This window comes from Pseudorca crassidens, chromosome 9 (genome assembly GCF_039906515.1).
Source record: "Pseudorca crassidens isolate mPseCra1 chromosome 9, mPseCra1.hap1, whole genome shotgun sequence".
Taxonomy (NCBI): Eukaryota; Metazoa; Chordata; class Mammalia; order Artiodactyla; family Delphinidae; genus Pseudorca; species Pseudorca crassidens.
Genome location: NC_090304.1, coordinates 7,257,707 through 7,369,063, shown reverse-complemented (window position 1 = coordinate 7,369,063; position 111,357 = coordinate 7,257,707). Strand labels below are relative to the sequence as shown.

Here is a 111,357-nt window from a genome sequence, read left to right as displayed (position 1 = left end):
AAGGATCTTGCTGTGATTTATGTCATAGAGTGCAGAACACCATTTCTTAAACTTTAAAGTGTGTAAAAGTCACAGGGACAGTTTTGTACAATGCAGATCCCCAGGCCCCAACCTCAGAGATTCTGATTCTGTCAATCCAGGGTGGGGCCTGGGATTCTGCATTACTAACCCCCTCTAGGAAGTCCTCATGCTACTGCTCCATGGACCACTCTGGGATCACCCCTGACCTCGAAATGGGCAGACCCTTACCTACTGTGTTAGTTTGGGTGAAGGCTACAGAGACGTCAGAAGGCAACAGCCCAGGGTGGACAGTCAGCTGTGCTCCCAGAGTCCCTGGGTTCCAGGTGCCTCCTGTATCCTCAGCAGTGGCCCCCAGGGGTCACCATTTCCAGCCAACAGTCAGGAGTCTCCTTTTAAGCCAGCGACGGGCAATTTGCAAGCATCACTTTTGCTCTCATTTCTCTAGCAAGAACCCTCTCACGCCACTTTGCTTACTGGTTCTGGCCATCCGGCGTGCATTGGCAACACAGCCATTCGTAGGTGACGAAATAGATTCCCAGGGTGGGGTTGTCCCGCAGGGTCAGGGCCCAGGCTCCCTGTATCAGCCCCCGGGGCCCCTCGGCCTAGAAGATGGAGGCCGCGCAGTGCACGGGCCCGTGGTACTGGGGTGGGGGGCTCCCTGACTTCCCCTTGGGCTCTGTCTGGTTTTGTAGCCAGACTTTGATGAGGTCAAAAGGGGCCAAGCAGTAGGCCTGTAGGGAAAGAAGCATGAAGGGTCTGGGTGCTTTGGACGGGAACAGTCCCTCCCTCTGATCTTAATGGCGGCGGGGGGGAGGCAGTGGGCAGACAGGGCAGCATCTTCCTTCAGAATCTCGCCTGCTCTCAACCTCTCCCACACGTAGTGGGGGATGGGCCAGAGCCCCCTCCCTTAGCATCAGGCCCCTGACAGCAAGGGACACTGCCCCTCCCCTCGGCCGAACTTGCTGGCATGCATGCGATGCTTAAGAAAGGGAGTTCCCTGGCGGTCCAGGTAGGACTGGGCGCTTTCATTGCAGTGGCTCAGGTTCAAAAAAAAAAGGATTCAGTCTTTCAGTCTGTGGCCAAGAAACAGCAGGGGAATGACCCCTCCCCAGGGGTAAGGAGGGCACCTCAACTTCATAGATTCCCCCTTCCCCACCTCCTGCAGGACACCTCTCAGAGGCCCCTGGGTGGAGAAGCACCTCTCGCGAACCCCCAAGCACTAGTGTCCCAGAAGAAGGTGGGTGACAGGGTGGGATCTGCGGGTCCTTGAACTTTATCACCTGGCTGGGGCAGACAGGACACAGATTTGGGGTAATGTTGGTACTGGGGACGTGGAGGGAGGTTGTGGGGAGGGGCCGAGGTGTGGGTCAGGGACACAACTAAGTCAAGGTCAGCTGTGAAAGTTCAGGTGAGAATTGAGGTCCAAGCTGAGGTTAGCATATCATTTATGGACTTATGTGGTTTTTGTTTTTTTCCTTCCGTGGAAGGTACACAAGCTCAGTTCCTCAGCCCTGGAGATGGCTGATGGCGGTGGAGGCTGGCGGTTGGCTCCGGTGATCTTTAGAGGGTGACAGTTTGCTTATTTCCTCCCCTGCAGGAAGGGCAGTGGGCTGGGGTCCGCCCCTGCGAGATGGCTTCCTGATGCCACCCTCCCAGCAGAGCCTGCGGGCAGTGCTGAGCTGAGGGTTGCTCCAGAGCGGTGAGCTCCTGAGGGTGAGAAAATGGCTGGGCGGGCTACGGCCCCTCCCCTTCCCATCCTGTGCCCACAGGGGCAGTGGGGACATCAGACATTGCTGCTCTGTACAATGATGTCAGCCTTAGCTGAGTCAGAAGCAACTTTTGTACACAAGAGAGGTTGTCATTCCCTGCCCCCTGCTACAGAGTCTTCCTCGTCAACTCCACGTGAAAATACATTTTCCGTTCCAAGACCCTGTTAACCAGAGCCGTGCGCTTGGCGGCAAACGGGGCTCCAGCTGGTCCCTGGACCCCATCCCCATCAGTGACCCGACAGGCCCCAGTTCTGCCATCTCTTCTGCTTTCGAGGAGCCAGAGGGGAGGAGGACAGAGGAGCTGGGCCCGGCTGAGCCTGACTCAGGCCACTGAGCCTGGGGGCTCCTTCTCGTCGTTGTTTTTGTGGGGCGCAGGTCTCAGGGCTTGGGAAATATGCAGGCATGAGCCCCACACAAGGGGCAAAAGCAAAGCCAGGGCCTTTTGGGTCTCACGAATGATTAATTCATTGAGTGAGCCCTAACTCTGTCCTTGCTCTCTGCCTTGGGATGTGTACAGGAGCATCAGGGCAGGTGTCGAGCAGAGGGTGACCTAGGGCACTGGCTGGATCGTGGGACAGAGCCAGGCGCACGCCCTCTGCCTCTGAGGTCAGGCCCTCACTTAGCTGGGGATCCCCCCGGTGCCTGGAGGCCCCTCTTCCCTCCACCCCAACCCTCGAAAGCCCAGTCCTTAAGCACTGAGAACAAAGACCAGAACCAAATGATTAGAGTCACTTAATGATTATAACACCCTGAGCCTCTCCCAGCGAGATTTGTGGACAGGCCCCGGGTGAGGCTCGCAGATGGAAGCAGACCCCTCCAGAGGTGGGCAAGCCCTGCCAGCCTCAGAGGGTGACATCAACTGCTTCTCCATCATGTCCTCTTGGCACTGTCTCCCCCCCACCCCAGCTCTCTCTACCTTTTTTGCCCCCTCTGTTCTCCATGACCCTCCCCTCCAGACCTGCAGCCTGGAAGGCCACAGCTCAGCCATCAGGGTCACAGGGAGCAGCCAGGAGCAAGCCATTCTCCCACAGCAACTCGTGTTCCCCTCGAGAAGGCCTGGGGTCTGCAGCCGTGGGTGGCCAGAGGGGGCTGGGAGGGAAAGGAGTGAACTGGCCATCACTGTGTCTGTGCCTGTGTATGTGACCACGAGCACATGCGCTTGCCCCAGTGTGTGCACGTGCCCCCATGCTGCCCCCTCACCTGCAAGAACCCCCCTGTGCAGCTGCCTATGAAGACGTGCGTATAGCTGGGCGGTTGGGCCCGCCGCTCCTGGTGGGAGGTGGCTGTCAGTACCAGCAGGGCGCTGCTGTAGACCCCGAACAGGACAGAGTTGACCACAGCTATGCTGGCGATGGGGAAGCTCATTCCCTTGACAAGCCCAGGGGCTGCAGAGAGACACCGGATGCTAGCTGGGCGGGTGCTGTGCGAGCCTCACCCTTGCCCTTTCTGGGCCTGGCCACAGGGAGGAGGAGGCAGCCTAAGGCTGGGGGTGGCCACAGGGAGGAGGAGGCAGCCTAAGGCTGGGGGTGGCCACAGGGAGGAGGAGGCAGCCTAAGGCTGGGCCTGGCCACAGGGAGGAGGAAGCAGCCTAAGGCTGGGGGTGGCCACAGGGAGGAGGAAGCGGCCTAAGGCTGGGGGTGGCCACAGGGAGGAGGAGGCGGCCTAAGGCTGGGGGTGGCCTCAGGGAGGAGGAGGCGGCCTAAGGCTGGGGGTGGCCACAGGGAGGAGGAGGCGGCCTAAGGCTGGGCGTGGCCACAGGGAGGAGGAGGCGGCCTAAGGCTGGGGGTGGCCACAGGGAGGAGGAGGCGGCCTAAGGCTGGGCGTGGCCACAGGGAGGAGGAGGCGGCCTAAGGCTGGGGGTGGCCACAGGGAGGAGGAGGCGGCCTAAGGCTGGGGGTGGCCACAGGGAGGAGGAGGCGGCCTAAGGCTGGGCGTGGCCACAGGGAGGAGGAGGCGGCCTAAGGCTGGGGGTGGCCACAGGGAGGAGGAGGCGGCCTAAGGCTGGGGGTGGCCACAGGGAGGAGGAGGCGGCCTAAGGCTGGGCGTGGCCACAGGGAGGAGGAGGCGGCCTAAGGCTGGGGGTGGCCACAGGGAGGAGGAGGCGGCCTAAGGCTGGGGGTGGCCACAGGGAGGAGGAGGCGGCCTAAGGCTGGGCGTGGCCACAGGGAGGAGGAGGCGGCCTAAGGCTGGGCGTGGCCACAGGGAGGAGGAGGCGGCCTAAGGCTGGGCGTGGCCTCAGGGAGGAGGAGGCAGCCTAAGGCTGGGCGTGGCCTCAGCTCCGCTTTGGGGGCATTTAGCTACTGCTCAGCCCCCAGTGGCCCCAGATTTGGGTCTTCTTTCTCTCTTCCACGGGCAGAGCTCTGTGGGCGGGGAGGGGAGAAGGAAGCTAGCACCGACTGCGCAGAGGTCTCCCGCCCCTAAGCCCCCCAAAAAGCCGTCACCCACCGACTCGTGGCGGTAAGTCTTGACCATACAATCAATGATGCCCCGATGTGTGGTCTGGGTCTGCAGCCGCACCTGGACAGGGAGGACAGAGCAGGTGGGCAGGCTGGGCATCCTGCCCAGCTCATCCCTCGGCCCCTCTGAGCGGGCTGCCCGCAGGGCAGGAGAAGCGGGAGAGAGGCTCCGTCAGCCAGGCCCTGCTTTCTCCCTGATGTCTGGTTCAGGCGACGTCTTTCATTCCTCGGGTGCCTGCCCTAGACCACCTTTACAGTGTCAAAGGGGTGTCCCAGGACCAAGCCCAGAGCTCCTGTGGTGACAAGAAGGTGCTATGAGTGAGGACCCTCGGGCCAGGCCGAGGAAGCAAGTTTGTATCCAGAGGGGAGCGGGATTCAGGCAGGAGAAAGCGGGGCAGGGCTTGCCTGCCAGAGTCCAGAGAAATGCCAGCTGCCCCTTGCACCCTCCTCCACTCCAGGCACTGGGCTGGGAAGGTGTGGGGACAGGGGACAGCGGAGACAACCCTGGCCCTGCCTGGAGGGCGCACAGGCAGAAGGGAGGAGCCGACCCCAGATGCCCAGTGTCCTCGCCCAGACCTGACACCCGAGCATCTTGCTGACTTATCTAACTGGGGGGCTCCGGGGCTCCTGCCTCGCTGCCAGCTCTGTTCCCTCCTTCTGCTGTCCAGGGCAGGGCCTTGATGCAGGACCGGCCCTCCCAGCGCTCTGCCCTGTAGCCGGCAGTGCAGAGCTGGGGGCCCTTAGAGAAGTCTTTTTTTTTTTTTTTTTTTAATTATTTTTTTGGCTGTGTTGGGTCTTTGTTGCTGTGCGCAGGCTTTTCCAGTTGCGGTGAGCGGGGACTACTCTTCCTTGCGGTGCGCAGGCTTCTCACTGTGGTGGCTTCTCTTGTTGCAGAGCATGGGCTCTACGCGTGCGGGCCTCAGTAGTTGTGGTGCACAGGCTCAGTAGTTGTGGCTCGCGGGCTCTAGAGCTCAGTCTCAGTAGTTGCGGCACACGGGCTTAGTTGCTCCACGGCATGTGGGATATTCCCAGACCAGGGCTTGAACCTGTGTCCCCTGCATTGACAGGCGGATTCTCAACCACTGAGCCACCAGGGAGGCCCCCTTAGAGGAGTCTTACTGGCACCAGGGGAGGAGGTCCCAGCCCCCAGTGTCTCCCCACCTCCTGGTCCTGCCCTACATAGTGGATGCTGGTCCCCGACCTTTCGGTGAGGTCACAGCCCCGGGAGGCAGGTTCGGATGTCTCTTTCTTCAGAGAGAAGTGTCACCTGGATGCTGGATTGGGTCCACAGCACAGCTGGCCTCAGGGCACGTTGCCAGGTAGGGCAGAGGCCCAAAGGGGAATGCAGGACAGCAGGTGAGGTCAAAGGTGAACTTCCTTTCTGAGCCCCGGAGAGTGGCTCCGGCGGTGCAGGTGAGTCTGGGAGAGCACTCAGCATGGCACCTGGGCACTTGGCAGGTATCCAGGTTGTTGGGGGGCAGCCTGGGGACTGGGCAGAAGCACCCGCCTCTCCTCTCCTCTCCAGCAACTCCCAGGAGGCTCCAGGACGGCTGGCTCTGGGTGCTCCTAGGCCGCCAGGACTTTGGCTTCAGCTCCTCCTACGTCACCCACCTTCCCCAGGAAATGACCCGTAATTGGGGTTACTATGACGGAAGGAAGAAAAGTGTCTCACCAGAGATCCAGCCGGTCACAAACTCCTCCACGGGCACTGTCTGGCAGGGGCGGGCACTGGTGGCTCCAGCAGAGGGGACGCTGGTAAAAGTGTAATTCCACCCTCCCCCTGACCCTGGACTGATAATCTGCTACTAATGTTTAACCCTGGGTGAGGGCCCAGTGCCAAGACCAGGACAGGAAGGGAGCCAACGCAGGCGGCCTGGTGGCCTGGAGCTGTGCAGAGCGTGAAATCTCACAGGGCAGGGAGGATGGCCCACGGTGGCCTGACCCCCCTTGCCGGCCAGCAATGGCCTCGCAGTGTGACTAGGCCTGGCAGCTGGGCTCAGGCCCTGGTGGGACCCCTCCAGGGCTGCCTCAGTCAGCCAGGGTTTAAGGAGCCAGCCCGGCCCGGCCCAAGCAAGGCCCGCGGCAGTGGGGCCTGGCCACGGGGAGGCAGGCCCAGCAGAGAGGAGTGACTCACCAGGGCCCAAAGCCACCTTCTCCAGGGGTTGTTTACGACCGACTCCTCCGCGTGTGTCAGAAACAGCCTCCCTCGCCTTCCCCTCCCCATGCCTCTTTCCGGGGTAAGGCTGGAGACTCGGTGTACAAAGGGTGGTGTGTCTGTCTGCCTGGGGGTGACCAGGCTATGACTTCCCACTTCTCTTCAGACAACAACCCAAACTGACAGGACAGGGACCTGAATCCCTCCCTTGCTCTCTGCTTCCTTAGACCAACTGCCTCTGTCGCCATTTCATTAAATAAGTGCTATAGCATGAATGATTTTTTTAAAAATAAATTTATTTATTTATTTTTGGCTGCGTAGGATCTTCGTTGCTGCGCACGGGCTTTCTCTGGTTGTGGCGAGCGGAGGCTACTCTTCGTCGCGGTGCACGGGCTTCTCATTGCGGTGTCTTCTCTTGTTGCAGAGCATGGACTCTAGGCGCATGGGCTCAGTAGTTGTGGCTTGGGGGCTCTAGAGCACAGGCTCAGTTGTTGTGGCACACGGGCTCAGTTGCTCTGCGGCATGTGGGATCTTCCTGGACCAGTGCGCTCGAACCCGTGTTCCCTGCATTGGCAGGTGGATTCTTAACCACTGGGCCACCAGGGAAGTCCCAGCATGAATGATTATTCCACTCACCCTTTTGCTCTGTTATGAGCTGAGTATGGTTAAATACAGTTACTCTTTGTTTTGAAAATGCTATTTTGTATCATTTAAACATTTGTTTCCACTTTGCTGTACACCAGAAACTAACACAACATTGTAAATCAACTATACTTCAATTAAGAAAAAATTCATTGCCTCTTTTTATAAATCAGATGATTGCTCACCTGTTGTGTCTTCCGTTAAGTGTCTGGTACTTTTATTTTTCCTACTCTGTCATCTTTCTCTGCCCCAGAAGGGGGGCAGTGTACATGGAGTGGAAGCAGCACAGGCTTTGGCACCTTCTAAACCGGGTTCCAGTCTCAGCAGCCCCGGGCAGCCTGGTGATCTGTGACCAGGCACACACTTTGAGGTTCTCTGCTCCCATGTCATTTGGGAGGCTTGGGAGGTCATTAAAGGGGGTTTCCAGGTGTTGGTGTTGTTGAGGAAAATAATCGATACACAATGTATAACAGGAATTGAAAAGAGTTTTATTTGAGCCAAACTGAGGACTAGAGCCCGGAAGACAGCCTCTCAGGTAACTCTGAGGGACTGCTCCGGAGAAGCATGGTTTTCGGCACAGTTTTATGCCTTGTCAGAACAAAGAACAGCAAACAAGTCAGGGAGACATTCCTTCATGGTTTCTAAAAAACAGATCAGCACGTACATAGAGCGTCAGTATGGCCTTGGCGCCTGGGAAGTGAGACTTATCATCGAAGGAGCACCAGCATTGGCATCCCAGGAAGAGAGGCACTTAATCTTCTATTTATTTATTTGGCTGTGCTAGGTCTTAGTTGCAGCCTGCAGGATTTTTAGTTGCGACGTGTGAACTCTTAACTGCGGCATGCGAGATTTAGTTCCCTGACCAGGGATCGAACCCGGGCCCCCTGCATGGGGAGTGTGGAGTCTCAGCCACTGGACCACCAGGGAAGTCCCTAATCTTTATTTTTAATGTGGACATTCTTTGCTTCTGGTCAATGCGCCCTTTTCTCTAATGATTAAAGCAGATGTACAGTGTATGCTTGGTAGGCCACAAATAGGCTGTTCCAGTTAGCATCACGTTCAAGTTAACTCAGGTATAAGCCATAACTCAGGTATGAGCCATAACTCAGGTATGAGCCATAACTCAGGTATGAGCCATAACTCAGGTATGAGCCGTATAAGCCATAACTCAGGTATGCGCGTTTCCTTTGTTAGTGTCCACATTCAGGACCACATCATCCAGGCCACGTTTCTGACTTTCTCTGGCAACCTCACATCGATTCCTATGACGTAAGGCCCGGGAGACAGCAGTGGTGGGGATGTGGTGGCAGGGTGGGATGCACACATGCTACCGGAACACGGGGCAGGACAAGGGGGCAGACCCGTGGATGCAGGCAAGGTGCTGACTGCAGGTTTGGCTGCAAACGCAGAGAGAATGGCGGCGTACAGATGTACCACGTTCTTCACATCAACAGCCATAAAATATTCCGTCAGATTTCTATTCTCAGGAATGCTGGGAAGTTGGGGCCTGGGGTGGGGTTGAGGAGGAGGGGGTCTTCTCTCAAGGGCACGGAGATCCAGGGCTCAGGCACCACTGCCCAGAGAAAGCTGTGAAGTCCCCAAACGTGTCACCAACCCCTGGAGTTGCCTTGACCCCTCCCTTTCTCTCAACCTCACCACCATTCCGTGAGGAAACTGCGTTCATGTTACCTTCCAAACGGATCCCGAATCCAACCCCTCCTCACCTCCTCCACTGCTACTGCCCTGGCCCACAGCCATCATCACCTCCACTTGGATTCCTGTCCACAGCTGGCCTCCCTGCCCCCACCCTGTCCCTCCCACCCACCCACTTCCCCTTCCAGTCTGTCCTCCACAGCAGTCAGATGACACAGTTGAAACTGAAGTAGACCATGTCTCTGCCCTGCTCCACACCCTGCAATGGCCCCATCCTGCTCAGACTCAAAACCAAAGCCTTCCAGGGACTTCCCTGGCGGTCCAGTGGTTAAGACTCCACGCTTCCACTGCAGGGGGCACGGGTTCCAATCCCGCTCGAGGAACTAAGATCCCGCAACCCACACGTCGCCATCAAAAAAAACCTAAAAAAACAAAAAGCCAAACCCTTCCTAGGCTCCAGGTGCCCTCGAGGTGCCACCCTGGCTTCCTTCTCTTCTTCCAACAGGCTCCCGCCCCCAGGCCTTCACCCTGGCTGCTCCCTCCTCCAGTCAGCCTCCTCTGGCCTGGGCTCAGACATCGCCTGCGCAGTGAGCCCGCCCTAACTGGCTCGCTGAATACTGCCATCTGCCCCACCTGCCCAGCATTCCAGGTGCCCCTTCCCTGGCCCAACCTTTTCTTTCACTCATCACCTTCTGACACACTATGCAATTAACTTGTTGTCTGTCTGAGCAGGGATCTCTGGCTGTTTTGTCCACTAATGTTACCTTAAAGGCTTAGAACTACGTGTGGCACAGTGTAGGCAATGAAGGAGAAATGAATGCGTGGACAAGTGAGGGAACAGCATTAGTGAGCTGCCCTGCAGCCAGCCCTGGGTCTCCAATTCTCTGTCCCCATCTCCAATGGGCCCCAAAGAATGTAAAGTCCTCCAAATACCCCCAACCTGCCCCTCCAGATCTCTTACAGCTCTTAGTTTCCCATCAAATGCCCAAGGACCAGCCCTGCTGATGCTTCTCCTCTCCCGCTGCTGCCAAAGCAGAACACATCCACCCCCACCACATTCTCACGGGTAGACAAGTTCTAGGAAGCAGGGTTCCATCTCTGGCCCCCTCCCCCTAGAGCTACCCAGGGCCCTTAGGGCTGCCCCCAAAGACCTTCCCGAGTACTGGTCTCTCGCGGAGGGCTGGGCTGTTATCCTAGCTCTGCAGCTCGTTCTCTCCTGAGTGATGCTGGGCAATCCCTCTGTGGGCCTTTACTGTTTGCAGAAGTAAAGGACCAGCCCAGCAGATTGCTGAGTCTAAGGCCTCTTGGCTCTAAAGGCCTTCAGGCTGCCCTGTCACTTCAGAATGGGTCCCACTCTCTTCTCTAATCCCACCACACCTCCCCAGTTCAAGGGAGACCCATTGCCACTCCCCAGAGGCTGGCAGAAGGGCAGCCCCACCCCTGACTAGCTCTTCTCCAATCCTCCAGCAAGATCCACCAGCTTGACCCTCTGTCTGCCGGAGCAAAGCTCCGATCTTGACATTCTGTAGCTCACGGCCTCCAAAATGGCCTCACTGTCTGCTAAACACACCACAGCCCTACCCCTGGTGTTCATGCCTGCCCCTCCAGCCCCGCCCCCCGCACCAGGTGCACCCCCACCTTCCCACCTGCTGTGCTCTGATGGCCCAGGGCTTCCCTGGTGTCCTAACCATGCTCCCACACCTCCCGCTACCTGGAATGCCTTCAGGAATCTCTTCCAGCGCCGCTCCTCGCTGGATCTGGGTTCCAGTCTCCTCACCACCACCACACGTACTGCCAGACGTCAGCTTTGTTACTGAACCTTTATGATCCTGTTTTCTCATAAAATGGAAATATGATACTCACCTCTTAGTGTGTTATAAAGATTAAAGCAGTTAGAAAAGGGTCCAGCACATCGTACATGCTCCGCAAATGGGAGCTACTATTGTTCTCATCTCCACTCCGAAGGTCCATGAGGATGACATGAGGAAACACACGGGAAAGGGCCCAGCATACAGTAGGTGCTCAGGAATTGAGGACGCTGCTCTTCCTGCTTGTGACATTTTATAGCTCTTAAGGCAATTCTGTCATCTTATGTAGCTTTAAACATGCATCTCTCGGGACTTCCCTGGTGGTCCAGTGGTTAAGACTCCGCACTCCCAATGCAGGGGGCCCTTGTGCCATCCCTGGTCAAGGAACTAGATCCCGCATGCCTCACGGTGCAGCCAAAAAACTAAATATTTAATTAAATAAACATGCATCTCTCCTGGGCTTCTTTCCCTCTCCTCTCTCCCTCCACTCCCCAGTGAAACCCCTGAGGGCAGGGGCCACGTCTCACCCAGGTCTCCATCCCCTGCCCCAGCCCAGGCCACACACCCAGTAAGCACTCAACACACTGAACTGTGTTCACACTTCAGTCCAGCTGGTTTAGGGAGGCCACCAAGCCACTGTGGCCTGTCCCAGAGCTGAGAACCTGGAGGGAGATGCCGATTCCCACTGCTCACATCTGAGCTTCCTTGAGTCCTCAGGTCATGCTGGGAAGGAAGACATGATGTAATGGGCCAACTGTGGGGGCAGCGTGGGTCCCGCAGGTCAGGCAAAGAGCTGTTTCAAATACTGAGGAAACTTGGACTGGGTTAGGAGCTGGAGCTGCCTTCCAATGCGCTGGAATCAGGGCAGGGCGAGCCCTCTACCTCCCACCCACCCCCCCCCCATCCCCCAGCCCATTGTTGTCACTTAGAACAACCTCTGGCTACTCTGGCTTAGGAAGGCGCCATATGGACCTGTTTTTCTCTCTGAGGCACCTCTACACCTCAGGCACACACATGCTGGCCTTGCCAGGACATACATGTTAGTGACATGAGCCTGGGGATAAGTGGTTTCACACCTGCTTCTTCGGGGCCCCAATGCCTCTCCCAGCCTGCGAACGACGCAAGGTGTCCCAGGCTGTGTGTCCCAAGATAGTGAAGGCTCATGTGACTGCTCCCTGGAATAACAGGTGTGCCCAGCCTGGATCTCTGACATGTAATTTGAGGATCTCTGGAGGTCATCGAGTACAACCTCTTCATTTTAGAGGGAACTGAGGCCCGGAGGTGAAGGGGCTTGTCCAGGATGAGCGGGGACAGGGACCCTGTCCCCTGACCACCGCGGAGAGCCTACCACCCCTCACGGCCTCGAGGCGCTGCAGTAGAGGCGGCGGCTTGCGTCACCTTTACCCAACGCCCAGCACAGTGTGGCTCCTTGATACGCAGCCACGAAGCATCTCCCTTTTACAGGTGAGGGGACCGGCCCAAAGTCACACGCGTTTGAGCGCCAGAGCTCGCGCCCCCATTCCCGATTTCCTTGAACCTTCGCCACATCCTGTTACCGGCCAAGAGACGGGACCCTTGTTTGTGTGGGCCACTGGCCCTCCAGTCACTCGAGTAGGTGGCGAGGAACTTTCGCAACGCAGGCACAAGAAGCTGGAGGCGTGACGCCGGAATAGGCGCGAGCGGGCGAGGGGCGTGAGCGCGTGGGCGGCAGGCAGGGCGCGTGCGCGGCGGCCCCGAGCTCCGATTGGCTCCTGCGGGCCGGAGAGGCGGGGCCGTGTGCGGCGCTTCCTCCGCCTCTGCTTCCGCGTAGCAGCCCCGGGAGCTGGAGCCGAAGTGGGTTTCAGAGTGCCGGCCGGCGGTGAGGCCGGGGCAGCAGCTGGCGGCCGGGGTCAGGGCAGGAACCTGGACTGAGGCGAAGGGCGCTGCGTCCCTGCAAGGTGAGAGAGCGGCGACGCCCTGCAGGGGCCCCCGCCCCGGACGGGGGTGCGCCGTGCCGTGCCTGGGCACCCCGGCGAACCGAACTTGACCCGTCTTCTGACCACCACGGCCCCGACCCCTTCCACCTGCCCCGACCTCCAGTTGGCTGAGGACTCCCACCCCTGACCGCGCTAGTCAGCACACCAGTGCCTCCAGCCCTGGTTGTTCACCTTCGTAGATCAGTTCGGGACCCCTTCCTTACTCAGTGAGAGCTTGAAGGGCTCCGGACTCTCCACTAGCTGCTTTTTTTCTTTCCCTCTGCAGATGGACGGAACAGAAGGCAATGGGGGGCAACCCGGCCCCGCTGATCGGTCCCATCGAAGCAGCGTGTCCTCCGTGGGAGCCCGAGGTGGGTCCCTGTCCCCAGTCTTCTCCCCGCTGTACCCTCCTAGGGCCCCAGCCCTGAGGAAGTGGCCCTGGTTTGTCATCTCTTTCAGTGAAGAGAATCTTATTTATTAATTAACAAATAAGGTCTGTTGAGGTGTGGAAAAGTGACAAGTCAGTCAGGTATTAGCTATACTTTGCACCTGAGGCATTTGACACACTGACTTTCTGAAATCGGTCAACTAGCCAGAGGCCAGGCAGGATTGGAACCCTGAGTATATTGGCCTCGAAGCTGAGTGCTTCTTCATGGTACCTGTGGTTCCAGTGATGGAGAATTGAATCTGGCTGCTCTTTCAAGGGTCTCCTTTTGGCTCCAGGCTCCAAATAGGCATCCCACAGGCTGTCACAAGGGAACACTCAACTTTTTGGATTGTACTTCTGTTTAACACTGAAAGCCCATCGTGTTGAGTCCTGAGTCTTAAAGAGTCCCACGGAAGCTGAGCGCTGGAACTGGCTTTACCCTGGGGTGGCCTTGAGAATCCTCTGTCCCCATGTTAGCTTGGGCCAGAGGGAGATAGTGATTTGCTTAAGGATGATAGCTCTCTCCCTCCCTGCTTGATTTACTAACTACTGTAACCTCAGGATGGGTTCAATCTATCTCTGCCTCAGTCCCACCTGTAGAATGTTCTCCTTCGGGGGAGAAGCACACCAGAGTCCTTGGGGCTGCCAGGGGAGTGTGTGTGGGTGCAGCAGCCCTAATTTTGAACTTCTGGGGGTTAGGGTGGGTCTAGGCTGGTCCCTGGGCTGGAATTGCTAGGTTTCTGGGTGGTTTGAGGGTCTTCAGTAAGTCCTAACAGACAGCACTCTTCACGGGGTCCTTAGGGGATGCCGGGGCTCTGCCTCTGGAATGTAGCCTTGGTCACCCTAAGGGTTGCAGGGTGGGGGCTGCAGCCCCAGAGCGGGGAGTGGAGGGCGCCTGGTTGGCATGCCTGGGCAGTGGGCCCAGCTGACCCTGCCTGGCCTCCATCGCAGCAGCCGACGTGCTGGTGTACCTGGCGGATGACACAATGGTGCCCCTGGCCGTGGAGAACCTGCCCTCGCTCACTGCCCATGAGCTGCATCAGGCCGTCCGTGAGGTCCTGCAGCTCCCGGATGTTGCCCTGGATGCCTTTGCGCTCTGGCTTGTCTCCCCTTTGCTGGGTAAGAGTTGGCAGTGAGAAGCCCAGGGGGAACGGCTGGAAGGGCGCTGACCAGTGGGGAAGGAAGGGGCAGCTTCTGGAACCTCTGGCCGCTATACATCGGGGGAAGGTGGGACATGTTTGTGTCCTGGAGCTGGCCGTGGCTTTCAGGACCCAGAGCCCTGAGAGGTGGCCTGGCTCCTCTGCCCCCGCCTCTCTTTTCTTTGTGCTGGAGGCAGAGGAGGGGCCAAGCCTACCCCTCAGCCTCAGTGCTGCTGGAGCCTGCACATCAGGAGGGGTGGGGGCGGCGGACAGGGAGGGAGGGGGCGCGTGTTCACCGAGCACGTGGTCTGTGCCACAGCCTGAGCTGGCATTTTGCAAGCAGAGTTTCACCTTATCCTCATGGCCCAGCCTGGTCACGCAGATGAAGAATTGAGGTTTGGAGCCATGGGACCAGTGAGTGGTGGGACCAAGATCAGAATGGAAGCCTGGGTGGCCCCCAGCCAGCCTCCTTGAGCTGCATCCTGCTCCGTGGAGGCAGGGAGGAAGGTGGGACCCGGCCCAGGAAGCAGCCACCCCTGAGGATGGGACTTTTCCTGAGGGTGGGGAGGATGAGTGGGAACCCAGCTTCTCTGCAGGGGGCCTCCAGCCTTGCCTGGTTTCTGGCCCGTGATCACCCTGTCCTGCCCTTTCAGGCTGAGATCCCAAGGCGGGCGGGTGGAGTGGGAGTGAGGGCAGTGGGAGCCCTCCAGCCCGCAGGCCTGGGGGACATGAGGTGGGGGGGAATGGGGAGCTCCCTGGGGCCTCAGAATAGGGCTTCTAGCCTGCTGGCTTGGTCAGGAGAGGGGCCAGGAGAGGATGCCCCAGCTGGTGCCGGGACCACGCATGTTTTCTGCACTCATTCCCCTCCCTTGTAGAGCAACAGGGGCAAGAAGGGTGTGCCTGGTCCCTGGGCCCCTAGGAGTTTGTGCCTGTGCCCTGGAGGGAGGGTATGCCCACTTGGTCGGAGAGGGAGTGCCTGTCTCCCCACCCCCACCCTCTAGTGGGAGCTTCCTGCCCAGCTACTGCTCTCGCCCACCCTCTTCCTGCTGATCCGTCTCTTTCCGCTGCTCCCCACCCAGCTCAGCTGCCCCTCCTTCACCCTTCTGGCTGTTGGTCAGGACCGCGGGCCCCTTGGCTCGTGTCTCTGCAAAGCTGGGGGTGGTTTCATGGGGCCCCTGCCCTACCTCAGGCTCCCTGTCCCTGCAGTGGGGCAACTCACTTCCTCCCCCACTCCCTCGTCATCGCATTCCTGCTCCCCCTTCACCGGAACATGAATGGGCTGCCTGTGTGGCCCGTGGGTCACCCTGGGGCACCGCCCCATCCCAGAGGCCCCAGCACAGAGTCAGCGCCCGCTTTGTTCCCAGGCTGGGTTCAGGAAGGCTGAAAGGCCGCTTCAGCTTTGACTTGGGCCCTCAGAGCTGTTGGTCCCGCACCACGCCCGGAGTGGGTGACATATGCCCCAGGGACGGGGTGCTGTCTGCTGGAGCCGCCCTTCAAGGTGGATGTTTGGGAGGGTTTGACCTTCTGCATGCCATTGTCACTCTGCATGGAACAGGGCTCCAGGGACTGTCAGTCTCGTTGAGGTGACAGCCCCCAGGCAGGAAGGCCCCATCTGGAAGCGTGGGACGGCAGGGTCAGCGCAGTCCTCTTCTGATAACGGGAGTCCTCTGAGCTGCTGGGGCTCGGGGTGAGGCTGGCTGGGGACCGTGGACAGTGTCCCGGGGTCCCAGCTAACCACTCACCTCATTCGTCTCACAAGTATGTGCAGAGCAGCCCGCCCACAATCTCGTACTGGGCAGAGAGCTAGACGCTAGGGGTCCGGTGAGGAACAGGAGTGAAAGTGTCCCTGCCCTCAGGGGACTCACGGTCTGAAGTGTGCCGGGAAGGCTTGCCAGGAGCAAGTTGCCAGGAGTGCTTCCTGGTGGAGCCACTGATCCTGGCGGCAGCTGGGTGGCATGACGTTGAGGCAGGGAGCTTGCAGGATGGAAGATCAGCTGGAGCCCAGAGCCCCCGGGGGAGTTGCTGGGGTGGAGGCTGGCGGGGCAGAGGCCCAGGCAGGGCCAGGAGCAGGGGAGAACAGCCCCTTGGCCCTTTGGGCCTCAGTTACCAGCTTTGGGCTCTGCTTCCTAACGGCGGTGCTGGAGCCATCTGTACCACCGGCCCCAGCACCTTCCGTCTGCCACAGCCTCTCAGCTCCAGCCCATCCTGGGCACAGTAGGGAACAGTCAGAGGCTGACTCTGCCTGGAACCTGACCCCCTCTCATTGCTGTGTGGCTTTGTTTTTTTTGTTTGTTTGGGTTTCTTTTTGTTTCTTTGGCTGAGCCACACTGCATGCGGGATCTTAATTCCCAGACCAGGGATCGAGCCCGCGCCCCCTGCAGTGGAACTGCGGAGTCTTAACCGCTGGACTGCCAGGGAAGTCCCTGTTGTGTGACTTTGGACACACCTTAACTTCTCTGAGCCTCATTTTTCTTCTCTGAGCCTCATTTTCATTGGATGAAATGAGGGTAGGGTTATTGCAGGGCAGTTGCCTTTAACCACTTGAAATGGTTCTGGACACTTTGTGCCTACTTCAATTAATATTGGTCATGACTGCGTCATCGTTGCATTGTTGTTGTTAGTGGGTGGCAGTCGCACTGGTCAGGGCTTCATGACCGCTTCCCCTCTCGTCCTGCAGAGGTGCAGCTGAAGCCCAAGCACCAGCCCTACAAGCTGGGCCGCCAGTGGCAGGAACTGCTGCTGCGATTCACCGACGCTCCGGACGATGACGTGGCCATGGGTCAGTGCTGCTGCCTGTGCGTCCCTGTCTCGGGCCCACCGGGGTCTGGAGCACGGACCCCGGGCCCAGCCAGGCCTCCCCTGGCAGGTGGAGCTGCCCTGGCTGAGAGGCAGGGCCGGCATCTCCCCCAGAGGAGGGAGGGATCCCTTAGAGGAGCCCCGGACTGGGGCTGGGGGCACAGTGAGCAGCTTGCGATAAGCCACGCCCCCTATCGCTGGACAGCCCGGGGGTTTTCTGAGTGGTGGTGGAGGAGGCTTGGGGAATGGAGACTGGGCCAGTCGGGGAGAGGGCAGAGCTGGCTGCGTGGGGCGGCCGGCCGGTGACCCCCTCCTTTCTCCCCAGATGAGCCTTCCCTGCAGTTCCGGAGGAACGTGTTCTTCCCCAAACGGCGGGAGCTCCAGGTGAGGCAGGGATTCCCAGGCGGTACCACCCAGGTCTGGCGCCCTGTGTCCAGCCTCCCCTTGTCCTGACCCCTGGACACTGGTGCCCCTCCCAGCTGAGCCACCCCTCCCTGCCACACCGGCCTGCAGATCCATGACAAGGAGGTCCTGCGGCTGCTCTACGAGGAGGCCAAGGGCAACGTGCTGGCCGCTCGGTACCCATGCGACGTGGAGGACTGCGAGGCCCTGGGCGCCCTGGTGTGCCGTGTGCAGCTCGGGCCCTACCAGCCTGGCCAGCCCACTGCCTGTGCCCTGAGGTGAGGGCCAGCGTGACCTGAGGCAGGGGCCCGAGGTGGGGAGGGTGACCTCGGAATCCTGGTTACAAGTGGTCTTGCCAGGTCCTGGAGTCAGGAGGCCCTGACGCTGTGTGACCTTGGGTGAGTCACCCCACCTCTCTGAACCTCCTTTTCCTCGTCTGCTCTGGGCTGAGGGGCCTGGGCAGTGGGAGATGGGGGAAGTGACGTCCGTGAGAGGACCCCCAGAGGTGTGTGAGGGTGGAGCCCGGCCTCCGTGTGAGGTCAGGGGGAGTTGGGCTTGTTCTTTTTTGGGGGTCGCAGCCAGGGTGTGGCCAAATACTGAGTCCCAGTTGTCAGTGACAGTCTCACTTAGTCTCGAGCTCCAGGGATGAGGCCCCATTTCCCGGACGTTCCAGTATGCCGGCTCTGTGCTTCCTACCATCTCTCTAGAAGCCGTGCTCTTTGCTGTGTGAATTGGCAGGGCCTGGGGTCGTGACGATTGAGCTACCCTGGAAGCAGACCAGGCTGTCTCTGAGCTCCGTGGACAGTGATCTTAAGGTTTAGAGATATTTCCAAAGAAGATGAACTTTTTTTTTTTTTAAACTGGTAACAGTTATGTAGCCTTTTTTTTGAATTTTTTAAAAAAACTTACTTATTTTATTTATTTTTGGCTGCGTTGGGTCTTCGTTGCTGCGCGCAGGCTTTCTCTACTTGCGGCAAGCGGGGGCTACTCTTCCTTGTGGTGTGCGGGCTTCACTGCGGTGGTTTCTCTTGCTGCGGAGCGCTGGCTATAAGGCGCACGGGCTTCAGTAGTTGTGGCGCATGGGCTCAGTAGTTGTGGCTCGTGGGCTCTAGAGCGCAGGGTCAGTAGTTGTGGCACACAGGCTCCGCTGCTCCGCGGCATGTGGGATCTTCCCGGGCCAGGGCTCGAACCCGTGTCCCTTGCATTGGCAGGCGGATTCTTAACCACTGCACCACCAGTGAAGCCCTGAAGATGAACTTTGAACACAGCCTGTCCTAGACCCAGGGCTCTAACCCACACCAGCCCTTCAGGGTACAGTTGTGTTGCGGGGGGAGGATGCACAGAGACAGGGCCCTGTGTCGGGGCCCAGCAGGGGCTACCCTGGGCTCAGTGGAGCCTGAGTGATCCCAGCTGAGCTGGCTGGAGGCTGGCAGCCGTAGAAATCCTGGCTCTCGTGATAGGCATGTCTGGTCCTATTGCAAGTGACAGCAAATCCAGCTCAGACTATTTGGACTTGAGGGACTTTGTCAAGAAATGGACGGGTCTGGGGTGATTGAGGTGCAGGGGCTTCAGTTGGGTACCCCCAACCTGCAGATCCTGTCCTCACTCTCCTCGCCCAGCCCTGTGTCCTCTGGGCCAGCTCTCAGTCAGACAGGCTCTTGTCTCGTGGTGGCCAGGTGGCCACAATAGTTGCACATTGGCAAGGAGAGACCTCATCCCTCACGTGACCAGAGTTCTAAGACTCATCTGGTGACTGGGCCCACGTCCACCCAAAGGAGACAGAGTGGCCAGAGTGCTGATTGGCTGAGGCCCAGATCCTCCCTTAGGACCTGCCATGAGCCTGCACAGATGCTGTGGACTGACAGTGGGAAGGCGGGATTTCCAATGACGAGTGGGCGCTGTGGCTGGAAGCAGGGATGTTGGGGGACAGATGATGAAGACGCCTACGGCAGCCCTGAGAAGTGGGGGCAGCCCCCTGGATACCCCTCCTCATGCCGCCCTGCAGTTGGGCCTCTCTGGGCATCAGGGTCCTTCCTTGCGTCAGCCCTGCTGCAGGGCCAGCCATCCCTTCCCATGGCCCGGGGTGTTGGTCCTCCAGAAGCCCCTGCGGGGACCCCTCCCCTCTTTGGTGACAGTGACAACCTCGGCCATATTTGTTTGGCACCCACCACATGCCAGGCGCCTGCCGGCACCCGTCCATGTGAGTAGGGATCCGTGTCCTTATTTAAACGTGGAGACGTAGACTTGGAGAGGGCGCTCACTGCTCCTAGGCTGGGCCCTGGCTGCAGTCCACCTGGAAGGGCCAGTGCCTGGCCAGAGTCAGGGGGCTGCCTGAGGGGGAAGAACGGTGCCGTCACGCCAGGATGCTTCCCGACTCTGTGTGTGTGATTGAAAATGCCCTTTCCTTCATGAACCTGTGCTGATGAGTTGTAGGTTGGTGGTTTTTTTACCTCCCTATTTGGCAGAACAGAACATTGATAGCTCTAGGACCACTTCTTGGTTGCGAAATCACCAGTTTAGAAACTGAAACCTTCCTCTGGCCACAGTCTGCTTCTGGGGTGGGCCTGGTTTCAGCTCTCATCCCGGTCTCCTGACTTCTCCTTCAGGCCTCTCATGCTGCAGGGTTCTCGGCAGTGGGCTCTCCGGGGGTCCGTGTGCAGGGTGCCCCCTGCCCTCCCCACGCCCTGGGAACCTCGGCGCCTCCCCAGCCTGCCGGCATGGAGCCGCCCTCATGCTGGGCCCTGTTTTCCTTCCTTCACAGGGAGAAGCTGGACTCCTTCCTCCCTGCCCACCTCTGTAAGCGGGGCCACGGGCTCTTCGCTGCCCTCCGGGGCCGTGGGACCAAGGCCGGAACTGGCGAGCAGGGCCTGCTGAACGCCTACCGCAGGGTGAAGGAGGTAGCCGGCAGCGAGAGCGAGCACGAGGCCTCCCTCAGCCCCCACTACCGCGCCTACCTCCTCAAGTGCCACGAGCTGCCCTTCTACGGGTGAGCGGCTCCCTGGCCGCGGCCACAGCCCCAGGCCCACTGTCCCTCCCTCAAGACCCGTGAGCCCATCTCCGTTCCCGCTGAGCTCTGTCCTCACGCGAGGTGTGTCCGGATGCCAGCACCTGGGGCCCCGCAGGTCCCGGGCTGGACACTCGTCCTCCGCCTTCCCCATCACGGGCTAGGACACCAGACAGGTCCTCTCCTTCCTCCTGCCGCAGCCACGTGGTCCATGGACCTGCCCACCTCCCCCTCGGCCAGATCTCATTCATGCAGGCACGTCTAGCCAATAGCTCTTGTGTGCCTACTGTGTGCCCGCACCCTCTAGGTGCTGGAGACCTCAGTAAACAAAAGAGACCGCCATCCCTGCCCGTGAAGAGGCCGTTCTAGTGGCGAGAGAGACAGCAAGCAGTAGAAGCCGAGAACAGACTACAGGGGGGCAAGGGAGCAGCTGGACGGCCCGTGAGGACAGTGGCCGTACTCCACAGGGTACTGTGGCTCAGGCCGCATGGCGGTACCGCAGGAGGGGAGACGCGGCCAGATTCCAGAGACGTTGGGGGTGGAGTTGAAGGAATTTGCAAGATGTGCAGTACAGGAGGTGAAGGAGAGCAGGCAGAGAGGACTCCAGGTTTCTGCCTGAACAGCTGCAGGGTGGCCTTGTCATCAGCTGAGACAGGATGGTGTGTGGCGGGGGGCAGGTCAGGGAAGTTCGGGGGCTTGTCCTTGAACGTGTTGATTTTGAGATGCTCTCCAGCGACCCAGGTGGCGATCCTAGCGGGCATTTGGGTTTCTGAGTCTAGACTTGGGTAATGGGTGAGTCATCAGCATGCAGGTGCTGTTTGAAACCAGGAGCCCCAGCAAGTGAGTGTGGACCAGACAGAGAAGGAGCCCGGCCAGCAAGGCGGGAGGGTCTCCACCAGCCCGGCGAAAGGAGGTGTTGAGGAGGAGGGAGTGACCAAGCCTCACGTGCTGCTGCTTCAAGGTCAAGTTCAACAGGTCCCGAGTGGCTGATAGTTGACCTTGGCTCCAGCATCTTGGGGGTAGCAGTGGGTGGAGGACAATGAGAAAAAGAATCAGTGAGTGTAACCAGCTCCTCAGGAGCTGCGCTGTGAGATGGAGCCCAGAGGCGGAGCAGCAGTGTGGGTGTGGGGCAGCAAAAGGTCTTTAGCTTTTATGGTGAGCGAGATGCATGTGGCCGCTGTTTGGGTTGCTTCAGTTTCCTCAGCGGATTAGGAGTCCCAGCCCTGAAGCGAGCCTGTGGGAGTCTTCCTGGAGTGGGAGCACCGGGCCGTGCTCTTGGAACTGAAGGTAGAGCGTGCTTGTCTCCAGTCCTGTCCTCGGGGCTGCAGGATTTTTTTTTATATATATAAATTTATTTTGTTTTTTTATTATTTTTGGCTGGGTTGGGTCTCTGTTGCTGCGCACGGGCTTTCTCTAGTTGCAGCGAGCGTGGGCTGCTCTTCGTTGAGGTGCACGGGCTTCTCATTGCAGTGGTTTCTCTTGTTGCGGAGCACGGGCTCTAGGCACGTGGGCTTCAATAGTTGCAGCACGCAGGCTCAGTAGTTGTGGCTTGCGGGCTCTAGAGCGCAGGCTCAGTAGTTGCGGCACGTAGGCTTAGTTGCTCGGCGGCATGTGGGATCTTCCTAGACCAGGGCTCGAACCCGTGTCCCCTGCATTGGCAGGCGGATTCTTAACCACTGTGCCACCAGAGAAGCCTGGGGCTGCAGGATTTAACTAGGGCTCTGGCTTAGCCAGGGCTGAGGGGGCGTGTGGGCGAAGGCCCAGGGCAGCCAGAGGAGAGGAAGAGGCCGTGGCCGGGCAGGATGGAGGAGGTACAGCTCAGCGGGTGGGTGTCCTAAGGTTGATGCGCCCTTTCCCTTTCTTGGTGTCGAGTCCTGAAGCTGCTTCTCTGCCTGGGCAGCCCCTGGGGGACGGTAGGCAGCGGGGCTCTCCCAGCCTCCAGCAACCACAGCCTGCAGACCCTGAGCCCTTGGGCTCCTGGCTGTTCCCTGAACGTAACTTGCTCTGTCCCACACCCGGGTTCATGCTCTACCCTCTGCCTGCAGTGCCTACCCTTTGCTGTGCCACCCAGTTCCTCCTCCTGCCTGATCAGCTCAGATGCCACCACCTCCATGAAGCCTCCTTCTCGCCGCCCCCTCAGTTTCTCCCTCCCCTGGGGTGGGTTTCCATTTAACTTCTGTCACCCAAACAGCTTAAGCTTCTCAGGTGCCTGGGACAGGGGCTGGCCAGAGCATTCCCTGGTGGGTGAACCCAGACCCTGGGCCATCTGTTCTCGCTGCTGGAGGGGACAGCCTAACCCCACTTTCCCTCCCCAGGTCTGCCTTCTTCCATGGCGAGATTGACAAACCAGCCCAGGGCTTTTTGCACCGGGGAGGGCAAAAGCCAGTGTCTGTGGCCATCAGTCTGGAGGGTGTGCATGTCATTGACAGCAGGGAGAAGGTACCTGCTGCTCCTTCAGGGTGGGACCTGGAGTGGGGGCCTCACTGGAGAGGAAGGGAGTGGGGTCATTACCCAGGCCTTCCTGGTTCCCTTGGGCTTCTGGCTGGCCTGGGAGCAGGTGGGCGGCCTGTCTGGCCTCCTTCCCTCAGATGTCCCTGGGGCTTCCACTGTCATCCCGGGGGCTTCCCTGGGTCTGCTGTGGGTCAGCTCTCCTGCCCAGCCTGCTAGGCAGGGCGGTGGCGTGGACAGGGGGAGGCTGCAGCTGGAGACAGGTGGAGAGTCTGGTAGGGCCTGGCTGCTCTGCCTGGCCAGTGGCTGGAGACTAGCTGGTGGTTTTCCAAAGAAGCCCTGGGAGCTTCTCCTGCGGGACTGGGGGCCCTCCTTCCTGCATTTGGTGCTGGTTGTCTCGGCTGCCTGTGTAGGAGGTGGTGTCGGCAGCCTGCCCTGTGGGCCCCTCTGCGCCTGGACAGGGGTCCCTGCTAAGCCAGCAGAGAAGTTTGGGGGAGACTTCTCGTTGTCCCCAGGGAGGGATCCCAGCCCTTCCTGGGCATCTGTGCCCCAACATGCCGGGCCCACATCCGGCCTCCTGCTGAGATGCTAACCAGCTGATCGCAGGGGAAAGGCCTCCCCTCCCCACCTTCCTTTCCCCGAGTCACTACCCCAGCTGTCAGGAGCTTGACCCACTGATGAGAAGTGCGTGGTTTAGGGGGTCTCATCCTCCCTGGACCACAGCCTCCTTTGAGGGTCTGATGGAAGCGGGGCTTCTTCTCCTGAGAGAAACTGACACCTGAATTTAGGCTCAGCCTTGGAGGTAAATAGCCTGGCCAGCTGTATCCTCCTGGCGATGCCCGCGTGGGATGGGGCAGGGGAGCAGGCCTCTGCCCAAAGGAGTCCAAGCTCTGTGTCTCCCGCTGGCCAGCACGTCCTGCTGGGCCTGCGCTTCCAGGAGCTGTCGTGGGACCACACCTCTCCCGAGGAGGAGGAGTCTGTCCTGTGGCTGGAGTTCGACGGGGACAATGAGGGCACACCGGTCAACAAGCTCCTCAAGATCTACTCCAAGCAGGTAGTGGTGGGTGTTGCCTGCACTGGGGGTGGGGATGGGGGTCGGGGAGGGTGTGCTCAGGGGGTCCCAGACTATTGGAGGCTCCAGGCTGGGTGGCAAGGAGGTGAGAGGGCTGCTGAGGGCCTGGGGACCAGGGGGCCAGCTCCTGCTGACTGGGAGCCACCCTTGCGGGTTCGGAAGGCCTGGCCAGGTGGTGGGGCAGTGGTTGGTGGAGGGCTGCCCGGTACTGTGTGACCAGCCCGCACTGGCTCCCTCGGTCCTTGAGCCCCCAGTGAGCGGGGCTCTCAGGTGACGAGCAGGCATGGAATGGCTAAGACCCCTCTTTGCCTTTGTTTCACTTTCATCCATTGGGCACCTGGTCTTCCCAGCCAAACCTTCATCCCCGCCCCTTCCCCTCCCACCCTGGTTTCTCCAGAGAGCCCTTCCAGGACTCAGGGCCTCCTTGCTCTCCGCCCCAAGCACAGAGACGGGCTCCAGGGACTCCTGTGAAAGCACGTGCCCCCTCCTGGGGGCCCGCCACAGCCAGGCTTCTCCCGTTGCTCCCTCTACGCCTTCCTTCCCACCGCTGCACCCACTGCTCCAACCCCAGCAGCCTCTGCCCTGCTACACCCGATACCCGGTGCCTGCTCTTGCTCCTGCAGGCTCCCCTCCTGGGCCCTACGGGCCCCTCCCACCTCCTGCCCTTCTCCCCCTGTCTCCCCTGCTGGGCCTCCTTTCCAGGGCCTCGCAAGCAAGGGAGTTCTCTCCCTGTCCTAGCTCTTCCCTCTCTCATCTTTGAACACTCGGCCGTCCCAACCTTTATGCTGATGACATCACATTTTCTACATCACTCTTAGTTCCCCGATCAGGGATCAAACCCATGCCCCCTGCAGTGGAAGCGCGGAGTCCTAACCACTGGACCGCCAAGGAATTCCGTAGAGTTCTTTTTTAAGTAAACATTTTATTGAATTATAATATACATGTAGAAAAGTGCCCAGCTCTTTTTTTCAATATATAAATCTATTTATTTATTTTTGGCTGCGTTGGGTCCTGGTTGCTGTGCACGGGCTTTCTTTAGATGTGGCAAGAGGGGGCTACTCTTCGTTGCCGTGCGCGGGCTTCTCATTGCGGTGGCTTCTCTTGTTGAGCATGGGCTCTAGGCGCGTGGGCTTCAGTAGTTGTGGCACGTGGGCTCAGTAGTTGTGGCTTACGGGCTTTAGAGCACAGGCTTAGTAGTTGTGGCACACAGGCTTAGTTGCTCCTCGGCATGTGGGATCTTCCCGGACCAGGGCTCGAACCCGTGTCCCCTGCATTGGCAGGTGGATTCTTAACCACTGCACCACAAGGGAAGCCCCCCAGCTCTTAATCTCAACAAATTTCCCCAAAGAAACCCATGTAACACCTTTCAGATTAAGAAAGACCCCTTGAGCCCCCTCCCAGCCTTGCCCCCACCAAGGGACCTCCGCATCCTGACTTGTGTCACCCCAGAGTCATTCTGCCTGGTTTTGAGCCTTAGGGCAGTGGGTTCCCACAGTGTGTGCTGTTCTGCCCGGTGTCTTGCGCTCAGCCCTGTGTCTGTGAGCTCCATCCTCGTCCCCACTGCAGGTGGCAGTGCTTTGGTCTTTCATGCGGCTCTCGGGTGTTCCCACATGTGAATTTGCTGCTGTTGACTTTTCCATACCATAGCGGACGGGCACTTGGGTCTCCAGTTTGGGACTGTTGCAGACAGTGCTGCGTGGTCAGTGTTGCACATGTCCTCTGTGTGCGCGTCCAGGTACGCGCCCAGGAGCCGACAGGCCGGGTCACAGGCAGGTGCTGTGCTCGGCGTTCACCCACGGTGGCTGGATGCTGGCTGCGGCAGTAGTTAGTACTGTCATCGTGAACGTTCAGCCAGTCTGGTGGGTGAGGAGGAGTATCTCCTTGTGTTTTCTTCCTTTATTATTTAGTCACTTTATTGAGGTATAATTTACAATAAAAGTGAGTTTTAACACGTTCACACACCCTTGTAACCACTGCCACCACAGGCAAGCTATGGAGGTGCTTAGATACATCCATGTATCTTTCTAGAGGGGAAATGTCTATTCACGTCTTTTGCCCATTTTTTTTTTCTTTTGCCCATTTTTTAATTGGCATTATTTCCATCACCCCCAAATCTCCATGTGGTTTTAATTGACAACACACACACACACACACACACACACACACACACACACACACACGCACACTAATGAGGTTGAGCATCTTTTATGTGTGTATCCACCATCTGGATACCCTGTTCATTGCGGTCTTTTGCTAATTTTTCTTTGGGGTTGTGCTTTTCTTTTTTTTAATTGTTTTGTACATTTTGCTTCTGATTTAAGACTCACCTCTTCACCTGCTACTTGACAGCTCCCCTTAGCTATCCCTAGAGTTCAGCTTTCTCCAGAATGTCATAAACACATGCATCATAGTTACCCAGGAGAAATGGAGATATATGTCCACACAAGACTTATACTAAGATATTCATAGCAGCTTTGTTTGTCATAACCAAAGAATTGGAAACAACATAAACGTCTGTCAACTGGTAGATAGATAAACAAATAGTGGTCCAGCCCTGCAGTATCTATACTGTATGCAGCCTTCTGAGCCTGGCCTCTGTCACTAAGCTTCATGCTCCTGAGATTCGTCCACATTTCGTAGTGTAGCGGTTCGTTCCTGCTGATTGTTGAATAGTATTCCGTTGTATGGATACACTGCAGGTCAGCTCTTCACCCACTTGTTTGGGTTGTTTCCTGTTTGGGGCTTTTGTGAATAAAGCTGCTCTGAACATTTGAGTACAGGCTACTGTGTGGGCGTGTGCCTTCATTTCTCTTGCATAAATACCTAGGAATGGGATTACTGGACTGTATGATAAACATATAATCAGCTTTACTAGAAACTACCAAATGGTTTTCCAAAGTGACTGCACCATTTTGTTATCCCACCAGCAATGTCTGAGAGTTCCAGTAGCTCCGCATCCTTGCCCAGCACTTGGTGTGGTCAGTTTTTGTTTGTTTGCCATTCTAATAACTGTATGGTAGTGATAAGTCATTGTGGTTTTAATTTGCATTTTCATAATGACTAATGATGTTGATTATCCATCCGTGTGTTCATTTGCTATCCATAGGTCTTCTTTGATGGAATGTCTGATCAAATCATTTGTCCTTTTTTTTTTTTTACTTTTTTTTTCCTAACATCTTTGTTGGAGTATAATTGCTTCACAATGGTGTGCCAGTTTCTGCTCTACAACAAAGTGAATCAGCTATACATACACATATATCCCCATATCTCCTCCCTCTTGCGTCTCGCTCCCACCCTCCCTATCCCACCCCTCTAGGTGGTCACCAAGCACCGAGCTGATCTCCCTGTGCTATGTGGCTGCTTCCTACTAGCTATCTGTTTTACGTTTGGTAGTGTATGTATGTCCATGCCACTCCCTCACTTCGTCCCAGCTTACCCTTCGCCCTCCCCGTGTCCTCAAGTCCATTCTCTATGTCTGCATCTTTATTCCTGTCCTGCCCCTAGGTTCTTCATAACCAATTTTTTGTTGTTGTTGTTTTTAGATTCCATATATATGTGTTAGCATACGGTAATTGTTTTTCTCTTTCTGACTTACTTCCCTCTGTATGACAGACTCTAGGTCCATCCACCTCACTACAAATAGCTCAATTTCGTTTCTTTTTATGGCTGGGTAATATTCCATTGTATATATGTGCCACATCTTCTTTATCCATTCAGCTGTCGTTGGACACTTAGGTTGTTTCCATGTCCTGGCTATTGTAAATAGAGCTGCAATGAACATTGTGGTACATGACTCTTTTTGCATTATGGTTTTCTCAGGGTATATGCCCAGTCGTGGGATTGCTGGGTCGTATGGTAGTTCTATTTGTAGTTTTTTAAGGAACTTCCAAACTGTTCTCCGAAGTGGCTGTATCAATTTACATTCCCACCAACAGTGCAAGAGGATTCCCTTTGTCCATTTTTTTTTCCTTTATCCATTTTTTAAATTGGGTTGTTTTCTTACCAAGCTGTAAGAGTTCATTATATATTCTGCCTACCGGTCCCTTATCTGATATATATTTTGCAGATGTCTTCTTTCAGTCTATGACTTGATGTTTTTTCCTAAAAAATGTCTTTTAAAAAGATGTTCTTAAATCTTCCAGTCCATTTATTTTGTATCTCCATTTATTTGTCTTTGATTTCTTTCACTAACATTTTATGGTTTGCAGCATACAAGTGTTGTGCATCTTTTATTAGATTTATCTCCCCCTCCCCCTTTTTTGGTGCTACCAGAGATGGTACTATTTTTAATTTCAATTTCCAGTTATTCATTGTGGTGTATAGAAATGCACCTGATTCTGTTACCATATATCCTTTTATCCTGTAACCCTGTTGAACTCACTCACTATTTCTAGTATCTTTTTTGCAGATTCTTTGTGATTTTCTGTGTGGACAGTTACATTGTCTATGAACAGGGACAGTTGTATTCTAACTTTCCAGTCTGTTTGCCTCTCAGTTGTCTTGGCTGATAGCACTGCCTCGGACCCCCGTTACAGTGGTGAGTAGGTGTGAGCAGACATCCTTGACTTGAGGGGAAAGCATTCAGTCTTTTTTTTTATATAAATTTATTTATTTCTTTTTGGCTGTGTTGGGTCTTTGTTGCTGCTTGCGGGCTTTCTCTAGTTGTGGCGAGCGGGGGTTACTCTTAGTTGTGGTGTGCGTGCTTCTCATTGCGGTGGCTTCTCTTGTTGCGGAGCGTGGGCTCCAAGCGTGCGGGCTTCAGTAGTTGTGGCACGCGGGTTCAGCAACTGTGACGCGCGAGCTCTAGAGCACAGGCTCAGCAGTTCTGGCGCACGGGCCTGCGGCATGTGGGACCTTCCCAGACCAGGGCTCGAACCCGCGTCCCCTGCATCAGCAGGCGGATTCTTAACCACTGCGCCAACAGGGAAGCCCAAGCATTCCGTCTTGCTCTGAGTAGGTGTGGTGTTAGCTGTGTGTTTTTCATAGACGCCTGTCGTCAGGTTAAGGAAGTTCCCGTCCATTTCTAGTTTGCTGAGTTGTATCCCGAGTGGATATTTCATTCTGTCGGATGTGGCTGAGGTATAACGGCAGCGTCCCCGAACCTCAGGAGCATCAAGCGGTGTTAGAGAAACTCAGAGGGCTCAGGGTCTGTCCCCACCGGCTGCCCGCTGCCCAGCGCCCCTCTCAGCTCAGCGCAGTTCCCTCGGGGAGGCGAGGAGGCCGGTGTGGAGCCCGGACCCGCCTGTGCACGGTTCCCTGCCCTGCTCTCCCTGCGCAGGGCAGCTTGTGTGGCTCTGGGGAGGCCTCGGGCCACCCCATCGGGCAGCTGGGCACCAGCTGCCCCCTTGGCCTCTGACCCTGCTCCCCAGCGGGTTCTCTTAGGACACGCGGCAGGCATCTGTTCACCTCAGTCCCTGCTGTGTCCTGCCGCCTGCAGCGGGGTGACACTTCATAAACACATGCTGCCTAAGCGACACCACCTGCTGGCAGCTTTCTGTCTGTGGGTCTGCAATCCCCTGCCATCCCCGCCATATGGTGCCCAGACCGTGCCCGCTGACATCTGGTCACATCACCTTTTATGTCAACATGCATAACGTTTCCAGTCTGTTGAGAAGACGTCACTTTAGAAGAACGTGCCCAGAGGGAGCCGCTTTCCCCGCCCGGTGACCTCACCACCGCCTTCTCCTTGACTGCGGGTTCTTCTCTCAGCGAACTCACAGGCCCAGAGAGCCCTGCCCCCTCCTCCCTCCCGACCTGCGCCTTCTAGCTAGAGTGTTCCTTCTTTCCCAGCCCATCTCTGACCCCTGAAGTCCCCCCACATGGGAGGCCTCCCCTGCCTCTGGCCCACAGAGCACACCCCCCTTCCTTCTCCTTGCGTAAAGCGTGTTGGTTTCCTCATTGCCTCCCCCACCAGAGGGCAGGGGGCTGTGGGTTCGGTTCATCTGGCTCTGCAGCAGGTAGGGAGAGGTGGGCCTGGGCCAGGGCTCCCCCCGCCAGGCCTCACGCCGGCCCCCTCTCCTCCCCAGGCCGAGCTGATGAGCAGCCTCATCGAGTACTGCATCGAGCTGAGCCAGGCCGCGGAGCCCGCCACCCCTCAGGAGAGCGCGGCCGGCCCGGCCTCGGCCCCTGGCTCCTCACCACCCCCCACTCAACACCCCCAGCTGCGGAGGCAGGGCAGCGTGGTGTGCAGCCGGATCCAGCATCTCTCCACCATCGACTACGTGGAGGAGGGTGAGTGACCCCCTCGCGGTGTACACGTGTACCTACGCGCGTGCACACGCACGCCATGGGGAGCTCTGGAGGGTAGGGAGGTGGGGAGCAATTCCAGACCCGGTGAGTTAGCCTCCAGCGGCAGGACCTGGCTTGGGGCGTGGGGGGCAGGCTGGGCACAGGTGTCCCATCGTCTGAGCTCTGCGACAGGGAATCTGAGGCCTCTGGGGCTCTGGCAGTAAGAGCCCTTCTCCGTCCCTTCTCACTGCTGCGTCCGCAGACGTGTCCAGATGTGAAAAAGTAGAAACTACCAGTGTCTGTTATTAAAGGTGTGGGTACAGGAACGATGGGCCCACACCCTGTGGGATCAGTGCAGCTGGTAAAGATGCCATACGTACCCTAGCACACTGTGGTGTCTTGGATCGAGTCCCAGAACAGACAGCGGACATTGTGGAAGAACAGGTGAAATCCACAGGTTTGCCGCTTAGTTGATAAAGCTGTACCAGTGTTCTTATCTATGACACAGACCGTGGTAACAGCCGGACCGTGCTGACACAGGAGAGGCTTATGAGGATATGCAAGCACTCTATGTATTATCTTTGCAACTTTTCTGTAAGTCTAGAATTATTCCAAAATAAAAAGGGTTTTTTTTTTTGGTTTTCAAATGGCAAGAGGTTCACAAAATAGCACTGAGTAGAAAATATCAGGTACTAGGAGAAAATCAGGCACGAGTACTAGGTACTAGGTGCTCATTAGCATGCGAGACAGCGTCCATGTGCACAAGGAGGGAGGGACCCCTTTGCAGCCATCAGCTGCTGTAACTTTCCTTTTTTCTTCGTGCTTCGTTCTGGCATTTAAATTTTTACAAGCATGTCATTTTTATCATCGGAAAAAGCAAAATAATTTATAATTTTTCTCTGACACACTTGTTCCCACAGTTGCTGTCTTCCTCTCCTAGTGAGCTCAGCCCCTTCCCCCGCCATCCCCTGTTGGTGGACATCATAGTTACAGTTGACCCTTGAACAACACCGGTTTGTGCTGCGCGGATCCACTTACACGCGGGTCTTTTTCAGTAGTAAATACTGGTTGGTTGAATCGGTGGATAAGGAGGAACCACGGGTCTATGAAGGGCCAACTGTAAGTTATACCCAGATTTTCGACTGCGCAGAGGGTTGGCACTGCCCTAGGGCTGACTGTAGCTCTCAGCTACTGCAAACAACGCACCCGCAGCCAAATCCTTACCTGGAATCCGAACTGTTTCCTCAGGATAAATTCCTAGAAATGGGGTTGCTGGGTCAAAGTGCGCCCACTGTGCCCGCCCCAGGGGGAAAGGAGGCACCTGCCCTCCCCACCCTCACCCACGATGGCTGTTATCGTCCTGAGGGGCGGAGAACTCACTGGAGTTAGGGTTTGGATGCTGGTGAAGTGGCATCGTTTCTACACGCTTGATCACGTACAGTTTCTTCCTGCGTTGCTGTTCATTTCTGTTGCCTGCTTTTCTTTCGTGGCTTGAGTTTTTAAATTAACGTCTTATGTTAATACGGTGTATTTGTCAGAATTAATGAACCGATATGATGCAGTATTATTAACTAAAGTCCTTAGTTTTAACCTAACGTCCTTTTTCAGTCCCAGGGTCCCATCCAGGACACCACCCTACATTTGGTTGTCATGTCTCCTTAGGCTCCTCTTGGCTGTGACAGGTTACTCAGACTTTCCTTGTTTTTTGATGACCTTGACAGTCTCGAGGCGTACTTGTCAGGGATATCGTAGGATGCCCCTTTATTGGAATTTCTCTTACGATTTTCTCATTATTAGATGGGGTTATGGGTTTGGGGGAGGAAGATCACAGAGGTAACATGCCATTTTTACTACATCATATCAAAGGTACCTTATCAACATGATTTATGACTGTTGATATTAACCTTGATCACCTGGCTTGAAATTTTTAACTTTTAAGAAGTCTTTTTAGGGACTCCCCTGGCGGCCCAGTGGTTAGGACTCCAGGCTTCCACTGCCGGGGCCCTGGTCGGGGAACTAAGATCCCGCAAGCCTCGCAGTGAGGCCAAAGAAAAAGAGGTCTTTTTATCTCATTGAGGGTTACCTTCAGCCAGTAGTATGTGTTATAGGTATTTTGTGGTTTTGGCCTGTTCTTTTTTTCTTCTTCTTTTTTTTTGGTAATTGAATTATAGTTGACATACAATATATTATATATTGTGACATATATAGTGATTTTGACAGAGTGATTCAGTATTTTTATATGTTACAAAATGATCGTAAGTCTAGTCACCATCTGTCACCATACAGAGTTATTACAATATTATTGACCATATTCCATGTGCTATATATTACATCCCTGTGACTTACAGCTGGAAGTTTGTACACCTCTCTGGTCTCTTCTTGAACAGGTTTAGACAGCACAGCAGGCCCAGCATCAAATGCAAACCCTGGTGGCCTCTGATTTGGAGGCTGGCCACCCACCCCACGTGTCCTGTCGTTGGTGGGAGAGCTGGGGTGGGGCTGAGGCTCAAAGCCGGCAGGAGTGAAGAGGAGAGCTCATCCTGAACAGGCTCCAGAAGGGGCTCCCCTGGGACTGGGCCCCCTCCCCTCAGCGTGTCCCTCTTGCTCCCCGACAGGTGAGCAGATCAAGCGGGTGAAACCGAAGCGCAGCACGTCCTTCTTCAGCCGGCAACTCTCCCTGGGCCAGGGGACCTACGCCGTGGTGCAGCCCACCGAGAGCCTGGAGCAGGGCTGAGGGCCGCGGTGCCTGGTGGGAGGGCGCGGGGGCAGCCCCCGGGCGTGGCCCAGCATCATGCTACCTGAGGGGGAGCGCTGGGAGGAGGGCAGCCTCAGCGTGTGGACAAGTCACTTCTGTACCCGGGACACTGCCCGGGCTGCGCTGTGCAGAGCCAGCTGGGGGCAGCCGCAGGATCCCTCCTGCAGCCTGCCTGCCCTCCCTCTGGACACTGGGCCCCGCTGCAGTCTCAGGACCAATCTGACCAGGCACCGGCCGCCCCCTCCCACCCAGGGACTCGCCTTTGTGCCCCTCTCAAAACGGACAGTATCCCCTGCCCTGAAGTCCCCGCTGGAGGCAGGTGTCCCCACTGGAGGAGGAATAGGGCTCAGGACACTTGCGCGTACTATGTGTCTTTGGTCTTTCCCCTGGACTTTGGTGACCACATCCCTGCATTCCTTCTGCTGCATTCCAGCCCACACCACCAGGCTGGGACGTGGCCCTGCGGGGAGAGGGCAGGGGGCCTCCCTGGACTGAAACACAGCAGGAACAGCGAAGGTGAGGCCCCCACCAAGCCCTCCCCGGCTGGGTGAAACTGGATGGCCCCTGCGCCCCTCACTCAGGCCTCTTTTGCGGGCAGGAGACACTCTGACCAGGAGGAAAGTGTGCTTGCTCATCTTTGGTGATGCCACTGTGCTGGGAGCTGGCTGTCCTGTGGACCAGCAAGTCCACTGGACCCACGGTCCACACCCGGAGGAGCTCCCAAACCCCCTTGGGCTTCAGGTTTTAGTTTTGATCTTTCTTTGTCTGCTTTGGTTCCATGAAGCCTGTGAACTTGGGCAACTCACAAGGTTGCTGCCACCAGCCTCAGAGCCACTGGCGCTCCTTCCAGGATGGCGCTGTGGTTTCACCCAGCCTGAGCCAGGGGGCCGGCCCATGCACGGGAAACCCCAGGACGGGAGTGGTCTCCTCCTTCCTGAGGACCTTGTAGGTAGGCTGGATGTGGCCTGGGCATGGCTCTTCCCACACCCGCCTGCCTTCCCCCAGATGAGCTGGCCGCGGGGAGGGCCTCCCAGCCCTCGGGCTCCTCCGTGGTAGGTCCCTGGCTTTCATGAGCGCTTCCTGGGACTTGAGGCAGTCCCAGCTCAGCACAGGCTTTGCTTTGTCTTCCCTTCCCAGGGGAGAATGTGGGAGAGGAAATGTGAACCTCTTGTCTCTGGATTTCCAGTCACCTCCTTCTCTCTTTGGTGACTCTTGAGCATTCCAGATGTTTCGAGGTGGCTTGCCTTTCAGCAGTAGGGACTGTTATCTGTCAATACACAGGCGTCTCCAGTCCTTTGGAACGTCCTAGCCGCAGGACACCTCATCTCTCCTCCTGGAGCCCCTCCCCGGCTCCCAGCTCACTGTTCAGATGCCAGGTGCATTCTTACCTGATGGGTTGAGGGGCCTGGCGGGGGGGGGGGGGGGGGGCGGTGGTGTACACACAAACTACTTGTTTTGACTCTTCAGCCTCTTTTTCCTATTTTCTTAGCATCCACTGTACCTTAACTTTTTCTGCCTGCCCTTTCGGGCAGAGCAGTATCTTACTAAGTGTCCTTCGAATATTCTTATCCTTTCATATCATGTGACTTATCAATAATAAAATCAATTTCCAGCAAATTTTGGGGTGGTTTATGGTGTGAAATAACGAGAGTGTGTTAATTACAGCCTGGGAGTTAATTATAGGCTGTGTATTGGGATGCAGCCCGCTGGGCTTGCCAAGCTAGACACAGGTGGAGAACCCAGAGTAAAGCTTTTTAGTCTCAGCGGTTGGTGAGGGACTCCCAGGGTGGGAAGGTCCAAGGGGGCTTTTGGGGTTCATGGTGGGAACCAAGGTGACAGCTCCGCAGGGAGCAGGGGAACAAGGAGCTGGCAGTGGGCAGGCAGACGCTTTGTCCCTGTCCAGTGAGCCTAATTGGCCCGGCCTGCTGGACGCTGTGCCATCAGCTCGCACCTCACGCTCTGGGCTTGGGACCCAGGGCCCAGTCTGGATGCCAGTGCCTCAGGGGAGAGGCCAGAGAACCCAGGAGGTCTGGGGGTTTCTCCTGCCAGCCCTGAGGTCTCCTCGTGCCCCGGGCTTGGCCAGGAGGCAGTCTGTTTCCCACAGGTGCTGTTGGCGGCTGGGCACGGGACAGCACGAGACCCACACACCAGAGCACTGGAAGCGCCGCAGGAGGCAGCAGTGGTAACTGTGGGCTTTGGCCCTGGAGGGTGGGCACTGTTTGGGGGCTTGGGGTTCACACTGAACATTTCAGGAGCTGGAAGGAGGAAGCCATGTGTCCCGGTAATAGTGCGGTTCCAGGACTAGGGCCCCTCCCCTTGGGCGTCTGTGACAGTGAATGGGGTCCTCAGTGTGGCATGGGCAGCAGGACACCATGGTTGTGGGCACTTACATGAGGCATCTTGAGCCTCTTCTTGATGGGAATGATAGTAGCACCCACCTCATAGGGTTATTAGGGTGCTTCAGGGTCTGGTGTTGACAGGCACTCGATAGGCATTAGCTATTTTCATCATTTCTAAAAGGCCTGTATCTGGAAAGCTGGGTGGGAGAACGGGATCCACCTGAGAGGCCGGGCCCTGCCGCTGGCACACCGCCCCCCCCTCCCCCCGCGCTGTGGTGGGGAAGGGAGCGCTGACAGCCTGGGGCCTGGCAGGCCTGGAGCCCTTCCTCTCACCCAGGCCCCTCTGCCCTCGCCACCTGTGCTAGTTTCCTAGGGCTGGTGTCGCAGATGGCCACGACCTTTTATTTTATTTTTTTGGCTGCTTGCGGGATCTTAGTTCCCTGACCAGGGATTGAACCTGGGTCCACATCAGTGAAAGCTCTGAGTCCTAACCACTGGACCGCCAGGGAATTCCTAACCATGGTCTTTTTTTTTTTTTTTTTTTTTTTTGTGGTACGCGGGCCTCTCACCGCTGCGGCCTCCCGTTGCGGAGCACAAGCTCCGGACGCGCAGGCTCAGCAGCCATGGCTCACGGGCCCAGCCACCCCGTGGCATGTGGGATCCTCCCGGACCGGGGCACGAACCCGCGTCCCCTGCATCGGCAGGCGGACCCTCAACCACTGCGCCACCAGGGAAGCCCCCTAACCATGGTCTTTTAAAACAACACACAGTGGGGACTTCCCTGGCAGTCTAGTGGTTGAGACTTCCCCTTGCAATGCAGGGGGTGTGGGTTTGATCCCTGGTTGGGGAGCTGGGATCCCACATGCCTCGCGGCTGGGAAGCCAAAACATAAAACAGAGGCAATGTTGTAGTAAATTCAATAAAGACTTTTAAAATGGTCCACATCAAAAATAAATAAATAAATCTTGAAAAAATTAGTCAAACAACACACAGGGAGTTCCCTGGTGGTCCAGTGATTAGGACTCCATGCTTTCACTGCCGAGGGCTGGGGTTCTGTCCCTGGTCAGGGAAGTAAGATCCCACAAGCCGTGCACTGTGGCCAAAAAAGTAAATAAATAAATAAAAATAAAACAACCCACATTCAGGATCTCACAGTTCTGGACGTCATAGTCTGAAATGAGTCTCCCTGGGCTGAGATCAAGGTGTCGGCAGGGCTGCATTCCTTCTGGAGGCTGAGGGGAGAATCCATTTCCTTTGCTCTTGGCCCCTTCCTCCATCTTCAAAGCCAGTCATGTAACCTAACATTCATAGGCTCCGGGGTTAGGACGCAGACATCTTGGGGGGCCTTTTTCTGTCCACCACGCCACCTTCTCTGCCCCAGGGACCCGGGGCCCAGTCTGGATGCCAGTGCCTCAGGGGACAGGCCAGAGAACCCAGGAGGTCTGGGGGTTTCTCCTGCCAGCTAGGCCCACCTGCTTTGTGCTCCAGGCAGCGATGCTTGCCTCTTCTCTGCCCAGCTCTGACAAGGCCTCCCTGCGCTGTGGCCTGGTTGTCAGGGGAGCAGGAGTGGCTGCCGGTCTGTGCGAAGGCTCAGCAGACTCAGGGACCCCTCCCAGGGCCATGGAGGAACTTCTGCTCCAGGCTGGCCTCTCTGTGGCTAGCTCCGCCCAGGCCTCCTCTCCAGGACCACCGCCCAGTCTCCCCCTAGTTCTACAGGTGTTCCATGGGCATAAATTCAGAACGTGTCTCTCCCACCCCACAGGTGCACACCATTTCAGTCACCAGAGGGCTCTCCTCCACAGAAGGGCCTTTGTGCTCTCCTGTGCCCACCAGGCTGGCAGAAGGAGAGAAGGGGGGCACTGCCCACCCAGATCACCTCACTGTGCTTGTCGTTCCCCTGCCCTGCCCCCTTCTCCTAGGCTCAGTTCAGCCTTCACTGCTCGTGGCGTGCCGGCCACGGCCACTGCTCCAGGTGCAGCTGGAGAGAGACCGGCCAACCCCTGGAAACCCTGCCTTGTGTCCTGGAGGGGGATATGCACACGCGAAGTTGGAGAGGCCTCTTGGTTCTCTGAGGGCCAGGGGCCCATGATCTCAATTCCATGCACCTGTGAGATGGCCAAAGGGGACAGGGGAGGGAGCCTCGCTGGGAACCAGATCCTGGTGGGCAAACTGGCTCTGCGTGGCCGGTAGGGCGTGTCCTGCAAGGTCCCCTGGGAGTCAGCTTCCTGGTCTGTGACGCGCTCTGACCCCCTCCCTTCCATGCAGGTGGGGTGTTTTCCCACTGCCTCCCCATGGACACCCCAAGGTCGGGCCCTGGTTTAGCCATCCCCACGAGGCAGCACTGGCCCAAATCCAGGCTCCGTCGATGCTCAGCAATGTGGACAGAACAGTGAGGGCAGCAGCATCAACTCTGGGCCTCTCTCCCCCACCCTCTGCACCCAGACACGGGCCTGCCTGGGGCTGAGTCACCTGGACTGAACGAAGTTCAAGCTTCAGGGCCTTTCTTTGGCAGGAGTCTCTTCCGAGTCCCTGGGAGGGCCTAGCAGTGTGTTCTATGGTTTTGTAAAATTTATGAAAAAACAGGAATTAAATAATTTTTTTTTTTTTTTTTTGGCCACGCCGCGTGGCTTGTGGGATCTTAGTTCCCTGACCAGGGATTGAACCCGGGCGCCTGGCAGTGAAAGTGCTGAGCCCTAACCACTGGACTGCCAGGGAATTCCCTAAATAATAATTTTTTCTAAAGGGGGCCCCTAAAATTATTTAAGCTTCAGGCCATACAAGTCCTGGATTGGTCCCTACGCACCAGACACACTGGCTCCACTTGGTTCTAGAACACGCCCTGCAATCTCCCTGCTCTGGGCCTTTGCTCTCCAACTGCCTCCCCATCTTGGCTTCTCAGCACACACAGCCCATTCCCTTCACCCTGGTTTGTGAGACTGGACGGCTGTCCTCCCCTGGGAACAGACTGGTCACTCAGTCACCCTATTTATTGTTGTCTCCTCCATCCCTGCTGTGCAGCCTTCAGCGAGTTACATCACATTTCTGGGCCTCCATTCCGTCACCTCTACACCGGGGTGGCACTACCTACTTCTTCAGGCTAGTGGCGGAGGTATGATGCCTATCTAATGGTTTCTTCTCCCACCCCCGCAAGGGCAGAGTGCGGTGCTCTCACACATCTGCAAATGAGAGGCAGGCACCTGGTTTCCAGAGGCGGGGGAAGTGGTCCGCAGGGTCAGCAGCCCCTCCCACCGTGTGGGGCCACAGGTCAGCTCTCTGACCTCAGTTTCTTCATCTGTGAAATGGAGACAATCACCCGCTTTCCAAGGTTGTGGGCGACCTCGGGTGAGAGATGTGAAAGCATCTGCGGCCTGCATGGCTGCCTCTGTGAGATCCTGTCAAGTTCATTCAGTCACTGATCTCTTAAGACCCACCTCGCGCCAGGGCTCGTTTTCATGCACCCTTCGTTCCCTCCTGCATGAGTTTCCTGGAGCTGCCATGACAAATCACCTCAAACTGGGGGCTGAAAACAAGACATTTATTGTCTCAGGTTCTGGAGGCTCCAAGTGCAAAACAAAGGCGTTGGCTGGCAGGGCCACGCTCCCTCTGGAAGCTGTAGGGGAACCTTCCTTCCTCGTTCCTTCCAAGCTCCGGGCGCTTGGCTGGCACTCTTTGGCCTCCCTTGGCTTTGCAGCTGCATAAATCCAATCTCTGCCTTCACCATCACATGGCTGCTCCCTGTGTGTCCGTCTTCATGCGGGGTGTGTCTGTCTTTTGGGGGTTGGGGGGTATCGTATTAGTTTGCTGGGCTGCTGTAATCAAGCACCACAGACCGCGTGAACAGAAATCTATTTTCTGTCTCTGGGGCTAGAAGTCCGAGATCAAGGTGTCGGCAGGGTTGATTCCTTCTGAGGCCTCTCTCCTTGGCTTGCAGATGGCCGTCTTCTCCGTGTGTCATCACATGGTCTTCCCTCTGTGTGTGTCTGTGTCGTCATCTCCTCTTCTTATAAGGATGCCAGTCGTGTTGGATCAGGGGCCCACCTTACTCCACTTTGTCTTAACTAATTACATCTGCAAGGACCCTATTTCCAGCTCAGGTCATAGTTTGAGGTCCTGAGGGTTAGGACTTCAACTTTTTTTTTTTTTGGTGGGGAGGATACAATTCAATCTGAAATACCACCCTAATGGTTTATTGTCGTGGTCTTCTTTGGGGCTTTTGAGAAGCAGTAGTGGCCTACTCCAGCCAGCCTGGCACATACAGCCTGGCTCAGCCAGCACCTGGCTCCAGTGGCCCCCCAGACCAGAAGAGGCCCAGCCAAGGCCACCCATGGAGGTCGGGGCAGTGGGACAGGGTCTTCCCGGCCCCCAGACACCCCCTAACTTTTCAGGTAGCAGAGATCGCAAGGACAATCAACACAGGTAATCCCGTTGTCCCTTCTGAGGCTGGGGCATTTCTGGGTCATCCTCCACCACTTACAGCCTCTGGGACACTCCTGTAGGCCTTCCCATTTCTGGCCTCTCTGGGCTAGCTGGGTACAGGCAGCCCTGGCCACACTGCAGCTCACCAGGAGGCCAGCTCAGATCCAGCCACAGGAGGAGGGCTTCCTGCTTTGAGCTGCAGTGGCCCAGCAGCGTGCTGACACATGGAGAGATCCACAGGAGGCCAGAGGCCCCACTGGATTCAGAAAGGCTACAACTGGGCAAGCAAGGAAGCTTACATGCTCAGTCTGAAAAGATGAAGGCTCGAGAGACAAGACCATATAAAGCTGGGAAGGAGTGGGCTGGAGTGACCGTGCCAGGAAAGTCGGACACGTGTTAGTGAGTGCCAAGGATTCTACATGCCCCTGCACAGGGAGTTGCAGAATGAATGACCAAGTTGCCCAAGAGGATGTCAGCTCAGAGTTCAGTCAGCTTTTCAGGGGACACTGGGGATGGGAACACAAAGGACCAGGAAATCAAGCCACTTTGCACATACATGATAGCCCTGATAGATAAGCCGGCCACACCCAACACAGGACAAAGGGGAACAGACAACAGATGGGGTGGCAGTCAGTGATCCGGGAAGGCTTCCTGGAGGAGGGGGCCTGAAAGGTTCAGTAGGATAGAGACAAGTGGAGCAAAGTGAGAGGGTAAGGGGGCAGGGCAGTGGAGCCAAGCAAAGCCTGGCTGTGACCTTGATGCTGATGGACACTGAAAGCTCTGAGCCAAGGAAGGACAGATTCTCACTGCTCAGAAGGATGCCTTAGAGCCACCTGGCCCTTTCTCCCTGCCCAAATCAGCCCATTTCAGAGAAGGCAGGCAGGCTACCCAACATCACCCAGAACTGGGGTGTTGGGGCCGGGCCTGGGTCAGAAGTTCAGTTTTAGGCAGTAAGTCTGATGCCCCGTGGTCCCCTGCTTTTCTGGCCCCCACCAGTTGACAATTCCTGGCGGAGGGTGGGGGGGTGGTCTTTGGAGGGGAGTTGGCCGCCGTCACTGTCTGTAGGGTGCTGGTCCGGCTGTGGCCGGCAGGGGGCAGTTGAGCCCGCCCTTTCCTCCAGCTCAGTTGCAGAGGTGGAGCCGGCACTTCCTGTCCGGATCTACACATCCTGGAACCCAGGGCAGAATCTGGGGTCCCTGGGTCTGGCGCTGCATGCCCACCCCCTCTCAGAGTGGGACCCCTGGCTCCTGACCGCTGCCACCTTCCTCTGGTCCATGATCGGGGGTCCTGGACCTCCAAGAGCACCAGAAAGAGGGTTTTCCCCCTGTGGTCCCCAGTTGGTGAAGGGACCCACATTTTCCAAAGATCAGGATGCATGTCCCAAAAACAGATTCTGCTTTGGAATTTTTTTTTTGGTTTTTTGTGAAATGAAAATCGAGTCAAAATATTTAAAACAAGGGCTATATGGGGGAATCCGGGAAGTGGGGTGGGCACACCCTGGGGCTAGTCATCTATCTCCCTCCGGCTCCACCGCCTGCCCACAGGAGCTGACTGTCCCAAGCCCCTGCCCGCCAGGCGCCCCCCTTCCCAGCAGTCCCGCCCCTCTCCCAGCACCTCCTCCCCTCCCCCACCCATACTGAGTTCTTCAGCTGTTTTATTTTAAATTATTTATTTATTTATTTTTGGCTGCGGCTGCGTTGGGTCTTCATTGCTGCATGCGCATGGGCTTTCTCTAGTTGTGCAAGCAGGGGCTACTCTTCATTGCGGTGCGCGGGCTTCTTATTGCGGTGGCCTCTCTTGCTTGCAGAACACGGGCTCTAGGCACGCAGGCTTTAGTAGTTGTGGCACGTGGGCTCAGTAGTTGTGGCTCGCGGGCTCTAGAGCACAGGCTCAGTAGTCATGGCGCACGGGCTTAGTTGCTCCGTGACATGTGGGATCTTCCCGCACCAGGACTCAAACCCGTGTCCCCTGCATTGGCAGGCGGATTCTCAACCACTGCGCCACCAGGGAAGTCCTCGTCAGCTATTTTAAACTACTTGTCAAAGGTATAATTTGCAAGTGGGAGAATAATAATAGTCCCAGCTCTCCCCAGGACTTCTGTGTCCCCTGCCCATTTCACCGTTGCATTTGGGGGGTGGGCCATGACTGCTGACTCTCTGGGTCAGTAAGAGCACAGGCCTCCCTCAGATCATTAAGGTCAGCAGCCTCCAGGGGCAGATGGACCACTCGGAGGGGTTCGCTCTGCCCACAGAAGCCACGGCACCACACACACGTCTCTCGCGGATGCCACTCAGGCAGGCCAAGGGGAGTCAGAACAGAAAAGTCTCCTCCAGAGGTTTGAGGACAGTCTGAACAAGCAGCGCTCCAGTGGGATCACGTGGGGGAGAAACGGGCTCGGGCATGAAGACGTTTCCATCCACAGGGACGGAGCTGAAGCGGGCCCCCGCAGTGGGGGAGGCAGGCGGACCCAGGAGACAGAGTGTTTCCTGGGAGGCTGAGCAGCCCTAGGCGTGGGAGGTGGTGCGTGTCAGCACCACCTGGCTCCCGAGCCAGAGGAGCTGTTGCCAGGAATCCTGATGGGTAGGGCTTGGGGCGAGGCTGGCAAGATGGACACAGGCCAAAGGGTGGGGCCTACAAAAGCTGGGACTTGCTTAGTCTGCAACAGGGAGGCTGGCCGAGGAGGTCTGGGGGCCACTGGTGGGGCAACGCTTGTGGGACCAGCTCCCTCATTCCACAGGCCTTCCCGGGGCTGGGGGCGGGGGGCTGGGGAGTGAGGACACAAGCGCTGGGCATCGGGTGGGGGAGGGGGACAAGTGGGTCCGGTGCGCACTCGGGCAGGGGCTTCAGGACACAGGGAGGCGACCATGAGACAGTGAAGGTGCTGGCAAGAGAAGGGCAGTGTGAGCTCCAGGCAGGAGGCCAGCTGGGGCAAGGCTCAGGGACAAGGGGGGTGGGGTAGGAGGGCTGAGGCACCAAGGGCCTGATGCCCTTGAACGGAGCAGGGAGTCCCAAAGCTCAGATGCAGGAGACTGACACCATCAAAGTGACTTCCTGGAGGCGAGGCCCGAGGCCGAGGCCTGGCCCTAAGCACAGGGGGCTCGCGGTTGGAGCTGCAGCAGTGGCTAGGTAAGGGCTTCAGGAACCCAGAGCCCACAGGCCCTGCGACCCCCAGTGGAGGCATGGGTCACATGTGTGAGAAGCCCTCTCCTAACTTAGGATACCCTCGCTGCTTCTCCCCTCTCCTTTTGACACACATGGGCCCCAAAAATGAGAGCATGAAATGCAGGTGGGCTGGCCCACTTCCTCCTCTGCTTTATAAACCAGGGCCTGGGGAGTATCCACCCCCACGCCCTCTCCCTCGAGTGCCTCCTGCCAGCGTTGGCCCAGAGACGCTCCCCTGGCTCTTTAGCTGCGCCAGACCCTTCGTGTGAGCTGCTGGGTCCAGGCCACAGGGAGCAGCGCCTCCCCTTTCTCCTCCTCTCCAGACCTGGGAGTCCAGGGCTGGACAGGCCCCCAGATCTGGACCTGTCATGGAGTTTGTGGGCCTGCTGCTAACCTGAGAACTCATTTCCTTCCTTCAATCAGTCCAGAAACATCACAAGTATTTACTGAGAGCCTCACACTGGACAGTGACCTTTACTGTAATATTGATGATTGTTTGGTCAACACATTGATGGAGGTCTGCTCCATGCCAGGGCCATTTCATGGACCTGCTGGACACAGAGAACCGGGGGAGTACAAAACAGACAGAAACCCCTCACTTGAGGGGCTCAATGAGAAGGTGACCTCTGAGCAGAGGCCAGAAGGAGCTGAGGGAGGGCTGGGCCAGGAGGCCACTGGGTGAAGCACTTTCAGGCAGAACAGTATTCATCAGAATTATGAAGTGAGAACAACAAGGAAAGCACGCTGGGGAGGTTAAGGGCCTGCCAGGGTCATGCTGCAAGGTGGGGTGGGGGGACCGGGCTGAGGCCCTGCTTCCTGCCAAGGCTGGAGAGGCCAGTGGGCGCTGGGCGGGGAGTTCCTGTTTGTTGTTCCTGCTGGGCTGCTGTGAGGTGAGTCAGGGCAGGAAGGGCTCTCAGCCAGCACGCGGTGACTATGCAGTTCCTCACCCAGGCTCACCCAGGCCCTGAAACCAGGGGCCTCAGGGCTCAGAAGGAAAACGCCCCAGACAAGAGTCTCCTGTGAGTGGAGAGCCCAGGGTGATCCAGGAGGCCACGGTTCTGGAACTGGACCTGTGGGGATGGCGGCAGGGCTCTGGCACATTCTCTAGCGGCAGCAGCAATACTGTCATCCTTCTACCCATCTTGAACCTCAAGTATCACCTCTTTCTCACTCTCCTTTTTTTTTTTTTTTTTGGTTGTGCTGTGCATCTTATGGAATCTTGGTTTCCTGACCATGGACTGAACCCATGCCCCGTTCTGTGGAAGTACAGAGTCCTAACCACAGGACCGCCAGGGAAGTCCCTCACCCCTCTTCTTCTGTCTCCTGGGTCCTTTCTCGGGCTGATGTGTGTTCGGAAACAACAGAGCTGAGCTAGCTTCAGAACAAGAATGTGAGGTGGCCACGGCTGTGAGAAAAGGCTTGGAGCCCGGGTCCTGGCCCTGAAATCTGTATGTTGCCCAAGGGGTCCTTCCTCTCCTCCTTACCCCTGCAACCCTGAGCCCCTAAGTGGGCTGCCCAGGAACGAGCAGGCCTCCGCCACCCACCTGGGCGGGGCAGACCTACCACCATCCAGCCCCACCCAGGGAACCAAGGTCCTCTGTTTACTGCTGTTTACTGGAACAGCTTGTTTTGATCTAGAAAAATCTGCTGACGCACTGGCTGCCCTGCCCTCCCCCTCTGTCAGGGTGCAAGTATTTTTAGCCCCATTTGCAGAGAAAGAGGCAGAACCCAAGCCCCACATTTATCCACCTTACTGTGAGTACTGCCTTGGCCCCTTCAGGCAGGACAGAGAGGTCCCTGTGTGGTTTTCTACCCTCATCCCTCCTCAGACACATTCCATCTCCAAAGAACCCCGAGGCCAGTAGAAACTGAAACCAGGACCCACTGAAACTGCCATTTTGTCCTTGAAAATGGAGTTGGGCCCCTCCAGACACAAGGGCACAAAGCAAGGCCTTAGTTCCTTTTGTGTTGGGACTCCTACGCTTTGTAGTATCCTAATGCTTTGTGTGTTGCTAATTCCACTTACTCCTGCTCTAAATCTAAGACAGTTTGTTTCTGGAATTTGGGAATAATATGTGGGAATGAGGAAGGTTATGAGACCAGGTAGAGAACAGCAAGCTAAGACATGAAGTTGGGCCTGGGAAGCTGACACACAGCAATTCCCACCGCCTCTCAGGCACCGCCGTGTACATAAAGGGCTGAGCCCACAGTCTGGCACAGTGACACAGCATAGAAGGCACTTGCTTGCTATTACACACGCCTCCCGGCCTTTCTAGAACACTCTGACAGGCAATTCCCTCTTTCCACACTGTTCTTTCAGGCCAAGTCTTCCCAACCCACCCCTAGCAATGTTGCCAGTACGAGACGGATGAGGCAGATCTCGGGGAAAAGTGAGCTGCCAGAAGCTTTCCCTGGCAGGAGAGGGCAGCTGAGCAGCCCTGTGAACAACCCTGGGCTTGCCACGTACTCGACGTTCTGTGACAAGGGTCACAGGAGAGTCACCAGTTTCCCAAGGACTCAGGGAGGGTGCCCCCGCTGGGCCCGGCCCCGCCTGCAGATGCCATCTCATAGAGGCAGGGGAAAAAACCTGCCCCAGTTTCCCCCTTGCTGCCAAGGGAGCCTGTTGTCACAGGCGGGTTTGTTTGGGGTGTGGGTGGTTACCCCGGGAGGAGACAAGCCCTTCCCAGTTGTTCCGCACCACTGTCTTTCCCGGTGTGCGCAGGGGCTTCAGGGCTGAGAGGAGGCCCCCGGGGGGGGGGGGAGAGGGCGGGGTCTGGGGCTGTGGCTCCTCCTCCCGCTGGTCCCACACTGGCAAGGGAGACGCCAGCGACCCATTTCAAAATGGGTCGCCTTGGTGGAGGGGACAAGAGTTCACCGGTTTGCTTTTGCCTTCGCTTTGAGAGACGCAGGTTAGGGGACTGCTCCACGCGGGCAGCCAGCGAAAAGTGCCCCCAGCAGCCACCAGACAGGCTCCCTGAGGACCATCACGGGCTGTAAACTGACCTGGATAAACTAGTTTTTTCCCCCAAATCTCCTTTTTCCCCACCTCCCAAACCAAAAGGAAAGCGGGTTAAATACCTATACTCTTTTGGTCTTGTTGCCACGCGATTACACGTATTGTTTTCTGCACAAACAAGATCTTGCTTTTCACTACCTTGCATCTGCCTTTTCCCATTTAATACATAATGAATAATCATCAAGTATTCTTACCCAGCAGGGACAACTTTTCTGAGGAAATACTTCAAGCCTCCAAGCCCCTGGTAACAGAATAACAAAGCCACGACACACGCCCCTCAAGCCACCTAGCAGCAACGCGGTGGCTTAACTTTTAATTTATTTTTGGATGCGTTGGGTCTTGGTTGCTGCACACGGGCTTTCTCTAGTTGCGGCGAGCAGGGGCTTCTCTTCGCTGCGGTGCGCAGGCTTCTCTTGTTGCGGAGCACAGGCTCTAGGCGCGCGGGCTTCAGTAGTTGTGGCCCGTGGGCTCAGCAATTAAGACTCATGGGCTCTAGAGAGCGGGCTCAGTAGTTGTGGCACACGGGCTTAGTTGCTCCGCGGCATGTGGGATCTTCCCAGACCACGGATCAAACCCGTGTCCCCTACATTGGCAGGCAGATTCTTAACCACTGCGCCACCAGGGAATCCTGGGGCTTAACTTTTTAATGAACTTTTAAAGTTAAAAATCACAGCAGGGTTTCTTAACCAGAAACACTAAGCACAGCTACGGGTGCGGCTCCCCGTAGGCGTGTCCCTGGATCCAGCCTCGCGGAGCTCGGGCCGCCCCACCCCCACACTCCCACACCGCAACCGGCGCGCCTCAGCACTGACATCACAGGCGCTCACGAGGCCCAGCCGACGCCCGAGGAGTCACGCGCTTCCGCCCCACCCCCACAACGCCGCGGGGAGTGATGCGCCCTCTGCAGAGATCCCTCCGCCGCCGCCTGGAATTTTCCAGACGCTCTGCCGGCCCTTCTTTCGGGCTGCTTCTGGGCGGGGTGACCTGAGGCGACCCCAAAAGTTCCCTTAGACTCGAAAGAGCAGCCCCAGCCCTCCTCCCCCACCCCCACCTCCAGGACCGGGATGCCTCCCCAACCCTGGCACCATCACCGGCCGAAAAGAGGGCTTACCCTCCCTCCCCGTTGGAATCCGCCTCCCTAAGTGACCTTGAGATCTGTTGTCGATCTCAGGAAGCACTTGCTAAGGAGAGTGGGGGATAATTGGGGAATCTGAGAAGGTGGACACCCCGGAAGAGCGGCAGCCGCCCCGAATCGTGTCCTTGGCCAGGGTCGGGGAGGGACTTTTTTCCGGTGGCAGGGGAGGAGTCGTCCTGTTGAGCAATGCCCTGGGTAACGCGGCCCAGGCCTATAAAGGCAAAAGTTGTGGCCCGTCCGGCAGGAGTTAGCGACAGGGAGGGCGGGGGCCCTGGGCTTAGTTTTGGGGGAGGAGGTGGCCAGTTTAGGGTCTCAGGGGACAGGTGGGGGAGATGGCAGAGTTAGATGGGACTGTGGGGGTGGGGGGTGCCAGGAGAAGGAAGGTTGAAGGGGAGACTAGATGTTGGGGGAACTGTGCTGGGAAGAGCTGCGTCGGGAGTGCCCACAGTAACCCGTGGGGGAGGAGAACACCCCAGGCCTGGCTGTCGCAGCTGCCTGCTGGAGAAGGGGGGCCTGACCTCTAGGAGGGCGCCGCTGCTGTGTAGGCTGAGCGGCCCCCAGTGCCCTGGTTTGTATGGAAGGAGGAAGGCAGAGAGACGGGAGGAGGAGGCTGACGGTCCCGCGGCCCTTGCTGGAGACACACTTGGGCAGTCGACGCCCTGAAAATTTGCAGGAAGGCAGGCAGTGGGGTACAGGGACGCAGATAGGCAGGGAGGGCAGAACCTGAACTTGTCAATACCAGCAGCCCCCTTTTTTTCCAGACAGAGGGTTGTGAACCCGCCTGGGGATGAGGCCTGGTGTTGTGGAAACTGAACTTAGCTTCGCGGGGCTGACAGTTCTGGCCCAGGGCGGTATGTAATTCTGGCTCGGTCTGGGACAGGGTCCAGCCAGGCCCAGCTGGGTGGAACCCAGGTCTCGGCGTGAGGGTGGTCTAGGGAGTGATGGAGGTCACGTGCCACCCTGAGCGGTTACTGGTATGGCGCCTCGTGTATCTGACAGGCGGGAGCTGTAGGCAGACAAAATTGACGCCCACTTTATTTTCCAGGTGGCAGTGCACCCCTTTGGACTTTTCCTCTAGGTTCCATGCTTACCTCTTCTGTGACCTCACTCTACCCTTCCTCCTCCCTCTTAACTCTCTCGAGGTTACCCCTTCACTTAAAACGTTGCTTCTGGTAATCTGGTAAGCCGGGAAAGTTGCTGGAGTCCCTGCCGGAGTCGGTATTGTCGGTAATCCCGAAGGAGAGGCGTCCCCAGCGGAGACTCTGGGTGGGCGGGTTGGTCTTGCTTGCCGGTGGAGAGGGTGGGGATGGAAGGTGCACCCTTGGGTGGGCCCACAGCGATGGTACCAGCTGAAAGCTACAGAAATGCTTCATAGACCGTGGTTTGTTACTATAGCGTTCATCATGGCAAGCTGGTGGCACCAGGAGAAATGGAGCCCCTGGCCAGTGTGAGTCGTAGCCGTGCAGGAGGGGAGACCCTGGAGGAGGAGAGAGCCCGCCTAAATTGATGTCTACAGATTGAATTTCCAGAGGCTTAGGAGGAGTTCTCCAATGTCCTGTTTCCAGGCCTTGCTCAGGAAGCCCTGTATTCATTCAGGAGACCACCCTTTAAGGTTTTCAGATGAGCTTATGAGGGGGCAATCTTTAAAAGTCCAAAGCAGATGCATCCGGGGCCTTCAGCAGATGTGTTGCTTTGAGTGTGTAATCCGGGAGCAGCGATCTGTGGGCACGTGAATGCCAGCAGGCGCCTTTCCTGTTCCGGGGTGGAGGTTTTCAGATGCTGCATCTTCTAAATTCAGCCTCCTGTTGTACTAGTTCTGTGCTACGAACCTTGCTTCCAGAGGACCCTTAAGCTGTAGAACATTTTAACGCGATGCCACAACACAGAGTGCTGCCTTGTAGACGGAGCTCGCAGATGCATCCCCGTGCCCCTCTCATCTACCCGCCCGCCTTCCTGCGCATTGGTCGGAGGAATTCTTAGTGTGATGATATAATCTGTGTGTTGGGAAAGTGTTCAAGATTGAATGCCTTAGGCAAATACTTAAATGAGCCAACTGGCAAATTGAGGGGGTCATTGTACTGTGCTGGAGGTGCGGGTGGGTCATGCCCCAATTGTGATAGAAACGGCAGGTCTAGTTTGGGCATTCCTACTAAGAAGGGAGTGGTCAGGATACCGGTAGTGATCTTTGATTCATCTTGCTCTTTGTGTTTTTTAACTTCAGTTTTACTTGATCAGATTTGAGAGTAATCTTAGTGTTCAAATGGGAGGACCCTGAGGTGAGGGGTGGTGGGGAGGGAAAAGCCTGCCGCAGGTGCTGGGAGGGGTGGGAGGGGTGGGCGTGAAGAAAGGGAGAAGGGGGGAGGGTTGTGGTTAGGTGTGGGTTGTAGAGGGTGGGAGTGGTAGGGAATGTGGGTTGAAGGGAATTCTCTGGAGAAAAGATCAGTAGACAGAGCTCTGGGGAATTATATAGAGCTCATGGGCAAAGAAATTACTAGTTAATAGTAAATTGTTAATGCTAGTTAAATTATCGCTTGGAAGCACAGAAAACAGTTGCTTGGAAACTTTCTAAAATGCTTAAAACTCTGCTAAGTGCAGGGGAAAAAGCAAAATTGCTTTGCTGCAAGATGGGGAAGACTGAAAGGTAACTGAAGACCTGGTTATTGGTGGCTTGAAAGATTGGTGTCTGAAACTTGCATCAGCAGGTTAACATCCTTCACTGCTTTCAAGCTTCTTACGTGGTTCATCTGGAGATGTGTGGTATTTGGGAGAGGTCTTCGAAAAGACTTTAAATACCCATATTGTGGGCTTTTAAAGTAAGCTTAAGCTTGAGGTTTTGGAGTGCACTTAAGATGGTGAGATGTACTCTTCTGGGTTTGCAACATTTTTTTTCACTGAGGTTTTGCAGTTGAAAACTTGAGCAAAGTGGAAATGCAATGATTTGTAAAGGAATTTTGTGTTACTTCCTGCCTTATAAGCACATCTCTTTGTGATGAGTATTAATTAGAAACAGCAAGAGTTTTTACTTTTCGTCGTCATTGTAACAAGGAGAACCTAATGACTCTGTGATCACTGTAAAATTACTGTCATATTTGGTAGCAGACAATCCATGTAGGCTTGCTAAGGTTCCAGTTAGTAATCCACTGTCTCTTTAGTTTGAATGTTTGTGTTTTTTAAGTGATAACCATATTAGAGGGGAAACTATCGGCCAAAATCAGTTTGGGAAATAAGCAAAACTGGGGATGGGGAGGTGCTTTATTACTAGATTATGGTGTGTTTGTGAAAATTCAGGGAGAGATCCTAATCCTTTGTGATAAAGTAGTACCAGTGGCTTTTTTATCTTGTCCTTCTTCCCATTGAATTTCACTTTGAAAATTTTAAATCCCCAATATTTATACACTTGGGATCTTTCTAGGTGCTCTTTTTAATGTTTAAAAATATGTTGACATGATAGTTCAGTTCTTAACCCGTGATTTGGGCATGATATAGTAACTGTCATTGGAATTTAAAGAATACTAGTCATGCATGTATGGGGAAATGGTAAGCTGTTGTGAAATTGAAACTGTAATAAAAGTAGGAGGAAAAAGTACTTTTATGTTGCTCTGTATGGGAAGAACCAGTCTTGTTACACCATGTATGTGACTAATCATCATTCTTCCCCTTTACAGCATGAATAAAGGTTTGAGTTCTAAACTCATTAGAATTGTTTGTATTGCTATGTTATATTTTTTCAACCCTGATCTTGTCTGTATATCAAGTTGCCTTCATAAAGAGACTGTGGAGTCAGGTGCCCACCAGCAAGCTGCCTGTGCGGGGCTCACGGCCCTGCCAAGAGTGGGCACCGCTGATCTAGTCTGTGTATCGAGCTGCCTTCATAATGCAGTTGAATGTACCTTCCTGTTGGAGATTTAGGCCTAGATGTACGAAAGTAGCTCCACGCTGAGGGCGTGGAGTGGAGTGTGCTAGCCTGACACAACCGGCACATCCATGGCCTGCAGTCTGGGGGGTGGGGCGGGGCTCTGCTCACTGGGGGTGTGTGATGGTTGCGCACAATGTGATGTCAAACCACCAAGCCAATGAAGGTCACTGCCAAGGTGGGGGAGTACTTCGTAACACCCTGGAATTTTACCTGGTTATATTTCCAAATGGTATTGTCAAAAAGGGGCCCGCCTTATTCCTGTTTGCTTGGAGGAAACAAGCTAAATAGAACGGACATGTAATATGTATTTGATGTATGTATTTGTGGTCTTTGGGAGGCTGGAATGTATCTGGGATTTGGGTTTAACGCACATAATTCTAATTTTACTAAAGAATTTGACGTTCCCTTAAAGTTTTTCCTTTTGGTGAGTGATAAAAGAATTTGGGCTAAGTTGTGTCTAAGTGCTGTGCTAAGCAGGCCAGGACTACGCCCAGGGCGTGAGTAGAGCGTTTGGAATCCAGAGTATGTGTTGTGATTCTAAGTTGATCCTGTGTCCTGGGTGGGGAAGGCACAACAGCAATGCATCCTGGGAGCTCATTCTTGTACCGCTGTTCTGTGTTCATTCTTTGGGGCCATAAGGTTTTGCTTCCCAGCAGACAAACTTTGGGCTTGGAATAGAAACCACTGCCAGCCTCTGCTGAGGCTGTTGTTTCCAAGGGAGTGGAAAGGGGAATGCGACAGGCTGTGACCAAAACAAAGGCCAGGGAGAGCAGCTGTTGTCCTCACTGGCGCCTCCTGTTTGCCTGCCTCCTGTGTCCACGTGAGCCCTCACGTGTTTTTTCCTGAGACGCTGGAGTTGGGGGCCCACCAGCAAGCTGCCTGTCCAGGGCTCACAGCCCTGCCAAGAGTGGGCACCGCTGTGCAGCTACCTTACCCTTGCTTTTTACCTCGTCCTCCTCCACCTGCCTTGCCCTCTTTTCAGAACTTGTTTCTCCTCTTGTTTTTATATGGTGATTACTAAACTCTTGCTTCCAGACTTGAGGGTAATTGCTACCAGCGTCTCTGGGTACTGTTTCTTAGCGACTGTGGTGGGCTGATAAAGAATTTCTCCACAGGGGTATAAGTGTTTGTCATTGGAAGGGGTTGTAAAGTACAGGCGCACAGCAGGCAGCTGAAGGCTATGCCCTTGCCCTCCTGGCCTCTGCTCTGTCTGGGGCCCCTGGGCCTGTTCTTTACCCTTCACTATCCTCAGGTAGGGTGGGATAGGGCGCAGGTGTTGATGGCAGTGTTGGTGATCTTTGCTAATCAGCTTGCATCCTCGTGTGTAGATCTGACCTCAGCCTTCCCTCTGAACTCTCAGAGGTGGTGGATCGTACAATGAAATTCAGTGAGTGGGCTTGTGGAAGTTAGGTAGAAAATGGTGATCTGATGCAAATTAAAAGTGATGGGGTGTAAGAACAGCAAGAGTTGAATTCGGAAGTTCTTTCAAAAAGGAATAGCCTGAGAGGAAGCATTGGTTGAGGCTCCTCTGTGGGCCCAGGTTGGACACACTAACTGCAGAAATGGCCTGTGTTACCAAAGGGGTTGGATGGAAACTGCCCTTCCCCACCCCCCACCTCACCCCGTTGTCTGCCCTTGGTTTGTCTTATGGCCGTGAAGGGACCCCCTAGGACCTCTTAGGCATGCCAGGGCTAAGCTCTCTGACTGTACTTTAGTTTCTGGAGGAAATGTTAACCTCTGGCCTTGAGCAGTACTTATTATTGTGCAGTGCTGACGTTAAAGGAAATGCCAAAACAGGCTTCAGGTATCTGTGGTATATTTTAAATGTTCACATTTAACACAAAAATACACTGATGCAGTTTGGAAATGGCAAGAGGAAGGTAGCAAAAATAAGAAAGATGTGAAGATATGTGTCCCAGGGAGTGTGGCCTTGACCTTCCTCTGGGTGAGGAGGAAGCCCCCCACCACCTTGGCTTACGCGTAGGACACTGTCTGCCTGCTGGAGGCCTCTACCCTCCAGGGCCCCTCAGGGCTGCACCGACTTGCCTCTTCTTTTCTTTTAATAACTCTTAGTTGAGTTTTCGTGTTGTAAAAAGGGTTCATTATTGTAAGGTTTACAAATAAAATTGATGTAAACAAAATCCTCAGTAATCTGTTGACAGTTGTTGGCATCTTTGCTTCTAGAGGCTTGTTCCCCATGCATAGGATATATGCCTTTTTATACAGAAGTGGAATTACGCTGTAAATTCTGTTGTGCAACTCTTTTCACTTAATATACAATGAACATCTTTTCCTGGCAGTGGAAGCATCTTTTGTGTGACATAATGTCTGTTGTATGCCTCTATCAATTTAATCTCATTTAGATGACATATGAGTTATTTTCCAGTTTTTCTTCTCTTAGGAAGTAATGATGTGATGACCCCTGTAGCTCAAACTTTTATCACATCTGATATTTCTTTGGGATACATGAATACATTCTACACGCGAATTGCCTACGTCAGACTTCTTAAGACTTTAGGTTCCTGTTGCTGAATTGCCCTCCAGGGAGGGATTTTGTAAATTAGCATTCTCACTCTTGAGGTAAACCTAGCTGTCTCCCCTTTTTCTCAGAGTGGGTAGTGTCATGCTAAAAACCTTTGCTTCCTGAGTGGATCCAGGCTGCTTTACCAGGGGGTGTGTGCACTGTTAGTGACACTGAATATCTGTGTGTTCGTTGGCCACCTGCAGTGTTATTATGTGCGTGCGAGTGTGACTTTACACTTCCTAATGGTTCATTTTTCTATCGATTGTTTTGTAAAAGCACTTACATGTTAATAATGCTTCGTATGTTTGATGCAAATATTTTTCCCAGTTTGTACGTTGCCTTTTCATTTGTTTATTGTGTTTCAACCATACAGAAGTTACCGTTTTTCTGAGGTTGTCACTCTTTATGGTTTCTGTACTCGTGTTACGCTTAGATCTCTCCTACCCCAAAAGTATATACATATTAATCTGTGTTATTTTGTGACAGTTGTATGGTTTCATTTTTTACATTTAAACATACAATCCAGCCGGAGTTTACTGTGCAGCCTGTTGTGTGTGTGTAGTAGGGGAGGCTTGCTCCCCCCCAGTGCCCACGTCCCTGTGGCCAGATGATGGAGTGGCAGAGAGCGTGCCCTCAGCTGGGAGGCTTGTTGTCGCAACGGGACGGTTCACCGAAGACCTGAGGGGCAGGGGGCTGCTGTGTTAACTGCGCCCAGCAGGCAACCCTGGGTGCAGGCGGGGTGCTCAAAAGCAGGTGCAGACAGACAGATGTGGTTCTGCTCCTGACTTGGGAGCTTTGTGACTGGGAGTACATTACTGAGCCTCGCCGGGCCTGTTTTCCTCACCTGTGAGATGGAGATTTAGGCCTAGATGTACGAAAGTAGCTCCACGCTGAGGGCGTGGAGTGGAGTGTGCTAGCCTGACACAACCGGCACATCCATGTCCTGCAGTCTGGGGGGTGGGGCGGGGCTCTGCTCACTGGGCGTGTGTGATGGTTGCGCACAATGTGATTACTGTAACTACTGTCTGTTTTACCGCCTGATGTACCATCTGCGTTCTTCCTCTTGGACCATTTACCATATAAAATTTCTGTATTGATTTGTATAAAGATCTTGAAGCTTTTGCCAGTAGTTGTCAAACTTAATCTCATTTTTTCCTTTTGTATTTGTGCTCAAAAAGTACCTATTATACAAAAACTTTTTAAAAGTTGTTGTAACGAGTCTAATAATAACAAATGGGGTGTTGGGTTTGCTTCTGATGACTTTTTCTTTAGTAGCTAAACATGTATGTGCTGCCACATGACAATAAGTGCTTTTCGCCATTTAAGGGGTTATGGATCCAGCCTATAAAGTGTATAAATTAATCACCCTGATAAAGTTGAACTATCAGGCTTTTACTGAGTAAATACTGTCCTTGCTCTTTTGTTCCAGGTCTTGTCAACAGCAGCTTCTTGTAATTATCTGCTTGAATCTGCTTCTCAAATTTTTTGTCTCTAGTTTTTGTTGTTTCTAATCAAATGCAATGAATTTTAATGACTGTTACTATTCATTAGGTTATAAAATCTAGTGAGTGGAAGCTATGATACTCCTCTCAAGGCAAGAGTATTCCTTCTCCTTGTTGGAACTTGAGCACACAGAACTGGGTTAATCTTTGGTTCAAGACATAATATGGTTCTCTTTTATTTGGTTCCTTGATGTTTTTAATAACGTGGCAAGCATTTTTGAATCTTCTGTTCGCTGTATAAACAGGACTTTAGACAGTAACTTCCTCTGCTTGTGTGGTCCTGGTCATCTCCCCCATCTCCCTCCCTGCCTCCCTCTAGGCCAAAGTAATCATCATCCTCAATACTAGGTTTATCTTCTACTTGCTTTCTTCTGATATAACTTTGCAAAAAGAAAAAACTTACCTAAATGTGTTTTTTAAACTATAATTTTCATTTCAGTTGTTTTTAATTTTATAGAAAAGGTATTATGTTGTATATAAGCTTATGGAATTATTCTCATTTAATGATTTTAAGATTCATCCTTTACCTTGTGTGTAGTTCATTTGGAGTCTCTATGTGACTGTAACACAATTAACCAATTTTTCCCATTGCTTCTCTTCCTCTGGTCAGTGTAATTGGGTAAGTGGTAGGTGGATGCTCTCGTGTTATACAGAATGAAACCCTGACTGACCGGGGCGGCACCACCAATATGCACCGCTACGCTCACCCTGCCTGCTGCTTTTCCTGCCGGACCTTTTTCTGTACGTTTTTATCCACATCTAGTATTCAAAGAACATAGGTTATAAGTGGGAAGATACTGTTTTATACTGTATATCATTATCGACTTGCTTTTTTCACTTAGCAGTAGGGAGAGTCACATGAGTACATGGAGAACTGCCGTCATTGTATTAAGCTGCTGTGTCGTATTCCTTCACCTGGGCGTTCCACGAGTTATTTAGCCATTCCGCTACTGGTGGCTATTTACACTCTTTCCAGTCCTTTCGGTTGCTGTGTGATCATCATCATGAGTCCTCTGTGTGCCCGCACATGAGTGCCCACGCGTGAGAGTAGGTATCAAAAAGTGGAATTGCTGGGTCAGACATTTTGCTCAATTCCTCCCTGTCGTCCTCCAGAGTACGCGTACCTGATTATGAAAGTATCTGTTTGTCCATATCCTCTTGGACACCCTGTATGTATGTATGGCAAGCTTTTAAATTTCTGCCAGTTGCCTTTGATCCGTCATGTATTCACAGTGACCCACTGAGTCTTTGATGGGTACAGTGGACTCTTGGCATCTGTGGACTTAACATCTGTGGGCTTGATGCTGATAGGGGTACCAGAGTCCAAGGCACATGATCCTTTGTGATTTTCTTGAGGTAATTTTTTAAATTACTCATGTCATGAGCGTCCCCAGCCAAACGGTCTGTTCCATGTCACACTATGGCTTTGGTCTCCACTTGTCTCTGCATTGCAGCAACTCTCAAAGGGACCAAAACTTTGCAGATTTGGGTAAGTTTATGGCTCATGTTACTATACTATGTACTGTGGTAATGGATGGGACTGTGGAGTGTATGTTTGTGGCAGAATTTATTTTAATCCCTTTATAAATTACTAACCTTGCATTTAAATTTTAAACACTATGGGAAAACAATGTAGAAGATAAAAGTTTCTCTCTAGTTCTTCTCCCAAGAATAATTAGTAATGGCAACTTCATTTATATTCCTTCAGATGTTTTCCCTCCATGGACATACAACAGTTTATCCTATTATTATTATGTGCTCTAAAATGGAAACATACAGTATGTACTGTTCTGCAACTACTTTTTTTCATGACTCTGTAATATTTAATCTTGCACATGTTGGTATAGTCACTTTAACCATTTTCCTGTTGATGGGCTTTTAAGGTTATCTCTAGGGTTTTCTGGCCATAGCAGACAGTGCTGCAGTGAGCTTCTTATAAATACTTCTTCGTGCACATGCTATGCAAGCCCTCAGATCGTGATGCCTGCAGGAAACCTGAGCTCCAGACATGCACACCTGCTCCGCACAGCCCCGCACTGCAGCTCTCCCACCCTGGTGCTGTCGGGGTCTGGGGCGCTCAGTCTTGTGAGGTGGGTTGCGAGTTTCTGCTGCCAAAGTAGAATAATGCTGGCCTTCTCCTAATGTGTCGGGGAATTCAGTTGAAACTGCTTGTCCATACCAGGTTTTAGCTTAAGATGGTGTCTGACTTACTTAGCACAAAACAAAAAGACCCAACAAACCTCAAAGTCCACTTCCCAGTTTTCTTCCCCTAAGCAGGTTGAAAAACAAACTCTTCTAGGAAAGTAGTTGTGACATTTGCAAAAAGTAGCATTTAATTATGTTATTGTTTGTTTGTTTGGTCTCTTGAAGTCGTTTCACCTGGCATCTCTGTAGGCGTTTCTGGTCCTCGGGAAAGCAGTGCGTTCAGGTGGGGCACAGGCTGCTCCCTCCTGCCTTTCAGCACAGGCTTGGCTGCTAAGTACATGCTCCCTCTCTAAGAGGCCACCACGTGCCAGGAGCACAGGTGTGAGCCCGCGCTGTCACTCACCTCTCAGGATCACGAGGGAACTGAGGGCACAAGATCTATCCCAGCAGCCTTATTCTCTCCCCTCAGCTTCGGGGGTGATCCGTGCACTGTCCCCCATACCCTTCTGTCGATGAGACAACTGTGTGACCCGCCGTCTGTATGTCAAATCAAGGCCCTGCCTCTGCCCTGAGCTGACCCCAAGGGCAAAGGCTCTTTTAAGTTGTTTAACTTAAAGGTGTAAAAAATGCTCAAAGTAATACCTGCAAGTGTTAAAGTTCAAACCCTGTAGAAGATACTGTGACGCCTTTCTCTAACCCCTGGCCTCCCCTCCCACAGAGGCAGCTATCGTGGCCAGTTAGTTGCTGGAGTTTCCTTCCAGAGAATTCTTGTACCTGTTTTGCTGTGAGGTCCTGGTATACCACATGCCCTGTCTTGCACTTTGGGTGGTTCAGTTAACCGTGCGTCGAAGAGCCCACTGTGTATCTGTATTCGTGGTCTGCCTTGGGTCTTCAGTATCTGTGTGGTAGTGCGTGTTTGAATTATCCATTCCCCTTTTGAGGAACAATTAAGATTGTTTCTAGCAATTTTTGCTGTATATAATGTCTATCCTGAGTATCTGTCTCCATGTGTTTTTATGTACATGGCAACTATGTCTGTGGGGGACGTTTCCTTTGAGGGGAATTCTGGGCCACAGCCCATGTACTTTTCCAAACATGAGGGAGCTACCAGCTTACACTCTAGGGAGGCTGTTCAGGTTGATGGTTCCTACACCTTGTGTTCTTGAACTAGATTATTTGTGTATATGAAAAGTGAAAATAGTATTTCATTGTAATTTGCATTTGCATTGTATTTCATTGTATTTTGTAATACATAATACATAGTATTTCATTGTAATTTGTAATTTGCATTGATTTGCATTTCTATTGGGATGTGTACTTAGGGATTTTTAAGAGCTCTTAACATATTAAAAAAGTTAACCCTTTGTCATTTGTGCTGCAAATACCCTTTGTCATTGACCTTTACATTTTATGCTTTAAAATTTTTTGCTGTTCAAGAGTTTTAAACATAGTTATACTTATGTTTTCTTTCATGGCTTCTGGATTTTATGAGTAGTTCAGAAAGACTAATGCAGCTCAAGATTATTTTTTGTTAAACCTCGTGTTTTGCCCAGTTCTTTTAAGGTGTACGTGGAATGTCTAAGTGGAATCCTGCTCTAGTAACAAGCACCTGACCCCGAACTGCCTTTTTCTCCTGTCCACACCTGATGGACTGTTTACAAAATGTCTCGCTTGCTTTCCTGCCTTGTCAGAGAGATTACACAGACCAGAATTTGCCTTTTCTTTGGCGTCTCAAGGCCGCCATCCACATACCGTCGTCCAGTCCGGCACACGGCAGTTGCTTCGGGGGCTGCTGAGGTGGCCTGGTTGTCCCCTCACTGACTGTCCTCCCCAGCCCGGCCCTTCCTCGGGGTCAGCCCACCCCTCCTGTACTGGGCTCGCGGTGTCTGTACTAGAGGCGAACCGAAGGTGCCTGGAGGTGAGGCAACAAAGCCTTCCCTTCGGTTATTTTACTGTTTCACCTGTGTGTCAGTGGTGGCCTGTGTCTCTTCAGAGATGATCCGTATGGGCCTGTTTTTCAATCAAACACAATTCTGTTTTCTATATGATTTTTTCTGATTTACTGTTGAACTTCACTAGGATGCTTTTTTCTCTGTTTTCTCAGACTGTGATTTTTTCCTTAAGGGAATTTCTTAACACTGACATTACTGGCTCAGAGGACTTGGCCAGTGTGAAGGCTTTTGAGTCACGTTGCGTTGCTAAGTGCCTTCTCAAAGGCCAGCACAGCTCAGCCTGGCCCTGCCCTGTTTGTTTTCATCTTGGCTGACCGGAAGGTTAAGCAGCGTCTCGGGGTTCTAACGTGCACACTTTGACTCTGTACAGCTGAATGTGCGCCCTTCGTGTTCGTTAGCCGACCCATGCATCTGCTTTGTGCCTCACTTTTATTTCCATCGCTTCCTGAGAACTCATTTACCCACAGATACTACGAAATGTTTTGCAAGTTTGTAGTTTACCTTTTAAGTTTACATCTTGGATCTTGCTGATGGTTTCTTGCCGATGGTTTAAAATTTTGTAGCCAAATCTGTCTAATTTTATTATTAGGGTTGTGTACTTTGGTGTCGTGTCTGGTTCTTTTGTGGTTTCATTTTTGACATTTAACTTTTTACTCCATCTAGAAGTTGTTTTGGTCTACAGTATGAGGTAAGAATCTAATTTAGTTCTTTCAAAATGGTAAACAAATTTTCCCACACTTTTACTGAATTGAAATGCTGCTTGTTAATTATGGGCTAAATACTCAAACTGAGTCTGTTTCTAAACTTTTCAGTCTGTTCCACTGGTCTGTCTTTCCTCGTGCCAACCTAGTGCTTTAAGTATTTTAGCTTTATAATATCTGCTTTTAATAATATGGTAATACAGGCCCCTGCCATTCTTTTTAAAAGTATTTGGATTTTTGGGGGGATTGAATTACATTTATAGATATGTTGCTGAGACTGCCCATTTAGGAACTGGTCTCCCTGTTCATTCAGGATAGAATGATTTTCATGTCCCTCAGGAATTTTAGACCTCAAACAATTAAAGCACATTTACAAAGCTTGTTCCTAGAAATGTTCTGTTCTGTATTGTGGTTGAATAAGTTTTTCTATTAAAATTTCTGATTATGGTAGCCTATGGTAAGACTCGTTTTACATATGTATTTTATAAATAAATATGCTGTACTTCATTACCAGCGTCAGTTGAGAGGCAGTAATAGTATCTTGGCGAAGAGTGTAGTCTTTCGAGTCAGATGACCCTGATTTCATGCTGGACCTGCCTCATTTCTGTGTGACCATCTCTCTGCCTCAGTTTCCCCATCTATAAGAGGGGATAATCTTATTATCTACTAAGAAGTGGTTGAGGAGTTCTCTGGCAGTCCAGTGGTTAGGACTCGGTGCTTTCACTGCTGTGGCCCCGGGTTCAGTCCCTGGTCTGGGAATTAAGATCCTGCAAGCTGAGTGGTGTGGCCCCCCCCAAAAAAAAGGAAGAAAAGAAAATTGGGTGGGATAAGGGTTAATGAAGCAATGTAAGCCTTGTACTTGGTGCCCTCCAGACATGGAGTGAGCACTGTTCTCTTGAGGTTTCCAAGTAACTAACATCAACTTTTTTAAAATTTAATTTATTATTATTTATTTTTGGCTGCATTGAGTCTTTGTTGCTGCATGTGGGCTTTCTCCACTTGCCGCGAGCGGGGGCTACTCTGTTGCCATGTGCGAGCCTCTCACTGCAGTGGCTTCTCTTGTTGTGGAGCACGGGCTCTAGGCACACAGGCTTCAGTAAGTGTGGCACATGGGCTTCAGTAGTTGTGGACCACGGGCTCTAGAGAGCAGGCTCAGTAGTTGTGGCGCACGGGCTTAGTTGCTCCGCGGCATGTGGGATCTTCCCGGACCAGGGCTCGAACCTGTGTCACCTGCATTGGCAGGCGGATTCTTAACCACTTCGCCACCAGGGAAGTCCCAATGATTCTACTTTCCTGATATTGTCCTTTAAAATAAAATAAATTTATATTTTAAAAGTGAGTTGATTTAAGGAAAAAAATAGGACCGCTGAACTCAAAAGTGGCAAAAAAAAAAAAAATCTCAAGATGTTGTGTGAATTAAGGTTTGGGAGAGTGTCTTCTGTGAACCACAATTGTTTGGAGATAGAGAAAAGAGTGCAAACCTTAAATAAGAAGCGGGTGAGGAGTGCTGTCCCTTTGTGTGTGGTGTCAGCTGGCATCACTGCCAGACACACTGGGATCATTTGTTATTAGATTGTGAGGAAGTTTCTGTTTTGTTTTTTAAATTTATTAAAATGTCTTTCCTGAATCTATGGAGATGAACGTCACGTTTTTCTCCTTTCATCGTCTAATGACTAGTTGGATTGATGGAATATTAAGCCCTCCTGTGACTTCTGAAACAAACCTTTCCGGGACTGGAGCTCTATTTTGTCGACAGAGAAATGAACCAGAGGGTCCACTTTGACTCGGGGCCTTGCCAGGCAGGCAGGTGTCAGGATCTCAGGAGAGGTGGACACAGTCCAGGGCAGCAGCTCTGACCGCTGGTCCCTATTCCCTGCTCTGCTGCTTATCAGCACATGCCTTTGGCCAAATTCCTTAAATTCTTGAAGCCAGTTTCCTCCGTGGTAAAATGGGGACAAAAACAGTGCTAGCACATCTCTCTCGATCTGTGTGAAGCTGAAGTGTGGTGGCGCAGGCTCTGGGAGTGAGTGGGCCTCCACTGTTCCTGCCCCTGTTACGACAGGAACATGTTACGTTTCTGGCGGGACCACCGTGGGAATTCAGGATGGGACCCCCGGGGCACCTGAAGGCCTCCTGGCTGTATTTGGGAAAGAGCTCATTGTCCTTATTTCCTATATGCTTTGTGGTTTCAGTTCTGATGTATAATTTGACCATAGTTATTTAAGAGTATGCTTTAAAATGTCAAAAAAAAAAACCTACTTAAAAAGGCAAAAAACTACTGCTTTTTTGAATCAATGTCTCCCTTTCTTCATTGCTTGAAGTGTGATTATTTTCATAAGTGTTCCATGGCAGTCGAGAAGGTATTCTCTGATACGTTCCATATTCTGGATTAGTCCCTTCGCGTGTTTTTTGGTCCAGTCCAAATCCACTATATCCTTTTGTAGGTGAGAAGTGTGATTACATTCTCACCACCACTTCTGGTTCTCTCCCCTCCCCCCAAGACGGCTTATCAGTTCTGTTCTCTGTTTCGCAGCAGCATTATTGGAACATTGAGATTCCGCCTGTGTGGACTGCCTTCTGCTTGGAATTCGCTTTGTCTGGTATAGGCAGGGCGGGCCTGCACCTGCGCCCCACCCACCACCAGCCTGGCTGTGTCTTGTTTGCACTTGACTGAAGTACCTGTCGAGAGTTACTTTCAACTGAAATTTGAAACTATCTACTTTTACATCTTTCTGCCCACCTATGTGTGTTTATTTTACACGGTTGTGATCGGTAGTTGCTTTGCTTTCTCCACTTCAGGTTATGTTTTGGGCGCGGTTACCCTGCTGAAATCATCCACCCGTTCCGGGTGAGGCCCTCTGGGGCATTCCAGGGTGTGAGCCTGTCACTGCTGCCTTGCAGTCCGAAGCGTTTTGTGATGATGAATGACACAGTCACAAACGTCTTGGGGCAGATCCCCTTGTATACCTACCTCATGGCTGCTTCTGGTTTGCATTCCCCGCTGGCCAACGGGAAGGGGCAGTTGCTTAGTCCTCCTTGCTCACTGCCCTGTGCCCTCCAGATGGCTCTAAGAAGCCAGCGACACACTTATCTTTGCTCATTGACTATGAGTGTGTGTGGTGGTTTCCTGAAGCCATTTAATTTTTCCTCTTTTAGCCAGTGCGTATTTCCCTGTGTAGATAGCTCTCTGGGTTTCCCAAGGTAAAAATTGCGAGGGCCTCGTCACTCACCTGCTGAAGTGTAATGCTTTGCTCATCTTACAGAGTGTGTTTTGACTCCCCCCACTTCTGAGGCCGTTTAAGGTCAGAGCTCTGTTGCTTCATCGTCAGGTTGGACTTAGATGGTCGTGCACATCCCTCTCTCCTGCTGCAATAAGTAAGTGCCCGCCCTTTGTGGTGTGTTTGGGGGACGAAGGTGAAGGGAGGCTGTGAGGGGAGGTGGGCTAGAAAGAGGGACAGGGACGTGAGGGAGATGGGCTGAGGGGGACGGAGGCCAGGCCCACGGGCCTGGCTCTGAGCCCACCTGATGGGCCCCAGACCTTGGGGTCGGGGTGTGTGTATGAACGGGGCCCCGCTCACGTTCCTCAGCCTGGCCTAATTGTTCTGTGTGACCCTGAGCAGGTGTCAGCCCTCTCTGGGCCTCAGCCTCTCATCTGGACCTTGCTGGGAAGAGGCTTCTGCACTCCTCAGGGCTGGCAGGAGGGGTGCAGGAGCGCTCCCCCTGTGAGAGGCCGGGACAGGACTCCTGGACGAGAACTACGGAGCTGGGAGCGCGGAGGAGGGTAGTGCACCCACTGGACCCGTCGTGGGCCCAGGGGAGGCAGAGCCCGGCCCGCAAGCAGTGGGTACTGCGGGCTGTGGGCTGGGAGGGAGGCCTGGGGGCAGGTCCGGGGTGAGCTCCTCTGTAACCTCTCGGGGCCCTGGGGACTGTGACCTGCCCTCCCCGGAACTTCAGACTCCCGCAGAGAGTAGGTGAGAGGAGAGAAGGTGGCGGGGGCGTTCTGGCCTCGTTTTCAAGTAACGGCAGTTCCCAGGAGGGGTCCACAGCTGACTGGGACGGAGAGATGGGGGCAGCAGGTGTGGCAGGTGGGCGTGTCTGCGTGACCCCACGTGGCCGGGGCACGGCAGACCTGGAGGACCGCTGGCATTCAAGCTAGGCCAGAGTGCTCAAGTTTCCCCTAGTTCTTAGATTTCCTGTTCTAACAAAAAATTTAAGATTTTTGCCTTTAAATATAAAAGTAATTTGCCTAGAGTTAAAAATTCAAGCCATGGAAAAAGTATAAAATGCAAGTAAAATTCCTTCCCCTGCCACCCCATCCCGGCCCTGCTACACAGAGGTGACCTCTCAGTGTCTCAGGATCTTGGAGGTTTCTGTACACATACGCATCTTGTCACTGCTGACACTGTCCTAGAACCAGCAGGACCGTATCTTGCGGTTCAGTCTGCCTGTCTGATTTCATGCGCTCCTGCGGCTGGGCTATGCAGCCAGCACGACAGGAGACGTGGGGCTGTGGGGCTGAGGGGCCGTGTGTCCCCCGGCTGTGCCTTTGAAAGGGGCGTCAGGGCAGGGAGGAGTAAGCCTGGGGGACGGGAGGCACGGAGCCGGCGCAGGTGTTTTTTTTTCCTGGACGCGCTGATGGCTGCGTCCAGGTTTTGCTTTTCACCTTTGAGTCTGTGAGAAAATGAGCAGGAAAAAAGCAAAAGGCACTGGTGGTGGCACGCCTGGTACTGCTGGGCCAGGGTTCAAGTCCCTGCAGTGTCCCTGCTTCCTTCCAGCTCCCCACTCCAGGCCCTTCCCACCCTGTCAGGGACATCATGGTCCCCAAGGAGAGAGGTTTCCGGGTGGGGCGCCCATGGCCTCTCTCCCAGGAGCCCTCACCCGCTGGAAGGGGGCCTGGCTGAGATGAGTAGACATGGACGGGGGGCTGGGCGCTCAAGGGCTCTTGGGGCTGCAGCCCCGCCCCCCAACCCCTGGGCCACATGTGGCGGGGGGAGGATGTGGGAAAGGGAGGACAGCCTAGGGGCTGTGAACCCCAAGTCTGGGGGCCCCGCCTAGAGGCCACCCTTGTCAGGGTGTGCTCCACACCCAGCCTCGTCCACCCAGGGCTCCCGGGATCAACTACCGCCCTCCTCTCTGCCTCTGAGGACCAGGAAGGGCTGGGTGGACAAGGTCTAAGAGGAGGAGGCCTGGCTGAACTGGGCAGGTCGTGGAGTGTCCCTGGGGAGCAGAAAGAGAGAGGCCGACAAACAGGCGCTGGTGCAGGAAGTGCAAGAGGGGCCTGGGTGGCCCTGAGGGTGCTGAGCCTGCACTGTGCAGGTACCTGGGACCTGGAGGAAGGACCCCAGGAGACCCCAGCTCAGGACCCAGCAGGGGCAGCTGTGATCCCAGGCAGGCTGACAGCGGCTGCCTTGTCTCTCAGCCTCTGAGGTTCCTCTGCCCCTCTCCCAGCTGTGGCCGGCCTCCTCCATTCCCCTCGCCCCAGAGGTCAGAGGATCACTAGCCATTTCGCTGGTCCTGATGCTGATGCTGTCGCACCTTGGAACAGGGCTGCTCAGGCTCCAGCCAGTCCCCATGATTCCCCAGGAGCCCCTGCCCATCACTGCAATAGTCTTTTCCTTTAACAATCCACATCCCATAAGGAACAGCTGGAAGCAGGAGGGGAGGCGTGCAAAGTTGGCCAGGAGGCAGGGCTCTCAGAGCCCAGTTTGAACACCAGGCCCTGTAGGTCTTCTCAGCCCAAACTCAAGTCACAGGATGGTACAGGTCCTCCCAGGAGAGCTGGGCTCCCATGGGGTGGAAGGGACACCACACCTGGACAAGCCCTGAGGGAGATGCAGGATGCCAGTCTGAGGGAGGGGAGCTAGGAGACAGAAGAGGGCAGCGGCCGGTCAGCCTTGTCGAGAGAACCCCTTAATAAGAGGCCTGGGCTTGGGCCTCCTGAATGAGAGCAGTGGCTGCTCTGCCATCATCTGCAGTGCCTGAGCCCCTTGGCAAGTTTTGGTGACAGAAAACCACCCTTTGGAGGTGGTGTTTCTTGAGGGTGGTGAGAGGAGGCAGCGGAGGCCGTGGTCCCGCGAGCAGACTGTCCCCAGGCGGGTGGTGAAGTCGCGATGTCCACCAAGGTGCCTGTTTATCTGAAGTGCGGCAGCCACAAAGGCAAGAAAGAAGCTGCGGGAATTGCTGTCCTCAGACATGATCAGCCCGCTGGTGGGGGCTGACAGGCTTATGCTCACGCATAAGCAAAGGCACTGAGGCACCAGAGTGCATTACAGAGAGGAGCCAACACATGGCAAAGACAGCATAGGTCTCTGAGTGCAACCTAGCCTTGTGAGGCTCAGTTTCCCCATCTCTAAAATGCAGTCAGTGATACCTACCTAACAACCTTGCAGGGTTGTTAAGCAAGTCAGGGATAACGTTTATTAGCGTGCACATGGAAGGTATTCAAACATGGTTATGCTGTGAGACATAAAGGAACCCGGGGCTCGGGAAAGGCAGGACCGTGAAGCTGGAAAACTGGGTCGGAGTCGGCTTAGAACAGTTCTCCTTGCAAGGCTGAAGCTGAGGCCATGGGAGCTGCCGAAAGAGTTTAAGCAGGAGAGACGCGGGGTCAGACCCAGGTTTTAGAAGGGTCACCAGCCAGGCCGAGTGGGGAGACGGACCAAAGATCAAAGAGGAAGAAGCCGTTGCAGGAAGAGGGCTGGCTCCGCGTGGGGACAGTGGGGACCGAGAGGAGGGGAAGGTGCTGGGGTGGGGCTTGGTGTCTGACTGGTACAGACCACGTGGGCAGCTGGAGGCCAATGCCGGCCTCGGTGACCCCTCTTCCATTCTCTGCTGGTTCTTTTCCATCCTTTTGATCCTCCTGTGAATCCCAGAACCCCCCTCACCCCCAGCCTTTCCTGCTTCCAGTCCTTGCGAGATTTCATAGTGGAGGCTGAATTTCAGCAGAAGGCATTTTGCTTGGCCATGCAGGGTTTTCTTTTAATGTTTTTTAAAATTTTATTATATCAATAGATACACACACACGTATATGTATAACATAAAACTTGCCCTCTAATTTTTTATTTATTTATTTATTTAATTTATTTATTTTTGCTGTACGCAGGCCTCTCACTGCTGTGTCATATAGAATGACAGCCCAAGGTACACGCAGGCTCAGTGGGCATGAGTGGGCTTCTCCTGCACTGTCCTGTCCACTGGCAGACACTGCCATCCAGCACAAAAGGTCAGGGTCCTGCTGAAGACCTCCTGGTGGCCTCCTTATCACATCCCCTGTGGTCCACAGCCCACACCAGGGCTTTCCCACCACTGGAAGCCAGAAGCTCCCCAGAGTGGCCCGGCTTGAGGAAGCCCTGGTAATTCCAAGGGCTAATTGCAAGGGCTAATTGCAAGGGCTAATTGCAAGGGCTAATTGCAAGGGCTGGTAATTGCAAGGGCTAATTGCAAGGGCTAACCTTGCAGCCTCATCTCCCCACCCCTTATGAGCTGACATTTTGCTTGACACAGGAATGTCCGGGAGCGAGATCCACAGGCTGCAGAGGTTCCTACGACCTGGAAGCAGACCCAGTAGAGGAGTGCATGCTCCAGCACCGACTCCACAACACACCATGAAATGTGTGGAGTCCCTCTAATTGAAAATGCCCAACTCCTGGCAACGCCTGCCCAGGTAACTCTGTCTCCCAATGACATACAGAGGCCAGAAGGGTTCAGGAGCGCAGGAAAAGCTCAGCAGGGCTCATCAGGAAAGTGGAAACACACTAGAACCAGAGATACCACACAGACACACGAGCAGAGCAAGCTGCAGAAAAGCCCGTTAGCCACACACTGGGTCCGCGCACCGCAAGCCCTCCAGTTACAGAGCGTGGGAAATGAGTCAAGGTCATGCTGTCCCCATCTGTCGTGAGGGCTGAGTTGGGCAGAGAACCTGCTTGCTTGCCCTTCCCTCTCTCTTCAGCTCCTGTTTCCTAAACTCACACTGAACTTCAACATCTAGATTTCTGGAGCCTGTCTCTGTCCTTGTCCTCTGTTCCCCCTTTGCATTTCTTCTGGCCTGGTCTGACTCTGTTTTGCTTTGACCTTGACAACAGCTTTTCCCTTCCAGTCTAATGAATCTAGTATTTGGACAACTTTGAAATACCGCCCAATGGTCCCTTCCAGTTGTAGCATTCCACAGCATGAGTAAATCACAGTAAACTGTCAACCTTTTAATCCTTGTTAAACCAGTTTAACAAGCATTTCCTGTTCCTTATGTACAATACAAACCACTTTACCTAAGTGATGTGAGAAGGCTTGTCTGAGAGGAAGCCAAGCGGAGGGCAGCAGAGCCTCATGGTGGGGAGCCATGGAGAGCTCTGGGGCCAGCTCTGGCGGAGACGAAGACCACCTCTGCGTTTTTCAATAACATAATACAATAAATATCCTTTTTGCTGAGGTCCTCTTGCGGTGGGGTGGGAGTTTCAGGTGAAACTGAAGAAGGTCTGGTAGACTTTGACCTGGTCCTAGTGCACTAGTGCTGACTTGCCTTAGCTGTGCAACGACAGGCAACTAATAATGGGATGAGGGCATGTCTCTTGAGGGAAGAAAAAAGACCAGTCCTAGACCCGACCTACTCTGAGGGGCAGGAAATCTGAATTCTAGACTGGCTTCTTTCACTTCCACACTGAGCCGTCTCTGGGCCTCTGCTTCCCAGTGGCTGGGGAGAGGCTGAGGGGTTGAAGGTCCCGCCTCACTCTGGGAGCGGGTGTCTCCTGCCCAGGCTGCCAGCTGTACCACGGGCACCCGCTCCGCCGAGGGCAGTGTGCACTCCTCCACGGCACTCTCAGGGTCAGAACCAGGACTTGTGACTCAGAACAGACATCTCCATTGCCAACTGATGAGATGGGAGAGACAGAGGAGGCCGGTGTACCTCCCCTACCAGCTGCCACTGATCTCTACAGCTGCCTGTCCCCAGATGAGTGCCCAGCCCTGGCCCAGTGGGAAGACCCTTCAGGGTTCAGACTTCCCCTCCGTGCAGCAAAGAGGGGCTCCTCCGTGGCCCCCACTCTAAGGGGCGCAGGAGGTTCACAGCCTGGACCCTGCTTGTTTCTTGGGCTGGAACTTGAGCCCCAGTCTGGCTCTACCCCTGGCATCTAGTCTGGCTCCCCCGACCCCGGCCAACAGACACACACCCCGTGCTACTCTCCGTGGGCCTCTGTCTCACCATTGTCGTGGTTCTGCTATTTAGAAATGATTATCCCCCCTCCAGACCAAGTTCCCTGTCTGCAATGATGTCCTGCCCAGCCTATCCACCAGCTCACCCTTCCTGGCCTAATTAAAGCACCACCCACTCTCAGAAGCCTCCTCTGAGCTCGTGATGGTGACTGTCTCCCTGACGCAGGTTCTTCCCAGCACCAGGTCCCTCGGCTACAGCATTCGCAGGCCCACGCACGTCACAGCTATTTATAGATGTCTTCAACTCCCTGGAAGGAGGCTCTGACTCAACCCCCAAAAGCAAGTTGCAGAAACACGCTTAGGAAGGTAAAGAAGCAGCCTGGGAGAAAAGCAATGCTGTTGCCGTGGGGCGCGGGGGTGGGGGGGAGGGACACTTACTTTTTGCTTCATACAGTTCATCACTTATAAAGTTTATCAGTATTACAAGGTTGTAAACATTACATTATAACATTGCAATGTTATAAAATAACATCTTCAGTAACTTTCTACATAAAATCTCACATATTTCTTTTTTTTTTTTTTTTTTTGCGGTACGCAGGCCTCTCACTGCTGTGGCCTCTCCCGTTGCAGAGCACAGGCTCCGGATGCGCAGGCTCAGTGGCCATGGCTCACAGGCCCAGCCGCTCCGCGGCATGTGGGATCTTCCCGGACCGGGGAACAAACCCGTGTCCCCCGCATCGGCAGGCGGACTCTCAACCACTGCGCCACCAGGGAAGCCCTCACATATTTCTTAAATTTATTCCTAGGTAGTTTATGGTTTGTGTTGCCACATTAGCACTTAAAAGAATAAGGTAGGTCTTATGTGCCAAAATAGATCTCTAGCTCTATTTTTGAGAAAAAGCAAGCTGTAAGACAATATCTCCAGTATAATACCTTTTATAACTTTTTTAAAAAATAAAGTTATTTATTTATTTATTTTTGGCTGTATTAAGTCTTTGTCATTGGGTCTTTGTTGCTGTGTGTGGGCTTTTTCTAGTTGCGGCGAGCAGAGGCTACTCTTCGTTGTGGTGCGCAGGCTTCTCACTGCAGTGGCTTCTCTTGTTGCGGAGCACGGGCTCTAGGCGCACGGGCTTCAGTAGTTGTGGTGCGCGGGCTCTAGAGCGCAGGCTCAGTAGTTGTGGCGCACGGGCTTAGTTGCTCTGCGGCATCTGCTTCCCGGACCAGGGCTCGAACCCGTGTCCCCTGTATTGGTAAGCGGATTCTTAACCACTGTGCCACCAGGGAAGTCCCTCCACTATAAGACCTTTTATGGAAAAAAATCCCCAGCCACTAAAATGATAGTACATTTGTATATATGTGTATACTATATAGACACATGTACCAAATAGTGTGTATATATATTTGTAAACATATACGTATGTATATATGTGTATATGTGTGTGGTGTGTATATATATATATATACACACAGCACATTATTTAATATATCTATGTTTTTGTATAAACATATATAAACTGGAGTATATATATATTCTGCACACTGATATATATATCAATTAACAGGATAACAGTAGTCAACCTTAGGACAGGCCTAGGATGGGAAGCGATGGTCCAAGGGACTTTAACAGTGCTGTTTAAATTTTATAACAATAAAGTGTTATTTCTAAATAAATAATAATATAATAAAGACATCACAGGGTGGAATCAGTAAGTCTGAGGTGGGAGAGGCAGTGTTTCAGGCAAGCCCATGAAAACTTCAACAAAGTTTAATTGGCCCTGGCAGCTGAGTCCAATCGGACATCTTGGTGAGACAGTCTCCAGAAGTGTCACAGCATATAATTTTCAAAGCTAAAAGCATGACTCTCAGTATAGGGTATATGTCAAAGATTACTTAACGTCTTAAGGAAAGTACCAGTATGGTGGAAGAGCTAGTTCAAAGAGAACCAGGGAAACAGAAGTATTTAGAGGCACCAAAAAAGAAGTGCTGGAATAAGATTGCTGGGTTACATACAAAGTGGCTAATGACCTACAGGGGTCACTATTACCTTGGGGGTCATGCTCTCTACCTGACAGTTATTTACAGCTTATCAATCTACTTATCACCGAGTTGGGGCTGATAGCCACCCTTTTGCCTTTTCAAATTTCGAATCATTTTTTCTTAACTGAGGAGTGTTGCTTAACCCCTTCTCCAAATCTTCTCTGCTGATCCCGAGGTTTCGCAGAGCTATTGATCTGAGCTGGGTGGAGAGTGGACTGTCCACACTTGGTGGCAGCGTTCTGAGCTACCCTGGTTCTGGGGCCATTGGTGCTCCTGTCTTGAGGGCTGAGCCGGGCCCCAGGGAGCAGGAATGAGTCTGCTCTCTTCCTAAGGTCAGGGAGCTCTGTGGCAGGACTCTTACTCCCATGTCTTCAAGGAGGTTGCAGGGCTGAGCTGAGACCTAAGGGCAAACTAGATTTCACCAGGATTGGGGACGGCGGTGGCTGCGGTGAGCCAGGAACACAAGGAGTATAAACCCAGAGAAGCCTGCGTTTACTCAGGGAGGCCTTGGGTGGGATAGGACCAAAGACTGGTTTATCACAAGTTTCCTGAAGGCGGATGATGTGTGGCTCAGGGCACAACGGCGGCGAGAGGCCCTTGCCTGGGGTGGAGGCCAGTCATGGGTGCAGGGAAGGGGGAAGTGGAGGAGTCAGAATCTGCAGGAGTTGAGGTCCACGTTAGGAAGCAGGGGATGAAAAGAGAACATCAGGCTGACACAGTGGGGACGGCGGCCCTGCTTCACCCACCTGCATCCCCGGGGCCTTTCCAGACCCCCCAGAACGAGGCCTAGACACAGGGTCCTTCAACCCCCCTTCGGCCTCACCCCCTGCGGTCCTGCCCAGATCTCATCTCTGCGCCTTTGGGTCAGGGACCACAGTACCTGCCCCACACTGTGAAAACACCAAGCTAGGGGACTTCCCTGGTGTGGCAGTGGATAAGACTGTACACTCCCAATGCAGGGGGCCCAGGTTCGATCCCTGGTCAGGGAACGAGATCCCACATGCATGCCGCAACTAAGGAGGCCGCCCGCAACTAAGACCCATCACAACCAAATAAATAAATATTAAAAAAAAAAAATCGAGCTGGGCCAATCCGGCAGGAAAAGCAGTTCTCAAAGGCTGACACAAACCCGGGAGTTCCCGCCCAAGGAGCCCCTCCTTTTCGGACGCCGCCCCAGCCTCCGGACATAGGCCGCCCACAAGTGACAGACCAGGGAACCGCCCGAGCCGAGACGACCACTTAGTTCCGAGGCGGCCCACCCCGCCCCCGCCTCCGCCTCCCCGGGCCCCGGCGCGCAAGTCCTGGGGAGGAGACGGGGGCGGGGAGAGGGAGGGAAGGCAATGGGTTTCCGGTGCCGAGCGGCTGTTTACTAGGACAGTCACGTGAGGCGCCTGGCTTACGGAGGCACCCGGAAGGATCTGGCGGGGCGCCGGCCTCCGGGCCTGGCCAACCTGCGGACCGTCTCTCCCGGCCCAGCGGCCCCAGTGCGGGGTGGGGTGGGGGGGAGCCCAGGTCCGGTTCTCCTCTTCCCAGGGTCTCTGCCTTGGCCTTACATTTTTGGGAAACCCCAGGAGTTCCAGGCTGGGGAGGGGAATCTGGGGGCAGAAAGGGTATCTAGAAGGAGCCTGGAGTTGTCAGACCACGCCCCTCATAGCCGGGGTGCAGGACAGGTTTGGGGGGTCGTCAGGAGTCAGTGGAGGGAGAAGAGTGTCCCAGGTTTGGAGAAAGGGTGGGGGTAGCATCTTGGGAAGAACACTCTGGGAAAGACCCAGGATCATGCGCCGGAGAGGTGGAGAAGGGGGAATGTGCATCTATACACTCTACCTTCCCACCCACCCCGAGCAGCTTTCAAGCTCTTGCTGTGCCTCAGGGGACTCAGGCCTCGGCCTCTCCCACGTGGTCCTCCTCCCGTCCCATACACCTACAGGGCCAGCAGCCTCCCCTGGCACTCTGCTCCATCCACCGCGTGGCATCAGGCTCTTTCACATCCCAGCCAATGCGCTCTCAGGCCCTACCTTCTGCTCTGCGCGCTCGCTTGCCTGTTCCGACAGGGGCACTCTTACACGCCTCTGTGCCTTTGCACATGCTGTTCCCTGCACCCGGACTGCCCTGTCCCACAACCCCTCTTCTCTCACTGGTGAACTCCGGAGCCAGACCCCATATCCACCATATCGAGCTACAGAGTAGTCCCTTCTGGAATGCCTTGTCTAGGAGCGTCGACCACCAGCTCCACTCAGCCCCACTTTTCGGCCTCCCTCAGACCAGGGGCCAAAGCGTGTGCGCGGGGCCTGTCACTTGCAGTGAAAGCGCTTTGAGGCTGGGGAACTGCACATGGCTGAGAGAGTAGTGAGCAGGTCACTCGGCCTCTATGGGAATCAGGTGTCAAGGGACGCTGGGCGGGGTGCAGTGGGGACAGTTTCGGAAGGAAGGAGTGGTGTGGTGCTGCAGGGCTCTCCCAGCCCCAGGTTGGGAGGGGTTGTCCGGAACTGCGTACCATGCTGGTGCCCACGCCCCCTCCCTTCCCCTCCTCCCCCAGCCGCCCGGGCGCGGGCGGTGGCCGCGGGCTGAGCTCACTCGGCTGCAGTGACTCGCTAGCTCCAATTGCGGCCCCCGCGGCCCCGCCTCGCCTCCCGGAACCGGAGCCGGCAGAGCACGCTCGCAGCTGCGTCAGCCCCGACGCCTGTCTTCTCCAGCCTGAGCCCCGCGAGCGGTAGGCGCAGGGGAGGCCCTCCTCAGGTCTGGGGTTCTAGGAGGCATGAGTGCGTGGACAAGGCTGACGGTTGCGGAGGCGCAGAGGGGTCTAGGTTTCAAAGCAGTTAAGCAGACAGTGTCAAGGAGTGTCAGTTGCTTTGTTTGGACTTGACCTCCCCACTCCAGGTTATTCAGAGCTAGCCTCACACCGCCCTGGGATGGAGGGCTCCCCTAGGCCCTCACCACGCCTTAAGGCAGGACCCCAGACCAGTGGCCATCCAGCAGGTCCTTGGTTCCTCCCAGTAATAAGGAGCTCGCTACTAAGAACGATCTTAACACCCCCTGGCTCATTCATTTATTCAGCAGATGTTTACCAGGCACTTACTATGTGGCAGAGACTGGGCACTGGTTTAGATAATGAGGATTTAGCTGTGACAAAACCAAGCCTTTTGGTCAATGTTCCAGGATTCTTCTGAGTGTGTGGATCACTTCCCCCTGGAAGCCCTCCTAGCTCTACCCTCTGAGTTAAGCCCCTCTTCTTTGCTCTAATAGTTCCCAGCCTTCCCCACCACCACCACACCTCCACTTCCTTAACCCAGAGAAGGCAGAGCCTCTTCTGGTTTGGACCTGACCAAGGTGTTTGGTGATGACTGATGCACCAATGCCCAGTGGAAGCTGAATCCTGAGCTTTGAGAAATCCCCACGGCTTTCAGCTCTGCCGTCTGGAGCTAGGCTGGTCCAGGGAAAACCTTGCTCCTGCCTTGTGGTACAGCCCCTAGAGCAGGTATCATGGACAAACGTGTGGGGCAGGAAGCCAGGACTCCAGGAGCTGCCCGTCTGAGGTTAAGCCCAAGGGTCAGAAGGCCTGGGGCCCTCACCCACAAAGAAGGACATGGGCATGTGTTTTAACACAGGTGGTAGTTGAAATCTGGGGGCAGGAAGGGCAGCTGCATGTTTCACACCAAGGGCAGATGGCCATACTGGGAGACTTCCCCATGGTCTGAGGGGAAGGAACCCCCCTCTCCCCACTGGGGAACAGCCCACTTCCCAGAACAACATCTCTGTGACCCTGACTTCCTCTGTCCACTCCTGTTCTTTCTTCTGTCTGGAATCTCCCTATCTCTTCTCAAGGCCAGCTCATTCTCATCCTTCCACTTGCTGCTCAAATGTCACCTTCCTGGTCCACCCTATCTAAAATTCATCCCCTCCTCTGGTTCCCTTTATCCAACCACCTCACCTTCTTCAGAACACTTACACGGCCGCTATTCACTGGGATTGTTGCCTGGCTTCCTCCACTAGAATACAAGCTCCATGAAGGCAGAAAACTTGCCTTTCACCTGCCTTATTTTTTTTTAATATTTATTTATATATGTGGCTGTACCAGGTCTTAGTTGCGGCATGTGGGATCTAGTTCCCTGGCCAGGGGTTGAACCCGGGCCCCCTGCATTGGGAACACAGAGTCTTAGCCACTGGGCCACCAGGGAAGCCCCTCACCTGCCTTATTTCCACAAGCTGTGCCCTGCGTGGAGGGTGTTTGTTGAATGAATGAAGTTTTGTTCCAGAATCACATAAAGAATGAAGCTAAAAGTCAGGAAAACCAAATCCTGCTCTGCTACTAATTTTTTTTTAAAATAAATTTATTTATTTTTGGCTGCATTGGGTGTTTGTTGCTGTGTGCAGGCTTTCTCTAGTTGCTGAGAGCGGGGGCTACTCTGTGTTGCGGTGCACAGGCTTCTCATTGCGGTGGCTTCTCTTGTTGCGAAACACGGGCTTTAGGTGCATGGGCTTCAGTAGTTGTGGCACACGGGCTCAGTAGTTGTGGCTCGCAGGCTCTAGAGCGCAGGCTCAGTAGTTGTGGCACACGGGCTTAGTTACTCCACAGCATGTGGGATCTTCCCCGACCAGGGCTTGAACCTGTGTCCCCTGCATTGGCAGGTGGATTCTTAACCACTACGCCACCAGGGAAGTCCCTCTGCTTCTAATTTTTAAATTTATCTCTTTATAGCTACCTTTTACACAAAGGATTGCCGTCAACTTTTAAATATACAGTGAGAGGAGATAGGTAGGTAGCTGGATAAAAAATCAGGCAGAGAAAGTTCAGGCAGGTTTAAAAGTAAAGGCCATAGAGTCATTTATCACTGCCAAATTTGTGCCTCAGTTATGGTTTTTAGCTTCCTGGGAGCTAAAGTAAAAGGGAACAGTATTTATTACATGATTCATCTTGTCTGTAAGGAAAAGCATCCCAGTTCCTCAGGGAAAGCAAACTTTTTTGCTGGTAGGTGACGTATAAGACATTTCTCACGTAGGCCTTCATACGGGGATGTGGTAGCTCTTAATAGCAACTCTCCCAACTAAAGGCCTGTGCACGGAGAGCTGCAATATCAGCAGTGAGCAGGATGCCAAGAACACCTCGGCACATGCAGCTCTGCAGGGGGAACAAAGGGGTTTTCTGGGGCTCTGGCTAGACCCGGGGGGTGAGGCCTAGAATCAAAGAGGGATGGAGGGACTGAATTCCTTTCAGAGCAGTGTGGCTCCCAGCTTTTGGGTTTACATAGCCAATAATTTTATTTTTAAGTTGGATATTTTCAATACCATCTATAAAATATTCCTGTAAAAAAAAAAAGAGGAACCCAAATTGGATCAAGATCTAATCACCTCCTTATAAAAACTGCAGAGGGGGAGAGGGCTTCCCTGGTGGCACAGTGGTTGAGAGTCCACCTGCCGATGCAGGGGACACGGGTTCGTGCCCCGGTCCGGGAAGATCCCACATGCTGCGGAGCAGCTGGGCCCGTGAGCCATGGCCGCTGAGCCTGCGCATCCGGAGCCTGTGCTCCGCAACGGGAGAGGCCACAACAGTGAGAGGCCTGCGTACCGCTAAAAAAAAAAAAAAAAAGTTGGATATATTGATATAAGGTTAGCCTTTTCTCAATTAGCCAACTTTTCCCAAATAAGAACGTGACAACAACAACAACAAAAAGAACATGACAACAAAATAGCTACCATCTGCTGTCACCATCATTTCATAAGAAAAAGGACTTTATAACATCAAAGATGCAGTAAGGGCTGCAACTCTGATAAAGGCCAGTCAGAATGGAATGTATTTTGTTTTCTGGAAAAATCACAGCAGACAGTACCGTGGAGCAGTACTGGTGTGTGGGCCCCAGCTTCAAACAATCCTTCCCAAGCCTGTGTTTTTCAAACACCAGCTGCCAGTCCACCAGGCTTTAAATCTAGACCTTGCCGCTTGCTGGCTGTGTGACCTCGGACCAGTTTACCTGACTTCTCAGGGCCTCAGTTTCCACATCTGTAAAATGAGTGGGAGCTGTAATAATGATCCTCACCTTCTAGGGTTGCTGTGAAGATTGAGCTGGTGCACGGGCGGTGCCTGCCGCCTAGAAAGTGCTCGGTGTACGGCAGTTGCCTGTATTTTTACCTCCCATGGGGATGATAAGGTCCACAGATTTATTGTGGAGAGCAGGCAGGCCTTTAACTTAGGTTTATGGAATGTCAGAGCTGGAACGGGCCTTCTAGATCATCTACAGAGGAATCCTCTTACAGAAAGAGAAAGGGAGTCTTTGGGGGGGCTATGCGAACAGCTGATGGTCCCAGTGACAGAACAGTAAGTGGACTTCAAAGGGGCCCCTGAGTCCTGGGGCTCCGGCTTTGCTAAACAAGTTGGTAGGGCCCCCAACCCCACCTCATAGGGCCATTCCACTCTACGCTCATGTCAAAGCCGGTCAATTAAAGACACATGGCGAGTGCACAGAGCTTTAGTTTACAGTGAGCCTTTGCAAACTTACTCCAACCCTAGAAGGTAGGGTGTCCTGGAATGAGTATCCCATTTCACAGAAGCCAGGGGTGGACTGGTAACCAAAGCCGTAAGCAGAGGCTCAGAAATTCAAAAGAAGAAGGTTAGGTCGGTATAAAATGGCTGCCACTCCCTCTGCCTTTGGAAAAGTACTTCAACTACAAAGAAGTCAACTACTAACTCCAAGGAGAGCAGAAAGGAAGGCAGTTGCTATGGCAACATCTCTGGCAGCCTATTTTCCATCTTCCTCTGGTTCAAAACAACAGCTTCCAGCAGGTTCTGGCTGGGGGGTAGGGAAGGTCTAACTCCAGCCCAGAAACAGCTCTTGGCCAATCTCCTGCTAGATTTCAGTGGCAAGAGAAGGTGGCAGCCAATGAAGAGGCCTGGAGCTTGTGTCATCGGCCTCTAGCCAGGTTGGAATAAGCAGAAGGCAGGCACACGTGACCGTTTCCATGGTGACCTCAGTTAGCAACCCGAATGGTCCTGTTTATGAGCACTGGAAAATTCCACCCAGCCTCTGGCCTGATTTTGTTACCTTCTCTGCCTCCTTCCTGCTCCAAGGCAAGGATGAAGTCACTGCCAATGTTTAACCCCTTCCTAAGATGTGCCTGGCTCCCGTCAGATCTGGGGGTCTGGGAGGCAGCTGCGTGCTTAGTATGTGAGGGGGGAGGGAAGGTAGTGACAGACACCATTTACAGGGCACATCATTTGAGCCAGGCACTGTACTAAGCTCCTGACGGCCTCACAACCTGAGAAGGGGGTACTACACGATTTCATTCCTATTTCCCTGAGGACTAAACTTGATTCAGAGAGGTTAAGTAACTTGCCACCATCACAGGGTACAGCCAGTGAGGGAGGAACCAGGCTGAGACCAAGTGTGTGGGACTCTCAAGGCCACTCTCTCCATGACCCCTCTATAAGGATGGAAGAGTTGAAGAACCAGATGGGGTGGGCGACAGGGACAGGGTGCGGAGGGGGAGAGATCCATGGTCTTCTGGGGAGCTGAGAGAAGGCTGAGTGGAAGAACAAGGAGGAGATACCTGCTTGGCTCCAGGACACCCACATTGCCAGGCTGGGGCTGACGGCTGGTGGGCAAGGCCAGACAGGCCCCAGGGAAGGCTGTGGCCAGGACCCTGGGCTGAGTCCCAATCATTCATCCTCTCTGGGATCCTGGCTGGGGTGGGGAGAGAAGTCAAGCCTATAACCATTCCTGCCAAACTCCTGCTGGGGAAATGCCAGCCTGGGCTGGGGATGGATCCTGGGGCCCAGCAGCTGGAACCTGGGGTGAGCCTCTCAGCGTCCCCAGCACCAGCTGGAGGTCACACAGGACAGGCTGCGTAGATGCGGAATAAGCTGCGTGTGTTGCTGGTCTGAGCCGAGGCGGGGCTGTGGGAAGACTGTGTTTGCAAGGATAAGCGACAAACAACAATAAAAGTCATATACCATAGCTCAGGGTAACAACAGGTGAGTCACTGAGCGAAGGGCACGATCACAGGAGTGCTGGTGAGGTCACTGGATGATGACAGCCGCAGGCGCCTGTAGGAGGGACGGACCATTCAGCGGGGAGGGCTTCCTGCAAGGAAGGAGGGCAAGGGGCCTCGATGTGGCTCCTAAAGAGGGGGCTCCCACTGGCCGGGAGGTTAGCCGTGTCCCTGGGGGAGAGGTGGCGGGATATCTCATGAACTAGGGGTCTGAGAGCAAATGAGGCTGGAATAGACGGGACACAGCTGATTGAGGGTTATGGCCCGGGTTCAGGGTAGGGCAGTGGGTGACAAAGATCTGGGAGAATGAGGAAGGGTGACCCTTTGTGACCTGGATGGTTTCTAGCTCCCAGGTCTGTCTCTGCCTTGGGCTCAGCTGAAGCCTTTGCTTTGGCAGAACAGTCATGGAAATTTCCACCCAGGCTCTTTTCCCAGTGCTTTTCTTGTCTCCACCTTCTTCCCAGGCGCTGCTGAGTCTAAACTTCCTTGGTTTGTGTGGGCTGCAGCTGAAGAGGCCTGAGGCAGCCTGAGACTGAGTGACACAGAAGGCATTTCTGGCGTGGACATGTCAGAACTTCAGTCATGCTGGGCATTGTGTTGCCATGGGACACGGGGGCTAGCCCCCCAACTGACGGTCCCAGGGGCCCCGGGATTCCTGCACCTGGGGAAGGCAAAGGGGAGGAATGAGAGCTTCTGCCACCATTTCACAATTCTTGAGCCAGGTCACTCCGTTGGGCCTGCTTCCCCGGAGTAAAGGGCAGAGGGGCTGGGAATGCAGGGACCAGAATGAGCTCTGGCCTTAGAGCAACAAGTTACCAAACGGAGCCAAGTGACATCTCTGCGGAGCTCTCACCCTTTGTCCACAGCTGGGACTCACCGCTGGGAGGGTGGCACAGACCCATCTCCCGTCTGTGCAGGAGAGTGAGCCGGAGGCCCCTCTGTCCCCAATTTCAGCCTCCAGCAGTCGCACCCCATCCTCACTGCTGACCAGGCTGCAAACCCTGGAGTTGCCTTAACCCTCCAAAGAGTTAGGGGGACATGTTAACGAACACGTGTTCATCCAGGAAAACAGGCTGTGCTGTGACAGTGAGTAACTGTGGGGTGGTGATACGGGATGACTTTGGAAGTGCTGGGCAGGGAGGCCCTTGGCCCTTTCCCAGGCAGGGTGATGAGAATGAGTGTCATCTGAAGAGTGGGGGAGGTGCATTCCATGCAGATGTGTCATCGAGAGTAAAGAACATGAGTGTGGACTCACAGATAGAGAACAAACTAGTGGTTACCAGTGGGGAGAGGGAAGTGGGGAGGGGCAAGATAGGGGTAGGAAAACAAAGGGTTATTACGGGATTATATGAAATCATGTGTGTTAAACTTTTTTTTAATAAATACATTTGTTTATTCATTTATCTTTGGCTGCATTGGGTCTTCGTTGCTGCACACAGGCTTTCTCTAGTTGCGGCGAGCGGGGGCTACTCTTCGTTGCAGTGCGTGGGCTTCTCATTGCCGTGGCTTCTCTTGTTGTGGAGCACGGGCTCTAGGCACGTGGGCTTCAGTAGTTGTGGCTCACGGGCTCTAGAGTACAGGCTTCAGTAGTTGCGGCTCACGGGCTTAGTTGTTCTGCGGTATGTGGGATCTTCCTGGCCCAGGGATGGAACCCGAGTCCCCTGCATGGGCAGGCGGATTCTTAACCACTGCGCCGCCAAAGAAGCCCCGTGAAACTTTTGAAAATTGTAAAACACTATAGAATTTAAAGGACCTTTCTTTTAATAAACATCTATTGAGTGCCTACAAACAAACAAACAAATAAATAAATAAAGATGAACATGAATGCTTAAAAAAAAAGAAAAGGGGACTTCCCTGGCAGGGTCCAGTGGTTAAGACTCTGCACTTCCACTGCCGGGAGCACAGGTTCCATCCCTGGTCAGGGAACTAAGATCCCGCATGCCGCACAGCATGGCCAAAAGAAAAGAAAAAAAAAAAAAAATGGAAGAAAGAAAAGAACATGAGTCTGGAAAGGGCTAGGGTGCTCAGGAGACAGAGGAAGAGACCAGTGTGGGGAGCCTGGAGAGCCTCAGGCAGACCTCTACCTGTCTTCTTTCTCTTGTGCCATGCCACCACCACCACCACCCCTACCACCCCCAAATCCAGGCCTCCACGACCTCCGGCCCGGGCTGTGAAGATGGACTCCAGGGCCCTCCCCTCTGCCGCCTCTCCCAGCTCAGCCACCGTGCAAAGAGCAGCTACACAGTGCTTCCCAAAGCCAGGGCCTCTCCCAGCTCGGAAGCCATCCTTCTGTCCAAAGAGCAGAGTCCAAACTCCCTCTCCAGGGAACTCCAGTCCTCCCAGACCTCACTCCAGTCTCCGCTGCTCTCTAGTGAGTTCCCATCACCTAAAGAGCTTTCAGGTCTCTTCCACCGCAATCACTGCAAGCCTGTACTGTCACATCAGCCCCAGAGAAAGAGCCATAACGCCACGGGCTTCTGTTTGTACCTGGCATGTGCTGAGAGATACACCTCAGGCAAAGATCCTAGAACCGGCGGACCTCTACCCCTGTTCCATGAGACTTGTCTCTGTGGGATGCGGGCCACAGCTGGGTTGAGGAAGAATGAACACGTGTGTGGTGTGTGTGTGTGTGTGTGCGTGTAGGAGGGGTGAAAGGTTTAATGAGCATCACGCTGGGGATGTGGTGCTAACACAAGCATCTGCCTGGGACCTCAGGTGGGTGACTGAACAGATCAGGGTTATAAGACTGTGATACTGTGGATACGACCCACTGGGAAGCCTCACAGTTCCTTCAGGCTGTTCTGAAAGGTCCACTCACAGGCCCCGCGCAGTGCGGGTGAGACTGGACACAGCACCTCCTGCTTCCCGCGGTGAGGCCTCCAGCAGAGGGGCAGCAAGCCCTGAGTCCTGAGGGTGGGCTCACACCCCTGCGTTCTGGAGGCAGGAGCTCCACGGAGACCCAAGGCAGCCTTCCGGGCCACACCCTTCCCCACCTCTATGGGTCAGTCTGTCTAGAAGCTCCGCAGTTTCTGACGCGGTACCGCTCAGTGCCGAGTTTACTCCCTCCTGCCGGACGGTCGTGTTTGTGTCACATCTGAAAGCATTTTGCTCCTGTCAAAGCATGTCAGCTTGCGCCTCTTCCTCACCACCGCGCTCCAGTACCTACACAGCGCAACCAACAGCTGGAAACCTCAGAGAACCACTGAGCTCGCTTTACACAAGTGTCTCTGGACTGGACATTCCAGGATGGGGGACGCATTGTCCTTTCACAGCCCCTCCCGAGCTGGGTTACAGTCACTCAGTCACTCTGCACTTACGGGGCATCTACTGCATGTGCTCTTTTCACTGTTCTGCCTGGTTTCTTAATTCCAAAAGAGATACTATTCCAATTTAGTCATTTAGTCATGGTTCAGTAGGCACATTTTGAGCTCCTAATGTGTGCCAGGCACTAGTGATGCCAAGAGAGACAGCCCGGGCCTCAGTTTCCTCATCTGTCCAAGGGGTTAACAGCAGCACCTCCCTCACAGGGTGGCTGTGAGAACTGAAAAGAGATGGTTCATTGAACGCGTATGGCACAGTGCTCAATAAATGCTACAGAAAATAACGCTGAATTTCCTGTCCTGCAGATGCACCAGGCACAATGCAGGGACGGAGGAAAGCGTGGTAGACTCTGTTCTCCGCCGGGGAGGGGTCAGTAGACCATCTCCACCCCAGGTTAACCAGGACAAGAGGAAAGGCCACAGGGAGGGTGGACGGCCTGGGGAAGGAAGGTCTGGAGATGCTGGGTGAAGCCAGTGAGGGGCCTTGCTGAGCTCTTAAGCTGGGGAGAAAGAGGCTGAGGCAGCTGGTCTGGAGAGCTGCGTTCTGCCCCTTGTTGTCATTCTGTCCTCCCACACCCCACAGTGCTACAGCTGGGCTTTCACAGCCAGGCCTTCTGGAAAGATCCACAAACAGGCTGCAGGGCCCAGGGCCAAGGACATTACGTGGCGAATAAACTAAAGAAGGGAACTAGCAGCATGGAGTTCTCGAACTGGGGTTGAGAAATCTCTTTTTCAAGATGCTTTCTCCTGTGTTCTCCCCCAGAAAGAGAATTCTACCAACACAGAATCCTTCTGCTATGTCTTGGAGGAGGGTACACTTAAAAGATGGATGGTCTTCTCAGGAAGACAAGAGGAGAATGTTTCCTTTACTCTTCAGCCTAGAGATGTTCAGTGCCTGAGAGGGAGAGGCCCAGGCTGCCTCTCCCCAACAGCATTTTGGGGAAGGCTGATGACGCAGCCGTTTTTAGTTTCTGTAACTTGCTTTTGCTAGAATTGCCCTCAGCTCTCTGTGAGGTAATGGTGTGTCTGGTGGATTTCAGTGGTTGATTTTTCGACTTTCTCCGGGTACATTTTTAGTCGTCCAAAATCCCCTAGAAAACAATGACTTCTCTTCTGCATAATGGAGCTCTGAGCTGCGTCATCTCTGTGGGTTTTTCCTGCAGTGGGAGTTGGCTGCTGTCTGAGAAGGAGGGAGCTGAACTTTTGTGCAGTCATTGTTCCAGAGATCAGCTCGGGGAATGTGGGCAGCAGGAGGGGGCTGGGAAATGCAAATTCCTTGAGTCTTTAGAAAACAAGAAAGTTGTTTATTGGGGACTCCCGTGGCCTTTTATTTCTGACCTGCATTTCCAAAACTGTCTCTGGCAATGAAGGATTATCTAAATAGCACAAGGTTAGGTAAAATGCAACAAAAGAGGCCTGGGGGGATGCCAGGTATCGCTGAAGACTCACCCAGACTGGCCTCTGAACCATAGCCCCAGAAATGAAGGGCCTCAGAAACGTCTCTTGACTAAGCCTGACCGGCCTTTCTAAAAAGGGAAGGAGGTGGAGCAGATTCTGGCATTCTCTGGAAGTTTCGGGTCTGACGTGATTCAGGATTAGGTGACGGAAGGTCTGGAGGCCTGATTCTAAATTTTTGCTACTTTAGACCTTTTCAGGGCTCCACCTCCTTGAAGCCACAGCCAGGAGGCCTAAAACCTTCCATGTTCCCTTCTCAACCCTGTTTACTGCATTTTATAGAGTTAGCGTCATCACTCCTTCCATCGAATCTCCTCATTTTACACATAAGAAAATCGCCAGTGAGAAGTTATTTGGGTTAGTGCCCAAGGTCACCCGCTGTTTGTCAGGGAAGTGATTGCCAGAAACCGGAACCAAGAGCCCCCTATTTTTAGCCTGGGCTTTTTTGAGGGTGGGGTGTGGGAACATGAGATGACCTACCAGCTGAAACGGATTAGCCCTCCTATACCTGTGCCCTGAGGCCCAAATGCAGACCAGGTTTCAGACTGAGGTAGAGGGGAATACATAGGATATTGAGAGCAGCTGCCTTAGGACGTTATGCAGTTAAAAGGAACATGGATTAGGAAAGGTGCCTTGAAGAAAATTTCGTTTTATGTTAAAGGGAGGCTTAGCTCAAAAGAATTGAGAGAAAGGCTCATAATCAAATGTATTATTTATCTTCTCACCAAAGAACATGGCGATTTTAGGCCCTCTTGTTTAAATATATCTTCCAGAAAAAAAGAGACTCACTACATCAAGAAGAGGAGGGAATTAGAATATTTTGGAGACAGCTAGTCAGTTTTGCGAAGCAAAAGCCAAGAGAGATGAAGGCAGTAAACCTTTGGGCCAAAATAGTAAAAAGGGGATTAGTGTCCATAATCTCTAAAATATTTTTTACTTACCAGTTTGGGAAAAAAAGGTAAGAAAAATCTCTCCCACACGAGAGATTCCTGAGTTCTGAGCTTCATTTAAATCTCTTTCCCCAAATTCAGGGAGAATTAGCCAAATACAACGCAGCCATTCTAACAGTATAAGGAAAATGCTACAATCTATGTGTAAGGGAACTGGAAATGACTAGTTAGCTACACTGACAATTATTTAAAGCACTTCAGGGCTCTTAACATTCACTTCGGCGGCTCCAGAATGGGAGAAAGGTCACAGATAAGAGGGGGACCTAGGTCCCCTCCCCGCCCAGCCCTGGAGAAAAGGGCAGTTGAGGAGGCCGACATAAGTACTGGGAGAGAGTGGGGGGACAAAGGGAGGCACCATGAGGTTGAAATTCGCAGATTCAAGAATAGGTTCTGGTACTAATTAGCTGTGTCTGATTTTAGGCAAATCACAAACTCCCCAGGCCCCCAAATCTCCACTTGTAAAATGAGGTGACCCAACTCAGGTTTTCCTCCTTCCAGCGCTAAAATTCTACTAAAACTTTTCCAGTCCCAGAGCAAACATCAAGACTACGTTTGAAGGGAGCCGTCTGCATCTCTGTAATATTCCACTCTTACAGGGAGAGGGAAAGAGTGATTAAACAAGAACAGCTTCACCAGGGCCACTTTAAAGTAGCTGCTCAGACTGGCCCTGCTTTATTGGGGGTGGAGGAGGTGGGAGGGTAGCATAGAAGACGGTACCCTAACTTGCTAGAGCCCCCCAGGCCTGCTCCTTTCACAACCACCGCCATTTATAGGAGCCAAAGGGGGTTTAAAAATACAGACTACGGGACTTTTTACAACTCCTATGTCATCATTCAGTTGCCATCCTAACCTGTACCTTGCCAATAAACTCCGTCTTCCCCTCTTGGAATTTACTGCCTAAACACAAGGTATTGCAGAGATTCTAGAATTAAAAACTCTGGAGGTGAGAGGCGGCGAGAGGGTGGGTGTCACCACCCTGTCCTGGGCTCTAGGCTTGAAACCACCATGTGCCCTGGAACGCTCCACGATCTCATCGCCACTCCAGTCTTTTCAAGGAAAACAACCCAGGCAGTTTCTGAGACCCCTTCCGCTTCGAGCATCCTAGACTAGTAAGATCTGGTGACATACAAACACTCAAGGGATGTTACAATAAACAGAACTAGATGACTACAGGGGAATGACGTGCGAATTTTTAATAAACGGATGACTTTGCGATAATAAGGAAGCAATGACAAAGGACGGGGGAGGGGAAGGAAAGGCCGACCCGGGCTGAGAAGAGAAGGAGGGCAGCAGCCCCTGGAAGGGAAGAGCAACCCAAACGTGGCGAAAGGTTGGAAGGGCGGTCAAACAGCCCCAACCGGCTCAGGGCCAGCTGACACCCTCCCCCACGCCTTTCTCTAGGACAGGCACCGGCCCTGGGGGCGGGGCGCGCGTGCGCAGTGGAGCGCTGCGCCAACCGCCACCGCTCCCGGAGGCGGCTGGGACCGGCTGGAGCCGGTTAGAACCGGCGGAATCCGCCCGCGAGCCTACGACTCACAAAGGGAGCCGGCGGCTCACGACCAGCATATCCCTGCGCGAGGCGGGCGTGGGGTGGGGGCGCGGGTGCGGTGGCGTTAGTGTAGCGCCCCTCCCCCCACTTCCTCAAAGGCCTCAGGCCGCCCCGGCCCGGAAACACACCCCTCCCCCGCCCGGGTGGCCCGAGGGTCCTGGAGGCCCAGCGGCCCCGGCGGGGCGTGTCCAGCCCGCTCGGCCTCTCCTCAGCATTTTCTCTCCGCGGCTTCTTTAGTTGCGTGGAAGGCCGGTGTCCGGGAAGCCCCCCCAACCCCCAAGACTTTTAAAAGTCTCTAGAGTTAAACCGTAGATAACGCAAAATTTGTAAAACAGAAGAACCTAGAAAAGCAAACCCGCAATTAAAGGTTCACAAAAATTTGAGAACTTGTTCCCTCGCGGAGTGCCTGCCCAAGGTCGCCTTGTCTTTGGAGGTGAAATCACTGACTTTTGTTATTGATACTTTATAAAGAGGACACGTAAACTTGCTTTTGACAACTTTAACGAGAGAGAAGCCTGGAAGCTTAGAAACGCTTCACGTTTGGAAAGAACAAGAAGTTAATCCCGGCTTGATTTAAAATGTCTAAGCAGGCAACCAAAAGTGTAGGGCTCTAGCTGACATTTCGTAAATACAGAATCGACAACAAAAGCATGTAGCATGTCAAGTTACTAACAGGCCCATGCTGATGCCTCGATTTTAGTCAGCCTTTGAGATGGGTGGCCAGCTCTGTTGCAGAAGACAATAAACTGTGGCTCTTGAAACATTTTCGAGAAGTGGACTTACACATTTAGTAGAATTCTTAAGCAGATAACCTGGACCGATCGGATTTCATGAATAAAAGGGCAAACAGGCCGCTTGCGGTACAAACCTCAGAACCACCTCGCAGGACTTGAGGCTGTTGGGGGAAAAACTGCAACGCTTCGCTTCTAAAATGGCTGCGGTCTGTACTTGTGAGGCTGAAGCTCGGTTACATAATGGAAAGGCAGGCCGTCAGCAAAGCTAGTTTAACCTTCCTTCAAAAAGCACTAAGTTGTACCCACTGTACTCCAAGGAAACACGAGAAGTATTTTAAAAGTTGCTAAAACATTCCCAAGTAATGGCTCTGAGTTTTTGTAAGCTGGTCTATTTAAATGTGATTTTCATTGTTTTTGCCCAAATTTTCAGCTCAAATCTACTTGTTAATAAGTTTTAAAAATCTGGGTACAGGGCTTGCAATCAAGTTGCACAAACTTAAGAGTCTAGAAAGTCTCGTCAACCAGATTCTATTTTTACCCCTCCGGAGGAACTATTTTTGCTTCCCTCACAAAGGCGGCGGAAGGGTATTGAAATTTGGAGGTGTCAGCCGTCCTTCCTCTATAAATATGCCGCAGCGGGGGGGGGTGGCAGGTATTGAGGCAGCGAGCGCAGAGGCTGCTGTGAGGGACGAGGCGCTGTCTGAGGAGACCACAGATAAGTTTTTCTGCTAAGATAGATAGGATTAGTATAATTCTGTAGGAATTATAAATAGAATAGTGAGATACTGCTTTGCATTAAATTCTTAGAGTAACTTTGATAACTTAAGATTATTTTAGGGGAAATATGAAGACTTAAAGAGTAGGTTGAGAAAGGAAGAAAAATAATTTTAGAACATGGCGGAGGTTAGGAGCTGAAACTTCTTCATGGAGTGAAAAAACTAATTTTAAAAGGAATTGCTGAAAGAAATAGGACTGCACAGTACGGAATTTTCTTAAATGAAAGGCAGCCTTTTAGATTAACGTTAAAACGTAGGGTGACATAAACAGAACCTAAACCTAACCGTCATTTGAAAAAGTCATAGTTGTAGAGGATTAAAATTTTTTAAAAGCCGTCTTTTAAGAAAATTAACTGAAGGTGATTTAAGAAACATGCCTTCAAATTCATGGCGCAATAAAAATTGCGACATTTGAAGCCTACTTGATTATAAGGGCTTTTTTTGCTAAAGCCGACGGAAATAATAATTAGGGATGGTAGGATAAAGATTTTGAGAAAGAAGATTAGAAATTTGAAGTGGAAAACTCGGAAGACAGAAGTACAGGAAGGTGAAGAAAAGACTAGAGAAGATAGGAAAAGTAGAAGATAAAAATACGCCTGTTAGAAGACAGAAAAAACTAATTTTAGCCCAGAAGGTAGAAGGCGGAAGAAAAAGTAGACAAAACTAGAAGAGAGAAAGAAGGTTGAACATACGGTCGAGTATTTCAGATAGAAAATGAAAAACAAGCTATTGGACATAAGCATACCAGATAGACGTCAAAAAAAAATTAGAAGATGCGAAAGTTCAAGGCCAAAAAGTTGGATAAAGGAACAAAAACTAAGGAAAATAATTTTTTATAGTTAAAAGAATTATAAAAGCCCATCAACTTAATTCTGGTGGGGCAGAAGTTAGATTTGAGAAGATGAGGGTTTTTAAACTGCTGTAGGTCAGGACCAACTTAGAAGACTATCCCAAAACGAGAAGGGAAGTCAGTTTAAAATCACAGCAAAAAGCTACTAAAAGGACTGAAGTAATTTAAAAACTAAGAATGTTTTTGGAAGAGTTAAACATTTGAAAGGCTGTAAATACAGTAGCTTAGTTTCCTTTGGAAAATTTAAAGGACTTTGTAACTGAAGGAAATCCAAGAGCAAGAATAACCGTCAAGTTAACATTTTTGCATTGGACTTTGCGCTAAGATGAAATTTTAAATTCTGAGGACTAGGTGCTAATTAACAGCTGACCCAGGTGCTACACAGAAGTGGATTCAGTGAATCTAGGAAGACAGGAGCCGCAGACAGGATTCCAGGAGCCAGTGTTTGGTGAAACTAGGACTGAGGAGCAAGCGGCAGTTCGTGAATATAGGAAAGAGGAGCCCGGGAGCCAGTGCGATTTGGTGAAGGAAGCTAGGAAGAAGGAAGGAGCCCTAACGATTTGGAGGTGAAGCTAGGAGAGGATCCCAGGAAGGAGGAGGCCAGTGCGATGTGGTGATGAAGCTAGCGTGCGGCTTGGCTTGGCAACCACGCGGAGGAGGCGAGCAGGCGGTGTGGAGGATAGATAGAGGATCCTAGAGCGGCAGCCCAGTGTGCCAGGCCCGCAGGGAGAGCCAGTGGTGTGGTAAAAAAATCCGTGAGGTCGGCCATATCGTGGGTTGTTTTCTTCTCTTTAATTTTTTTTTTATGTAATTGAGTATGGTAATATCTTTGAATTTCCTAATGGTAATGGGGGAGTTGTGTACTTAAGCATAAAGGGTTTTATGGGGATGTAGGCCGATTTTCGGGTGTCGTAGGTTTCTCTTTTGCAGGCCTATTTTCTCATGCATCTTTTCTGGAGCTTTTGAGGGCAGACTTCCAAGGCCCGGAGGAATGGTAGATGGCAAGTGTTTTTGTTTTTAACCAATATGAGGGAAAACAAATGGATTTGATAGAACGACTTTGAGAGGATTTCAGCAAGTTGTGTAAGCAGGTTTTATATTTAGCTTGGGGTAATGAAGCATTTCAATTTCGTGAATAGAGGACCTATTCTTCTTTCTCACCCTGTATTCTAAAAGTTTTCTGAATATGTAGCTTGGGTGTGTAATTGTGGGGGGAAAGTTTTGGGGGGGCAAAATATGTTTTGAGTTTTTTTCCCTTTAGGTCTGTCTAGAATTCCAAAGGCAAATGACTCAAGGTAACAGGAAAAAAGAAAATCCAGTATCAGGATTATCAGAACACCACAGGTTTACAGTTTGTAGAAACGAGAGCACAAGCAGCTCTCATTTGAGGTCTGGCGGAGCTGTCCATGGGAGAAATGGCTGGCAGTTATTCTGGTTTTCCACCCCTTAATCAGACATTTTTTAAAGTACGTAACTGGTTATTTTTACTTGAAGTATTTTGGGGACGAGGGTGGGGGAGAAAATGTTTCTCTAAGATTTTCCACAGATGCTATAGTACTATTGACAAACTGAGTTAGAGAAGGATTGTACTGCTACGCTGTTTGGCACCAACGCCTTCAGGGATTGGAGCTGCTTTTTTCCTTGGAAGAGTATTCCCAGTGAAGCTGAAGTGCACAGCACAGTGCAGCTTTGGTTCATACTCAGTCGTCTCAGGAGAACTTCAGGAGAGCTTGACTAGGCCAAATGTTGAAGTTAAGTTTTCAAATAATGTAACTTTTAAGCTAACTTATTAACGGGGAGGGGCAGACTGGCAATTAGTTGGCAGTGGCCTATGGTTGGGATTGGGAGGGTTGGGTTTAGGTAATTGTTTAGTTTATGATTTCAGATAACTCATACCAGAGAACTTAAATACTTAGGATGGAAAACTAAAGAACTCTCAACTTCCAAGGTGGCAAGTAACTCCCAATTTTCTAGTTTCTGTTTTTCCCCAGTTTTTGAAATTTGACAGCTGGGGAAGTTCATGAAGATTGACTGGATTTAAAGTGTAGGGCTTGGGGAAGGAAAATGGTGGACTGGGGGTTGGTCTAGCCCACTGGGCTGCCTTAGATTAAAAACTTGGGAATTTTTTAAATGCTTCAGTTGTTTGCATATGGTAGTGTGTGGTTCTCTTTTGGAATTTTTTTCAGGTGGTTTAATAAAACTTACTATAGGAGCTTCAGAGCAAAGGAAGTGCCTTAATGATCCTGAAGGGATTTCTTCTGATGGTAGCTTTTATATTATCAAGTAAGATTCTATTTTCAGTTGTATGTAAGCAAGCATATTTTTTTAGTGTAGGAAAACCTTGTGTGTGGGACTGCAAAACAGGATGTTAAGGTATGATTCAAAATTATTGTAAACTGTCTCAAATTTGCATCTAAGTATTTGTAAATTATAACTGATAAGAGGGTGGGCTTTTGTTGATGAGGGAGGGGAAACCCTTTTTTTTTTCCTGTAGACTTTTTTCAGATAACAACTTCTGAGTCATAACCAGCCTGGCAGTATGATGGCCTAGATCGAGAGGGGAACAGCTCCTTGGTGAATGATAAGTAAAGGCAGAAAAGATTATATATCATATCTACATGGGGGAAAAAGCATAACCCTGAGATCCTTAACTACTGATGAACAAACACATTGTCTGCATATGCCAAAAAAAATTAAGCAAATGAAAGCTACCAATTTAAAGTTAATGGAATCTACCACTTTAAAGTTTGGCTTATCAAGCTGTATCCACAAAAATAATGAATTGATGAGAAATAATGAAATGATGAGATACAATGAAGATCAAATGTCCATCTCAATACTGCTTTTACAAAAGCAGAATAAAAAAGCGAAATGAAATGAAAATGATAATGCTACACATTAATCCTGGAATAAAAGAAGCTGAAATGAGTGGGATCAAGTGGATTGAGGAGGAGGCTGTGCTGTTTGCCAATCTTTCGTTTGCCTCAGACAGGTTTCTCATTATCAGAAGAGTTGCTTCATTTCATCTGGGAGCAGAAAACAGCAGGCAGCTGTTAACAGATAAGTTTAACTTGTATCTGCAGTATTGCATGATAGGGATAAGTGCTTACCTTTGCTAAGAGCTGTGGAGGTCCTAGGTCCCTTACCTAAGGGATTCCGGGATTGTGAGGGATTTTCCTATCCAGCCTTTTAAAATTAGACAGGACTTAGTGTGCCTGTGGGCTTCCATGATGGGTTAGCACACTTCACTCAGAGGCTAGTAATTCCTTAAAGCCTCTTGAGATTAATAAAGGTAATGTGTGTAATACTAAGAACATTTGTTTAGCATTGAATCTCTGAAAAGCCTATTGAAGGGTAGCATAATGTGCTGTTAACCAGAATTCAGATTGTTAATCTTGCTAAAATTTAAATGTTATGATGTGTATTGTGCAGAAAACCGTTAAATTATTCAAAATAAAATACTTTGTAGAGAATGTATGCTTTTAGAAAGCTGTCTCCTTATTTAAATAAAATTGTTTGTCTGTAGTTAGTGTTGGGCAATCTTGGGGGGATTCTTCTCATCTTTCAGAAACTTTGAACACTCTTTAACGGACAAGATCAGGAGTTGAGCGGAAGAACGAATTTAACTTAAGGCAGGAAAAACAAATTTTATCCTTCGTAAAAGTGATGAGCATTTAATAATTCCAGGCACATGGCAATAGAGGCCCTCTAAATAAGGAATAAATACCTCTTAGACAGGTGGGAGATTATGATCAGGAAAACAGGTAACACCTACGCTGTTTTCAGAAAGTCAGGAGTCTAGTGGTTAAACTTAGAGTAATGAGAGATCATACTATCCACGTTTCCAGTTTGCATGTTAACTTTAAATGCTTACAGTCGTGTTATCTAGTGGTAGCTGATGTTTACACTATTGGCCTTTTATATAGGCACTTGGTGTGGGGGAGGGCATGTGGGTTTTTTAAAGAATTTTCCTTTGCAGAGGCTTCATTTCATCCTTCATGAAGCTGTTCAGGATTTTGACTTGCATATAAGCACTTGGCTCTGCCTTCTGTTCTCCTAGTGAGTGTGAGACCTTGCAGTGAGTTTATCAGCATACTCAAGTAAATTTTTCCCCCCTGATTTTGGAGGGAAGGGAGGAGAGGGTGGGGCTTACTTGTTTTAGTTTTTTTTTTTGCAGACTACACAGAATGCAGTTGTCTTGATCTCAGGTCTGTCTGTTCTGTTGGCAAGTAATGCAGTACTGTTCTGATCCGCTGCTATTAGAATGCATTGTGAAACAACTGGAGTATGATTAAAAGTTGTGTTTTCCCCAATGCTTGGAATAGTGATTGTTGAAGGAAAATCCAGCTGAGTAATAAAAGGCTGAGTGTTGAGGAAATTTCTGCAGCTTTAAGCATTCGTGTTTGTGATTGAAGCAAAGTCCCTTTTGCCGTGCTTTTAGGTAAAATGCTTTTTTGTTCACTTCTGGTAAGGGGGTGGGAGGGCACTGAAGCCTTTAGTCTTTTCCAGATGCAACTTTAAAATCAGTGACAAGAAATAAATTTCAAACGAACAACAGTCTTCACGAAATTTAACTGGCAAGTGGAAATGTTTAACAACAGTTCAGTGGTCTTAGTGCATTGTCTTTGTGCCGGGTTTCTCTCTCCCCTCCCTTGGTCTTAATTCTTATATACAGGAACATTCAAAACAACAGACGTATGCGAAGGGCCAGAGAAGCCAGACCCAGTAAGGAAAAATAGCTTATTTACTTTTAATAAACAAACCAAACATTGCATTTTAAATGTGGGGATTGGGAACCACTAGTTCTTTCAGATGGTATTCTTCAGACTATAGAAGGAGCTTCCAGTTGAATTCACCAGTGGACAAAATGAGGACAACAGGTGAACAAGCTTTTTCTATATTTACATACCAAGTCAGATCTGTTATGGGTACTTCAGTACTAAGTGACCTTCCAGCTTTACGCTGGTGTCAACAGCATGAGCGAGTTGTTTGTTGGCCTGGGGGTGGAGGGGTGAGGTGGGCGCTAAGCCTTTTTTTAAGATTTTTCAGGTAACCCTCACTAAAAGCACCGAAGGCTTAAAGTAGGACAACCACGGAGCCTTCCTGTGGCAAGAGAGACAGCAAAGCGCTATTATACCAAGGTCAATCAGAATGGTGTCGGCCTCTCAACCCCATCTTCTGTTAGGAAATGAGGACTTGCCTCAACGACACCCTTTGCAGACACTGCATTGAGGCTGTCTTTTTGGGGAGTGAAGCATCCAAACGAATGCTTGAGTACCTTGTATACCCTGGGCTTGTCCTAACATACAACTCAGCTGTTTTTATAGCAGCTCTTAATAAAGCCCAAACCTCAAAAAGTGATGCTTGAAGGGGAGGGAAAGGGGGAAAGCGGGCAACCACTTTTCCCTAGCTTTTCCAGAAGCCTGTTAAAAAGCAAGGTCTCCCCACAAGTGACTTCTCTGCCACATCGCCACCCCCTGCCTTTGGCCTAGCGCAGACCCTTCACCCCTCACCTCGATGCTGCCGGTAGCTTGGATCCTTGTGGGCATGATCCATATCGGTCTTAAGGTAATTGGTGTCAAGGTCTTCCGGTGGGTTGCACTACTAGAAATGACCATTAATTTGCCTGCAAATAGTTAGTGATATTTAAGACCACAACTAAAAAGCTCTAAGATGTTTCAGATGTGTGGCATTATTATCCAGTGATTAAAAGAAACTTAAACCAGTAAATGGAGAAATAACATTTAAGAACTGTCATGTTGGGTGGGAAGGTATAAACTGAAGTAGACAGGCACTTTAGCAGTTGAGAGGGGCTGTTGGGGGGGGATTGCAAAAATTCTCTGCTAAGACTTTTTCAGGTGAACATAACAGACTTGGCCAAGCTAGCATCTTAGCTGAAGCAGATTCTCCAGTGCTCTTCAGTAGGGTTATTTATAAAGGTTTTTCTTTTCCTGAGAAAACAAAAGGTTTTGTTTTCTCAGGTTTTGCTTTTTGGCCTTTTCCTAGCTTTAAAAAAAAAAGCAAAAGATGCTGGTGGTTGGCACTCCTGGTTTCCAGGACGGGGTTCAAATCCCTGTGGCATCTTTGCTTGACTTTGACCTCTGCTCTCAGGACTCTTACGTTTTTCTTCTTTGGCTTCAGGTGCTAGGCTCTAGAGTTAGGGGAGGTGGAAGATAAAAGTAGCTTCAAACTATATCTTTTCATTTCATTTGTCAGAAGTCTGAAGTGGTTTGTATTTGTATTTACATAGGAACCTAATATAATAACTGCATTGTCTTTAATTTTCAGGTATTCCTCATGTATCTAGTGTTCGGAGAAGTCTCACTATTGAAATTTTAAATTACATACTAATAAAAATTAAAAAGCTTTTCATTGGTGTGATTCATTTGTGTATAAATCAAACTGGTCTGGGTGGGTGTTTTCGTGGGTGTTCTACCTTGTTCCTGTTTAACTTGTCTAATAAAATACTGCACTGTCATGCAGTCTAATCTCCCAAGTAGAGCAGGGACCTGGAGGGGGGAAAGCGGTGCACTGGGTGAGCTGAAGGACCCAGCAACATCCCTACAGGAAAAAATGGACACTTCCTTTAAAGCAGCCTACTTTCTGCTGTTCAGCAGTTGGCTGTGAGCTGGGCTGGGATGAAGAAAAACAGCTGGGGGACATGGGGAGGAGCGGTATTACCATTTCTTCTATGAAAGTACTTAAAGCTGGTTAAAAAGCTCTCTGCTGTTCCCTCTGATGTCTTAATTGACTCAGATTTTTAATCAGTTGTCATTTCCCAAGCTACAAGCGGGTCATGTCACTTGTCCTGTGGAATGGCCTGTAAACCTGCAGATCATCCCTCTCACTTGCAACTGGAAAACCCTCACGGTCCCACCCATCTTCTAACCCCCTGAGATGTCCTTGCCTCCTCCCTGTATTCCCTGAACGAGTAGGAGCGTCTCCTTCCAGTAAACCTGGCCAGTGAAACCTAAGTGTGGGACACAGTTCTGAAGAAGATGCTGCACCTAACACCGGTCTCCCAGCCTGGCTACACCCTCAGCCCAGTGGAGGGGAGGGGCCTCAGCAAACAGCTTTGTCCTACATTACTGAACTCATGTTAAGTTGCTCATGTGTTGCAAATGGGGAAGCAAGCTCCGATTGGGTCACTGGCAAGGCAGCAGGGCTGGAATTTGAACCCTGGTCCCCAACACTTGAATTCTCTGTTGCTTTTACTTCAGTGCATGAATGTGTGTCAACTGTCCAACTACATAGAAAATAAACAAGGACCTCCTGTATAGCACAGGGAACTATATTCAATATCTTGTAATAACCTATAATGGAAAAGAATCTGAAAAAATATATAATATGTATGTAATTATATGTATATTCACTTTGCTGTTCACCTGAAACCCAACGTTGTAAATCAACTATACTTCAATTAAAATGATAAAATCAACTGTCCAGACAGGTCAGCAGCAGACCAGCCCCCAACACAATGGTCCCTGGGCTTAAGTGCCTATTCTGAATTGATGCCCAGTTTCAGCATCTTTTGGAGAAGTCTCTGTTCTTGCAGAGCTGCAAGACTCCCAGGAAGCGCAAGGACTTCACTGGAGAGCAAAGGAGTAAGAGAGGAGAGGCTGGGGATTCACCAGGGGCTACCTGTTTCCTGGCGCTGAGCAGGCTCAAAACTGGCCAGGATTGGAAAATGTCAAGGCCAGGGTCAGCGACAGGAAGGGGCAAAGAAGGAGGCCAGAAGTCATTTCCTCCTTCTGAGCACAAAAAGAGAGAAGGAGGCCACCATAAAATTCCTCTGAAGGTTATGTCCAAGGCAGGGGCCTAGATCTTGATAATATAAACGAACCCGAGGAAAGTCCTTTATTTACTCCTCCAGCTGTACAAAAGACTTTTTCACTCTGGGGTTTTTTTCCTTTTTTTTTGGATTTCATTATTCTGATAATTCCAGTACTGCAGTGGGTGACTAAAACAAATTTGAGTTAAGTGACAGCTCCACCATTTCCCAGCCTCTCCAAACTTGCCCTCAAGTCTCCCAGGCCCAGGGCTAGTTGGTTTGGATTTGGGAAGCAGATTTCTGACTTCAGTAAGAGTGCAACTAGGAAAATGAGAAGACTTGGAGGGAGGGGCAGGGTATTGGGGAAAGTGAGAAGTGGGAGTGTCTAGCAGGGTTTTTTTTTTTTTTTTTGGCTACGTTCGGTCTTTGTTGATGCGCACGGGCTTTTCTCTAGTTGTGGCGAGCCGGGGCTAGTCTTCGTTGCGGTGCGCGGGCTTCTCATTGCGGTGGCTTCTCTTGTTGAGGAGCACGGGCTCTAGGCATGCGGGCTTCCGTAGTTGTGGCTCGCGGGCTCTAGAGTGCAGGCTCAGTAGTTGTGGCGCACGGGCTTAGCTGCTCAGCGGCATGTGGGATCTTCCTGGACCAGGGATTGAATCCGTGTCCCCTGCATTGGCAAGCAGATTCTCAACCACTGCGCCACCAGGGAAACCCTCTAGCAGGGTTGTTGATTCAGAAGCTCAGAAAATATAGGCGACATAGGTCAGATCCTGGCTCCTGGCTCTGACAAGTTGGCAAATGGAGTGTCACCTGCCTTCCAGGACTCTGTTTTTCCTCTGTTTAAATGGGGACGATGCCCTGTCTGCCTGCTGCAGTGAGAAGAGTAGCCACAGGAGATGCAAATGTATGGAACTGGAAATGAGTGGGCTTTTGCCGCCATCTAGTGAACAAATGCAGTATTGCAAACCCTGTCCTTGGAATACTTCATAACACACTTGTTTGTTCAACAAACGTTTATTTTTATTGCTGAGTAGTATTCCATTGCATGGATATTATAATTTCAGTTACTTCCCATTTTTAGTAATTATGATGCATAGTTTTTAAGAAATTTCCAAGCTATTTCCCCAAGTGGTTGTACCATTTTGCATTCCCACCAACAGTGTATGAGAGTTCCAATTGCTCCATACTCACCATCATTTGGTATGATCATATCTTTATTTTATTTTTTAAAATAAATTTATTTATTTTATTTGTTTTTATTTTTGGCTGTGTTGTGTGTGTCTGTTGCTGTGCACTGGCTTTCTCTAGTTGCGGGGAGCAGGGGTTACTCTTGGTTGCAGTGCATGGACTTCTCATTGCGGTGGCTTATCTTGTTGTGGAGCACGGGCTCTAGGCGCGTGGGCTTCCATTGTTGTGGCGTGCGGGCTCAGTAGTTGTGGCACATGGGCTTAGTTGCTCCACGGCATGTGGGATCTTCCCGGACCAGGGCTCGAACCCGTGTCGCCTGCATTGGCAGGCAGATTCTTAACCACTGCGCCACCAGGTGATCATATCTTTAAATTTTAGCTATTCTAGTGAATATCTAGTGGTGTCTCATTGTGATTTTAATTTGCATTTCTCTATGACCAGTAGTGCTGAGTATCTTTTCATGTGCTTACTTGCTATTTATATATCTTCTTAGGTGTAGTGTCTATTCAAATTTTTTTTGGCCAATGTTGTTATTGGGATGTTTATCCTTTTATTGTTGAATTGTAACAGCTTTTTTTTTTTTTTTTTTTTTTTTGCTGTACGCAGGCCTCTCACTGCTGTGGCCTCTCCCGTTGAGGAGCACAGGCTCCGGATGTGCAGACCCAGCGGCCATGGCTCACGGGCCCAGCCGCTCCGCGGCATGTGGGATCTTCCTGGACCGGGGCACGAACCCGTGTCCCCTGCATTGGCAGACAGACTCTCAACCACTGCGCCACCAGGGAAGCCCAGAAGTTTTAAATCTTGAACAAACCACTGATGTGCACAATAACATGGAGCAATTTCAAAATAATTACGTTGTGAGAAAGAAACCAGTTTTTTTTAAGTACATACAGGGAAATTCCCTGGCGGTCCAGTGGTTAGGACTCTGTGCTTTCACTGCTGAGGGTGCAGGTTCAATCCCTGGTCAGGGAACTATGATACTGCAAGCTGCATGGTGCGGCCAAAAAACAAAAACAAAAAACTACACACTGTCTGGTTCCATTTATGCAAAATTGTCAAAAATAAAAACTAATCTAGGGCTTCCCTGGTGGTGCAGTGGTTGAGAGTTCGCCTGCCGGGTTCGTGCCCCGGTCCAGGAAGATCCCACATGCCACGGAGCGGCTGGGCCCGTGAGCCATGGCCGCTGAGCCTGTGCATTCGGAGCCTGTGCTCCGCAACGGGAGCGGCCACAGCAGTGAGAGGCCCACATACCGCAAAAAAAAAAAAAAAAAAAAAAAACCTAATCTAAAATAACAGCCAATAACAGCTGACTAGGAGTTACAAAGGGGCACAAGGAAACCTTGGGGGTGATGATCATGTTCATTGCCTTGATTGTTGGTTTCTTGGATGTACACATGTCATCAAATTATATACTTCAATTACTTGCAGTTTATTGTACATCGAGAAACTGTAAAATAAAGAATATACACACACATGAACAAGCATCTCTTGCACACTTACTGTGCGCCAAACGCTGAGAAGATGCTGGGGATACAAAGAGAAACAGTGGACTCTCTTCAGCAGCTCAAGTCTTGAAGCAGAGCCTTACGTTCACCTCCCCAAGGCTATGGTGACAGGGTGTCTTCCAGGCCCTTCTCTGCTCCCTGCCCATCCGCCTTCACAGACTGCCTGTTAGGGTTCCCGTGCACATTCTGGCTGTGCCCACCTCACTGGCCTCTATCCAGCCTCTGATACCCACACCCACTTGACCAGCAGTCCCTTCCTTCCCCTACAGGAACCACCCACACCCCACACACAGCCCCTCCTGTCCCGTCTCTGGCCTTCCCTCATGCCTTTCCCCCTTGCTGGAATACTGTCTGCCCTCACCCATCTCCAGAGGAAATCCCATTCCTTCAAGGTTCAGCTCAGAATCTCCCTCAGCCCTTGCCTGGGCCGTCGTGCCTTGAGCCCCCTCCTGCGTGTTCCCCAGTCTCCTGGAACCTGTGTTCTGGTTTCCGTCCAAGCCCTGCCTGGGCACTGACCCAGGGTCATGCTCTGGTTCACTCCGCTTAAACAGGAGGACCACACCCTCCTGAACAGACATGTGTGTGCACAGCCCTGGTCACAGACCCTGGTGTTGCTACACACTTGCCAACTTTTCACCAGAGCCACTCTTACAAACGTATACTGCTTTTTAGACAGTGATTCCTTTTTTTTTTTTTTTTTTTTTTTGCGGTACATGGGCCTCTCACTGCTGTGGCCTCTCCCGTTGCAGAGCACAGGCTCCGGACACGCAGGCTCAGCGGCCATGGCTCACGGCCCAGCCGCTCCGCAGCATGCGGGATCTTCCCGGACCGGAGCACGAACCCGTGTCCCCTGCATTGGCAGGCAGACTCTCAACCACTGCACCACCAGGGAAGCCCAGTGATTCCTTTTTCAGTACAATTTCTCCCCTTCCCACACCCCTTTTCTTAGTTCCCCGACAAGGGATCGAACCTGCGCCCCTAGCAGTGGAAGTGCGGAGTACTAACCACTGGACTGGCAGGGAATTCCCCCCCCTTTCTTTTTTATTTTATTTTAAAATTTTTATTTATTTATTTATTTATTTTTGGCTGCATTGCTGTGCGCAGGCTTTCTCTGGTTGCGGCGAGCAGGGGCTACTTTTCACTGCGGTGTGCAGGCTTCTCATTGCGGTGGCTTCTCTTGTTGAGGAGCAAGGGCTCTAGGCACACAGGCTTCAGTAGTTGTGGCACGTGGGCTCAGTAGTTATGGCACACAGGCTTAGTTGCTCCGTGGCATGTGGGATCTTCCCGGACCAGGGCTCGAACCCGTGTCCCCTGCATTGGCAGGTGGATTCTTAACCACTGCGCCACCAGGGAAGTCTCATCTTTTTTATTTTAATAACCTTTTTATTTTATAATGTTTTTAGACTTACAGAAAAGTTGCAAAAATGATACAGCAAGTTATAATGATTATTATTTTTTAACTGAGAAATGCACCAAATCAACTCACTATTACATGTGATACTTCAACTTTACGGTTTCAGGCAAAGAAACTCATCACTGAACTCAATACAACAGTTTGGAACAATCTGGAACAAATGGAATCATGGACCAGATTTAGTAGAACCCAAAGTGTTTTACTTTGGACGGCAGTCCTGCCAAGCCCGAGAGTGGGCAGAGTGGAAACAGAACAGGTGGCCCTGGCCTCGCAGGCCAAGGTGGGGGGCGTCTGCCTTCACGTGAGTGAAGTGGGAGCTGTCGGAAGGTCTTGAGCAGTGGAGTCCGGTGACCTGCCTTACATTCTGTAAAGATCCCTCTGGTGGATGGAGGACAGGGGGGTGCAGGGGAGACCAGTGAGGCATTTGCTACAGGGGCGCAGCAAGGGAGGCTGGTGGCCTGGCAGCTGGGGGAGGGGCAGCGGAGGTGGTGGTACCAGGTGATTGGAGCCCAGATCGCCTGCTGGTGGCCTTCGTGGGACAGGAGAGGAAGCGCTGGGGTGAGCCTGGCTTCTGGCCCGGAAGGGTGGAGTTGCATTTGCTGCTGGGTGAGCCGGAGCTGGTTTGTGGGGGACTGAGAGCTGTCGGAGGGTCCGTTGCCTATCTGGGCTGGGCTCAGGGGATGGTCCCCACTGTGGTGGGGCAATGCAGAGGGCATTTGAAACCCCAGACTCCATGAGATGACCGGGGGTGACTTGCCCTGGCCACACCAGCTGCCCGGCCTTAGACCTCAGCTTCCAAACCCTTCCCGGAAGTCACCCCCGTCCCTAGCCCACCTCAGCACCTGTGTCCAGGGATGGGAGCCCCAGAGGCACCACCGGGATTCAGCATCACAGACCTGCAACAGTGACACTGCCAATACCCAGCAAACGGTGTGGTCTCCCTTCCTTTTCCCACCGGGGAGGGAAGCCCATACCCAGCCCTCCTGGCAGCCCAGGTGCCCCCAGAAGGTGGAGTCAAAAGGGAGAGAAGTGAGGTGGTCCTGGCCTCCCCTGAGCCCTGGCCCCTCCCAGCTCCTGCCTGGAGCCTGGAATAATAGCAGAGGGGGTGTAGGGCAGTGGGGGGCCAACAAGCCTGGGAAGGAAGATGTGAGGACGTGGAGCAGGGGGGTAAGGGGGGGCGTGCTCTCACCCCCGCCTGACCTGGGCCACTTGCCCCAGAGAAGTGACGTTGGGGGAGGGAGAGGGGTGGTGGTGGAAGTCGACCGGTTCCCAGGCCAGCCCACCTCAGAGCTGAAATGTTGTCCCTGGGAACCAGACGTTCCTGGGCCCAGGCAACTGACAGACAAACAGGTGGCTCGAGCTGCATCCATTTCTGCCCAGGTGGAGCCAGGCCACTGGGAGACAATGCTGTCCCTTCATCCCTCTGCCTGACCAGACTGTCCCATCCTGCCTCCGCTCGCTCACTCGTAACACTCATCCACGTGCTCCCAGCAGTCACCGGGCTGAGATTTGAATCCAGGCAGCCTGGCACACACACAACTCACGTTCTCAACACACACTCACCAGCCAGCTGTGCCTGGGTCCAGTGACAGAGCAACATGGGCCCTGTACTCAGGGAGCCCGCGCCATCAGCCCTGACATGCTCATGAATGCTGGGTGCATTGGCCATTACGGTCAGGCCAAGGGCCTCCGGGGCTGGGAGGAGGGTGGGCTTCCTGGAGGAGGAGGCATCTGAGTCGGACCTTGACAAAATGTTGGGACTCACTCATGCGAGGACAGGAGGAAAGTCACCCCAAGGGAGGGAAACAGCGTGAGCCAAGGCAGGAGGCTGGAAGGCTGTTTGTCCGTGGGGTTACACCCTCGATTCCAGGAGGTGTCTCTCCCCAGCCTACTCCTGAGCTTTGGGGACACCCTCCCCGGCTCCCCACCCCACTCTCTTTTCCCCAGCCTCCCCCACTTTCACTTTCTCTTGATTCCTTTTGCCTCTCCTTCCAAGGCTTTGAAACTGTCACATGATTTCTAATCGTGTCACCCTTACATTTGTAACCAGGGCACTGATTATTCACACTGGCCCACTTGTGCCCCAGGTTCTCAGCTCACCCTTGCTTTCTTGAATCCTGTTCCTTCCTTCTGGGTTCAAGGTCCTTCTTCCTAAGGTACTTCTGGAAGTTCTCTCAGCAAGGATTTCTGAGTGGTAAATACTCAGAGCCTTTGTTTGAAATATCTTTATTTCACTCTCTGCTTTCAAGGATAGTTGGGCTGGGTATGGCATTTTCAGTAGCCCTCACTTTCCCTCAGCACCTGAAGATGTCGTCTGGATTCAGTTGTTGCTTTTCAGAAGTTGCCTTCTGCCCCACATTCTGCCCCTGGACCCCAAGCCCTCACAAGCTGCTCCTGCTTCCTCTGAACCATTTGAGGACCCTCCAGATGGGAACCTCCCAAGGATGAAATTCTTGGCACCCTGCATTCCCCCAGCTTCTGGGGCAGCCAGTCCTTAGAGCTGCCCTCTGTCACCCACCACACAAACATACCCTGGCTCTCTGCTCCATGTGGTCCTGCAGCCTCCTTCCTCCTGCGTGGCTCTCCCCTCTCCTGCTCCCTGCCCCGGGTCCCTTTCCTCTTCCTGACCCTCTACCTCCTGCATAGCTTCTGCACCATCCATGCCTCTCACCGCCTACCACCTCTGCCCTGGCCCAGCTGCCCCAACTGTGCATCCACAACCCCTCCGGAATGTTCTCTACATGATGCCTTTACTCCTTCCAGTCCTTTCCCAGGCTGTGGCCTGACAGATGTTTCTAATGTACAGATCTGATCGTGCCACCCCCCTTGATGGTCCCGTTTTCTCCCATGGAGATAGTCAACCTCCATGACCTGACTGAGAAGCCTTACATGATCTGCCTGTGCCCACTTCCTGGCTCCATCTTTCCCATCTCAAACTAAGGGCTCCTTCCAAGTCCCCCACAGGAATCACTTGGGAAAGATTTTTATCTGTAGAGAAACGTCATCAGATAAACCAAAAGCAGAGACATTGGCACTTTGTCACACATCACAGTCTGCTGTGGGTAAATGTAAAATTCCTTTAGGCTGGGTGAAACGTTGAACAGTGTGTGCTTTGTGAAGATTCTGTTGTATTTTGGCTTTCTTCTTCAAACCAGGAGAGATGTTTTTTGAAAAACGCATCTCCACTATATGTTTACATACAATAAAATTCCTACCTTTTTTTTTTGGCCGCACTGCATGGTTTGCAGGATCTTAGTTCCCCGGCCAGGGATGGGACACAAGCCCCTGCAGTAGAAGTGCAGAGTCCTAACCCCTGGACCACCAGGGAGTTCCGTAAAATTCCTATCTTTTAAGTGTACAGGTTGATGAGCTCTGACAAATGTACCTGTGTAACCATCACCGTAGTCAAGGTATTTCAGAACTCTTAATTCTATTCCATTTCCCTGTATGTATGTTTATTCTTATGACTGTACCACACTGTCTTGATTACTATTGCTTTGGAGTAAGTTTATTTATTTATTTATTTATTTAGGCTGTATTGGGTCTTCATTGCGGTGCACGGGCTTCTCATTGCGGTGGCTTCTCTTGTTGCGCAGCACGGGCTCTAGGCACATGGGCTTCAGTAGTTGTGGCGCACGGGTTTAGTTGCTCCGCGGCATGTGGAATCTTCCTGGCCCAGGGCTTGAACCCGTGTCCCCTGCATTGGCAGGCAGATTCTTAACCACTGCGCCACTAGAGAAGCCCCTGGAGTAAGTTTTAAAATCAGAAAAGAGGGCTTCCTTGGTGGCGCAGTGGTTAAGAATCCGCCTGCCAATGCAGGGGACACGGGTTCGAGCTCTGGTCCGGAAAGATCCCACATGCCGCGGAGCGACTAAGCCCGTGCACCATAACTACTGAGCCTGTGCTCTAGAGCCCGTGAGTCACAACTACTAAAGCCTGCACACGTAGAGCCCATGCTCCGCAACAAGAGAAGCCACCGCAGTGAGAAGCCCACACACTGCAACAAAGAGTAGCCCCCGCCTGCCGCAACTAGCGAAAGCCCCGCTCGCCACACTAGAGAAATCCGGGGCACAGCAACAAAGACCCAACACAGCCAAAAATAAATAAAAATTTTAAAATTTATTTTTAAAAAATCGGAAAAGAGTGAGTCCTCCAATTTTGTTCTTTTTCAAGATCGTTTTGGCTACTATGAATCCCTTGCAATTCCATGTGAATTTTAAAATCAGCTTGTTAATTTCTACAAAGAAGCCAGCTGGAATTCTGATAGGGTTTGTGTTCAATCTGTACATCAATCTGGGGAGTGCTGCCATCTTAATAATATTAAGTTTTTGACCCATGAATGTGAGATGCTTTCCCACTGACTTAGATCTACGTTAGTGTTTCAACCATGTTTTTGTAATTTTCAGAGTATAAATTTTGCACTTCTTTAGTCAAATTTATTCCCAAATATTTTATTCTTTGGATGCTATTGTAAATGGAATTGTTTTCTTAATTTCATTGCTAATGTATAGGACTTTTTAATATTGATCTTGTATCCTGCAACCTTGCTGAACTCCTTTATTAATTTTAATAGCTTTTTCATGAACTCCTTTGGATTTTCTGTATAAAATATCATGTCATCTGCAAATAGAGATAGTTTTTTTTTTTTTAATTTTTACTGGAGCATGGTTGATTTACAATGTTGTGTTAGTTTCAGGTGTACAGTAAAGAGAATCAGTTATAATATACATACATCTACTCTTTTTTAGATTCTTTTCCCATACAGGCCATTATAGAGTATTGAGTAGAGTTCCCTGTGCTATATAGTAGGTCCTTATTAGTTATATATCTTGTATATAGTAGTGTGTATATGTCAATCCCAATCTTCCGATTTATCTCTACCCCCCTTACCCCCGGTAACCATGAGTTTGCTTTCTACCTCTGTAAGTTTATTTCTGTTTTGTAGATAAGTTCATTTGTACCTTTTTTTTAGATTCCACATGTAAACACTATCATATGATATTTGTCTTTCTCTGTCTGACTTACTTCACTCAGTATGACAATCTCTAGGTCCACCCATGTTGCTGCAAATGGCATTATTCTGTTCTTATTTTATGCCTGAGTAATATTCCATTGCATATATGTACCACAACGTCTTTATCCACTCTTCTGTTGATGGACATTTAGGTTGCTTCCATGTCAAACAGAGGCAGCTTTAATTCTTCCTTTCCAGCCTAGATGCTTTTTGTTTCTTCTTGTCTAACTGCCCTAGCTAGAACCTCCAGTATAATGTTGAATGGAGGTGGTAAGGTGGATATCCTTGTCTTATTCTTGACATTAGGAGAAAAACATCCAGTCTTTCACCATTAAGTATGATGTTAGCTGTGGGTTTTTCATAGCTGCCCTATCAGATTAAGGACGTTCCATTCTTTTTTTTTTTTTTTTTTTAAGTTTTTTGATGTGGACCATTTTTTTTTCTAAATTTACTTTTTAAAAAATTTCATACTTTTTAATGGCTGAGTATTTATTCCATTATATATATGAATAATAATTATATATAATTTATTCCATTATATACATAATGGATCTTTTTTTAAAAAATAAATTTATTTATTTATTTTTGGCTGGGTTGGGTCTTTGTTGCTGCGTGTGGGCTTTCTCTACTTGCGGTGAGCCGGGGCAACTCTTCGTGTGGTATGCATGCTTCTCATTGCGGTGGCTTCTCTTGTTGCAGAGCACAGGCTCTAGGCGCGCGGGCTTCAGTAGTTGTGGCGCACAGGCTCAGTAGTTGTGGCTCAAAGGCTCTAGAGCACAGGCTCCGTAGTTTTGGCGCATGGGCTTAGTTGCTCCACAGCATGTGGGACCTTCCCAGATCAGGGATCGAAACCATACCCTCTGCACTGGCAGGCGGATTCTCTTTTTTTTTTTCTGGCAGGCGGATTCTTAACCACTGTGCCACCAGGGACGTCCTGATGTAGACCATTTTTAAAGTCTTTATTGAATTTGTTACAATACTGCTTCTGTTTTTATGTTTTGGTTTTTTGGCCCCGAGGTATGTGGGCTTTTACCCCCTGTGTTGGAAAGCGAAGTCTTAACCACTGGACCACCAGGGAAGTCCCAAGGAAGTTCCATTCTATTCTTAGTTTGTTGAGTATTTTTATCATGAAAGTGTGTTCGATTTTTATCAAATGCTTTTTCTGCATCTATTGAGAGGATCTTTTTTTTTTGGTTTGTTTTTTTATTCCATTAATATGGTGCATTACATTAATTGATTATCAGATGTTAAACCAACTTTTCATTCTTAGGATAAATCCTACTTGATCATGGCATATAATTATATATATAATATATGTGTATTTATTATATTATATAATATATAATTATATATATAATATATGTTGCTGGATTTGGTTTACTGGTTTGGAGAGCTTTGCATCCATATTCATAAGAGATTTTGGTCTGTAGTTTTGTCGTGATGTTTTTTCCGGTTTGGGTATAGGGTAGTAGTGACTACAGAGAATGAGTTGGGAAGTGTTCCCTCTTCTATTTTTTGGAAGTGTTTGTAAAGAATTAACATTCTTTTTAAAATGTTTGATAGAAGTCACCAGTGAAATCATCTGGGCCTGGACTTTTTTTTTTTTTTTTTTGCGGTACGCGGGCCTCTCACTGTTGTGGCCTCTCCCGTTGCAGAGCACAGGCTCCGGATGTGTAGGCTCAGCGGCCGTGGCTCACGGGCCCAGCCGCTCCGCGGCATGTGGGATCTTCCCGGACCGGGGCACGAACCCGTGTCCCCTGCATCGGCAGGCGGACTCTCAACCACTGCGCCACCAGGGAAGCCCTGTCTTCATTTTTATTCATCTCAAAATATTTTCTAGTTTCCCTTTTGATTCTTCCTTATTTAGGAGTTTGTTAGTTTTAATTTCCACATATTTAAGTTTCCAAAATTTCTTTCTGTAACTCATTTCTAATTTCATTTGATTGTGTTCAGAGAACACACTTTATTTATTTTATTTGTTTTTCAGAGAACACACTTTATATTGTTTACATACTTTTAAATTTATCGAGGCTTATTTTTCAGCCTAGCATATACTTTATTCTGAACACTGTGCCATGTATATTTGAGAAGAATATATATTCTGCTGCATTGTATTTCTTTAATTTCAAGGACTCTTGTGATTACACTGGGCCCACCAGGAAAATCTAGCATAATCTATCTTTTTTTTTTTTTAAACATCTTTATTGGGGTATAATTGCTTTACAATGGTGTGTTAGTTTCTGCTTTATAGCAAAGTGAATCAGTTATACATATACATATGTTCCCATATCTCTTCCCTCTTGCGTCTCCCTCCCTCCCACCCTCCCTATCCCACCCCTCCAGGCGGTCACAAAACACGGAACCGATATCCCTATGCCATGCAGCGGCTTCCCACTAGCTATCCACCTTACTAGCATAATCTATCTTAAGGTCAGGTGATTAGTAAGCTTAATTCCATCTACAACCTTAATTCCCCCTTTGTCAAGTAACATATTCACAGGTTTTGAGGATTAGGATATGGACATTTTTAGGGGGTCATTATTCTGCCTGCCACAACAGGCCAGAATCATGAACAGCTTCTTTTTTTAAAGCATTGTATTTACTAAACAAACAAGCATAAAAACAAAACAAAAACCACAGAACAATTTTTTTGAAATGTAATAGTAATGAAGGCAAAGTAACTTTTACCTTAAAGTTATTCTCATACAATTTTGCAGACTTTTAAATTTTTACTTTTTTTTTTTTTTTTTGACCACATCACGCAGCTTGCAGGATCTTTAGTTCCTCAACCAAGGATTGAACCCCAGCCCACAGCAGTGAAAGCGCCAAATCCTAACCACTGGACCACCAGGGAATTCCCTAAATGTTTCTTTAATTATCAATTTTTAGACTTAAATTTAATTCTAAAATTAAATTTGGGTAACTGCCACATAAGATCCACCATTGTTTAATAGCAGTTTTTCTGTTTTCATGACGAAATCTCCTAAAATAAGTAGAAAAAACACAACTGATCATTTTATCCTGTGGTAAGTCATCAAGAAACAAAGCATGGACCACTAGCAAGTGGCTTTCAGAATCTTGCAGTGAGTTGAACAAGAAATATTTTTCCCTGAAGTCTTTGGAGCCCTGATAGCTAAACTTAAAGTTTTTATTTTATTGTAGGGAAATATACCTCAACTGGCAAAAGACAGGTGGAGGGGGGATTTTCCAAAGCATTCATACATGCATACATAATATGTACATTTATATTATATATATGTTTTTATAATGAAAAATATATAATTACACATATATAATGAAATTACACATATACATATGTATGTGTGTAAGTATATGTATACATATATAGTTTTCTGTTTACAAAAGGAATTCACTTATTGTGAAAACTTCAAACATCACATCAAAGAAATAAATATTATGTTGAACTGTATGAATTTACCAATATTTCGCTATTTTTGACATATAAAGACAGCAATTTCATACTGTTCAATCTAATAATACAGCAAGGAGAACTCCCTGTAATCCCCATGTCCTGGAGGAAACCACTGCCGTTCGGTATGTATTCCTTCATGCTGGAGAGTATGTCTGTGCATATTTATGGTTGGTGGAGTTATTACCACAATGACATAACATGGATAATTTTGCAATCGGCTTTCTAAGCACTTTGTAGAGCAAAGCAAATCCTAGCACTGGTTGTGCTGCTTCCCCTCTACGGAGCCTCCGTTTTCTCACCTGCAAAAGTGAAACTAATGATTCTGTGCCAGTTATTAATTTATTGACTCTCAGCTCCAAATTCATCATGTTTGCCCGCTTTGTGAATATGAATCCGGTCCCTTTAAATAATTTTCCTTTGCCAGATGGCACAATGTTAAATTTTACCAGTAGAGGGCGCTAACAGACACTGCTTGATGAAGGTTTTACTTCCGGGTTTGAAGGCGTTCCTCTCGGCGGGCTTCTGCAGCGCGGCCAATTTCTCGACTCACCTCCCCAGGGCAGCTTTTCTAGCAACGGGTTCCTGCAGGGCAGGTGGCCAGCAGCCCTCAGCCCCCACCCTAGGAGAAGTGGACCGCTTCTAGTGAGTCACTTCCCCATGAACAGCTTTCCCCAGCACCCTAGAGGGTGGTTTTCCAGCAAGTTCCATGGGGTGTGCACAGCACTTGAGCAACTTCTCTACTATCCACTGAGCCCCAGCCATTCCCTCTCCAGCCAAATCTGGATCTCAGACTTGGGGCAGGAGGCGGGCTCTATCTCAGCCCTAGGGTTGGGGGCTGCTCCGTATACTTGTTATTCCTGTATTCTTTCGAGTTCTGTCTCTCTCTCTCTCTCTTTTTATACATCTTTTTCTTTTCTTTAAAAAATTTTTTAAAAATTTTTATTTATTTATTTTTATACAGCAGGTTCTTATTCGTTATCTATTTTATACATACTGGTGTATATATGTCAATCCCAATCTCCCAATCTTTTTCTTTTTCTTTTTTTTTTTGTTTTTTCTCTTTTGGCCTCGCCATGGGGCATGCAGGACCTTAATTCCCTGACCAGGGTTGGAATGCGTGCCCCCTGCAATGGAAGTGTGGAGTCTTAACCACTGGACCACCAGGGAAGTCCCTAGAGTTCTCTGTACTTCTTACTAGCCAATTCCTTGTTATTCCAATCCTGTTACAGTTAATAATTCTTTACATTAGACTTCCCTTGTTCAAATCACTTTGTGGTTTCTCTCTGACTGGCGCAGAGCCCCCATATTGTTATGAAGATCAGACAAGATCCTGTAGGGAGAGCACCTAGCTCAGTGCCTGCCATGCAGGGGGCACTCAGAAAACAGCTGTGGTATCTCTACCATAATCATCATTTCTCCATGTCAGAACCTGTAGAGAAGCCTCTTTCTTACCAACTGTTGTTGTGGTTCCATAGTATGGATGGAATTTTGAATCACTCCATTCCTGATGGACATTTGGATTTTTCTAGTTTTCCATGATTACGAACAGCCCTACGATCCACAGAAGAGATGTCATTTATTGAACACTTGCTGCATCCTATGCACTGAAGCAATTACATATACTAACTCACGAATCCTCACAACATGCCTAGTGTATTAGCTCCTACGGCTGCTCTAACAAATTGCCACAAACTTTGTGGCTTAAAACAACACACATTCATTATCTTACAGTCTGGATGTCAGAAGTCTAAAATGAAGGGGACAGCAGGACTGTGTCCTTCTGGAGGCTGCAGGGGAGAACCTGTTTCCTTGTCTTTTTCAGTTTCTAGAGGCCACCTGCATTCCTTGGCTCATGACCCCTTCCTCCCATCATTCCACCCTCTTGCTCCCATTGTCCACCTCCTACTACTCACTGTGATCTTCCTGTCTTCCTCTTACAAGGACCCTTGTAACTACATCAGGCCCATCCAGATAATCCAGGATAATCTCCCCATTTCAAGACGCTTAATTTAATCAAAACAGTAAAGACCCTTTTACTATGTAAGGTAACATATTCACAGGTTCCAGGGATTAGGATGTGGATATCTTTGAGCATACCACACCTATGAACTAGATACTATTATTCCACCCATTTTACAGGTAAGAAAACTGAGGCACAAAGAGAGTAAGTAACTTGCCCAAAGTCACACAGCTCATAAGCAGAGAGCTAGGATACAGGAGGTCTGGCTTGATAATCCAGGATCTAACAATTACATTGCTTTGTATAAATCTTTGCATACCTGAATGAGGGTTTGTGTAGGATACATTTCTAGAAGTGGAATGACTGGGGGAAACTGCTTAACAGGTATTGCCAACTTGTCCTTCACTACAGCTGTGCCAATTAATTCCCAGCAGCAGTGCCTGAAATCCCAAATTCTTCCTCATCCCAACTCTTGATGCTCTGAGGGCAGAATGTTACGTGAATACAAAGGATTTGTATTCAGAACCAAAGGATTTTGACTGCTTATCAACGTAGGAACTGAAAAATGTTTCTCTTCGTGAAATGAGAGGAACATTACTTACCTAATAATAAACAAAAAATTACAGTTGTAATAAAGAGCCATCAGTTTTCTGGAGAAAATAAAATCATTTCATTACCTTAATGTATTGCAAGACTGAAAACACTGGCCTAGCACTGACCGTGATTCCAGCTTCCTTTC

General features: G+C 51.7%; 2 protein-coding genes and 3 long non-coding RNA genes across 9 annotated transcripts; 3 read left to right on the top strand and 2 right to left on the bottom strand.

Moving 5' to 3' along the window:
* Positions 1–491: 491 nt before the first annotated feature.
* SLC25A45 (solute carrier family 25 member 45) lies at positions 492–6,575 on the bottom strand. The gene is given in 3 exon segments (XM_067751481.1): positions 492–752; positions 2,991–3,175; positions 4,232–6,575. Coding segments are annotated over 3 exon segments (561 nt in total). The 5' UTR covers positions 4,347–6,575.
* Positions 6,576–12,280: 5,705 nt separating this feature from the next.
* Positions 12,281–34,347, top strand: FRMD8 (FERM domain containing 8). Of its 5 annotated transcripts, none has more exons than XM_067748376.1 (11): positions 12,281–12,441; positions 12,746–12,830; positions 13,838–14,005; positions 16,703–16,804; positions 17,147–17,205; positions 17,335–17,501; positions 19,985–20,209; positions 22,543–22,666; positions 23,586–23,729; positions 29,774–29,978; positions 32,591–34,347. In XM_067748376.1, the coding sequence occupies exons 2-11, from the start codon at positions 12,746–12,748 to the stop codon at positions 32,707–32,709; spliced, it is 1,398 nt and encodes a 465-aa protein (XP_067604477.1). In that variant the 5' UTR covers positions 12,281–12,441; the 3' UTR covers positions 32,710–34,347. The 5 variants fall into 5 exon arrangements, with proteins under 5 accessions (XP_067604477.1, XP_067604476.1, XP_067604475.1 ...); XM_067748375.1 differs by lacking the exon at positions 32,591–34,347 and adding an exon at positions 30,484–32,582 and having other exon boundaries at positions 13,841–14,005; XM_067748374.1 differs by lacking the exon at positions 32,591–34,347 and adding an exon at positions 30,484–32,582.
* Positions 34,348–42,285: 7,938 nt separating this feature from the next.
* Positions 42,286–64,240, top strand: LOC137229996 (uncharacterized). The gene is made up of 2 exons (XR_010945944.1): positions 42,286–62,913; positions 63,159–64,240. It is a non-coding gene; the product is annotated as an uncharacterized lncRNA (long non-coding RNA).
* Positions 64,241–78,645: 14,405 nt separating this feature from the next.
* Positions 78,646–79,691, bottom strand: LOC137229995 (uncharacterized). The gene is made up of 2 exons (XR_010945943.1): positions 79,556–79,691; positions 78,646–78,757 (listed from the first exon to the last, which is right to left on the bottom strand). It is a non-coding gene; the product is annotated as an uncharacterized lncRNA (long non-coding RNA).
* Positions 79,692–87,359: 7,668 nt separating this feature from the next.
* LOC137229994 (uncharacterized) lies at positions 87,360–94,706 on the top strand. The gene is made up of 2 exons (XR_010945942.1): positions 87,360–93,904; positions 94,625–94,706. It is a non-coding gene; the product is annotated as an uncharacterized lncRNA (long non-coding RNA).
* The last annotated feature ends 16,651 nt before the right edge of the window (positions 94,707–111,357 follow it).

Excerpts from the sequence above, each read along its gene's own strand:
- FRMD8 (XM_067748374.1), top strand. The coding sequence starts at position 12,746 with ATGGACGGAACAGAAGGCAATGGGGGGCAACCCGGCCCCGCTGATCGG. Across the intron at positions 14,006-16,702 it reads GCTTGTCTCCCCTTTGCTGG|AGGTGCAGCTGAAGCCCAAG; the intron begins GTAAGAGTTGGC and ends CTCGTCCTGCAG. Across the intron at positions 20,210-22,542 it reads CACGAGCTGCCCTTCTACGG|GTCTGCCTTCTTCCATGGCG; the intron begins GTGAGCGGCTCC and ends TTCCCTCCCCAG.